The 144,179-nt window shown below is 39.8% G+C and overlaps 2 protein-coding genes across 9 annotated transcripts; both read right to left on the bottom strand.

The window, feature by feature from the left end:
* Positions 1–38,997: 38,997 nt before the first annotated feature.
* LOC146327113 (protein FAM200A-like) lies at positions 38,998–40,470 on the bottom strand. The gene has a single exon (XM_084718288.1). The coding sequence runs from the start codon at positions 40,468–40,470 to the stop codon at positions 38,998–39,000; it is 1,473 nt and encodes a 490-aa protein (XP_084574414.1).
* Positions 40,471–62,835: 22,365 nt separating this feature from the next.
* pcdh19 (protocadherin 19) lies at positions 62,836–140,162 on the bottom strand. Of its 8 annotated transcripts, none has more exons than XM_084719548.1 (5): positions 136,869–140,162; positions 133,930–134,062; positions 100,171–100,228; positions 96,404–96,589; positions 62,836–65,493 (listed from the first exon to the last, which is right to left on the bottom strand). In XM_084719548.1, the coding sequence occupies exons 1-5, from the start codon at positions 139,013–139,015 to the stop codon at positions 64,934–64,936; spliced, it is 3,084 nt and encodes a 1,027-aa protein (XP_084575674.1). In that variant the 5' UTR covers positions 139,016–140,162; the 3' UTR covers positions 62,836–64,933. The 8 variants fall into 8 exon arrangements, with proteins under 8 accessions (XP_084575674.1, XP_084575676.1, XP_084575675.1 ...); XM_084719550.1 differs by having other exon boundaries at positions 133,930–134,044; positions 136,869–140,160; XM_084719549.1 differs by having other exon boundaries at positions 96,404–96,576; positions 100,170–100,228; positions 136,869–140,159.
* Positions 140,163–144,179: the final 4,017 nt, after the last annotated feature.

Below are 144,179 nucleotides of genomic sequence, written 5' to 3'. Positions count from 1 at the left end.
GCAGGACACAACAAAGGCATAGAGACATTGGAACACAGTGGCCAGTGTTCATCGGATGAGGCAGTAGAACCGGAGAATTTTCATTGCAGGGCTGAGCACCTCCATTCCAACACCTGCAAAGAGCTATCAGAAGACAGTCAACAGTGTTCTGGCTATCATATGGCAGGACGTGCCAACAGACACTGCAGCGTCGACAGCCCCCCTCCTGACATCTGCACTGAGATACAGGACACTGGGCAAACACCAGAACTCAGTCAACAATATTCTGGCTATCATACAGCAGGACCAACCAACAGCTGCTGCAGCATCAAGGGCCTGCATCCAGACACCTACATTGAGATATAGGACACTGAGCAAACACCAGAACCCAGTCAGTGTTCTGGCTATCATACGGCAGGACCAGCCAACAGACACTGCAGAGTCGAGGGCCCCCCTCCTGACATCTGCACTGAGATACAGGACACAGAACAAACACCAGAACCCGGTCAATAATGTTCTGACTATCATATGGCAGGACCAGCCAACAGACACTGCAGCGACACAAACCCCCAATCCCCAAAGTCAACCTCCACCCCCCGTCCCCCTTAATCCAACAGATCACAACTTTCAGAGCCACAACCACCCCAATGCTTACTCATGGTGGGAAGTGACTTGACCAGCACTGTCACCTTACAGCAAGTCTCTTTAATCACTTTCCATCAGCTACGCTGGCTCACTGATTGTTACCACATTCAACAATTATTTACCCTGATCTCTTTGATATTGAAAATAAATTGGCTTCACAAATCAATCGTGGCAAAGACCTAAAAAACTTTTCTTTCCTCAAGATGAATGCCATAAATAGACCTTTCTCACAGTGGGCATTTTGTGTTCCATTTAGGTGTCTATGAGCCCCATCTGACAAGTCAAACTGTCCACTGTGAGAGACGTCCAGCCACACGGAAGCTCAGTGTTTTATCACTGTGGCCTCACACAGCAGTGGTCAGGCTTGGACTCCCAGCCCCAATCTATGCTGTATGGAGTTTCTATACTCCACCGTGTTGGCGTGGGTTTTCCCCGGGTGCTCCGGTTTTCTCCCATAACAAAAAACAAACATACAAACAAAACAAAAAAAAAATCTAATAAAAAAAATAAATAAATAAAATTCAACAATTTTCCAAAAAACTTAAAAAATGTTTCTTGTATGTTGTGTTATAAATAGTGATAAATGCTGTGCTCTGTGGTTTTAAGGGTACCGAACGAATTAGTACTTCCATGTTCTGACTTAAGGTAAATCAGTCACTGCCAAATTTTGGTACCTCGGAGTGCATTTGGTTGAGGGAGTAAGAGAGAAAGAGACTGAATGTGTCAAGTTTGATTAAGTGTTTTAAGTGTTTTACCATGAGTTAACAAGGCAATTAAGCTATAGTCATAGTTTGGTAAAAGACAGAAACTTATATTGCTAGGGTATCTGTTGTATTTTTCTGTTAACTAAGGACAGTATGTGTAAGAATATTTCCTTTAGAGAAAATTTGTGAGTTTATTTATTTGAATTTATTTTGTTAAAACTAAAAAAACCTAAGAGAGCTTGGGGTATGTAGTGAATCTGCCACTCACACACATCCCCCATCTGAAACTACAGATGGAGACATGAGCTATCCTATTGGACTATCACCTCTTGAGGTGTGAAGTGGCATTATGTCTCCGTAGCACAGCACAAACTAAAATTCTGACATATTGCACCTTTGAAGCATACCTCAGCTTACAGCAGCCTCCCAGATCAAAACCTGCAGCACACATAAAAACTACATTTAACCATGGCCACCTCTAACAACACTGGTGATGTGCGTACACTATGTGTTGGGGTTTGGAGTTTAATTTTCCCAACTCATTACTGCCTGGCGCACAGTCTATGAATACCTCTTTGCACCTCCATCTATTATAGCCTTGATCTGTTGCAACTTTTGCTCACTGTGACTGAATGGAAATTATTCTAATAGACAATTAAAATCTGGTAGAACTGATGCTCAAAATAAAGTCGCTATGGTAACTAGGAGAGAAATTTGAATTCAAACATAAGAAAGATATATGGAAGAGGCCGAGTGATATAGCTGAAAAAACCTATTACAAATGTGAAGTTTCATATCGGTTGATATTGATAATTATTGATCATGCGGGCTGATTGACCATATGTTGTACACTCCAAGGGGTGGAACTGGCTAAGGAGATAACATGAGTAAAAATCCCAAAATTTTTGACCAAATACCTTGTTACTGCAATATATTATATTAATATTGTAGGGATGACTATTAAAATGTTAAACCAAAGAGATTTTTTGATCATTACTAACTACTATAAAAATTACATCACTTTATTGTAATGCAGCCTTTATAAACAGGAAAAGACAACACTTCTGCCATATCACAATATAACTATATCCAAAATCTATCATGATATCTAGTCTCATACCATGATATGATATAATACTGATATATTGTCCAGACCTAGAATGGGAAAACATATAGGCTAATGTTGGGTGGTCAATCAGTGGAAAATGGGCAAATTTATACACTGCCGAAGGAAGGGTGCAAAATTAACTTTCACCAGACAAATGGCTAGTGTATGTTCAGTATGTTATCAGCCATTCAGTTGATTGCCACTGTCTTGTTTGGCTGGTTGGTAAAGCAAATCTACCACTCACATACATGTTTTACCAACATTTGGCTGGTGGCTGCTGCTAATTTTGTGCCCTAGTTGCAGGTGTTGAAAGGTACTTTTCCTCCTTTGCTGTGAATCATTATGTTATTGTCAGTTTCTTGTGTTTCTCCTTTCTGGAAATAAGTAGTCAAACAGTATTGGAGAGCAGTTACATAAATCATTGCCAGAATCTGGCCAGTTGTGCTTATTAGGAGACAGATGGTCTCCTACCATCGGCTATATCGAAACAAAAATTTGGACTCGCTTTGGCAGATTTTATTGCTACTTCGATGATTGTTTTCTGCCATTGTAAGAGTCAGGCTGAGCCAGTTTTTTAAGAATGGTTAAAATGATTGATAAACAAAGAAAAAAATAAATGAAAATTGCATGAAAATACTCTTGCTTTTTTAAATGAAAATGTGTCCCTTCATTTATGTTGTGCTGCACTTATTTTGCATTTTATTTACGCTCTGTATTGTCTTCATTTTACTGTATGTGCCCAGGTTTTCTTTTTTTTGGGTTTTTTTTTTTTTTGGGGGGGGGGGGGTTCCATTTGTTTTATTACTGGTTCTTCGTTGATTTACTCTAATGTGTTGTCTTTTATTGCACAATGTTCATCTGTTATAAACATGAATGAAAAACTTAAAAAAAGAAAATAAAGTCTCCAATGTGTTTGTGAGGTAATCAAGCTCAGAAAGTGCAACAAACCAGTAAGTAAATATCTGTAGGGAGAACATTAAATGACTCACTTCCTGTGACTTTCTTAACCAGCATGCTTAGGAGAAATCCTGGTTACACTAACATACATCATCTTATTACAACTTCTTAATAAAATCATAAAATGGAGTATACCGTTAGGGATTAATATGGTTGATTGTCAAATTCCTGCTGGTAGGACCATTCTCTTAAGCACATATCCATGTTGCAGTGATCTGTTTACTGGAGCAGCCCTTCATTTGTTTGCTTTGTGTGCTCAGAGGCATAAAAAATATTTCACATTTATTAATTCATTACAAGGACTTGCATAATACCAGATTGGGGGGTAGGTTCAAGAAAGCTAAAAGAAGAGGTTAAAAGTGCAGCTGTGGAGGACTGCACTGCCTAGTTGTAGGCTGTTTTGCAAAAATCAAGATAAACTTGCTGCGTTACAGTTTAATGAATCATTGTAGCAAGCAGAAAAGTTGTCAGTAAAAAGGTACACTTAACATTAACACTGCCAAATACATGATATCAGCAGCATCAGTCACAACAGTTAACAGGCAATCATTTTTGAGAGGCATCCACTGGAATGTGCATAAACTGGTTCATCACAATGGGTCCACCAATCCCAACAATATGGTCATTGCACCATAAACCACCATGCACTTCTTTCTGTGACTGACAGAGCAACACAACAACTAAAACCTGTGGCTCATTAGCTTAACACTAGCACTAGCACTAGCTTCAGCACTATAACCAACCATATGGCTGTGGCAGCAATATATAGTAAATGGAAGGTTAAATCATTTGACTGGGTAACTTGTCACTTCTGTGTTTCCAATTCAACTGAGTAGTAGAAAGAAAAGGAATAGAGCTGTGATGATACTGCATTATCACATTATCATAATACTGCAGCCATGTGATGCCAACAGCAGGGTCATTACAAAGACCATTGTAAAATTTATTTTGAAGGGTTTGTGAAATGCTTTTGAGATTCAGGAACACAAGCTCTGATTGGTCGACACTCAACCCAAGACATCATGGGATTGTCAGTGGATGGCTAAAACATGCTAACAGCAACAACTGTTGGAGTTATCACTATGAATTTAATCCATCATGGCTTCTGAAAGGGGTATGATCACAATGGAGTCAGCATTGGTAAGGTACAATTCTAACAATAGCATTAGCTTAACATTAGCCTTTACTGCTCAGCTTTAGCTTAAAGGGCTAACCACTTTCACTTTCCCAGCAGTCAGGAAAAAACAGACTTTTACTGCTAAATTTAAGTTTCTGCTCACCTTCACTCATCTTGCTGCTCACTCTCTCTCACTTATCTGCCGCACACACACATTAAGCACTACCCTATTCCTTAAAGAAGCAACACTTTTCCCAGCCCTAGTGTAATGGTAATTGTCATGGCACATTGTTATAATTGGGAACTTTATGATTATATGAAATCCTGTCAAGAATCATGTTAGCTCCCAACTATTGTACTAGAGTTACATTAATGAAAAACCATAAAACTAAATTCATGTTTATATTAACCTACAGTAAGTCACCATTGCAGTATAGGAAAGCAAACACATGCTGGGCACAGTTCAAGTTGATGCAATTGTTTTCACTCAACATAAAAGCAAACACAGGTTTTTCTAAGTACTGTTGCAGGTGAATTTCCATAACCAAATGTCTGAGTAGTGTTTAGCACATTGTAATGTCCTTACTACTGAGCGTGATTTATTTAGATGTCAAAAACATATGCACTTTGCAGAGAGCAAAAACCAAGGTGCCAAAGAATGTGAATGAAAGTAGATGCTTATTGTAGCTTATGGTTGGATAACTACAAAATTAAAACAGACAAGAGAATGTGTTTCTAATTGGTTGTATTGGTGTTTTGACAGTTATAATGAACAAAGCTGTCAGTAGGCATTTATAGAAAAGTGTAAAAGGGATTAAAGAGTGAGCATGTGAAAAGTTAGAAACAACAAAGGTGAAGACATGCCAATGTCCCTAACTTTCAAGTGTTAAAATGACTGGAAAATTAGTTTTAGTAGTATGCACTGTGATAGTACAAGAATTGGTTAGTGGCAACCAACCATTATCTGGAAGGATGGTCAAAAAGATGACTGACAATAATAACCCAGAAGACATCGTCCCTCCCACCAGCCATTAGAAGCCATTGATTCATAACAGCCGCTATGAACAGCTTCAAATGAAAATTGCTGCAGCAACTGATACATCAGCCCACAGTTCGCTGCATACAGAGAGAGTACAATTGAGTACAACTGAGAGATGTGTAAGAATATGGCTTTCTCCTACAGTGCCTGACATGCCATTACTATCACTCATGAGGGTTTGTCTGTCAACATGCATTTTAGTTGTTCTGGTATGAGCAGTTGGGAAAAGGTAAACTGTTGTTCTGTGAACATTTTGGGGTAGAACTACTTTACACAGAAAAATATTGCTTTGTTTATGTATTGCAGCGAGAGATTAAACGATTACCAGTTTCAAGATAAACCATGTTAAAACTCAGGATAATTAGTTGTACCTTTTCATCTTTTAATTATCATTAAACTTTGTTTGATTACCATGCTTTGAAAACCTGTGGTAAATACTGTCTAGCATCAACCAAAGTTAGCAACAGTCTCCCAGATGTAGGCACAGCACTGGGGTTAGTTTTGCATCGATGAAAACACTGATATCACATATGGTGGACATAACAGTGGACATAATGCCATTTCAAACTGTTGAAAAAAAACTGAATGAGATTATTTCAGTGTGTGTATCAGTACTTATTGAAAATGTTCAGAACATTTTAATTTGATCGTGTCCAAATCAATATGCATGTCTTCTTAAACATATTGCATAAAATAATTGTGTAGATTCCATTTTAAATCACAGTCACAACATGAATGGGCATCAATTAGTCATTTGACTAATTAAGGAATTAATCTGTAAAAATTCTGATAATTGATGAACCTGACTGGACATTTTTCATTACTTTCTGATATTTTATAGATGTTGTAGCACTACCACTAAAAATCAAATAATTTCTACAGGGGTAAAGTAAGTAAAAATTGACTTTGGGCAAGTAGATTTCTGACCCCATTGCCAGACAAGGCAAGTGAAAAAATATATTCATATTTTAAGTAATTTGTAAAATCATTTTTACAAATGCCAAACTAGTTCCTGTGTCTCATCATTGAGTATTTGTTGATGGTTTTTATAAACGGACGGATGGTTGGACAAAACTTAAGAAAACTTGAATTTTTGACAATTTTCTGACTTTTACAGACCAACAGTTGGGCAAATTGAGAAATAATCCAAAACATTATCGAGACTTATGAATAATAAAAATAATTGTAAGTTGCAGCAAGCATATTTTAGCAAAAAAAAAAAAAAAAAAGGATAAGCACTTCTGAAAATTTCCAGGCCTAGATAATATTATCATGTCAGTTTCATCAGCAGCACTGTTAGAAAATGCACAGAAGCAGATGCATACACACTTAACCCACATAATTTGATATGTAGACACCAAATGGACACGCAGAATGTGTGAGATGGAACACGGGTTCAGTCACCAAAATAACCTTCATAGGAGGCTGTCTGCATATGAAAAATAAACAAGTCCCCTGGAGGCACACCGCTGCCAGCCTGTTCTGAGTGTGTTTCTGTGTACAAGACAGCAGAAGACAGCGGCAGACAGCCCAAACGCACAATGATGTATTTGTGCAGGCGATGTCAGTAGTTTTGTGAGTGTACTACTTGTCAATTTGGGTTTGCATGGCGTGGGTTATCAAAGTTATGAGAGAGAGAAACAGGGAGCGAAAGAGATTAGGGCAGCAAGTAGGGGTCCACGGGAGAGTGTGATTAGTGTATTAAGCATGCATCAGAGCCCCTCCGAGCTGTCTCGGCTAAGGCAGGGCGTCTAGATGAATAGCTTTAATATCCCTGTATTGCAAAAGCAGAGCAACAGTTGTTTCCCATTGATGGCTTAGGGGTATGACCGACATAGACACTGACCTTTGGAAAGCAGTATGACAACCCCCTGTCCTTTCTACCCCAAAGCCTGTGACCCGTTGAGACCCTGGGGACAATGAACCAGCAGTACCAGTGGGAAAAGTCCATGTATGTTAGAGGAACAAAGGCTAGCTAATGCACTGTTTTCTCTTTTCATATCCTGGCGGGGGTAATCTGACCTTCTGCCTCTTGTTTCAACATGGTGAAAGCAGCAGCAGTAAGACGCTGACCTCTGGAGCCTTGTCCTCGACGCCACCCTCCCCATGGACACATGCACTTTACACACACACTACTTTTTTGTCATCCTGGCTAAAATGTTTTAAAAGAAGATGATATTCAAATAGAGTGAGAAAAAAAGATAGCGGTATGATAAATGTTCAAATGCCCTCCCACTTTTAAATGCAGACGGTGCAATCTTTTTTGTTTTCCTCTTGTCTGATGTCAACATACCTAATTCTGCAGAGGAAATGCTGACACTGTGTTATCAGTTCGGTGATATGCTTTATGAAAACAGACCATTACTCTTCAAAGTGCCGCGATGAGGCCCATCACGATGTTTCCTTTGAGCACAAAGAATCCAACACGTGTAAAGGAAATGGAATGCATTGATTCCACACGCCGTTGCTTGTTCTTTAATACTTTTCGTCAAGCCTTTGTATGTAGACATAATCAACCTGAAAAAGAACTGCTAGCACTCTGATTTTAAAAATAAACCTCCTCTTTGAAGCCCAATTTACATCACTGCTGGGTAACTGCCATGTTGCACACACCATCAAATGATTAATGGACAAACTAGCCAAGAAAGACCCAATCAATTAAAAATAGACACATTTGAAGTAAGCAAAAAATAACATTTAACACTGTGTCACAGGCAGTTTTCCTTTTATCCTCAAAATAGGTCCTATTTATCTCAATTAGCTGAAGTGAAACCTTTGAACAATGTGCAAAGGTGTGGTTTCATTAAATGATAATCAGAATTCACTTTACTTTTAATACTGCGCAGATGTGTGTTCAAAAATATATTGTCCACTGATGACAGAGAAAACGGAAGGGTTCCAATCTTCACTTTTCCAACTTCTGTCTCCTGATATTGACACTTGAAAAAAAAAGCACAAAGTAATCTCAGTCATCTTCCACTTTCTATATACCCTCTATCTTTTCCCCCTTTTTCCTTCACAAAAGACAGATTTGAGTTGTTCAAGTGATAGCTTGAGTGATGGCCATCTTGGGAAATGAAATATTTGCTGAAACTCTGCGCCCTTGAAAGTTAATTCACAAGAACACAGGAGGTATGGTAGAAACCGTGAAGGAGAACAGTAATAGGTTTTCTATCTTACTTTGTCAACTTTTCTCTTGTTTCTTTCATTTTATGGTACCATTCTTTTAACGTTCAGAATACATTTTTTTTGCTAAAGAGATGTTTTATAAATAAATGTTCATAATAGTATGTGGGTGAAGGTTTGCCAAATTCATACATCTGCATCATGCAACAAGTGAAGATTCATGTTCTTTTGTTACTGCATTGTATATTGTGTTCTCTATGGATACATTTTTCTGTGTCAGTTTGGTTTTATTGATGTTACTTACTTGGTCTTGTGGAGGCAAATTTCCTCTGTTGGAGGACAATAAATCAATCTACCAATTCTGCGGCATTTAAAACATGGCACCAACTCTGGGCACAAAGGTGCTCTGATATTTAAGACAAACTACTTTAGGGGCATTTCATCAGAAATCAATCACTTTCTGATCTCATTGCTTTTGATTTGATTTTGATTTACTATAATAAATGTTAACCTAAGAAAATGAGGTTTGATTAATCAGAATGACCAACCACTGAGGAAGAGGAGCCTAGGGGTGTAGGGAAGAAAATCAGTATAGCACAGTATTGTGATAGTTTGTGCTGCAATACTGTATCAATTCACAGACAGAAGTATTGCTCTGCAAATGCAAATTAACCTGGTGCTGAGTTTTTTCCTGGGAGGGTCAGCGGGGCTGGTAGGTTTTTATGACAGTGTTGGTCAGTCTGTCTGCTAATCAGTCCCATTTTGGTGCATTAAAAATGAATCAAACTTGATCTTTTTCTTGATAAAACAGATGTTGGTTTTCATTTGGGGAAATAATTTACAGTTCAAAAAAAGTAATATATTGCAACATACATTATCGAAATGCTCTGCACATCATTTTTAAAATCACAATAATATTGTATCATGTGTTCAGTATGGTGATACCATCATAATGTAGGGCCTCTGGTGATTCCCACCCCTACTAAAGACACGGATATCTTCTTCAAAAACAAGTCTACTGGTCAGACAGTCGCTGGTGTTATATACAGAGCTGATGCATTTTATTTTCGAATGAGAGGTTATTTACCGAACATTCACTTGGCTCCACACTAATTGACACCAAAGAGGACAGAAGAGCTGAGTGGATAAAAAGTTTATTTTTCATGGCAATGGGTGTGTGGATTTTAGTTCTGCTTCATCAAGCAGGGTGAGTACAAGGTTTAAGCTCAATAATAAATCTATAACAGCTGTCTGTGACCTAACTTCAGATTTGAGAAATGAAAATTTTGCCATGTTTTATGTTCTTTTATGGTTTATATTTGGTAGGTTGTCCTGTTGATTTTGGCACTAGGATGTTGTTAATGTGTCTTTTCCCACAGACTGGGGCGAGGTTGGACTAATGTTGTAATTTTGAGGGATCATAAAGAGAAACTGTGAATTTTAAGCCTGGTTTGAAGCAAAGTTAGCAGGTCAGATGCCAGTAACTGTTTTCATGTTGCTGTTTGTGGAAGTTCTGCAGCACAAACTGAGCTTTGTTTGTACAGATGCTGGCCGGTACGTGTATGTGTTGTTGGTGTATGTAAATTTACCTGACCGACATGCCCGAAAGGTAATGATAAAGCTACATGTGAAAAAATAAACCACTACAACCCTACATAACAGTATGATTCCATGAATATCAAAAAGCTTACAAAGAAAGAAATTTCAACACCTTTGGTCCACAATATATGAATATGCAAATTGGGTGTTTTTCTTTTAATTCTTAAACTTCAATTTCCAAAAAGCATGAACTCAGATTCTTATTTTAAGTATGTTTAAGGGCAGACACTTATTTGCATCTTGGTTGAGCAACAGCAGATTTCTAAGTTTTCTGAGGATGACATGCCTTTGAAATAGATGGACCACAGTGGTGTCGTGGGTCAGGGATTCTGAAATTGCAGCATTTAAGATTTTCTCTTTGAGCTCGTTTACAATGCCCATTTCAGGACCAAATACAGACTCAACAACGGTACCTCTTTGTTAAGGACAATATCCAAGCTGTTGAAGCGGAATACTTCACAATATCCCAATGGCTAGCTGAGAGCAAATTTCTGAAACTGTATTTCAGTCTAGCAAAAACTTTACCAGGCACTAGAAGTCTTAAGTACTTTCAACTGATTTCAACGACAAAGGTCATGTCACGGCAGTTCTTCTAAGCAATAACTCAAACAGAAGAACCAGTCAAGTTGCAGACAATGTTGGCAAGTAAGCAAGTCTAGCTTAAATGTGATTATTTTCTGATTTCTTTACTCCTCACTAACAGCAAACTGAATATCTTTGGGTTGTGAGTGAAACAAAAAATACATTTGAGCGCATTATCTTTGGGATGGCCCAATTGATTTTTTATTTTAATTGATTTTTTTTTTTTACCATTTTCTGTTTTTTAACCCTATTCACTTCAGTGGAGCCATGCACAGCAACAGGCAGACTAAACTGTCCCAGTCCAAATGAGACGACCAAATCATCATCAGCCCTTGAGCAGTGGCTTCAATATAAAGAAATTCTCACCTTCACATGACATGGAATACACATTGTGGCTGACTTGGGCTTCCTTGTTGTGTAATTTCATTTTAATGTTCTGTTTCCCAGTTATGTTTAGATAGATAAATAGGAAAACTAAAGTAATACTTGAGATGATGAAATAAATTGTTGGCAATATTAAGAATTCATGAGTTAAACTGATCTACCCACCGTATACCCAGAAGTCTGCCGTTGCTCAACAAATAGCGCGCACAACATGAAAACTTCAAGATGAATGTAATGTAATGAAACGTCTACCCTATAACATATAAAACTAGAAGGACACTCAAAGAGCACACACTTACACCAACGCCAAATCACTCTCCTTCATTAAAACTGGGCCACTAGTTTTTCCGTCATCTTGCTGACACACAGACAAACAAATAAACCAAAAACACAACCTCCTTGGAGGGTGTAAAACTGTGAAAAAATATGAGTTTAGGTGTTTTTTGCAACTGCAAATTGGGGTTACATTATGCATATTTATTCTGGACCAAAATGATTGAAATTGGGAATAACCCTGTTGTAACCCTGTTGTTGTTTTTCACTTTACTCTCAAAGATGGGTATGGAAATCAAAAAATATTCACACTTAAGAAGCTGAAATCAGACATTTTTTAAGAGTTTTATCTTAAAAAGTACTCAAACCAATTAATCGATTATGAAAATAGCTGGCAATTGATTTAATAGTTGACAACTAATCGATTACTCGGTTTACTGTTGCAGCTCTACAGTAAAATATCTGATTTATCTGTCAGTCCTTACACCACATTAAATTAGTGATGTTAATACGTCCTTTAATTTAATAATAAAGAATTTCAGGGTCCCTGGCCTCCTGTCATTTTCCTAAAGCGTCCCCCAGGCAAAACAAGTTGAGCATCCCTGATGGACAGACTCTCTGGGTAATGTTGAAGTTGTGCTGAAGAATTATCAGGATGCACAGTGCTATTTTATGTCAAGGATGATGAAGATTTGCTCTCATGCTCAGGCTAGTGCCAATGTCTAAGGTGTTAGGTGGGGTCACATCTTTGATGTGTGTCTGGCTTTACCAAGCAACGCACACATGATCCTTTTTAAAAGCCCACTAAGCATTTGTGGATATGTCAGCTGTTTGATCCTTGTTACAAACCTCCTGAAGCAGGAAAAAATACTACTTTTCATTGTAGAAACATTTTTGACACAGAAGTGTCACAATGTGTAGAGTGGGTTGTTTGGAAGAGCCACTGACTGCTTTTGAAGGGAAGGGAAAGAGCTGATTTGACTGGCCATCAGTGACACCACACCACTGATTCACCTTAATAACAACAACATTGTGTGGAGGACCAGCAACAAGCAGACATTCATAGTAAAAAATAACATCCTCTCCATCCTGGAGACTCAGGCTTGTACAGAAACTAACTGCCATCACTGACTCAATTTCATCTCTCACTGTAACTGACTATTTTGCAGCGGCTATCCACCACGAGAGCACCAGGCTGTGGTGCATCATCCAATCAGCTGAGAAAATCACTGTATGCAACTCGCCCTCCTTCTAGGCCTGTGTGACTCCAGGATCAAGAAGTGCACTTAAAAACACATCTCTTCACTAACCCCTCTCGCACCAGCCAGAATATTTTCCAAGCTCTCTCAGCAGGAGTATGCTATAGAACTGCCAAGACCAACACTACCAAGTGGAGCTTTTTTTTAGAGCCATCTCACCAAAGAGCAAAGATCCTGATCCCCGTGACTCACCCATGACTAACGAGTGCCTGATTTCACTAAGTACATGAGCACTGATGTTAATCTGCACATACTACATGTCTCTACAACATATAATATTAGAATTATGCTAGCTGTGAAACAGCAGTATTTCTGTACACTTTGCTGTCTACACAAAGCTGAGTGCACGGTATTGTATAGTTCTATCAGTGTAGATACAGTAAGGTTAGGGTTACACACTCAGCCATGGTACATAATGGAATTGTCTAAAGCAAACTCTTAGTACCTACCTACCTACCTACCTACCTATCTATCTATGGTCTACCATTTATGTTAAACAACCAAAACCTGGAAAAATACTGCAAAATGGTGAGAAAACAATACAGTAAATCTGGTAAAAATCATTGCATTTTTTTTTTTTCAGACACTTGATTGGCACTATTATGCAGCATAAATCCAACCTGACAGGACACTGTAATTTGATCTATATTTCAGAACAGAGAATGGTTCCTTCAAAATGTATAAGCGTTTCTCTTTAAGGTTTTTTTTTTTTTACGCAGCTTTGTTAAATACTAAATTCTGATTGGTCACTTCTGCCATTCTAAGGTCTGTTTCTGACTAGCAGACCTTTGCTGTGAATAAAAGACTGTTGCTATGGACACAGTTCTGACTGTAGATTGTAAAGTAAGTAACCGTGTAATAAGCGGAAGAATGTACAATAAGCAGGTCATTACTGGTCAGTAGCACTTTCACCTCACATCAAGAAAGTCGTGGATTCAAATACCATTTCGGACAAGGCCTTTCTGTGTGAAGTTTGCATGTTCTCCCCGTGTCTATGTGGATTTCGTCCTGGTGCTCCATTTTCCCTCACCATCAAAAACATGTACAGTATATTAGGTCAATTCTCCTGTCACTACTGCTGACCACGGTGCTGCTTTAGAACTGGAATTGGACCCTGGGCACTGTACAGCGGCTGCCTACTACTGATACGAGGATGGGTTAAATGCAGACTGAATCTGAATGTGTGATTGTACTTTGTATAGTTTTGATTGGTTATGACTGCTATCATATTTATTTTTGTGATATGAGACCAGATATTGTCTTAGATTTTGTATATCTTTATATACATATCCACACTGTTCTAGCTGTTCTATTATTTGCTTTTACCCACTTAGTCATTATATCCACTAGGGCTGCAACTGATGATTATTTTCATTCTCAATTGCTTATTCAAACGATTAGTTGTTTGGTCTAAAATAACAGAAAAGGGTTTAAAAAAAAAAATTAAAAAAAAGTAAAAAGCTGATCAGTATTTCCCAAAGACCAAGATGACATCCATAAATGTCTTATTTTGTCTACAACTCAACGATATTTAGTTTAATGTTATATAGTGGTAAAGATACCAGAAAATAATCACATTTAAGAATTTTTTTCTTAAAAAATTACTCAAACTGTACACATAGCTAATGCTGATTTATCAAAAATCTCATTGTGTTAACATTTTGTGAAAGTCATCCCTACAATATTTTCACAATATCAAGGTATTTTGTCAAAAAATAGTGTGATGTTTGATTTTGTCCATATCACCAAGCCATACTGTTGGGTAGTTTAATCCAGAGCAATGCATCATACTCTATATCACACATGTCAAACTCAAGGCCTGTGGGCCACATCTGGCCCGCAAGATAATTTCATGTCTATTATCAGTGACCCACTGGTAAATTGCACTCCCACCACTCATACTACAAATTCCACAATGCAATGCAACAGCTGCCACGCAAGTCAAGAACTGTGCACCAACCCCTCCTCTTGCTGCTTTCATGGCACACTGATCAGTGGTCAGCGGATAAATTCACAGGTCGGCACTTTTACAGTGACACTTAAGCTGGCCCCCAAAATAAATGGCCAAACAAAAAGTGGACTTTGAAAACAGGAACTTTCATAGCAGGTGGGAGGCAGAGTACCTGTTAGTTGACATTGGAGGTAAATCTGTGTGCCTTGTTTGTGGAGATAATGTGGGCGTAATTAAAGAATATAACATAAGACGGCACTATGAGACAAAACATCAGGACAAGTACAAAAACCTTGACAAACAGCAGAAGCTACACAAGGCAGAAGAGTTTAAAAAGAGTCTGGTGTCACAGCAGGCTATGTTCACAAAAGCAAAATCACAAAGTGAAGCTGCTGTGAAAGCCAGTTTTATAGTGGCAGAAGAGATCAGCCATATCAGCCAAATCAGCCCGGCCATTTATGGAGGGAGAGTTTTTGAAGCGCTGCATGATTAAAGTGTGCGACGTCTTGCATCCAGACAAAAAGCAAGCATTTTCAAATGTAAGCCTCAGCAGAAATACTGTTGCTGATCGGATATGTGAACTTAAATATTCTGAGCTGAAATATTCTCATTCTGCTTTATACTATTGTTGAAGAAAATAAAATATTTTAAATTTTATTTATTTTATTGAGGAAAAAGTTGTTGCAGTCTGGCTGTTCAAATTCATATTTCTGAATAAAACATAGTCAGTTTTAGACTGTTCAATAAATGTTAATCCTGTTTGGCCGCAACTTAGACTGTGTTTTAAATTTTGGCCCCTTCTGTGATTGAGTTTGACACCCCTGCTCTATATCATCATACGTTTTCACTATTTGGAATTTATGGTATGTTATTTGAAAGAAAATGTGTATAATTGAGATACATGTTGTATGTCAAGCCATAACCTAAAAATATTGTGATATTATTTATAAGCCATATCGACAGTTCTACTTCAAACCCAGACAGGGTGGGGGAGGACCCCAACGCAAAGCAGAGGAATCACCCCTCACTGCACATTATCCCTTACATAATATTCCACTGATGGATACTGTACTGTATATCAACCATTTATCAACCAATAATAATTATGGATGCCAGTTTTATATTTCAAAACCATGTTTGCAATGAAGATATGGAGGGAAAACATAACAAAATTAGATTTACTCTGGTTGGACCTCAATGATGTTTCACTTCAGACCCATTTTCGCCCTTCCAGACAGCCAATTGCAGACCACAGACGTGAGTAATTGGCCAAAAGTGTCAGTGGTTCATCTAAACCACCTCTTTGTTTACACTTCTCTCCTGTCTTTACAGCTCCTGCAGATGCATCAGCAGTGTGGTGTTCTGGGCGGTAATTGCAAGAGGTGAGAGGGCCAAGGCTCTCTGCGAGGCACCTCTGGTGGCTCAGAGGTGACTGCAGTCCCTGCAGTTTGAAGTGCTGTCTGCTTGAAAGGGAAGTTGACTTTGACAAGACAGGAGCCTCTCTTTGCCTTGTGGGAAGAAACAGGGAGAGCAAAGGGTCCCTCTGTCTGCCCACATCGCATTACTTAGACCTAATGGCAAATTGTCACTATGGAACACACCTCAGCCACAAAGAGGTGTTTCAGGGACAGAGGCAAAAGCGACCTCTCCAAGGTTGGACAGTCATTGCCAAAGGGGAGTTTTGAGTTGATTCCATGGTACCATAGTGTATGGTCTGCAGGCAAAACAATCTCAGCTGATGCTTTTTTTTCCCTCGTAAATAAAGGTGTAAAGAAAATGCCATGAGTGATGCCCTGGTTCTGTTTATGTTGTGCTGTATATTCCTTTAGGTGATGTTAAACACAATAAGAATTGATAGTCAGCATAATATGTGTTATTGTTTGAATTATGTGTCATCACTCCATAAAATTAAGTCTCATTCTAGTTTGATTTTTTTTTTTTTTTTGCCTCTACAATTTTAGACAACAGTAAAAGATCTAGTGTACTGAAAACTTTGATATTTTATAGTCTCTTGAAAATAAGACTGTCTCAATGTGCTGTGTAAATAAAGGTTAAATAACAATAATAACATTTAAATATAATATTCTTTAATAAAGTTATTTACTAACAGTGCAGCGTAAAGTGGTACACAAATAATGCACAATTCACATAGAAAAAGTCTATTTTCATTCCAGCACAAAAATTCACTCTATCTGCTACCACACCGGTTAGCAGTGATTTGTTTCCCTCTAAAAAAATTGGTATGGATCTCAAAACTCCTATTTCCGTCAGGCTGTAGTTTGATCACTACACATAATCAAGCCTCATTCTTGATTTATGATGATTTGATTTTATGATTTTATCAATGTTTTTTGTTCCCTTTAAACCTGTAACACTAAAACATTCAATGTACCTAGAAATTCTATATTTTATAATTTAAATACTCACTCTTAAACATGTTAATATCATCATTTTCATTGTCAAATATAATCAGGATGCTGTACAGCCTATATAGATGCATACACTGTATATATCCACATGTGTATAAACTAGTCAATTATGTTAATCATTTAATGTTTCTTCCAGCACTCTGCACCTTTGCACTATTTTACTCTTGTTTATCATTTACAACAGTTGACTTGATATAATGACACTGTATGTGTTGTGCTTTTTATAAATATTTATATACCATCTATTCTTTTTCACCTACTTCTGTGCACATTGTAGTACTGTACTACTGTGTGTCCTTGTTTTTTTTAGCTGTATAGTTATTTCTGTTATATCTAACTAACTGAAAATTGTTCTTGGAACTGTGTGTAAGTACACAGACAGCAACAAAAAATCGGAGTCAAATTTATTGCACATGTACACATAATTGGCTGAAAAAGCTGATTCCATGTCTGTTTTTGATTGTTGTATTTGTTTTATTTTTTATGCTTAGAACCAAATTTGCTGGAAAAAAAACCCACATATCCAGGTTGAGGATCTAAATTTAACAGTAAGTGGACAGGTACTCTGCCACTGTGTGTCTCTTTTTGCAATCACTCTGATATTGCATTTCATACAGGAGCCATTTAGTACTGTTTATTTTTGCAGTCTTTCTCATATTAGATTCCAAACTGGTTGTTAGTTGCTGTCTTCACTCATCATTCAAGTGATATTACGTATGCATTGTCATACTGCCAGCATTTTTTCAAGTCATAATTTGCTTCCCATAAATGTGACTATTAATTTTTGGTTCAATGTGAAATGCACTATCACCAGTGTGCAAGGCTGACAAAAAGAATGGTTGAATGAGTTCTACAGGGGGTGCTTGTGTCTAGAAAATGCATTTATATTGTCTCAATTTATTTTAAAGACCATTACAAAGTATAAATTGTGCATACTGGTTTTGGGAGTATACAGTGTTTTTGCAGGCATGTGACACAATGAGGAATATGCAGATCTGAGACCTCCTGGGGCTCTCCTGATCGTTCTGCGCCAAATTTCTCATCTCTCTCCACTGTACAGTTTGCTAAAACAAATTAGAGTCTTAGGGAGGGTAATTCACACTCCCGCTCTATAATGCAAAACATATTCTCAATATCTCTCACTTTTGAATCCCAAGTCTACTGCAGTATAATTCTCACTACATCAGGCACCCACAAATTTACATTAGCCAGACGTCCATTTCCTCTGGAGCAGATGAGCTGATCTCAAAATAAATACAAATACTCTGTTGCAAAGTCATTCTGTTGTTTATTTTGTAACTGAGGACATCTACATGTGTATAAGGAAAAAATCTGATTTAATTATTATACAACCCCTGCAGATGTGAGTAAGACCCTTCATATTGTTTGTAGTATTATTACTGTGACAAAACATTGAGCAATCAACCTTTTCACTAAAGAGCATTTCTAATAAGGCTTAATTTACTGCACTTCACTTAGATTACAAACTGTGTTACCACATCCAAAAAAAAAAAAAATCATTAATGAATAATGACTTGTTGCAAGACACACTTATATACTTGTATGGTATTAGGAATCAGAGTGGGAAATTGCATTTTTAAAATGTGAACATCTACAAGCCATTAACAGATAAAAGTTCAAATTCACCAGCTGCTCAACAGTAAATCACTATTTTCTGCCTGAAATCTACCACACACTCTCATATTTTACCAGCAGTCGGATGCTGGCTGGTGCTAATTTCCTACCCTGTTAGGGATGCTCAATGAATATCTGGGCCTATAAATTAGTGGTTGATAATAGGAGATTTATATTATCATTATTTATCATGAAACTACATTGAATACTATAATTAAACTATGACTGACCATTATCACCTGTAATAATATCTGGTATGGCAGAGTACGTCAAAGTATTCTGGCTAATTTGCATTCTTAGGCAAAATGCTATTAAAGTTAAAGATATTTGTATTATACCATATTATTCCACTAGAAAAAAAATAAATGCACATTTGAAAAGTCAGAACTGTTCTTTGTTTTGCTGTAATGGTGATTTCTTCATGGAATATTAAATCGTCCATCTTTGCTCTCTACATTTTAGCCTTTCTTACACTCAGGTGTGCATTAACCTGCCTACAGGTTATATGAACTTATTTTTAAAAGACAAATATCTTAAATCATCAGTTATCTTATAGGTATTAGGAAGTAAGAAGTAAGTAATTATCAGTTACTGGCATCAGCTAAAAAAAATCCATATCGTGCATCCCTGTATGTTAGGTTTACCACTCTCATACAGTGAACTTATCAGCCTTTTGTACTCACAGTAGCCTATTTTGAAACTTGCCTAAAGACAGTCAGCGCAGTTTGTTTTTTCAAGCTTTACAGCCTGCTATCAGTCAAATAAACAGCTGTTTGGGTCCCTGCTTTAATTAAAGTAAATTCCTGCATCAACTCATCAGTGTGCGAGAAAACAAGGGGAGTAGCAAACAACAATATGAGTCTCAAACTAAACATGCACAGCAACCCTTAGACCCAGTATAAAATCACAAGCGTTCGTGTTTCTATTTGTAATGCCAGAACACCATCTTTCTACAGTGCTGTGAGCAAAGCTTTTATCAGGGGAGAATAAGGATGTGCGTTTCATGCAGTGCATTACAGACACTTATCAGGATTGGATAATTAAACTTGGTTAAACTGAATAAAATCAGGAGGAGAATGACTGCAGGTGTTCCACAGATGTATGAGATGACCTTAAATACCTCATTTCATTTCTTTAAATTATTAGAGTTACTTTGATTGCATTTGTCCTTGTTCCTTCATCGCTCTTTTTCTCAGAAAGTTTTGATGTGAGCAAAGGATGACCAGTGTATCAAAATGCTTATATAAGCCTCTCAAACACCAACTGCACTACAATCCCCCCCTCCACTTTATGGCACATTGCAGACAGCAAAGAGCTGAGACGATCAGACCATTATTGATAAATCAGCTGACGACCCGGCGTGATCAAACAATAGTGATATATACCAGCAATACACATTTCATCAATAGCAATAAGACAATTATTCAACAGTTTCACTTAAATGCATTAAATGCAAACCGCCATCAAAGCACATAACAAATACCTGTTTCATAAACAGCCTATCATATTCCTTGATCACGGTGCTAAGAGTGACACACACCAACCAATGAAATGTGCTGATTAGTTGAACCAACAACATGTGACACAACAACTGAAACAGCGTGGAGTGAGAAAATGAGTGTGTTACTGTCATCAGAACAAGGGGTATCGTGGACCAGCGGCAATTTTTAAATAAAAGTTAAACATATCCCATTTCTAACCAACTACAAATGCAGACGGTTAAATTCAAAATAATGTGGTTAAAATCAACCTTTTTTCTCTTGGTATTTATCAATAATAGGTGAGAAAAAAATATAAATAATTAGGCCTGGGAAAAAACAGTGTGAATCAATTTATTTTATTTGTTTATTGGAAAACGGTCAGAGGGCCACCCAGCACCCTATCAGGGGCAAGATTTGGCCAGCAGGCCGCAAGTTGAGTATCCCCGCCGTACTGGCAGCTGGTCCACCCCAAGTTAAGTTTCCGAAAGCAGCACAGATTTGGTTTAATGAATATTGCAGTTGTTCTAGATATACTGCGTGAAGTAGTAAGCTACTACGCTTTGCACCATAGACAATCTACTGCATCCATGCCAACTTGATTGTACTACCAATGTACAGATATTATACTGTACATACTATCCTTTTAACTGTGCAATATCAGAATTTCTTATGTGCTTGGCATAAATTCAACTTTTGAGTCTGTATTTTGTTTTGCAATTGTATATATTGTTTCCTATTTTTTATAGGCCTATTTCCTCTTGTTTATAGTGTTCCAATTTCTTATGTTTATACAGTTACTATTTTTTATATTTCCTCTTGTTTATATTACTTGTGTACAATGTATTATTTATTGCTTGGTATTGATGCTTGTTTCTATTTTTCTATCTTCTTTGCTTCTGTAACACGGCAAATTTCTTCACTGTGGGACCAATGAAGCATAATCTTATATTATGATATCCTCAGTCACACTAAAGGCACACCATTATACACTGTAAGGTCTAAATGTCAACAGAGAAAAAGAAGAGCATGCATATCTAACTTGTGTTAAGTTGCATAATTACACTTTGATATGATGGCCTATCTGAGCGAGTGCTGCGGCCCACCACCACTTCAGCACTTGAAGTGCTTCTCCACTCATGGAAACAAAGGTAACAGACTGTCAAAGAGCAATAACACCGACCACTGAGCACAACAACAGGCTGATGTGACAGTGTAAACTGCAGCTTCTGAAAACAATGTCACATAGAGATGAATCCATAACAGAGCTGATGTTCATTAAGCATCACAAGCAGCAACCAACCAAGCCAAACAGAAAACAGCCATGATAAACATCCAATAATCAAGCTCTAAATACTGCATGATAAACAAACATCTAACCACCAAACTGTATCACACTGCGCAAAGTTAAAGGGATAGTTCTGATTATTTGATGTGGGGTTGTATGAGGTATTAACTGATGATCAGTATATCATATTGGCATTATAGATGATGCCAGTCAGCATGCCTCTAGTTAGAAGAAGCAGAGAGAAGTACCAGCACAGAAGCTCAGAAATGTGCTGTTGCGGGTGGGATCAGCAAAAAAAGGTATTTTACCTACTAAAATAAAGGTCCACCTGAAAGAAAAAAATCTATATCAATTTAAGTGTATGCTCTATTCAGAATATTTTCACCACTTTGCCATGAGGCAGCCTTTTCCAACACAAAGCCATCAGTTATATAAACCACATATCTCTCTCTCCAAACCAAACTAATGAAAAAGGCCATCTAAAAAATCGATATCAGTTTAAGTGTAAGCTGTATTAAGAATATTTTATTTATTGAATGACTTTGGTATTTTTAAAGGATAGTTTGGATTCACAAAAGCCACACATAAACACAAACAAACTAACAGACTGAGGCAGCCGTACATCAGCAGCTCCCATGCTTCTGAGATAAAATGACCAATTCTGACTGTGGAGCAACATTTGGCTTATGTAACCATGGTTTCCATCAGAAAAATACTGTCTGACAGCAAAGTAAAGCAACAAAATATTCTAAATATAGCATACACTTAAATCAATATTGATTATTTTAGTACAGTACAGTCCATCCTTAGCTTTATACACTGGTACTCCTGCTGCTTCTCTAAACTGGGGGCATGCAAACCAGCATGTACTGTAGCTCATGAACTGATTATGGATTGCTATCTCATAAAACCCCACTCTGAATAATACGAACTATCCCTTAAACAGAATAAGTTCTTACCTTTAGAAGAGTTTCTTCCTCCTTGACCTTGTATGTGCAAACTGATCCAATCCTCAAAGTCCATCGATCACACCAGGCTGGACACCGTAGCCAGCAATGACAGCACAGTGTCAGTCAGTTCTGGGCCAATGTTGACAGTAATGTAGAGTTGATGCCAAACCTGCTGATAGTGATTAAATAAACAATTCTCTTGGTACAGTCTCTTTTGGAAGGCAGCAATGCAACAGGCCACCTGTGAGAGAAGATGCTTTCTATGAAGGTCAGTGTCCCACACTTTGGTCAGCCCTGATCTTGCAAGGCTGCTGCGGCTCCATGACAAGCAGCTTTCTGCACACACTGCATTACAACTCCTCTTTCATTTGGGATCCGGATAAATATTGAAATCCTAGCGCTGATTTCCTGTCCGAAACAGATGAATTGTCCCATCACCATCTCTGTGTACATGGAGGTACTGCTGGCGGTGTTCATCTCCAGGCTTGTCTCCCTCATCTCTGCTTTATCTGCCCCACAGGAGCTGTCGCCTTGCCAAGCAAACACCATAGTCCCGCGTTGCCGATGACAGCCATGATGCTGGCGGCGGGGCTTTTAATGTGTCCGCTTCGACATTACCACTATCTTTGCTGCTGGTGTGCGACTGTGGCAGTTAGCGGCGAGGCTAACTGATGACAGCACCTGTTGCTGTCCTGCAGAGCTTTCACTGACACAAAGGTGACATTTAGGGAACTTTTTTAATGGGATCTCGTCCTGACAGGGCACTGTCTGGGGGCTATTTATCACTTTCTGCATGCTAACGTTAACTAAAGGGTAATTTGGTGCCTAATTAAGTTGCTACTTGGACGCACATTGTAATTATGAACCCACGGGGTGACAAGGGAAGTTTTCTGCTACAGTTTTATTTACGCTGTAACAGTTTCAAAAGCGTCTGTATACAAACAACAAGGCACTTACTCCAGCAGAGTGCAGGTGAATCCGTTACCGTCGAATTTAAATCCAAGATGGCTGTCCGGCGTTGCCACTGTTCCGCTTGTCAACTTTGCCATGTCTTCCTCTAACAACCGGAAGCAGAAAAATGCAACATACACATTAAAGGTCCGGTGTGTAACACTTACAGGGATTTATTGGCAGGATATGACAGTAAATCTATCAATCTATACCAAGATAATTAGAAATTCCTATGATTTTCAATACCATTATTGTGAATTAAGTTATCTGAAACATTGAAGTTGCAACTGTTTTTTTAATTGATGGAAAATGAGATGACTGACACTGAATTTATCAATAGGGAACTAGGTCTCCTTGCTAATGTATTAAATATGATTAGATATGGAATCATGAAAATAAGTTTATTATATACATGATACATCTGTAAATCATCTCCATTCAGCAAAGCGATGTGTTTGTATCTGCTGCAGCAAATGTCATCTGGTCCTTTGGCAAGAATCTATGGAATAAGAGTGCTTACTTCCTATGTATTCATTATTCTTATATATTATCTATCTATGACAGCAATGTCTTGAAAATGTCCACTATTGTTGCACAGTCTAGCATTGCACCTTTGGTTTTTGATATCTCTTTGTATCTATTTGACTTTTTTTCACTTTTCATGAGCACTGACAAAAAGATGTTTGCTCTCACATGGACCTTTTCCATACATGTGCTGACTAGGTTTGTGCATCTGGTGTGTCTTCATACACATATGTGAGTTGAGTGGCTGCAAAACGCTAGTGAACGGCATTTCATTTACTAAATATTCTTCAAAGTAAAAGTAGCCTATTAGCAACTGTTGACCTTTTAGTGTGCTTTTTTACTTTTTTGCTCTCATATTTTAAATTCTTCAAAGCAGCTGCCTTTTGCTCTGATGACAGCTTTGTATACTGTTGGAGTAATGTGAAGCAAGTCTTACAAAAATATAGAAAACATATGAGAAGTGTGTCCAAAACTTTTGAGTGGTACTGTATATATACAGTGGGGTTAGGGTTTTTTTGTCATGCTAGACTGGCCACCAAGAGCTGTGGTTCTCAACCTGGGGGTCAGGATCCACAAGGGGGTCGCAAAATCATTTGTAGGGGTTACCAGATCAATAATCAAATAACATACTGTGGCAAACAACATGAAATCAGAATGAGGAAGCATCTCTCAGTGAAGTCCATTAGAAACATTAAACTTAAGGACAAGCACAAGCTCAAAAATACGCTACTAATACAGCTGGCCTCAAGAAATGATACAGCCAACTTATTAATGGTTAAAACTATAAAGAAACCCTCACACCAAAAACTAATATTTGCATTTTATAACATAAAGCAAACATAACTAACTACTCATTCCAGCACTAAGCATGATGGCAAATGAGATTGTATATTAGACTGGGGAATGGTTTTTACATTACATGGCTTGGACCAGTGACATAATGTGGGTTTGGTATTTGGTTTCATCAGTGTTGTGCATGAACAGGTTAAAGGGGCAGTGTTCATTATATTTATTTGGTGAATGTTGAACTGAACAGATCAGTTTGCAATCAGTGAACGTGAGCGACGTTCACTTCTGAGTGCGATAACAGCACTTACATCGTCAGCTGACAAACACAGAGGTGTGATAGCAGCACAGAGAGAGAGGGAGCATGTGAATATGAACAGAAATGTTGCAGTGATACAAAAATTTTGGTCATTTCTGTAGCTTTAAGTGTGTGAACTGGAGTTTGTGTTACAGTGAGAAAAGGACTCACATCATGTTCGCTCATCTCTTATGTCTCGTCTCCCCTCCCTGTTTCCTTGCTGTTCTCATGTATAATGATGCATTCAATTTGAACTGGAAAGTCAGAGCTTCAACTTGCATGTTGAAAATTTCTGCAGTATGTTGGCATGCAAGTTGCCATGCAAAAACAATCCTGGCCATTTAATATTCATCTCATAATACAAAAATATGAATATTGCGTACGATTTAGTAAGATGCTACTGTAATCCTTTTAGACTCCAGTGTCCCTGAACTAAATGTTTGGGACTGTCAACTTAGTTCAAAGTTTTAAATGAAGAGCTATGAATGTGAACTAGTTCGTTTCAATCTCTGTGAACTGAACTTTGAGCCAGCTCATTTTAAGTGTGAACTTTCACAGCACTGGCTTTCATGTTTGTCCAGTAATTTCTCAACAGTCCTGGGCAGACTGTGTGGGTGCTGGGGGGTCACAAACACCAACGTGATTGTTTTGGCAGGTTGCAACTCGAAAAAGTAGAGAACTACTGACCTAGAGGATGACACAGGCCAACCGGAGGATTTATTTTATTTATTTATTTTTTTGAGTGTGATGGCATCTTTATTGGAAGCCATGATCCAAACTCTTACAATACTCTGTTGGATAGGTTTTGATGAATCATAATAGACTATTGGCAGCAGTCATCCCACAGGAAAAAGGTCATGGTTTCAGACCAAATCCAACAAACTACAGCCCTTTTGTGTTTTCAGTCTTAATGCTCTTTCCGTGTCCGTGTGGGTTCAGGATTGTGACTTGTGGTGGCGTATTTGCCACAGTGTGACGGCTACTTTTACATAAATAAATACACTGAATACTCCCCCCATTACTGTATAATATATTTTTTGATGGACAAAAAAAAAAAAGATTATAGACAACATGTAACAGTTTTCTTGAATTGCATTGTATATATGTACGTACTGTATGTCTATGGCTATCTGTATTGGATAGTAGAATTTCAGCATCTCATCATATTCAGAAAGATTATACAACAATTATTTTGTTTACATTCTGTAAATACAGCTCTCAGAAGGCTATGACAGCATCCCACTGGATAAGACTCATGGGATATGTTCACAGTTGACTGAGGGTTTAAAGTTTATTTACTCATGGTTTACGATCTGATTTGCATTCGGCTGAAATGACTTGTGTTGCCTGGTTTCTGTTTATGGTTATTACACTCAATTCCTTAGCTCCTTACAAACCTAGAGGAGGGTCTAATTACCCATGGTTACAGTACAACACTGATGCATTATAGAGACTAGAATTTTTTTAATTTAGCGAAACACGTCTGTTGTTCAGTTTGGTTAGGTGCATTCCATATCTTTGCAAACAAGGAAGCCTCTATTTTGGCTTCTGAAATGTTTTGATACATATACATGCCTCCCTCTCTGTCCTCATGTCTTTTCACTGTGCCTACAACACCCAATATTATAAAATACTTGAGAGAGCTGAGCTGGATGTATTTCTTTTGAAAATGAAAATCTGATGGTTCTCACCTAAGAAAGAGGTTTGCCTCATGGGAAAAGCTTTTTCAGAGTTTTTCAAAGAGGTACAAGATAAAGCTATCATTAGCATCTCCTTGGTATGAGCTATGACCAAGGATACTGTGCCTCTGGAAACAACACTTCCTGTGACATTCCACTGTTTGATTCTCTGCAGTAACCTTGGCAATTGCCTCAATCACAGGGAATTAATTCCAGTCATGTCACTCCCTCCCCCTCCCTTGAGTTGTATCGGGCCCATGCATCGTACTACTGGCCCTGATTCACCCTGAATACCAGCCAAGCCCAACGATTTTCAGGTCCCCAGGCCCCTATTGGTATCTGTCTGCCTCCACTCTCAAAATGGTCCAGTCTTTTGTCTGCACACACTTTTTAGCTGCCAGATTGTGGCAGATTCAGGCCTTTTTTATTTCCAGGCTCACAGATCATGTCAAAATGCAAAGGCTGTTTTTACTTAACAGTGTTCAGCTCCCACATTGCATTTTTTACAACATAAAGGGGTTGTGCATTTCAACCTTAAATTTTACCAATTAACCCATGGATGCACAACATCAGCACATCATTGGAAGGGACGGACAAAGGCTTTAAAATAAGATAACAGTATCGACCTATAATCAGTATTTTTACAGATATGACAGGCTGATGAGACGATGCTTTAATTATGTGCATGTGATGTGAATATGTCAGCGGTGTGGAGGGTTTTTGAAGAATCCAAAATAAAAACAAAGTTGCTATTTTCAATGATTGGTCAGTGGTGGGAATGCAAGGGGGAGCCAAATTTCTTTCTATCAACACTACGTCAAAGTCTGTCATCCTGATCATCACAATAAATCTGTGATGAAAAAACATTATCAGCAGTATTTGTCTATAAACACATTATTTTCACACATAAACTGCATTTATGTGGACCCTGCATAATCTGATTAACAGCCCAATCACAATAAAAACGCCTCATGTAAACACCTTGGAATGAATATTTTCTTCCTGTGCATGTCAGCCCCATGCGGGAGGAAGTGATGCATTACGAACAAATTCCCAGGTGGCATAGAAACATGTTGGTAGCAACACCGAACTGGACAGAAGCAGATGCAAATTTTACGTTACAAACCTTCAAAGATTTAAAGATGGTGCTATTGTTCACAAGATACAATGTGGATCCATCTTGATAATTACTGAGCAGAGACACTTCTCTCTTTACTGCAGACCAGTAAACCATATCAGATGCCTCAAAGTGGCCAGAACCAGTTTGCACATGTCATGCTGTACACTGAAACTCAGTATACAGAACGTAGCAGAGACAAATGTTTGGTATAAAATGTGAATTTAAAAGTCAAAGGCTGAAATATTTGGAGCTGTCATTATAGCAACATAATGATATATTTCTTGTCCACTACATTTATATATTTGTTCTGCATGACATTTAGGCCAGCATCAGTTTAAGAACAACAAGGAAAAGTTATGACAATTCAAAGAAACTTCTTGTAAAGGTGCCACCAGAGAACTTGCCCTGTAAAACTGGTGGTAATTTTACAGCAGCTGAGCATCAGTGCATTTCTGGGTAATAAATGTACATTCCATCAGGTCATGAAGCCCTTTTCTAAGGAGTTCAGGCAATGATTACTGCTTTCAGTCTCAATTCAGAGTTCAGTAGGCAAGCAGCTGCTGCTTACTCCCATTGTGCTGAGTACAGCCATACAGCTAAGCCTGCCTATTCAAAGGACCATGTAGTTGAGGCATCCAATAGAAATGCTGCTGTGACGCCAGGCAGGTAGCCTTATTTCCACAGCCTCAGCTTTGTAATGCACAATTAATGAGCCTTCTCACATGGGTTAGACAAGGCCTTTTAAATACTGAGGTACCTTCAAAGCACTCTTATTTGGAGTCTTTTGTCATGCTAGACTGGCCACCCAGAGGATGGAACTTTGTGTTTGGCACTGCTGTATAATGGCGTCTTTACTGCAAGCCTTCATCCACACTTTTACTAAACTCTGTTGGGAAGGTTTTCATGAATCATAATTGACTATTGACCATGGTCACCCCACAGCAAGTAGGTTATAGTTTCAAACCCAACCCGACCAACGAGAGCTTTTTGTTGTTCTGAGTTTGAATGCTCTCCCTGTTTGTCTGTGTGGGTTTCCAATAGTCCAAAAGATGCAGAATGCAGGTTTGGTACATTGGAGACTGTAATGTTGTCTGTGGGTATGAATGTGAGTATGTGGTTTTCTGCAGGGGTGGAAGTAATGAATTAAAGCTACTCACATTACTGTGATTAAGTAACTTATTTTGTATTTTTTCATGTCTGTAATTCTACTGTTACTTTAAGAACCAATGTGTAACAATCGTGTGTCCAAAATGAATGCTGCAGTCCAAATAGCGAGTTGGAGCCATGGACAGCAAATTGAATAGGTTGAAATCCTATTTAATAAACACTCTATGGTTGAAGCAAGTTGTTTCTCCCTGCCCCCTCTTCTCCAGGTTCAAGGAAGCTCAGGCAGGGTGAAGGAACTGTGCAGGAGTGCAAGACTCACACATTAATTTGACAAGCTAGGATGAATCCTACACTGTAAGTTGAGCAGCTGTTTACAACTGTAATTTCTCTGTTGATGTAGAGCTAAACCTATTTTTCTGAAAATACACACTCTGGAGTTTGAGTTCAGTGACTGCCTGCCTTACTGCCTGCCAGACTCCAACATATTGTTAAATTTAGTCATTATAAACACCTAAGCCGTCTAAAACATAATGAATGATATCTTGCAACTCATAAACAGACACTAACTCATTCAACAAATGTTCAACATTAATTTGAACCCTACTTAAAGTGGAACAATAACACAATTCATGGACCACAGTAGAAAACTTCATAGTCTTTTTATGAATTATTATAGTAAATAAATTACAGATTTATCCTTGAAGTATGCATTACACTATGTAATCACCACGTAGTCTACAATTTAAATTAATATCCAAACCTGTCAAGAAAAAACTTGACATGTGGACAAAAAACACACGTGAAGACGTAGAGATTTTAGTTTTCTTTCCGCCACAGGTTATTTGTGTGTATCCGTTAGCCCCATAATATATGGGTGATTTCTCCAGAATGTACTCTGCCTCTTGTCCTGTGTGTTCAGGAATAGTCTCCACCCTCCACCCCTACCACCCCTGCCCTGAAAGGAGCTGTTCAGAAAATGGATGGATGGATAATTGACGAGTGAATCAAATAATACATGCTTTTAACATGTAGATCTAGATATGGGTTAAAGAGACAGTTTGTTTATGGTTTTAAGCACTCAAGTTTTTCCTTTATACATTCCATTGTTGGTGGCTATTTCATCTGAGGAAACATGCATAATGCATATCCTCTATGGATTTTTGTCAGGTGGAGATGATGTATGTATGCTCATGTAAAGGAATGGATGACTTGGAGGAGGTGGGGGTTGAATCTACGGTGGGAGGTTGTCTTGGACCAAAGGCATCTGTCTGGAAGTGGCTGTAATTGGCTGCAGTGTGGCGTTATCTCATTAATATGGAGCCCAGGGGAAGGAGACAGCCAACTTCCCCCTCTGTGTTTGGTTGTTTGACTGTATCTCCATTGATGCTAAACGCAGTGCTCCCGGGGCACCCCATGCCTGTTGCCTGCTTCGTTAAAACCAAGAAAATGAATATTAATGTCATACAGACTGGAAGCTGCAGTTGCAGAAGGGGGTCGTCAGTCTAAGGGCTGTTACTTCCAATTTCTGGGTTTACTTAATAGGGTCTATTTGGGAGGGTCTAATCCTGCAGGAAGGCATGTTCTATCAACATGCAAAGTGCTGTTGACACCTTATTTCTCTGTCTTAAGGGGAGCATGGCACACAGTACCCTTTATCAAATACATGGGTCACATACTAAAAAAATGGCCTACTTGGAAATATATAACTTACTCATCCATAGTCAGTACATTAGCTATGGTGGTCAGCACACCCCCAGTTCAGAGAAGCAGAGAGGACCACCAGCACAGAACCTAAGCATACCTTACCATCAGGCAGCATTTCTGAATGTGGAAACCACTATAATGTAAGCCAAATATCGCTCTGTCTCAGCCATGGGCAAAATGAGTAATTTTATCTCAAAGAACATGGTAGTTGTTGGCTTTTTTGATTACTTTCTTGGTGTTTTAAATGGACAGTTTGGATTCACAGAAGTCACACAATACACAAACTAATGGATCAGAGCAGGGGTTGAACAGAAACTCCTATGTGCTGTAAAGTGAAATTATTTCAATATTATTTCCCCAGTGGAGTTTGGCTGAGCATGACAGAGCAATATTTGGCCTAAATAATGTGGTTTCCTGTTGGAAAATGCTGTCTGGCAGCAAGGTAAAACAGCAAAAATATTGTAAATTTAGCATACACTTACATATAGTGATTGGTGGCCCCTTTTAAAATGGCTAAAACGTGTTTTTCTGCCAACCCCGTCCACAGCAATTCATTGCTTAACTTCCACACTGAGTGTCCTATCTGCTTCGCCAAAATCAGGGTGTATCATCCACCATTTACTATAACACACTGACTATTAATAAGTACCTCATATGTCCCCATATCGAATAATCTGAACTATCCCTTTAAAAATGGTAGGTATAATTCCATGTTCTAATTCTGAGTGGCTACAGACACACTACAAGAAGGTTTTTTCATGATGTTTTCATGACATCTGGCACAGAGTGAGGTAAACTGATAAAACTGTGTGTGCATGGGCACAGAGTAGCTCTGTTCCCCCAACCTTGATCTTGGGAAAGTAGTAAATAATGTCTGTGAACATCATAGTAACATTTATGACAGTGACCAGTTTTCCATTCACTTGACACCAGTAACACCAGCAAGCAGATGTGTCACTTCATCCATAGATATTAAATATCATACCATACCATAGATAATAAATAGCCACAGACAGCAGCATCATGCTCCTTTTCTCCACGATGAACTTGCTAGAAGGACATAGATTGGATCAGAAATGTGAGAATCACTGAAAATGCTTTTGAGTTCCTCTGATTTATTCTCACATATTTGGAGAAGAGGCACAGATACTACAATAACTGCTGAAAAACACTAACAGGAAGTTGGACATTTTACGAAATTCGTTCATTCGTTTTGTTGAGTTAAACAAGAGAAGAGAATAAAACCACTCTTATCTGTTCATTAATGGACCTTTCTCACAGCAGCCATTTTGACAAGAAACAGTTGGGTAAAATCAGGTGTTATCAATGATACTAATTAAGGTTCTCTTCCATTCAGGCATGTTGGCTCAATGGAAAGGCTCTGCTACACTAAACTGAACAGGACCTTAATTAGTATTACTGGTAACACCTGCATTCAACTAACTATTTCATATCAGTATGGCTGCTGTGAAATAAGTTTGTAATGAAGCTATAGCCTGTTAGCATAGCTTAGCATAAAGACTGAGAAACAGCTAGCCTAAAAGAATCCATCCACCACCAATACATAATTTTTACACTCCAGCTTTTGGTACAGATTAAACAATTGCGATATAACCTGTTAATTAGTTAATTAAATTGTTACCTTTGGGCTGCATTAGGCCAGCTGTTTTCAGTCTTTATACTGAGCTAGGCTGTACCCTGACTGTAGATTCATAATTGGCATACAGGCATTTTTGAAGGAATTGAGAATGGTACTGGTTCTCTCATCTAACTCTTGACAAGAACACCAATAACTGTATTTCCTTGACCATTCCTTAAATATACCATGAAACAGCCGAAAGTTTCACTCTGAAATTGCATCAAGAATACTCAAGAATATCGACAAATTACTTTTTTGCAATTGGCGACAGTTACTGATATAAAGATGACGTATAACACGAAACACTGTAACATTGACTGTGATTTCATGGGACCTTTAACCATCCATTTGTGCATGGTGACATCATCTTTCACAAATAATTTAAGGAACTATCAAAACAACTTCGCAATTTATTCTTTTTATTCTAAGCTAATTATAAATTAATTTACATGAGCAGTAATTATACAGTGTATACGCTTCCTGAAAAGAAGTCTAGTGAATAATTTTGACACTGGTTGAAAGAAAAAATTAAAAGGCAACGTTGCATAATCAACTATAAACACCTCATTAAGGCTGGGTGAAGAGACTGCCCAAAACTACTGATGTGTCAGTCCCTCCACCAGACTGCTGCTATCTGTTAGCAATGAGCTGATGAATTATTAATTATAGAATACATAGAATTCTCACTGGGGAGCGCCTCTGTATCCTCAGAGCAGACGACCACAGAGGGACATTCAAGGTCAAATAAAATAGGTTTCTTTGCCAACAATGTAAGGATAAAGACACTGGAAAATACCTATAATTGGTTTAAAACAGTGCAATGTGGAAGGCTCACCGCTCGCCCTGCGGTCATATCTGTTCTTTTTCCAGCTGAATTTCAGCAGCATTAATAAAACTTCAATTAACCATCAGGGGTCCATCTTCCAGCTCACCTTCCTAATCTTGTTTGATGGAAGCAGTTAAAGAATCAGCAGAGCCAATTTAAACCGCTTCCACCTTAGCGGTGAGTGTGAGTATCAGATACTTGTAGTTATAGCAGAGACACCCTTTCACTGTCAGACAAAGCGTGCACGGCTGCGTCATGTAACATCACCCTTTTTTAACCTTGTTTCTCTTTAGCTTCCCCAATAATTTGTAGCTTTACAAACACTGCCACAATGTAGACCTGATGTCACACTGCTTAATAGGACCTGACCCCTGATGGTTAAATTATTTAGGTACTTTGAAGAGAGAAACCCAACAAGCCTCCCTAATTGATACACCCACACACAAACACACACTGCTGTGAAAGGGTGTGCAGATCCCCAGCACTGCAAAGGCCTTGTGGGCCCATTGCCATTCATCTCCCGGCAAATTGGAGGTTTTTAATGAGCGACCACCCTGTCTGTCCAGCATTGTCTGCGGCACAGCTATCCACAGCTGGACTTCAGGGTCTGAAAGACCTTCTATTATGTTTCCTCAGTAAATGAGATGAACTGCAGTAATAGATTTTATTTCTGTTCCACATCACTTCTCAGTTATTAGTTTCCTTATAGTTCCTTTTACAGATCACTTACATAACTAACAGCACTTTGTTAATCTGCATCTGTTTTCTTTAAGTATTCTAAATAAATTTTGTTCTGTAAACAGTTTATCAGTTGCAGTTCTTTGATGGCTGATTTAAATGCATTAATCAAAATCATTTTGGATTTATGAATTCTAACATTTCCAGAGTTCAAGGTTTTAGCTTTATTATCATACAAAACAGGAGTGTGCAATAAAACAAAAGTTGTTGTTCCCTCCTCAATAGACACAGGAAATATATAAACAAATATGTAAATTACAATATAAAAAAGCAATTAAATGTATAGTATATAAAAGTAGCACTAAATGAGGTAATAATCAAGAAAACAGAACTGTATTATAATTATTATTATTATATTAAATCATAAAATATAGAAAAAATCAAATCATATAACACACAGAAAATATAAGTTATGGTGAGAATAGAAAACTTGGTAATAGTGGGAATGAGAGTAGTGAAAAATGTACTGGTGTGGTAATAAGGTAGTTTTCAAACTGGGGTCCAGTGACCAACAGTAGGTTATAGTGTTTCCAACAAGAGGAGAAAAAGAATATTTAAACTTTTTTCCTATCTTATCTAAACTTTTCTTTTAAGGGAAGAAATAGAGTTGGCCATTTTGACTGATTCTAACTTGTTATAGTGATCCTAGTTCAACCATACATTGACTACATGAAGACTATATTATTAAACCTAAAAATCTAGGGTTGAGATTATTTCAGACAAAATCCTTTCAAAATGGGGATTCATGATCTATTATGCATCAGCTGTCGGGGTATTTGACATTAAAAGTGATATCAAGCAAGTAAATACAAAAAAAAATAATAAATCAGTTGTATCTTTCAATATGACATTGATGTGGAATTACTAATCAACACATGCAACATTTTCTGGAGCTAAATATTTGTTAAGTTTGGCACTTTTTGAATAGAATTTATTTCTCATTTTTGCCATGAGAAGCAATTACAATTTTCAGAAAAAGAAGCTCCTAGACCAAGTTGGCTCCCCTGCAGAAGCCTAAATGTGGTGAACAAAATAATCATCTCATCAATAACATATCAATTTTGTTTGCCTCAGACATCATGCTGTAATTCTACTCCATCTTTTCTCTCCAGGGTGTCTTCAGAACATTTGAAGGAGTTTAAGGACTAGTGACCAGAGAGCAACAATGAACAGAATGCCATTTGTGAGCTCCATGGTGCGTAGGTAATAACATAACAGCATAATTGCTACACTTTCTCGAAAATAATCTTTAAGTCTTTAAAGGGACAATTGCTCACAAATATCATACCTCAGCCAAAATACAGTGCACACATTGTTGTTTGTTCTGATGTCTGTCATGAAAAATGAGAGGCAGGTGATTCTTTTAAAGGGCATTTGCTGGACCAGGGATTCTTCGTCTCTTTTATAGCAGACATTTCTGGTCAAGACAATATTGTACACAAACAAACTTAAACAATAGATAAGTTCTGGTCAATAAGAGGAAAAGTGTTTCTGTCAGTCTTTACTTAACCGATCTATGTATGCTGTATCTGTGCACAGTCTCACTTTATAACCACTTTAAAGAGACAGTTGACCCAAAAATGAACATTCAGTTATTATCGCCTGACCTTCATGTTGACTGAAGGTCAAGTTTAGTTTTTTAGTCCCAGAACACTGCTTGAATTTCACAGGAAAACAGCATTGCAGATTCTCCCAAACAATTGAAGTGAATAGTGACCAGTTTTCAAAACACAACTCCTTTTCTAAAACCCTGACATGCCATTCACACACTGTGAAACCAAACACACCCAGTTCAGTTTGTTGGGGCTTTAGGAGACTTGGATTACACCAGACGAGCAGTATGGAGGCATTTTATCAAGCTTTTTGGATGTTTATTTACATTTGAAAACTGTAAACTGTAAAATTGTAATATTTTATCTTTACATCTTTACATTGATGGGAAACCAGCGTCATATCAGCCAAACATCATTCCCTCTCTGAAAACAACAAAGTCACACAATAACACAAACAATTTTTAACAGATGTAGATAGTGGTACATGGGTAACTCCCACGTTCTGTCAGGTAAAATTGCTGATTTTGCCAGTGGAGTTGAGTTGGTTTGGAGGGAGCGAAATCTGGTTTATACAATGGTGTTTCTGTCAGAACAAGGCTGTTTGACGGCAAGATAAAGCAGTGAAAATATAAATATAATAAATATAAATAGTTTTCGCAGTGTGTATGGCACTGTTGGCTTTAGTTGTCCCTCATCAGAAGTCATTTGGCCAATTCAACATGCTGAAGTGAATTGTCAGTGGAGGTAGTCAATGAGAGAGGCCTGTCTGACTGGCTGTTCAGCCAAGTATACCAGTGGGTATCCATATTTTTGCATTTTCTTCTCCTTCTCTACAAGCAAAAAATCACTGGCTGACAGTTTCAAATGTGAATATTAAAGGGGTTGTTGAGATTATTTGAAATTGGGTTGTATGAGGTACGTATCATTAGTCAATATATTGTTTGTGTATTACCTAATGAAGAGTACCAACATGGAAGCTAAGCAGTGTACTAGTGAAAGTTCCCCTAAAAAATCAATTAGTGTAAGTTTACACTATATTTAGAATCTTTTCACTGATTTACCTTGCTGCCACACAGTCTTTTCCAATGGAAACCATCAATATACAAGCCAAATATCGCTCTCTCTCACACACAACCAGACTCCATTGATGAACAGAACACTGGAGTTGCCGGTCTACTGCTGCTTGTGTTATTGTGTGACTTTGCTGTCTTAAAAAAGTTTGTTCAGATTCCCCAAAATCACACAATAAAACAGCGATAGATTAGCAACTCTTATGTTCTGCAAGTTAAAATGATTTATTTTACCAATGGAGTCTGGTTAGTTTTGATAGTGCTATTTGAATCATGTAAGAATGGTTTTCCATTGGAAAAGGCTGTCTAAAGGTAAAGTGGTAAAAATATTCTAAATAAAGTGCCCTCTTTAACTGATTCAGACTTTTTTTGCTGGGCCTTTTATAGGATGCTAATATTGTGCTGCTGACAATAATAGATTGCTTGGCTTTCCACACCGATACTTGTGCTGCGGGTGTACTTATCCATACTGCACAAAAGTACACTATTTATAACTATCTCATACAACCACAGTTCAAATAATCCAAACTACCCCTTTAAGCACTTGAGAAGGTGTAGGAACATTTATTTGGATTTATTTAATCTATAAAGCGTTTTAATATTAAAATGTAAAACAAATCATTTCTGATCTGGGTCCATTTTTCCAACTTATCTGTCACCATAATCAATTTTGACCCAAATCTCATCAACTGCTTCAGTACAGTGACTTGTGCCATGCTTGCCAGTTCACGCAGCTCCCCAGCCGAGTGTACCGCACACTTCAACAAGGGACAATTGCTTTAACATTTCGATGCTTACTCTTCAGCGGCCATCTGCTGCTGTCTGTTTACGTGTGCCACTGTGTAAATTAGTACAAAATAAACAGCAGAAATGCATCCCATATATAAACAGAAAATGTCTCATTGAAATAAGTGTATCAGCATGTGTCAGCATGATGGATGTCACACAACTTCTACGAATGTCTTCGCAAAATGTTATAATGTGCAAGAGCTCACCTGTAAGCCATTCATCTATTAACTGAAAACATCAGCTGCAATACTGTAGTTATACAGCTAAATCAATTTATGATGATGAGTAAAAAATAATGAAGCATTTTATAATGATGCATGATTTGTATAATGCTAAAAGCTGTGTATATGCTAATAATTCAGGGATAATGTTAACTACCAAGTCAACCCTTGTTTCACAGAGGAAATACAGGCACTAACTCAGAGCTAAAAGGCCTGAGAGTTCGCTAAAAGATGCTGTTAATTCATTGTTGTCATGGGTAATGGTTCTGTTTTTGTTTTAGACAATTAATCTTAATTTTTTGAATGGAAACATTTCCTGCCAATACATGCACGGAGAAGTGAAGGAGGTCTTGCAGCTGTCAGTTTGTCAAGCAAGGTAAGGGTGATTTAATGCTCCCTCCATATGCTTAATCATGTAAAACACACAAACATGGTGGTGATTTGTTGGCTGCCAGTATTCCCCACATCCAGGGTGAGCCAGTGGATAGATCAAGCCAGCTGGATGTTCCAGGTCCACTCTCACTTTAAAGCCATTAATCCAGGCCTGTCTTTGTGCGTTCACTTTGTTGTTATTTGACAGAAAAAAAAAAATCCAATCTGTTTCATTTGCTACTAGTTCCACCAGTCAGTTTTACTGAGTGCTGGATTCTGCAGGGTCAGCTTAAACCCACACATATTTGGAACTTGTCTTAAAACATTTTAATTAGGTGTGTACATTATCATTATAAATACTCAGTTAATTTAGTATCTCACATAAAGAAAAAGGCAAGAGAAAGAGGCCTGAAACATATTGATTTATCTGAAATTCAAGTTTGAAGAAAGTACTATAAGACACCCACGTTAGAAGTCAAACTCCCACATTGTATTACATCAGCTTGATAGATAAATTTGTTGTTTCCCTGGGACTGAAATTTAAAGAATATTGTACTGTAGAGTAGGGCAACCTACTTGAGGGTGTATCTCAGTGATCATCAACTGGCGGCCCGCGGGCCGAATCCGGCCCGTCGAACCGTCCAATCCGGCCCGCGACTGGATTCCAAAATTGTGAGGATCAAAGAGAAAATATCAAGTGGTCCACACTATTAAAGCAACTGAAAACAGCAACAACTTAGACTCTTAACTATCAGTAATCCCCACCATTTGTGACTCTATTTAGGCTACATTCCGAAATGAGGACAGACTCGCTGCACTGTTTAACATTTATTGTTTCACACAGTTCTTTTTTTTTTTAACATAACTTTTCCTCATGCCCTTACTTAACATTTGGTTTTATTTCAAAGTCTCAACAACAAGCTTCAAACTAGTAGACTTCTCAGGACAAAAAAAGGAGGAAAAACCAACTGGCATAACTTAAAATAGCATGGTAAATAAATACTAACCTGGTACCAGAACAAAACAGGTCACAAATAATGTTCGCACATCAAATAAAACGTTAAGTGGGCTATAGCGATTTCAAATCACAAGGCTGAAATGGGCTACTCACATTGCTTAATGGCTGAAGTTACATTTCCCCTCTGACACCAACTTTTTCACATCAGGCTTGGCCGCTGTCAGACTTATGCGCAAACAGTCCTCCAAAGACTGGTTTGACAGTCGGTTCCTCTCGTATGTTTTTATCGAGTTCATCTTGGAGAACGCAGCCTCGCAGGTGTAGGTTGAACCGAACATGGTGAGCACATACATAGCCAGCGTCTTCAATGTGCCATAGTCCTCGGGACAAGACACCCAAAATGCGGTCAGGCTTTCAGCACCACGGAGAGCAGCCTTCATGTCGCCTGCGGCCTGGATTTCAGCCAGCTCGCTCTGAATGGCCGCCTCGTCCAACGGCATCATTTTCACCGCGTTTGTGGAGAATTCTCCGCTTGGGCTGATGGTGAATGGGTCACGCACAAATCCAATGACATCCCTGGAAATGGAAAAGTCATCAAATCTAGCAGAGAAGTTGTCTTTTAATTGTGTGATGAATATCTTCATCTTGTCTGTTACGTTGCTTTCTCCCACCGTCTTCAGTGTGTTGAAGTGCAGCAGCCTCTCTGACAACAAATCTGCATGGAACAGATCAAGTTTGTTCCCAAAGGCATCAAGTTTTTCCACCAAATCCACCACTGATTTTTCTTTTCCTTGCAGCTGGAGATTAAGTGTATTCAAATGGGAGAAAATGTCTGTTAAAAACGCAACGTTGCACATGTATTCTCTGTCTTGCATGATGCGGAGATGGTCAGCTGCCGCTTTTGATTTACTTTGTTTCAAAAAGTCCACTACTTGGGCACGGAGTTCAACGAAGCGCTCCAGTGCTTTGCCCTTACTGAGCCAGCGCACGTCATTGTGAAGTAACAGGTCATCATGAGAAGCCTGGGATTCGAGCACAAATTTGCGGAACAGGCGGTGCTGCGTGCTTGAATTTCCTCTGATGTGGTTAATAATTTTCATTGTTTTCTCCATCACCTCTTTGAACTCCCCGCTTAGCTTTGCGCACAGCACGCTTTGATGGATAATACAGTGAAGTGCGTTAGTTTTAGGAGCGACTTTCTTTATTCTGCTCACCAGACCCTTGTTTTTGCCAATCATGGCAGGTGCACCATCTGTCACTGTCAGGTTGATTTTATCCAGGGACAATCCATGGCTTTTAAAAAAATCTTCCAGTTTTCCAAAGATGATGTCAGCAGTGGTGTTGTCCTCCAGCGGAAGCAATGCCAGCAGCTCCTCTCGGAAATCTTTGCCATCAAAGTATCTGACAAATACGCACAACTGTGAAATATCCGTGTTGTCAGTGGACTCATCAATAGCCAGCGAAATATATTTGGCTTCCTTGATCCCGTCAATGACAGCTTGCTGGACATGCTCTGCCAAGACGTGTACACGACGTGCAGCAGTTGAAGCAGAGAGAGGTATTTGTTTGACAGATGCAATAACTCTGTCCATGGATTTGTCGGGGGCAAGTTCCTCCAGAACGGTGACCATGCACTCCTTTAAAACCTCACTTTCCACGAAAGGCCGGTTATGTTTGCAAAGCACCCAGGCAGCCTGCAGAGATGCACAAGTTACTCTCTCTTGATCAGTTAAAGTTCGAGTAATAATGCCACTTGCACGGGAGTAGGCAGATTTCAATGTGGCGATTTTTCTCTGACGGGCCTCTGACTGCTCAGGATATGAATCCTTGAAATTTGTATGCTTAGTGTTGTGGTGACGGCGCAGATTATATTCTTTTGCAACAGCAACAGTTTCGTTGCAAATGAGGCATACAGGTGACGCATTTCGGAAGGTTGGCATGATAAATGCGTACTTTTCAGTCCAGTCATTATTAAAGGATCTGTTTTCCACATCAACTTTTCGTTTCATGGCCTTTGAGAGTGCCATTTTACCTGTGTTAAGAGGCCTTTTCCTTTCACTTCCGCGGTGTTTGTTTTTCAAGTGCTCTATAAATAAAGTTGACTTAATTGAGTTGAGGCAAAATATCTCTATCACTCCTGGTGGTTGACTGTGGTATAGGTGGTATAGGAGCCAGACTCATAAAGGCTAAAAATGCCTTCAGTTTTGTAATGAAATGGAAAAAAAATATAAACAATAAACATCAAATAATAATGTTATGCCAAAATTTGATTTTTATTTAATTTTTATTTGAGGGTCCGGCCCCCAAGGTGACTGTCCGGTAAAATTCTGGCCCTCTGACAAATATAGTTGGTGACCCCTGGTGTATCTTTTAACTGAAGACGAACTGTAAAACACCAAAATAAATACTTAATTTGCCATAAATTCTTCACAGAAACAGTACCCGGTTATTTTGTTATCTTTTGCAAAAAGCTTTTATTATGAAGCAGCAAAATCAGGAAATGTCAGGTTTTTCTTCAGCATTTGTTTAATACGAGTCCTATACAGCTGAAAGCGAACATGAAACACAAAAACAAAGTACAAACAGTGATGCAGCAGACAAAACTAAACTTAAAACCACAGAGATTCAGTTAGAAGCTACAAAGGTACTGCGAGCTGAACACACAGACACTTTTAAAAATGTCTGGAGCACTTTGGCCCCACCCCTCTTTCGACGGTCTACAGGAGAGGGGCTGTCACACACTGTAAAGACTGCAAAGCCCCATGAAGCAAATATTGGTGTGTGATATTGAGCTGATAATATTTGACTTGATGGGCCATCTCACCTGCAACTCGGTACAGTGCAGCATGTTATAAGAGTTAATAGAAATGCAAATTAGCACAGCGTGGTTTGACTCGGTGTGGCTGAAAGAGCCAATGGAAAAGCTGCTAATGCCAATTGAAAAGCCCCAGAAGCATTGAAGTACTTGTCCCTCGTATTGAATATCTTTAATGAGTTAACATCTCTGAGACTGGCTTGCTGTCTGTTATCGCACTGCCCGTCACTATTTGAGGAGCTGCGGTATGCACTTTAGTCAGCCAACTGGTGACCCATTTCGGGTCCCAACCCTAAGTCTGGGAGATGCTCGATACAGACATGCGTGAATTTTTATGCATTTTTCTGTCTTCTCCAATCAAATCAAATCACAATAAACCAAAGAAGTCAAGTTGTTGAATAAAACTACATGAATCTAGTTTTATATTCTAGGTGCAATGCCAAGTGTGAATATGTATGAGTTATGCACTCAAACTCTATTGTTGTCCATTTATGTAAAGTAGTGTGAAGAGCCAGGTTCAAGAGCCAGGTGTATTCAAAACATATTTAGAGTGAGGATATTGTCCTTTTGCTGGGTCTCTCTTTTTCTCTCACGATCCATCTCTCCATATTTTCATCTATATGTAAGCTCATAATATAGGATACTGGCTGAAATGACAAGTGATAATCAAACTACACTGTTAAGTTAATTATCATAGATGTCACTTTTTGACAGGAACAAGCATATGCTATCGTTATTAAAGTTCCTCAAGATGCAGGTGCTTGTTCACATGAAAAACACTTCAAAGTGATCAGTTCTGTTGGAGAACATATAACTATAAATATTATACTGGCTACCATCTGTCTGCACATCTTTATGCCACGATCAATTGTTAACACCTTCCGTTCAATGCTAATCCACTAATTTTGATTGGTTTATGGATGTTTAATCGAGGAATTTAAAAGGTTAAACTTTGCCGATGTGTGGGTGGAACAAATATCAAACAAATTAAATGTCAAAGTTAGTACCCCTGAACAAATGAAATGTCAGGGACAATACCTTGGCCCAAGCACTCCCTCACCTCGCTCATCATCTCCAGGCAGTCATATTTGTCGTCAGACATAAGAGGGCAGACCAAATAGGCTTTCTTTCACTGAGCTGACCTATTAGCACCCTATTATTTGAACTGCTGAATGAAAAGTGCTGGGGTCCCTTCAACCCACCGCAGAAAGTTAAGGTCACAAAGTAAAATTCTCTGGTACTTTTCTCCGTGCTTTGGCTCCTGACTCTGCTTTCTCCTGTTTCCTCTGCCTGGCACAGGGTCTTGATTCCTCCCAGTGTGGACATTCTCCCATGCACCAACTCTGACTATCAAAACAACAGTCATTAGGCAAATTTGCTTTGGTGCAGGATTACGTTAATTATCATGGAATTATCACTTCATTAAAGCAGGCAGAGATAAATTATCTCTGATGAAACGAATGCAAAATGAGGAAATAATGATGAGGCCAAAAAAAAAAAAAAAGGGAAAAAATTAAGAGACTACTCGTCGAAGGAAATCAAGTCATTGTGTTCCAGAGTGTTGGTCCCTGAGAGGCACTGCAGCACAACGCAACATGACAGAGCAAGTGGGTTTCCACACAGAGGAGTGAGGACCACCCACCCCTTTATCCAATGCAGTCCAATTTTCCTCCCCAAGCCTCGACAGAGCCTGTACTTTTCCCTGCAAATTGCAAGTATCATTAATCATGCCAAATACCAATTTTAATGAATGCCTGCATCGGCCCAGTAACACTCTTTGTTTCCGGGCAAAAGGCTGTGGCGCTGCAGCAGGACCAGAGTGCGATTTTTTTTTTTTTTTTTTATCACTGTAATCACTCAATAGTGCTTTCACAGTCACACGCTCTGCACTGTTGCCCTCACTGCAACCATGGTAAAAATGATGAGTATCCAGATGACACCGCCCAACCGGGTTCATATTGTGAATTTGTGTACAGCAAAAATGATTAAAATCTGAAAAGCGTTAGCTGTAATTGCTGCTCATTTGTGAGGGAAATGGTAAAAAGAAATCTGGCAAATTTGCACTGATAGTTATTTATAAGCCTGTGTGCTGCGTCTGAATATTGAATTAATCACTGAGTCACTCGTTTTCCATATTGTAACAGAGTACTCGGAAACATGCAGTTTTTGGTATGTTTGTAGCATTGTATGTAGTGTTGATAGTGCAATTTTAGTATTGGCATCGTACAGCTTGCTTTGTCACACCATTAGCTCCTTTCCAAAGATATTTTTAAAGGTAGAATCAGTAGGATTTGTCAGTTGCTGTTAGTAAATGCACCAGAGAGATAGTTGATTGTCGAGTCTCATTCCCTTGATGTGAAATACTGTCATTTTGGGTTGGTAAAGCAAAATAATTAGAAAATAAGAAGGATCAGTTGCAGGGCGGGTTCTCTGCAGATGCAGGTGCCGACACACACTTTGGTGGATCGTGGATGCTGATTGAGAGGAGCTATTTTTGTATGAGTCTATGCATTGTTTTGGGGGAAAATCCTGCATAGAATGGCTTTACAGGGAAAAAAGTGTAAAAATGTCACTTTTCATGTGGCTGTCCAGTCAGTGCTGACTGCTGCTGACAGTGCTGTCAATTGAAGCATCCTCTATGTGTGCTACATTTTATATTGACCAAGAAAGCTGGGTTTTCCTGCTCTTTAAGCTGTGCTGGCAATGTCTACATGTACAAGGATTCACTGTGTGCAAGCTTCTGATGCCCACAACCATGTTGCTGTCCATCACCACCTGAGCTTATAGATATTACTTTGCTAGCCAAAACATAGTGTTTGGTGACAGTAATACTAACTAGGGGTGGGAGAAAAAAATGAATCTCTTAAGGACTTCTGAATCGATTTTATTGACCTTATCCTCCTCTGCCCACTTTTCGTCTTCTGGTTCGAGAGCCCGCTGAAGGAGAAAAATTTTGTTCTGTGGAGCTAACTACAGAGCTAACGTGTTAGCATGGAGAGTTAGCACAGTAATGTAAACAATTCATCATCACCATTACTGTAATTACCAGGATGTGGAGGTGGAAGGTACAGTGTAAAACAACAGATGATGTGACACTTCAGTCAAACATTTATTCCTGGTGAGCAGGCAAATAATACACCCACTAAAGTAATCAATACTGTATTAAGTGCAGTAGCCACTAACGTGTCACTGTGTCTCCCCATTAGATTCATGAGACCAGTGTTACCTTAATGAGACAGAAACCTGGGTGTAACAGACTTTATACTCTAAGTTATCAGCTCACCATAAGTGTAGGACTCACTGATCTTACAGAGTAACTTGTTTATGTAGTTGAAAAGCAGCTCAGTAACCAAAGTATGTATCTACAGCTATTGTGAGGATTGTACTGACATGTTTCAGAGGAATATGTAGTTTTTAACTGCCATATTTATGCTCTACAAAATGTTTGTCAATACTGCAGATTATGTGTGATAAAAACATTTTTAAAAGAGACTATTGTATAACTTCTATTGTGATCTGTCAGCACTAATGAAGCTTGTCTTTATCAGGTCACTCAGAAGATCTTTAAAACATGGCAGATTCAGTGTTACATGTGAAACTAATTCTTATTATTACTACTTTTATAATTATCATTATATTATCAATACTTACAATATTACAGTGAAGTATAACTCCTACAGGCTGCAACAGCTTATTTTAGCTCAAGATCATCCTGATTTATGAGGCTACAAACATGCACTTTATATCCTGCACTGTTGTGAGGCTGAAGAGTCCGACAGTGTGTCTCTGTAGTGGGTCAGTCTGACAGACAACTTCCCTTGTTCAGGTAATTGTATTGATGATGGGCGGTACGCAGGAAACTGTCAGAGGTTATACCAACTTCATCTCAAATGTGTAGCTATGACAACAGCTACACAGTGCAAAATGATAACAATTTATTTCAAACAGTTATTAAGGAAGAAGCTGAATACATTTCCAGTGTAGCTTGTGACATACCAAAAGCTTCCAAATACAGTACAAAGTGTGGGTGCAAAAAGTGACACTTTGCATGTGAGACTCAGTGTTGTTTAATATAATGAGAGGCAACAGTATATGAGCAGGAGATATTTTACTGGAACAGCTTTAATAGCATGAGTACTACTAGTAACAGTAACACTGAGTCTGAATCATGCTGCTCTTCTCAGTCTCATTTTGACTTTACTCACCGTCCAGGTGTCTGCTATAAGGAAGCCAGCATGAGCTACAGGGTGCTAAAAGTTACCAAGCACATTAATCCCTTCATTTTAACATTTTTTGTTCATATGTACAATAGTTTTATCGTTATGTTTAAAGCATGTTGTAAATTCACATACAGCAGCAACAGTAACAACTTACCAAGCAGTGAGGCTTCATAGCAGCTAACATTAGCGTTAGCAAGAGCTGGATGTTCAGAACAATCTTGTTTTAAAAACTCTTTTCTCTCCCTCCAGTTATTCTCTCACAGAGCAAGCTGTGCTATCTGTGATTAACTTATTTAGCAAGTTAAGTTTGATAAAGCTGAAAACGGTGTTACTTCTGCTCTAAAACAGAAGTGAGCTTGATACCAGCATATAATGTCAAGTACCAATGAAAATTAGCACCGTTCTCATGGAAACATCATCAAATGGATCCATTTTACTTCACATGTTTAACATAAAAAAATGTGCGCCCATTTCAGGGGCATATTTCCTGTTCTATGGAAACAAACTAACAGTTGCTGCTACTCTGCCCTGAACACACTGACCACAGCAGTCTCAAAACTCAAAGTCAAACTTCCCATTAGGTTTAAAAACACAGCCAGAGGCTCTATTGTTTTCTATTTGAGCCTTATTATTTTCTTGATTATTTTATTATGGCACTAGGAATGTAGGAATGTAGCAGTTTAGTTCAAAAATTATTTTATTTTTCTACTTTTATATGCAATATAGCAATGATGCTGCTGAAACAAAACTCAGTGACTGACTGACATGTGATGTGCAGTGTTTTTGGGAACATCAGTCATGATGTGTATGATGCAACCTTTTCCTGTGGTCCACAGATAAAAATATAAACAAAAATAGTAATAAATAAGAATTTTGAAATGCAATACTTAAAAATTAAAATACATCAACACTAACTGTACATCCATGTGAAATGTTTCCCTTTCAGGCAAAACAGGAGGAAAATAAAATCCTTGGGTGATCAGATATTCTTTTCCCTAGTCTTGTAGCACAAGGACACTGGTCCCTGCTTGATTTATAATCATTAGAATAATCATATTTCTATGGCAACGTTATTCAGTAGCAGGGGTCCTATCTTTCCCTTGCTTTGCAAAATCCACTGATATGCAGTGTGTTAGAAATAGAGTTCCTACTAAGATTCATACACTTGATGGGAGAGAATATTGTGAGAAAATAATGAAAATTCATACCTGGATATATTCTTTTGTGGTTTTTCCTTCTTGGTATGACAGGTTTGATTATCCATTTATGTCTTATTCTTGAGGCCCAAGACCGTAATCTGTGATGTCACGTTGACTGACAGATTGTTGCTCTACAAACTGCAAAAGCTTTTGAATGGAGCAGAACATTTCGGTGATATGAGGGGGCAAGAACAATTCTTGTCTCCTGTTGCCTCAATTACTGTCTCTAAATGCACTGAAAAAGCATTTAGCAGCAACTCGCTGTCATGCAGAAGGCAGCAAATCTGTTTCTGACAAAGGCTGAAGGACCTTGTGTGGGTACAAATTACAAATCAGTGTCTTTGTTAGTGGCTTAATTCTCTGATTGCATAATGCAGTGTGACCTGTCTTATGAGCTGCATATGTGTTCCTTCCTGTCAGTGCTATAGTAATGTTACCTTGGTCAAGAAAAGTGATTTTTCTTCCTTTAGTTAGTTACTTTACTTGTAAATAGTTATTACCATTTGTTACTTATAATTGTAGTGTTTCTGAGCATTTTGAAAATCACCTCGGTGTCTTAACTGTTACCAAAGTTAGCTAGTCAAGTGTGTTTTGGTGTTATTTTGTTCCTGTCAAGTTTGCCTGCAGATGACAATGATAAAATTATTTTAACAGTGTTATACTGAGCGACTAGTTAATGTTGCTTATGGTTATCAAAGACCCCAAGGTGATTATCAAAGTGGTCAAAAACACTATATAAAAAAATGAACAATAAATACAATAAACAGTATGTAACAAGGAAACTGTGAAAAGTTAAGCAACTAATTTAAGGATGACAAATCACTAAGTTTGTAGGTAACACAGAGTTTTCCCTGGATTTTTTTAGACAAAGGTGGCAAAGGCAGGTGAACATGAAAAAATGATTTCACTTTCTGCTCAGTAACTTAAAGGCAGATAATGAACTGGAGAGAACAGGACAAAAGGGTACAAAGTCTGAGTAAATGTGTTAATTTAAAAGAAGAAGAAGCACTAAAATCCAATATTTTTTTATTGTGGCCTATTTGTGCAGTGTACTATCACCATTTGGTATCAGTTTGGAGTCAATGGGTCACATGAGTGGGAAGCTGCTGAAAAAAATGCAATTATTTTCTGTTCAAACATTTAGGTCAAATATATTAATAACAAATAGCAAAAAAAAATAGGTGCACCATATTAGACCAATTTACTATCATTTTTAATCATAAGTTTACTAATATGGGCATGTCCATTGAAAATTACATTGTTAGGTGTAATTCAAATGGTTCTGGTGTTGACGGTCCCTAAGATAACTCCTGTAGTGAACAGGGAGGACTCTGAGGCAAGCCAACTGTCATCTGAGGGTACTATCACACCTGTAGTTCAGTTAATTTGATCCGGACCATGCAGGAAAAAAAATCAGTTCACCTTCAAGAACCATGTGGGGAAATCAAAACAGCAGCTGACAGAAATTTGTGCAGGACTTCTTGTATCTGATCAGGTGGAGACAGAATGAAACAGAGGTGTCTTAATGATTCTGGGCTTATTTTGACTTTTTAGTGGACTAAATGAACTGATAAAGTACACAAACTGGGATACAAGCCCAGCAGTTTTAATATCTTTTTACTTATTAATGAGGGAAAATATCAGCACTAGTGTTCATATGTATTTTCTAAATGATCTGTCAAGTATCAGCGCTCAAAGAGTGGCTACTGAGGTTTGATGTCTGAGCCTATTTACTTCTGTTACTTAAGCTAACCTAATTTTCATTAAAAAATACACATTACTTTCCCTCATGATTAACTTCAGAAATTATTGCCTCATTACACTGGAGTGCTATGCGAAACATGCACGTGATATAAGTGCATCAAAGCTGTTGCTGATGAGAGGAACAATAGTTTTGGCCGAAGTTTTTGTCAAAATGTTCAACAAAGGCGGCAGCCAAAACTAGCAAGTCAGATAGGCAGGGAAAACCCTGGTTACTGTAGTACTGACTGTAAGTAAACAGTATATGTAACACTACAGTGTGCAAGTAGAGAATTGTTAATAAAAAAAAAACACAACAAGCCAGCTTAGTGACTTTTAGTAGATGTTTTACTATGGTCTAATGAGGGCTTCCAACTGAAGAAAGAGCATTCACAGGTAAACCTTTAGACATATCCTCATTGCTGTAACTTTTCCTCTTCCATTGCTGTAGCCTGCTATACTGTGCTGATCTACACCACTGAAGCCGAAATACAGACTCCACTAAATCCCCGAAGGACCTTCTCATAATGGTGGCACACTGGTCCATAAAAATGCTAGTTTGCTTTGGAAATGGAGGTGCAGGTTCATTAGAAGCCATCCTGTTGAATTTGAGAATAAGCTCCCAAGTGAGTCAGCGAGGGAGGCCAGAAGAATCACCAGAGACGGGGGAGGGACGTTTCTAATGCACACAGTTTCTCTTTGTGGCTCCACGGCAGGTTTTACCCCTTTCTCCCTCTCCTGCAATGTTGGTGGTATCACCCAGGGCTTCCATTGTTCCAGTGTTTAGGGGAAAACCTCACACCAGGCTGCTTATTCTTCATGAGGTCACATTAAACAAAGACACTTACTCTCCAGGGTTTTCTGTGACTTCTAAAAGCATTGTGTTGCTACTATACTGAGCTGCAATGGCTTGGTAAATCAGACTGCAACTTCCTGAAGAGGAAAAGAGACTTTTACACATCAATTTGGGCTCAACCACCAGCGCTGATGCTAGCACATTTCAATGACACCACTGGGAACCTTAAGAAAGGCACAAAAATATGATCAGTACAAAATGCAGATGAAGATGTCTTGAGGACATGGTAAATCAAAGGCATCCATGGCCACAAGTGTTGGTAAATCTTCATCTATTGTATGCTGAACCAGAGGATTTTGCCGATACAATACTCACAGCATAGAGATATACACTGCTGTGCTGACTATCCCAGTGTCGAGTAACAAATTACATAAACCACCCACAAGAAATCTGTGAAGATGTATTTGTGATGATGCAGCTACTCGCCACCGTGGCCAGAGCGCACTCTTTCTATTCAAAAGCGCTTTATTCCAGTCACTATTTCATGCTCTCCCCCTGTGTTGTGGAGAAATCTGTCTCGAACAATTTCTACAACTTAGGCTTAACAAAAAACCATGTCCAATTTCTTCCACCAGCTGCACTAGAAGCTACACACACCTGTAGTCAAAGCTCCAGGCGATCCATTCACTTTTGTTCGGATATTTAAATAACATAGAGAACAATAACTAGCGCGCACTCTACACACCGTTCCAATTTCAGCTCTGAGTAATCTCTCATTCTTCTCCACAGAATACTAAAATCCATTCAACCCTTTTTTGTCATTGCCTCTTAAAAAGAATACAATAGCATCTATTTACAGCGGTATTGTGTAAATATTATGCATATGTAAATACGTCACCATTTTATTATTTCACAATGTTCGTAATTAGTTTGATACTTAATACTTGATTCATAGTATAGTATATATGCACATTGTATAAATAAATAGATGATGCTTCCTCACAGCTCCACCTAAATTAACATTTGATTATGTATTTGAAAAAAGAACAGTATATCAGGTTTTTATTGGTAGTGCACCATTTTGTGATAAGGAATGGGCTTTAGAACAAACTCTACGACATAAAATCCGTTTGAAAGAAATGTAATGCTGGGCAAATTGTGATGTTTAAAAGTGATGGGGGTAACAATCACTGCCACCACCAGGATCTCAGACTGCAAAAAACAAATATGCACTTCATCCAGTCACTAGATTCTCAAACTGTGGGGAAATAAGCTCCCTCTAATGGTATGCGAAGGAATGCCCACTATTTTTAAAAAATTAAATAAATTAATTTAAAAACAAATAATTCTATCAAAATATCATAAACATACATATGAAAATGCATAAAGTATCACATCACTAAAATATTTAAATAGCAGTTTGCTACGTAGTAGTTGGTGACAAATTACGACTGAAAAATATCCCTGGAATTATTTCTCAGACAAAAACCAGAACATGTCTGCAAAACACAAACTATGCAATGAATCTATATTTTAAATATATTCTGTATATATATTTAAATTTATATAAACTAAAACATATATTTTCTCTTCTCTTTAACAGATTAAAGATTAATTTATTTTTTTTATCTCTGATGTAAACTGCAAAGAACCCATGTCCTCTTCTAAACAGTGCTGAAATTAAATAAATAACAAAAAATAAATAAAAATTGGATTTTTAAAACAAATTCCACATCAATATAATTAAATGAATAATACAAATAAATGAAATCTCTTCAAATAAACAAACTGAAAATCCTCTTCTCAGTGTGGATTGTCCTTTTAACAGTTTCTTTGCTCCTCCAGTGTTGACTTGAGCTTCTCACTATGTTGTCAGGTGACACACTGCATCATGTTGGTTGTGCTACTTGTGTAGGTCATCGCCCTCTCACAGTATTTGCACGCAGCCTTATGGTAACATATTAATGACCTTGAAGACTTATCAGATGCCAACATACTTCATAGTGGTTTGTAATACTCACTGACAGGATTTTATAACTCTGGAAAGTTTTCACAACTATTTTATATTTGGTTGTAATGATCATGAGATAAATAACAGAAATATGCTGTCAACATTACAAAGGAATATGCTGGGAATATGTGCCTGCATGTATTTGACAGATGACGATGATGCATGGTTGAACTTGAGGGCAAGACAACAGCTGAGTGAGAAGAACATGGTTGTCAGCATGTGGTATTTTCTAGGTGTTATTGTACCTAAATACTGTGCAATATGTTAAGATTCCTTCAATATAAATATAATTTATGGAGTTACTTGAAATACAGTGGGACAGTTTAACATAAATTTCCATTGCTTCTGTTGGTCACTGGAAAACAGCTGAATTACAGAAGGCTGATATCACTATCCCAAAGCCACATTTCGTGTTAATAATAAAAACAATAATGAATAATTTATGATAGTTAATAAGCCATACTTTTTGGATCAGATGTTACTCATTTTTGTTCTCAACTGCAGCTCAGAAAAACAGCCTTGTTCTGTCACAATGGGACATCAGAGGGAAATTAATTAGGTGACATGCAGGACAAAACAAGTGGTTTTTATATTCCAGCTGCCAGCCTTTTATCTTTCTACAGTTTAAATCACTTTGTTTGCTCTGCCAGCAGGAAAATGCACTATATCTTTCTTTAAGCACCATAAGCCTTTTGTACAAATTTCTTTTTTCTCCTTTGAGCTACATAATAGATAACAATAGGTAACCTGGTATATGCAGGGCTGTGGTGCAACGGGACATTCAACACTGTAATTATCATTAATCACATGTAATAGTACATCAGTAATATTGAAGCATGTAGAAAAACTCTCTGAACAGGTGATATGTTTTGCCATGACATTTTTTTTTAAATCGCTGAGAGACGGTGTGCTGGCTTTCCATCCTCTTATGATCAGTTCAGTTCTTCTCTAAAGTTGATTAGTCTGAAAGATAAATAAATAAATAAAAGAAAAAAAATCAAAAAAGGAGCAAATGTTCTGCTCCTGGGTGAGAGAGTACTGTAATAATACTGTAATTAGTAAGTAAGTCTCAAGTCTTTGCAGTCGGGTTCCAAGTCAAGTCCCAAGTCAAGGTCGGCATGTCCCAAGTCCTAAACTTTGAGTTTCGAGTCCTAAACAAGTGACAATGTAACAATGAGTTTCCAGTCTAATTGATTCACAAAATTACTTAGCTGTTAAGCTAATGTTAGCCAAGCAAGATCTCACTTACTATGGCATATTAGACTCGACTATGGATGTGCACAATAAGTTTTCTGGTTGATTACACGTCGCCACCCTGAGCATAAGGAGTTTTTAACTGGTTATGAAACAGTCTCAATTTATTCCCACTGCCTCTATTCAACCTACAGAAGTAAACAAGACAATCCTCAAGAAGATTAGCTATTTTGATAAGGTGAAATCAGATGAGTCTGTGCTTACATTTTTCCAGGCCAAGTTACACTGAGTTGTACGTTAGCCGATTAAAAAAACAAGCAGAAGATTTTTATTTAGATAATTTCATTTTTGACATTATATTTTGGGGTTACTGGGAGTATAAATGCTCCCAAATTCAACAAATTATTAAAGTTCATTGTAGTAGCTTTAATGTACTATACATTACTGAATAACTGTTGCCTCTAAGATGTAACCGAGCCACCCAACGCTGCATAACAGAGAGCTGCAGTCCCAGCAGATAACAGCCCCTCTCAACCTCGCTAATGCCCTTAATGCCCAGATGCTGTAACCAGAAAAGTGGGACAGATGACATTTCATAACAGTTCAGTTTGGCAAGTATATTGGTCTAGGAAAAAAAAAATAAGGTTGTCTGTAGGCTGTGCCAGAATTAACTGGCATATAACCACTTGACTGGGGCAATGTGTGACCACCTTCAGCACAGGCAAGTGGATGTTATCCACAAGGAGAGCAGGCTGCTGGTGCTAACATGCCAATGCACTGCTAACATTAGCTCCGGGTAAACAATGTTGTTTGTCCGAAGAGACTGGGATTCTGCTCGGCCTGAAAAGATGAAGCCTTTAGTTGGATTTGTAGTGTTTTGTACCATAATATTGCAAAGCCCACACATTTCAGATAAACAGTTTCTGCATCAAATGACTCTTAATAGTCAACTAGTCTAAATTAAAATTTCATTTTAATCGATGTGGAAATTAGTTGCAAGCAACATACTTCATCTTGACTTGCTGTTCCTTGTACAAATTTAAGTGTCAGCTGAAGTTAGAAGTTGTTGCCTCTCCATCTGTAATTTTCCTGCATGTTTTGCGTTCTGCATTTCGTTGTGGACCACGTTTTTGTTCATGACAAAAAAATAGCTTTGGTGTCACTTTTTCCAACTGGCGCTCAGTTCTGCATGATTCTCTCCAGCTACTTGATTGGACGCTGTCAGATTGGTTCAAAGTGGATCTGGGTGCTGTAAGGAAAAGTGCCGACTTTCTCGGCAGCATCAACGTCAGTTGATTAATGAAATGATGGGAAATAAAGTTAACTCACCTGTCAGTGGTGTTCAAAGCTGCAGTAGGTAGAAAGCCTGAAAACAGTTGGTTTTTGAGTCTCATCTGAGTTAGGTTTCCTTTTCTGCGTCCTGAGCCCCTCACACTAGATGAGCAGCACACCCTTCATGAGCAACAGTTGATTGAGGCTATTGTGAGTGAGCACAGACCGACAGACATCAGCTGGGTGTAATGAAACAGACAGCTGACAGTAAAAAAACAACGACAGAGGCGATAAACTACATTTAAAAGCATTAAGAATCAGTGTGAAGATAGAAAAGTAGTGAGAGCTGAACATGAAGAGACTTTTAAAAACGTCTTCTCTCTGCTCTCCTGCACACATGAATCCAGTATCAGTGTTGGAGGGGGACAGAAAGGAGGCTCCCCACCGTTGGGCCGCGGTCAGTACGACATGACTGCAGCCCGCTTGGAGGCGAGTTGGGCTCGCGGTTCATGTCGGTGCGGCTTGCTGCAATATAAGCGGTCATGAAAATGCAACTCAGCAGCAACACGGTTTGACTCGCGCGGCCAAAAATGTCAGTACAAAAGCATGGCGTCATTTACTTACCCTGTAAACAGTGTGGTCAGCTCCTCCATGGTGCTGCTGCACACAGGTTGACAAGCAAACATGAAGATAAAGCCACTTTTTAATCCCAAAAGTTTCGAAAACAAACTCTCAGTTCTCATCTGGCTGGTCAGCACATCCGCAGTTTTTTTGTGAACCACTGCTGCAGAGGGGCTGAGAGGCAGGAATAAAATTAAATCCACTTTTTCATCTCAAACGTTTCAAAAACAAATGCTGAGGTCTCGTCTGCCGGTCCGCAGCTCCATCATTTCTTCATTGTTACTGCAGAAGGTTGAAGCTGGAGTGAAGATAAATCCTCTTTTTAATCCCAAAAGTTTGAAATATAAACTCTGAGCTCCTTTCCTACCAATAAAGTAGCCGGCATCACAGCAAGCTTCCAGGCTCTGACCAGTTGTCTGTTGGCCCGGGTTCTCAGCCCCGCCCAGTCCTCTCAGCACTCGGCAAAGCTCTGCGATATACGTTAATGAACGCAACTGAAGGTGAACTCAAAAGTGACAAACTCCTGGGTTGAGTGTGTTGCTCATTAGGCTTTTTTCTGTTTATTATACTGCCGTTTTATAGCGACTTTTCCTGCAGTAGTTTCCGTCATTGATTCTCACTGAAGGAACGTGCACACACAGCTGCACTAGTCCTCCAGGTCTTAAAAGACCTGTCATTGGTTTAAGTCTAGCGTCACGGGTCAGATTCTCTAAATGCTGAAAACAGAGCCATAGTGTAGCTCTCTCTCAGAATACCAGGTTTACAATATGGTGAGAGGCTTTTATGATTTTTTTTTTTTTCAATTATACCAAAACAGTGTTGCCTACTGGAGCTTTAAGTTGAAGTTCAGTCTTTTTAGATTTTGACTAGTCGAGTCTGAAGTCATCAATGTGACTTGAATCTAAGTCGTGTGACTTGAATCCACTCTTCTGGTAACTCATAGTGGGAAGAAAAGCTAAATAAATAACCTGCCACTCCACTTTGAACAGTTTAAACTAGCTCAGTGTTTGCTGATGAAACCACTGTCAACTAAATTGTCATTTTCTTAGTTACAACTGATATTCTCAGTCAGGGATCTTTTGCTTGTAGAGGAAGAAAAGAAAAGGCAAATACATGGAGAAAAGGCATTGAATGGGTGAAATCACTGGTATACTTGGCTGAACAGCCAGTCAGACAGGTCTCTCTCATTTGACTGCCTCCACTGACAATTCAATTCAGCATGTTGAATTGGCCAAGCGACTGCTGATGAAGGCCAACTAGAGCCAACAGCACCGGACTCACTGCAAAAACTGGTACACGATGGCTCAGAATGCTCATCTTCATTCACCATTAGCTCAGCACTTGCAGAGTATTGAGCTTTACAGGTCTGTAGACCGAGAAGCTTATTTTCACTGTTGCATTCTTCTTTACCTGCACACAATGGAAGCTTTATTTCCCCTGGCACTCCATATGAACACGGAGGGCCAAGGAACGAGCACTGAACCGTGTAAACTGTACAGCTTGCTTAAACACATTATGTTATATAGTAGCAGAGAAAGAAAAAGAGAAAAAATATGTCAGTAAATGCATGTAGTGGTATAATCAATACAGTAGGTTAAACTGAGCTACAGTATGAGTCAAACAGATGCAATGAAAAAAGGACACATGGAAAATTACATTCTACACATGAGTTTCTTGTATGAAGAAAACCTTAAGAAAATAAAGACCGCACACTCCTGCAAAGGTTTTCGAAGATATTGCATATTTTAAAAACTACTCTACTGTCTGCGAGCATACCTCAGCAACCGTGAGAACTGACATTTGAAGTGACATACTCCTTTGGTTTTAGCTTCTCACAGCACATTTTGGTCTCACTTTGGACTGCAATCCATCTTTCTGAATTACAGTAGCAGCGGAACAACTGATCCAATCTTTTTAGTCCCCTGTATATTTCTGGCTTAAAGGCTTAATTCCACAGAAACAGAATAAAACATGTTTGAGATGGACTCAAAAATGGATTAAAAATGGTTCTCAAGAAATTCTTGAAACATTTGTACCACTTACAGTAAGATCCAGTGTTTTCTGTCAATATGCTTACCTCGAAAAGGGCAGCAAGGTCAGGAGACGCACCTGTGCCAGGGCAAAATAAATCATTGGCAAGCAGAGTTTAGGTCAAATAATCAGCCCTCTGATAATGCACATCCATGGAGAGGGCCGCTGAGATTCATTGCTGTGCTCCTGCTGACAATAATGGAGGCTTTCAGAGGCCACAGTCTTTAATTTCTAGTCCCTGCTATCAGCGTTTTTATCCTCCAGAGAGGGGGAGGTCAACTGCCCCTGTTCCACAGCCCCAGAGCCAGCGTCCTGGGCATTAAGGGCTGGGAGAGGTGGCTGAGGTCAGGCTGTGATTACTGCTGGAGATGGTAGGCTGAGGGGTCCTGGGGCTCATCGAACCCTTCTCCGACAAAGAGGCTTTAGAGAAAGCAGCTCTCAGGTCATTTTTATCAGGGCATCGCTAATGGTTATGATATGATCTGTCTTGCATCACTTCCAATTAAAGCTGGCTGGGGGAATGTGGCAGCCGCAGCAGTGGTCAGTGAATGTAGGCTATTGTTTGAGCCGCTCATTTCAGTGGCGATCAAAGTTCCATTGTGACTACCACAAAAGGAAGTGGCCACTGGCCAGGCCTATTAGATATGTAGCTGTGGTAGGGAGATGGAGAGGGTAATCAGTCTTCTTACTGATAGCAATGACCAGCCCACTCCTCACCGTGACAAAGACGAACCTCTTCAATACAATATAAAGCTATAACAAAAGGTTATTCTTCGTGTTTGGATAGACTTGCCTTTAGGCCAGGAAAAATGCGTCCCTGGGAGTCTTCATAATTTCTACTTTCTCTGGCTTCAACGCTATAGTCTCAGAGCTAATATCCCATTCATAGAGCTTACCACTTTCAAATGACTGCAGCAAAGCCTTAACAACGACAAAGTCTGAACTCTGCAGCGCAGTGCGAGCCAGCGTCCACCAAGGACTTCCAGCCTCCGTCCAGGCCCAGACTGAGACATGTGCAGATGTGGTGTGAGGACACATACAGGGCAAGTTGAACCCAGCTCAAGGCTGATTTGATTCCTCTCCAGCAGGGATGATAATCGTCTTGCTTAAAGGTGTGGATCTGTGGAACAAATCTGTTTAGTAACTCATCCAGAGAGAATGTAAAAAAGCAGATGATTGAAGAAATCACCAGAGACTAGAGAGTAGACTAAAAAGTAAGACCGCTTTTCTTTGAAGATGCTTAATAGTTTTAAATTTGCACATTTGAGAGAAAGAATAGCTGTCAAAGAAAAAAAAACTTTTGACCAAGCCACTCCAACTTGTGACTCTGAAGTCTTGACCACTTCACCTGCTTCTCAGAGGAGGAAAATGAGAGAAGAAATGTGAGCCTAAAGTGCCTGAAGTCAGTGTCTCATTTGCATGCCTGAAATAAAATGAAGTTGGCAAACTACAGTGGAGCAGGGAGAGAAAATCATTATCTGTTTTTGCGGGTGCGGTCATTGAAATAAACAGTCTCATATGGTGCCACTGGACTCTCCAGCCACATCAAATAACAGATAAAACTGAATCAGCCAATTTTACTGAAGTAACAGACAAAAACAAAGACTTCTCAGACAAATGCCCCCAAACTTTGCCATCTACATTAGTTGATTATCCTTCCCCGCAGAGGGGGGAAATAACAAGGAACAAATACTTAAAGGTTAAGTGTGTAACCTTTAAGTGAATTTACTGGAAGAAATGGAATGAATATTTCTGAATATTAATTTTTCTGTCAACTTTTTATTTGCACTCCTTACATTTAAACACATATCTGTACTTTCTACTCCTTCTATCTAAAAACAGACTTGTTACTTTAGTTTTAATGCACTTGTTCGGAATTATTGATAATTTTTGTTTTATATCAAGACCAATTTCTGTGTAATAGGATGGGACAATAACACAGAAAAGTTGATTCCTTGGTGTATCCATTTGAGCAGATCGCACTCAACAGACAAAACAAACAGACAAGAGAGGGAGACGCAACCACCAGCCAGGTTTCATTCCCAAGTTGTCAAATACCAGCGTTTTGTCATTGCCCCTCTGTGATTCATACAGACACACACTACCCATAAGAGGCTGAAAGGGATGCACCAGACTTTCCATCTGCGACTGTATGTGACGCACAGGGCTGTTGATGTAGTATAAAGAGGGAAAGAGCCACATACGGAGGATGACAAACAAACATGGGACTTTTAATTGTTATCTGTCAAGGCGGCAGCCTGTTGCTCCTTGTCGTCTTGTGTCATATTACTTTTCACTATTCTTATCAAGTACAATATTATGTTTTATCACTTCTCCATATCACTGCCAATATTAGTTTCAATGTCACTGTAAATACTCCTTATTTTAGTTTACTTACTTACACACTACACTGTAGTGTTGTTATTGTTATGTTACTGTGATCTGGCACAGGAATTTCCTTTGGGATTAATAAAGTTCTATCTTACTTTATCTTTCCCCCATAAGCCCAGGTTCATAAGTCATGTGAAAAGCTAATGTTATAGCTGTAAGGTACATAACTTTACATAAATCATGTCTTGCAATTTTCATCTTGCGAGTCACATCAGTGACATCCCATGTTATGTAGCGTACTGATCGTAACCACAAACAAACTTACTTAACTTACTCAAGTAATTTTTGTGCTTTAACCTACCTAAATGATGACCATTTCCCAAAATTAACCATGTATTAAAAAGGCTTTTCTGCTGAAGGATACCTTGTACAGTAGTATAAGATGCAGAGGGGTGATGACAAAACTTTGGTAGGTGATGAGTTGGAATGAGAGCACGTTGATCCATCAGTGCATATGAAATGCACAACAGATATAACAAGATGAAGCCGACATATAAGACGTAACAAGACAAAACAGACAAGAGAGAGAGACTTGAATGCAGAGAGTGTCATGGCTACACAACCTTGGGAAAATTTGGCATACACTTGTGTCAAAGGCTTCCAGGACTTGTTTTCTTATACATATATGACACAACAAGAAAAGTGATGTTCAGCTATCAGGCTAAAGCTAAAGTTTGTGGGCCAACCTGTTTCCTCTCTGCTGCAGCAACTGGACTTAAAACTAAAACTTTGCATGGAAAGGTGGAACCACACCTGCTTCCCATCATCTTACTTCATTACTTTGGCACATCCCTTTCAAACTAATACCTGCTGTGTGACCAGGTAAGCCCATACTCTCACCTGACAGCCATGCAGGACAGTCAATAGGGAGACAATGTGCCCTGACAGCAGAAATGTCTTTCAGAGGGCTACTTTTTTAATGTTTATACTTTTATACTTTGAGTACATTTCTGAGCATGTACTTTTTCCACTTACTTGAGTAAAGAAGTCTGTACTTCTGCTTAAAAGAATGAGTGTACCACTTCTGCTTTGGAGAAACCTCTGATATTCAAAAGTGCAACAAAACATCGAGATGGTCATAAATGGTCGTTAGCTGTCATCCAATCCTATGGTGAAGCTCCACCAGAGGTTACTGAAAAGGAGTATTTGGTCATAATGAGGCAGGAGCAGCTGCAAGCCCTTTTGATAGAATGAGGTCACCACACCGCCAGAGATCAGTGTGTCTGATTGGGGGGTTGGTTGAGAGGGGTGGGGGTTGTGTGTGTGTGTGTGTGGGGGTTCATTCAAAAGAACAGGCGACAAACTATTTTGTATTGAAGGAATGCGAGGCTGCAGGCCCTCCTTCTGCTCCTTTTCAATGCATGTCTGTGTCAGAAATAAATCATTTTAATTGTTCTCTGATTCCCCCTCTCACCGTTTTGCAGAATGATAATTTAAACATTAATAGGATGTTAATAGGATGTGTGTCCCGGTAACCTTTGATATAAATCTCGCCCGTAATGGAGAATATTCTCCATGACCACCATGAATCAGGAGTAATTAAATATGCGTGGACAAGCACCATTTTGGGGATTTACAAATACGGTTGCTGCATTGCAAATAAGCTTTGACCCAGGGGGATACTGTTGATATGGGAGACAAACTTTTTGTTTTTTCTTAGCTGCAGGATTGTGCTACTAAGTCAGTTTTTCCGGTTAATGATAATGAGACTGGCTTCTTTAAAATGCATACTTTGCCCTTCAGTTGGAGGCAGGACTGTACCTTTAACTCAGGCTCACTTTGTTATGGAGACCCAAGGGTCTAAACACTAGTGAAAGGGCATGAGTAACTACGAGTAGGGCAGGGCTACAATACTAGAATTGCCCATGAGAAGAGAACTTAGCTGGAAGAAACAAGATCCTCCTCATAGACTAATGGATGCGTTAGCAAGTGTGCTTTCAGACCAGCTTTCATGTTGGCTCCACCAGAGGGTATAGAGGGAATGGCAAATTAATTATAGAAATGAAGCCAACCTCCTTTTCTTATCATAGAGGGCAGCTGTGTGTTTTCCCCTTCGCTCGTTTCCCTTCTTCTCCGTCTCCAGCGCTGGAATGTGTCCTGTTCTACATCCATCCTCTGCTTCTCCTCATCAATCCATACAAACTTACTCAAGAGAAAGATCTGCCGTGCAAAGGGGAGGTGAAAAGTGGAGCCTTTATTGAGTGAAAACGTCTTAGAAATTGTTGCAGAGACAGAATCAGGCTTTGTCTTGCCTTTCAACTTATTTCATAGCTTTTAGACCCTTTTCCCTCAAAGCTGACTAATAAATCAATATTTCAAGTGGGATCTGGTGTTGTAATGACATCATACTGCTAGCTGTGAAAACACATTAACCGCCAGCTGAATGCGAGCCTCAGTGACAGGCTACATGGTCCTGATCAGTGTCTATATTGTAGAGTTTTGAGAGACATTTGGAGATGTTAAACGTCTCAGAAATGGCATGTGTGACCCACTCAAGTAAATGAAAAGAGCACCGCCATCAGAAATAGATACTTGCACACACTCACCTCACTTGTTGGACCGTTCCCAAAGGTCTGCTTTGGAAATAATGGGAAAGAGCAACAGTGAATGCATGGAATATTAATGCAGTGTGGGAGCAAGCTTCAACTCAAACTGTTAATTTCCATTTTATCATGACAAATAGAATTGACATCAATCCATGTGTTAGCATGCTGTTCTCTGAGAGCATGTTCTCAGACTTTCACATCATATTACAGATTGTAAATGTATAAATGTACAATATATTATAATGAATTGTGGACCTAAATCTAGTTCAAAATGGACAACTTGATTAATACTGTGAGCACACACTCACTTCTATCGCTGGCTTAATACAGATGCTGAAGATGAATAAAAATAAAAATTTGTTTTTAGCTTAAAAAAAATCGTATGTCAATGGCCACACTCTTTATACATTGATGGGTCACATAGACAAGTGTACAAAGTACTGATACAGTAAGTTAAAAAAAAGTTTTTGTATATTGTTGCATATTCATAAGTAAGTCTCTGGAAAGGTCTTTTCATGCTTTCTTTTTGATCAACGTGAGCCTAACTCAAACTCTCACCTTCTGAAAAAGTTTTACCACCTAATAATGTTTTGTTCTTCAAATACACTTGACTATTTGAGTTGTTGAGTTGAGTAGTTTTGGGGGGTTTCTAGAACTCAAAGATTTAAATTGATCTAAAGAAGAAAAGGTTATCAAACAAAGGTTATCAGCCATAAAGACTTTGTTTAGTTTATTTCATAACTTACAAGGTTGGGTTTGATTTAAAACTCAAAAATCTAATGAATGCAGTTGCCATGAATATTTTTTACTGTGTTGCCAAAAGGGGAAAGATGTTATTGTCAGTCCTTGTAGGTTACAGTTCTCCAGTCAAAAGCTCACCATGGAAGTTGGTGGACTGTCTCCCAGGAATGCCGGCAAATATAATCCAAGCTGTGTTGATTGTTGCCAATAGAAACACTCACCTTGAGTCCTGATGCTTAGAGACTGTTTCCACAAATAAGTCCATAAATTGTTTTATCCTCTTTTGAAAACAGCAAAAATCTGCACAATAGCTCCAACATCATTATTATAGTTCATGATTCGCTTCACAAAAAGTGGAGAATTTGAATTTCAGTAGCGCTCTAAAATTGTGTTGAGTAAAGACAAGGAAACAAAGCGGAGAACATTTAATAGTTTAATTATAAGCTGCTGTATACATTCAGTGATTATTCCGATTTTCATGTTGCCAGAAGCCATGGGTGAGACCAGCAAAACATTCAGCTACAAGATCTAGTTTGTTGTATGCAATTTGTCCATTGTCATTCATATTTTTCCACATTGTACATAGTTTACTGCAAAGCAACATAAAACCACATTGCTGATGTGCAACACGGTTCTTCCAAGACCTTAGATCAGTCAAACACGATTCCACCCAGTCTGTTGTGTGGAGAGCCCTGTTAATACCACTCTGGTCTCAACCTTGTCTTTGAGATCAACTGAACACAGATGGCGCGGCGTGACAGCAGTGCTGAGCAAAGCTAGTCTGCATGTCCAAATGCCCTCAGTTGAAGCTGAAAAAGTCTTGTTTAAACTTGATTGGGCCCGATAGGAAAGCCGACTCATTAGACAGAGAAAGTAGGTGGAACCCTGTTGCCAGCTTGAAGAACACTGGGAGCCTTTTGTGTCTCCTCCTTAGATACTAAGATTAAGCAACATCCTGCAATCTGTAAGGTTTTGTTTGCATCTTTTTTGGTTTCTTTTGCTATCTCACTCTAAGCTCATTGAACTGACACACTAATGTTGGTGCTGATATCGCTTTTTTTGTTGTATTTTTTTTTGTCTTTTTTTTACATTTTCTAGTAGCCCACACAGAAACTTGATGGCACAAGAACTGACCAATAAGAAACTCTTTACAACAAGGTAGACTGCAACAGTTGCCAGGGGTCACACAGTAAACAAAAGAAAAATCCAAGTTCATTTTGAAAATAAAAAAACAAATCAGGTTCAATATAAAAGCAAAAGACAAATGAACAAAAGCAAGTTAATTTCAAGTATAACTTACTCATAAAATAACTACACAGCATTAAATATTCTCATTATACATTTTTAAATTATTTATAAAATATATTTTGGCATATATGTTTTTTTTTATTTTTGTGTTTGTGTAACAAACGCTACTGTAGCTTCAGTTGAACACCAATGTTTATTTGTTTTTTTCTCTTGAAACAAAACATTAAAGGGATTGTCACATAACAACGGGTTATTAAAAATGATAATAGTAAACCCTATACAGAGTTTCACATAGCAAGACATGAGTGACGATCCCTTCTATCCTAGCCCCATAGTCAAAAGTCAAAAAAAGTACAAGACCAGAGCACAAAGTTCTAATTTGTGCTCCACTGGCTACAATCAAAGTTGGGCACAGGAGATTTCAAAAGCAGGAAGTCTTTTTTTTTCATACAACTCAATTTGAACACAAGGATCTGTCTGTCCCACTTCCAGTGTTCAGAGCGGCTGGGCAGATAGCGAGAGTTCATTTAGCTCCATCCTTGATAAAATATAAATACTGTAAAGACCTCACAGTCTGATGACACTAGGATGTCCTCAGGGATACGCAGAGAAAGTTTCTCTTATTAGTCAGGGAAAAAAAGGGCAAATGAGACCGAGAGGCCTCCCTTTGCTTCTCCTGAATGCACTGAAAACTGTTGAAGGAGTAAATTGAGGATATTTTTAGATGAATCCTGTGTGTATGTCTTTTGTCGTTTATTACATTGATGAAGCTATACAAAGGAACAAAGAGCGATTTTGGCAGCTAGAACAAACTGCAAAACCAAAGAAGGCAAATATCAGTTTGTGATACAAAAGTAGTTCAAAAGGCATAACTGTACTTAAGAAGTGGCACCTCAGGTGTCCAAACACGGAGTGTCCTGCTTTGGCGCAAGGGCTGGAGAGCTCCGCCGGCCATGTCCATGCAGTCAACAGTAACCTGCCTGTCCACTCATTGCAGACTGATAGAAAGAAAAGTGAACAAAAAGCAAACAAGGAAAAAGTACTGCGACTACAACAAAGCCACATCCACTACCTCGGCTCGCGCACACAGCTAGCTGCAGCATACTACAGTTCATTGTCCTCAGAAATATTGTACACTGCAAATGGGTGTGTCTCTCTACTTCCACAGCCTGACTTTCCTCTGTGTACACACAGCTACTGCGGGGTACATATATGTGAGTTTACACTGTATGTGTGTATGCATGTTGGTGTGTGTCAGAGAGAAGCTCGCTAAAGCACAATGTCCTTCAGGCGCTTGCTGCTGGGGGATTCCTTGTCTCGGCCATCGTGGAGAAGCGTGTTGATCTCCCTGACAGCTGGCTCACTGTCCTTCCCTTCTGGCTGCCGCAGCAGGCTGTGGTTGGCGATTCGCTCTGCGTCGCGGCATTTCAGTGTGTTGTAGGCAGATGACGGCTTGGACACGGGGCTCTTCAGGTGCACGGGGGAAGTGATGGGGCTGGCTGCTTCGCGCCCGTTGCCAGCTTCACGGACAGCCCCTCCATTGGCCTTGGGGCTACACACCTGAGACTCCTGAGTCCGCTTCCCCTTTATCTCTCCCCGCTCCACGTCCTCAGGCCCATCCTTGCCGAAGGTGGCAAAAGTCCTCTTGGTGGTGCCATCCTCGTAGTGGGGCACGTCCACTGTGGTGGCCTCAATGGACAAAGCGATGACATTACGGGCGTGCTCGGGTGACTTGGCACGTGCCGGGATCGGGACGCGAGGCATCCAACAGCGGTCAGAGTGGCCGAGGATGCGACACTCGTCCTGGCAGTGGAAGCCTTCGCTGGGATCTGTGAGGGGACAAACAGAGACAAAATGTGATTGTTCGATTTGTCTGTAAAACCAGCTTTGTGTCAAAATTTCTACACATTTTCCAAACTTAAATTCAAGCATTTTCAAGCTTTTCCAGCACCTTCCAGCTGTGGCAAATGACATGTTTATATGTGCTTCATACACTCACGATGATCAGGCCCTATTTAATTTCTTCACCACATAAAATCAGATGTGTCCTATAAACAATGCTTTATATTGGAATCCTCCCCCAGGAGGGACTTAAAACATAACACTGTAAAAAAAAAAAAAAAAAGTTTAATCAAAATTTCAAGGCAACTTACTGAAAAACATGTTTGAGTTTTGAGCCCAACTCAAAAGAAATAGAGAAAAAAGAAAGAGTGTGAACCTGATTTGTCATCATTTGGGTGTCTGAAAATTAAATGGTTTAAAGTCAAAATACTAAAATATTAACCACTATTTAGTTTCACTTCAGTGACTTACTTAGTCATTTTTGAAATATATTTTTGGGATTTCTTGAACTAAAATATTCAAGGTCATTGGAAGAAGAAAAGTAAATAATCTCACCGTAAGATTAGTAGTTGTTAAGACATTTTCAAAACTTCAGAGTTTGAGTTGGGCTCAAAATTCAAAAATCCCTGGCAATAAGCTGCTCTGAAATTTTGATTTTTCTCAACTTTTTTGTTTTTACTGTGAAATTTTCATTGCCAGTAAGTACACTTGACATCCCATATTAACCTGGCTGAGCCAATATAAAACAATAACTCCAACAATCACTAGAAAAATAACTTAAATTTAAATAGAATCCTTTTCAGTTTTTTACACTAAGAGTTGATTTCAACTTTGATACTCATTTGCACATGTTTGGCCTTGATTTGCTTTAAAAATGTCATGAAATAAGTGAATAAACATATGAAAAACAACACTGCTGCACTTAGTTTTTATTCAGACAGGCCAAGTTAAACTCTTCTGAGTGATTTGCTTTCACTGGCAATGCAGGCCTGGCTCTGCTCAAGACTGCAGTCCTGTTAACATCACGCACTGATAACTAGAGCTGGATGTTTGGGGCACTTCTAATATGGCAATTAAATTATGTATTGTTAAATCAAAAGTCCATTTGCAGCTCTTGTATAATTGGGTTTTCTGTAGCAACACTAGATGAAAGGCAGGTTTAAACAGTGCAATCAGATATCTCACAAAGAGAGACACCAGACGAGTTGCGGTGTTGTTGCCTGGTTCATCGCTCTCTCCCTCTCTGTCTCTGTCATCTGGCGCCGAGTTATAAATATGTAATGATGTTTAACGCCGGAGTGAAAAAAAGATTTGCCTGAGTCTGTAGAACTGCACTCTTTTGTACTTTGTTGTGTTGGAGGGGAAGGACTTTCTTTTTTGCAATGTAACAACAACAAGAAAGTGTCATGCTCTCTTCTAGGTTTGTTTTAAAGGAGCAATATGCAACAGAAATGACTACTGGAGTCAAAATAGCGAGTTGGAGCCATTGACAGTATATTAAATAGGCTGAAATCATATTTAATATCCAGTCTGGGGTTAAAGCAAGTTGTTTCCCCACCTTTCCCCTTTCCATTAACATAAGGCTCCATTTAACCATTATAAACATCTACACCTCCTGAAAGATGAAATATGATTCTAATTAACATGAAATGGGCAAACAATATGACAAGTTATGGGCTGGAATATTAAAGGAAGGACACTGCAGCTGTAGCATTGTTGTCAGACTAGCAAGTATTTCAATTTAGTGTGCTTCCTTAATCTCTGATGACCTATCATGGTCATTATATGTTTTATTGCAGTAAATATATTACAAAATTCTCCTTTAATTCACATAAATGTACAAGTTGAGCTTGGTGATAGAAACCTGTAAATATTATTTTGATTATCCTCTGAAAACTTGATAAAACACGTTGTTCGTGTACTACACACTTTCAGAATTATTCAGCCCTAGAAAACATAATTTCAAAACCTCTCCATGCCTCTCTCTGCTGTCGTGTTTTCCACCGGCTCCAATCTTGAGAAAGAACCTGCCACACAGACACGCCGCGATGACACATTTCTGCGCTCCCCTACTGCTTGTTTCACTCCTAGCAAGAGCCATCCTGCGTTCCAGAGGCCCAAGGTGACAAGAGGGGATTGTGAGAGGGATTGCCATCGACCCAAATGCATACGCTTACATCTGGCAATCGCAGCTTGACAGATCACCTAATTAAAATCACTAATGATCTGTTTTTCTCCCTTCTTTCCTGCACTCATGAGAGGCACCTCTGCTTAGGCCCCGGGGATCGATATTTAAAGATTGGAGACAGGCTTTTCAGGGGCAGATATGCCAGAGGTGTCTCTCATAAAGTATAATCTGATGAGACTGACAGATAACATGGTGACTAAATGGCTGGATGAATAAAGGGTATCATGGACCGTTTGAACCCACACATGGGAAGTGGACTTCTGTTGGGAATCATCATGCTTTAAGGCGGAAAAAATGAACACCAGCGTTAAAAATGCAGACCATGACTAAGAAATGTCCACTTCCTAGTGAGACAGAGGCCACACAGACTTAACTTCCTTTGATCACAGTTGTGTCTAAATGCACACACGCACACAGACATGGCTTTCTCTACAACAAATGCACATTGAGACATCCTCTTCCTTACAAGGGATGCACATGTAATAAGCATCTCAAATGCAGATCATAATTACAACGCTACAACACTCACACGCAACGTCTTCTTTCAGTGTTATAAATCTGCTCAACCAATTATCAGTGCAATACTTTTGTTTTTGCTCACATTTTTCATGAGTTGAAGTGAAAGATCCAAGAGTTTTTCTGTGCATAAAAAATGGCTTATCAATGGTATATTTCTCTCAGACTGTCGCTGTTTGAACTGTTCACAAATTAGTTGAAAATCCACTTTAGCGAGCACTTCTCCTTTGCCAAAATAATCCATCCACCTGACAGGTGTGGTATATAGAGATGCTGATTAAACAGCACGGTTATTGCACAGACGTGCTCTGGACTGGTCACAATAAAAGGACACTCTGAAATGTGCAGTTTGATCTTGAAAAAGACATTTATTAGGCACTGAACTATGGCTATTTCACATAGGGCTACAGAGGCAAGACAGATTTGTAACAAATATTTGAAGAGAATTTGAGAGAGATACATCTTTTGTGTGCACAGAAGAAGTCTTACATCTTTTACTTCAACTCATGAAAAATGAGAGCAGAAACAAAAGTGGTAAGTGTGAAAGAAATATCATTACATACTACTATCCATATTATCCAGCAGCATAAATAGGCAGCTACAAAATCTCTCTTATGAGGCAGAAATTGAGCAAATTGAATATATTTTTCACTCCTGTATGTATGTAAATTTGCATGAGTGCTGATTGGTCCAGGGGACTACGGGCGCCGGTGGCAATCAAGGAGACAAAAGGCATGAAACCGGAGGTTTTGTTTAAAGAGAAGGGATCCAATCAGAATGCAATAATGTAATCACAACAGAAAGTCTTTACCAGGTACCAGGAACATAATGGAAGCCTGTGAGTAATAATAATAAAAAACATGCCCACACACTAGATTAGATTGTCCACTGCAACGGAATTTTTAAAGCCCTTTTTAAATCCCATGTTCTTTTTTTAAATCCTATGTAACAGCTTTGTCATTAACTCCATTTTGAACTCATGCACCCCTTTTTGTTGCCTTGTCTTTCATAAACTGCTAACAATAAATTTGTTTTGAGAAGTAAAAGCATCAATCTAAAGTTTATTTTATTACTTGCTGGCTGAAAAACTGTGTGATATATGTTTGAAAGTTCTATCAGAAATTTCAAACTTATGCACATATGCTAGACATCAACTCTGCATTTAGCAAACTGAAATTTCTCCTAGAATCTTGTTTGACATGTTTGACAGAGTAGATCTTTTTCTCCACTGATTAAAGATTTACAAGCATGTTGGTAATGAATGCAATTTCCTCTAAATGCTGTGGCTTTTTTCTATAGCCTGAAGCACTTTCTAAAGCATGAAAAGCCTTGAGGCACAAAGAAATATACACAAGTTGTATGCTCTCTATTTAGCAGTGCATGCATATGCAGTGAATGCCGTTTTCTCTCCTTTCCTTCAGGGGTCTATGGGAGAGCAACTGGGTTGTAAATGACATTGTTATGAAAGCCAAGTGCCATTAACACTCAGACATCCTGCCTCTGCTCGGAGCTTCGTAAAAAACGCAGATGTTGCTCTAAAAGAGGCACAAAAAATGGAAGAGACTGAATCTAGATAAAAAATGTGACAGGCCATCGACCTCTAACAAAACACAATCTCCTCCTATTCCAAAAAACGAGTAAACTGTAATAGTTAGAGATGAATTAATGGCTTTTACAGCGGCACTTAAGTTTGGAAGTCAGAACAGAAGACAGTGAAGGCCCCTCCTGCTGTGAATGTGCATTCAAAGTCATCAGGAAAAATAAGCCTGCCAATCAATCCCAGGAACAGACTTAAAGTACAGCACAGAGCAGGAAGTCATTGGGAACATTTCCTATCTACCATTTAATACCTATTAATTACTGAGGGAGCTCCATCGTGCTGTTTTTTAACGTCCCACATTTAAAATACAAACAGTCTAATGGCACTGCAGGCAGAAAATCCATGTATCAAGTAGCACGGTGCTGCTATCACATCAGACATGCTGCACTTTAATGCTGAATTAAGGTCCAAAGACTGGCACAGGCAGCCGGGAGCACTTTAACTGTGTATGCTGATGCGAATGGCATTGGAAAATAATAAATATTGCCACTTCAAATGTAAAAGCCAAATTCTCCTGATAATGCTGGCCATGTTTTTCTGTTTGTAGTTACCTGGAATAGCATCACTTTGCATCAGCAGAGGGAGAAAACCCACATGTTCCTGCCATTTCATCTTGCATCTGCAACCTGCCAGCAGCCGATTCAATCCTGTCTCTTTCCCTCAATCAGATGAAGGCGTCCTGACTTCAAGTTGCAGCAGACAGATCTTCAGCTTCAGCGTGGGGATCCCACAACCTGACAAGCTCATTGCTCAATTTACCCCTGTGCACCGCGTATAATGATCCCTTCATGTCATACAGCTGGAGGTGCTATTTGTTTGTTGCAAATGCAGCAAAAAAAGAGGAATCAGCAAAAGGGGGTAGGGATATGTTCACGGAGAGAGGCAACTCCCCGAAAAGCTCCCTGAGCCTTCGCCAGCTTATTTTTTGCATTCTGTTTGGCTAACACATGGCGCCTGGCTTGGAAAACAAAGGCGCTTCTCACTCCAAAAGTAACACACACAGCCTGAAGGTTGAAAACAATGATGTAATCCTATAAAATGAGTGTAAGCAGCCATGAGAAGCAGATTGGAGGACCGGAGACGGGGCTGAGTCGACGTGTGAACCCAGTTTCAGGTGACAAAATCTTCATTCTGAGTTTCTTAGTTTAACTGCAGCCACGAGGCGATGGGGACTCGCTGTATGACACGATTCAGTCAGTTTGGTTTTACAGCATGATGAACCCTGAAAGGAATTTGGAACAGCAGCGTGGCATGATAAATCATTTTTACAAAGAACGTCTGCCACTTTTGGCTTAAACTACTTTTTTGTATTTCCTCTGTATGCTGACATTTTTGTTGTAGCAGTAACAATAAATGTCCTGATTCTGTTTGTCGTATTAAAACAGATACTCCTGAACAGACAGCCAGACAGGATAATGTAGATGTTACTGTTATGAAAGAAATAATTTAGAGCAATTTAAACAGAGATATACTTTACTTGTGGCCTGTGTAGACTTTACTGATTACCTTTGATTTCTCTCACTTTCCTGTTCTCTCCACGCCGTCTCTGATATTAAGCTCTATCAAAATGCTGTGACAAAGCTATCAAATATAGCTTGTCTATAGTCTGAGAAGACAGTTACACAGCACTGATGTTGAGAAAGCAAACAGCAACTCTGACATTACGCTTTGCGTGCTTTTTCATCACTGTGTAAAAAATACAAAAGAATTCAATCTACACAAAGTTAAATAAAGGTGACCCTTTCTGAGGACAGCCTGGGAGCCAACAATACAGGGATTTCTTTTAGGAAAGAGTTGCCTCAGTTGTAATGTGTTACAGTTCCAACACACACGTTTTCTCCCGCTCCATAAATGCCATCATTGTGTTGACATACCAGCATGTGGCCAGGAAAGTACTGAACATCCCTGAGAAATATCAACAGGATTCAGCCACTCTTCAGGGAATGAAACCACTGGAAAAACAGTTTTCAGCACAAATAAAGTAAACATAAAGAACCAGGGGTATGTTTCGAAAGTTGTCTTTGTATGTTGTGGAGCTAAAATCCACACGGCTGTGAGCAGGTATCTGCTCTATGTCAGTTAGCATGTTTGTCACATGTCATGCATGCAGAGTCTGGTTTGTAAGGAACACCAAAGCATGGCTGTGATCAGCAGCTCATTGGTAACACAGGTTCAGTTACATAAGGTATTCCCAAAAAGCACACACTGTATTGTCCAATAGGCAACTGTATTTAGTCAGATGTCACTCAGTTGTATTCTAAATCAGATTAGAATCATACAGAGCTTTGAAAACTTCCATCAATCAAATTTGTAATCAATGTATTTGGCAACAGGAAGCGACATAAATGTGTAAGGTGGCACATCCAGTAAGTTTTAATCAGCTCATTATGTTTTATACATGTTTTATCTGATCACTTCCTTGTTATGAAATCGATGAAAAAACAGTTGCTTGAGAGGAATGTTGTCAATTTGCCACGAAAAACTATTTGTTTGATGCTATTTTTAGTTGTGTTACACTGTTACAATTGAGACTCACATGTTGTAACACTGGATCCACTTTTGGTTTAATTCCTCATAACTTGTTTTCTCTGATGAAAGATTTTAAGTGGTTTATGATAGCAGACACATGTAGGTTGTGTGCGAATATCAAATATGTATGTAAAAAAATGAAATGTGAAAAATGTTACAGTTGTGGTGACTCTCCACTTCTGCCAATACGTCATCCACCTCTCTGCTCTCATCTCTGTGTATCTTTGACAGTGAGATGGCTGTTTTCTAATTGCTCTCCACATTAATTTTCCATTCTGGCAGTCACATGGCAAAGATTGATTAAATCTAAATTGTTACTACAGAGTCTTGATGGAGCCTGCGATGCAGAAGCTGAGGGAAATATCACGGGGGAAGGGGAAAACTCAGAAAATATGGCACCAGCAGAATAGAGGATGATGCTCTGAAGTCCAAAAGCGTGCTTGAGACCTAACAGGGTTGGCCCTGCCTGATCCTAACACTGGGGACGGAGCTTAACAGCTAGTCTGCCCTAACTACAGCGGAGGGCAGTTCTTCGGCCAGCTGAGGCTGAGGCTTGGCCAGGCAGCCTCCTACACTACTCACCAGGGAGAGTCCAAGCACTGCTGTCATCCCAGCCAGCCAATTCAGTCTGTGGGCCATAAATCAGCCTGGAGGCCTGGCTCCTGCGGGAGCGGCAAGATGGAGTGTGATGGTCTTGTTTTTACAAACAGTAGAGGGGCACCCTTACTGCGCCACGCAAGCCATCATTCTCCACACAGCGCCGAGTCCTCGCCTTCTCCCCACAGCATCTGGTTCAGTCACATCAAGCTATCCCCCCCGACACCCCCAGATTCATCCCTCGCAGCTCCCCGCACAAGCCCATCCTTTATGCTTCTCCTCCTTCTGTCCTCCTCTCTCCTCTCATCAGTACTGCTGTCTCACGTACACTGCTGTAATTAAATAAATCCTGCCCAAAAATCTCTCCCTCTCATTTCTGCCTATCTGACCAGATTTTCTTCTACTCTCTCAGTCAAATATTAATTGTCAAGGAAATTGGACTCACTGGGCAGCCTTGTTAGTACTGTCGTACGGCTGGTGGAGCCAGGGGTTCATGTGGCCCTGGTTCTATTTCAGAGCATTAGTACCAGTCAATTTATCAAGAACGAATTCACTGTCTAATCCATCCAGCACTGCAGAGAGCGTCTGACAGCTTGTCACTTCCAGCAGGCTTGCCCCTGTCCTCCCAAAAGCTCAGGAAAAATGGCAAGTTAACTTAATTTTGAGCAAATCTTATAGCCGCCGTACTTTTGCATTTGTCAATAATTGTTTTAAAAGCTACAAACACTTGAGGCCAAATCGTGCAAATGTTTACGCCCGTTGTCTGTGTGCTCCCTCCATCGCCGCCTGGCCTGTATATTCTGCAGCGGGCCTTGGTATAAAGAATGAATTTCCAAACTGGTGTTGACAAACAATGCACTAGCTTCTAAATTGGTACAAACAGCATCTGTTTAACAGCTGTGTAACAGCAGCGGGAGGAAAAAAAGCAATCGGTACGCTGTTTTATAAATCACTATGTCATCGCAGAGCACTGTTCTGTTCAAAAGCAGGACCACTGGCCAATGGACTGCTTGATGTAGAGGAAACGATGCGAGCTGGTTGTCATGATGACATACATGAGTGGGCTGGTTTCAGTGCCCCGGCAACAAATACTATCTTATTCTCTCACCTCATTGTGCCCTGCTGCCTCCATCACTGCCTCCTAGAGGTTGTACTTTTACAAGGCTCTAGAAAACATCACTTTTGGCCTCTATCATGATGAATATAACGCTTGGAGGGGCAGGATTTCCAGTGGTATGATTGTGTGTGATGTGTAGCTTTTTAAGACCATAATTCATACATTAATTCTCAACATGCACTCTGGACTGGATTTAACCCAGACAAAGGCCTAAGCCTGGTTGTATGAGACTGAACTTGACTAAGCAGAAAAAAAAGAGGTTGCAGAGACATTCCCAAGATAAAAAACATCATCACAACACAATTATATGTCCACAAAATATCAGACAGCTTCTGTGAAGGCTACAAGCCCAATGCTCAAAACACGACGAGAAATATAGAGTCCTTCCTGTGTGCATCTGCAACCACAGACCAAGTGGATTGTGTCAAATCACTGTGCTTAAATTCAATTTTTTTGTACAATTCTAGCTGGAAGGAGTCAGTTTGTCAATTTTAAAGGTACAATACGCAGGACTGTTTATAAACGCACCATTTAACATCCTTCCCAACTCAATGTAAGAGAGAGGGGGAGTACAGACTAGGGATGGCATTGATCTGATACTCAGTATCCGTATTGGTCTGAAATGCGCCAGAATCACTGCATTAACTATCGGAAAAAAGAAAAAGTACAATCCCATACGAACCATTAGCATACAAGTGCTTAACTATACTTTGCATCACAACACAGATGAAATTTATTTTAATTTTGAATGTTTGAATGGTGAAAAAAAAGGAAAAAAGCAGCAAGATTGTACTGTTGTGAGACATACGTATTATTAACAGCTTAGACCTTAGTTTATGAGAGGGAAAAAGATGCCAAAGCGATCCTCAGTCTGCTCTGCCTGTATGTGTGTGTACGTCTGTAAAACTCTTTCTGCGGCTCAGAGACAGACAGCAGAGGAGAGGGACAGACCAGACCTCACAACCTGTGCACCGTACAAGCACACACGTCTGTCAAACTGGCTGAAGTCCTGAAACATCCCAAACACAGCAAAATAGGTGAAAATATGAAAGTACAGGCAGAGTACAGGGTCTGTGCAGATACAGATACACCACACACCTTCAGTGGGTCATAAGTTGTCACTGAAATGGGTTATGATTATATGAGTCTATGCATTGTTTTTTTTTTAAAAGAAAATGTTGCATATTATGCTTTTAAAGTAACAATGTGGCTCTGTATTTGATTGTACTGGGTAACTATGAAACATAAAGCAGCTGGGCTAAGACATAAATTGCTTTAGCAACACTTTTATTTGACGAAGACGTCAAGTCACATGGACAAAAATGAGCAAGATGTGTAAATGGTGTTGGAAAATAAATTCAGATTTTTCTTGCAAAAGCTTTATAATGATGAGAGGAGGGTCATTAAGTGCACTTTGGTTTAATGTTTGGCTTCATATATATATACACACACAGCTAATAGCTACAAAATGTAAAAGAACTTATTATGTCTGAGCTTTTTCTTCTGCTACAAGATAATGATGCAAACCATATTGCTGTCATTGGAACAAGAAATCAGCTTAATAACTTTGGGGTAGTAAATTAGATACTTTTGTGGCCATATATTACATTTCCAAGAAAAGCTAATCAGGGATGTAATTCAGTGATGAATTTCATCAGAGAAAATTCATCTTTGGTTCAGAAGTATTTTAAAAGAGGATAATTATTTTAAAATATGAAAGATATGGGATGAAAAAAAAAAAGAATCCAATTAAAGTCAAAATGAAACTGCAACTTGAGCTCATCTCACTCACATAATTTGATACATTTCCAGTTAAAGTAGGATATTGTGGGGAAGAATCATGCAGGGAGGAATCATTCAAAAGCGAGAGGATTGTAATTTTATTTGATTAAAGGGACTCTTTTTATTAAAAGATTTGCTCTGATAGTGCATCACTGATTGTTACAGATGTTACCGTTGCTCTGAGCAAACTACATTTACTGATGTTGGTTAGTTTTTGGGTTCTTGACCTTCACAAGACTTTCCACTTAAAACACTTTGGTAAGTGATAGATTATAAAGACATAATATAATCTACAATAAGTAAGCTTTGACATTACTTGTTCCATTAATATAATACAGGATATATTGGACTCTTGCAGGTATTTTCTTGCTTTCATGGTTTGAAGAAACAAGACAGATATTGTCTGTAATGATGAGGGTTAATAAACATAAAAAAAATACAATATTCAGCTGATTATGTTACACTTTGTTTTCATTTCTGAGGCAAGGTAGACGCTCAAGTGTTGTGTTGTGCTGTGATGTACTTCAATAATGATACGGCAAATGTCACCCTTGTCAATTCTCAGCGTCCAAATTACCCATCTAATGATGGACTCCAAATTAACCTGTGTGCCGGTGCTGCAGACCCACAGCGGCAGTACAATGCACTCCCAAAACTCAGCACAGCAGGCCGCTGGCGTCCCATTTGCAGACCTGCCCACTCCGCCATTGCCAGCCAGACCGCCTGCCTGCCTGCCTGCCGCTGTCTGCTTGGCTCGTTTCCTCTACAATGCATCGGCAGAGGACATCTTTAAATACACTGGAACAAATGCAGCATTTCTGTGTTTAAGCTTGACCGAGCTAGCAAGCTAATTTGCTCCAAAAACCCTTGAGTCTGGGAGAAGCAAGGGGGACAGAAACAGACTCCTAAATTACATGTGTGAATGGGGGTTGGGGAGGTAGAGCAGAGCTATATATGGGGAGCGGGGACATAGAATGGCAGCGCTATGGACTGTGATCAATGAAAAAAAAACAGAGCTTATGTCCCCCGAAGTCACTTTATCTAATTTCTTAAGCAGGAGTGACAATTAGACATTCCCATGGGTGAAAGTGGATTGAAGTTCTTGGTGGTCCCACTACTCCAAACTTGATCGCCTCATATTGTTCATCCTCAGCTTAATGCAGCCCTGAACATGTGCATTCAATTTTTTGAACACTTGTTTGGGTACCGCAGGATAATTTGTGAATATTGAAAAAATCATGACAATTAGTTTTGTTTTAAATTAGGAGAAAATTACATCTGGTTTAATTGGCAGCAGCTGAACAGTTTACAGTGTATTACATGCCCTAAATGTGTGTAAATAAAGGGTATGTATCTTCCTGGAAACACAGCTCAGTGTGCGTAAAATCACTTCCTGAGAGCCTCCTTGTTGGTTGGAGACATGTAACTGTGGTAACCCACACCAGTGACAAACTCATTTTAAAAATATGTCATGTCTAGGTTACTCACATTTTGTCAGAGCTGCCTTGATTGCTGTCCACCATGTCCACCTGTCTGTCATGTCAATTGCTTGCATATTGTAATATTTCCCCAGAAACAGTGTGCACCTTGTATATATTTGAAGACAATTCCTAGACCTTGCTGTGAGCAGTTTCATGCAGGTAGATTCATACACTGGTAGATTCTAAAGTAATACTACTGCAGAAAGAAAGTATTCTCTACATGAAACTGCTCACAACAACATCTATGGATTATTCTGAGCACCTGGGTCATGATATCTGAAGAGACATTGCTGTTGAATAGTTGAGTGTTGATTTAAAATGTATTCCTTTGGCGCTTTGAGCACTACAAGAATAGTAACATTTAGTTCCATTATATTGGAGAGAAGGCAGAAATCTCTGTGGCTGACAAGTCCAAAACTCTGCAACTCACACTAAAAAAATCTACATGGATAAATAGTCTTACAGGCCAGAGGACAGCTGTCCTTTTAAAATGGAAGACAACTTCTAAGTAGGTTTTCCCTCAAAACCTTGATGTTGGCTTGGTCATGACAGAAATTAAAAGTATGGGAACAATAAATCAAACGCACCCGCGCACATATGTTTTATCTGTTTTCCATGTTGTTGGAACAAAACTGAACATCCTGAAACTTATTTCGTTTGTTATTTTACTTTGGAGATTTTTGCAAGAAACGACTGCCTGCCAAAAACCAGAGCCTCGATATCAGACAGTCAGCTGCAGCTGAAGCTGATGTTAGCCAGCAGTGACTAAACAGGAGAGCCAGCGGGGTTCCCCCCAGCACAGATTAAAAACCCACAGGTCTGTGCTGGAACAATTTACAAGTAATTTATATGAAAACTAACTGTTGCTTATGGTGACCTAATGTTATCGGATGCGTTTGCTTGTTGGAAATGTGATCGTGACGGGTTGTTGTATATGGGTTGTGGCAGGCAGCTGGTGTCCCCTCTACCCTGAATCTTTTAGTGGTAACATACCAGCCTATTGTCACTTTTGAACGTTACTTAACTGAATCTACAGTTGTGTTATCAGCTGGGATAAGTCCTTATTGTGTAACTGTAATTTTCAGCAATTCTAATGGTTACGAGAGAAAAGAAATTGCACAAGTCAGGGGAATAAACAGTGGATGATGGAGAACAATGGTTTGTGAGGCATGGAGCTTTTCCTTGATAAACAAGAGGTCCATGACAAATTAAAGATGTTTCACTAACACCAAGATTTCTATTTGTGAATCCACATTCTCACCCCTACAGTCAAAAAACAAAACTAATCAAGTTTGGGGAAATAGACTTAGGATTTAATGGTTTTGAACAATCCATAACCCATAAACATCCTCAAGTAAGAAACCATTATATCCTCACATTTGCCATAAAGAGACATTTCTCATAGTTTTCTTTTTTGATTACTTTTTTTTCCTTCTTCAAGTGCTATTTCCGTTAGCCATCTGAAATAAACAATACTTTAGTGCCTGTCAGTGTGTCCAGCTGCAAACAACTGGGGACGGCATACCGGGCAGCGCACCAATATCTTAGGATTTCGTCTCTCCCTCTATGTGAGCTTCAGCTTTGCCTCAAAAGAGTGGCCTTACATAATTAATATAATGTGGCTTCTCATTCAGTCATGTTCACTTTGTGTCATCCAGGACTATGTGTTTTATATTCCATTTTATCTTGTCGCAGAAGAACCCGCACGGTCCCTTCTCTCTCTCATTTTCTTCTCTTGTTCTGTTAAAAAAAAAAATTCAACTTGTCCCTTTTCCCGACAATTTTAACAACCTCTGGAAGTAGGACATTGTAACATGGTGAGGGTGGTATGTGGTGTGATGGGCAGGTTTAGCTCAGCAAGGCAGGAATAGATACAGTAAGAGGGGGTGGTGCCCACATGGAGACGCCGATCATGATTTGAAAAGACGGTCCCCCTGTTTCCCACTGAAGCACATTGACATTGTCACTCAGGGAAGAGCAGCAAATAAAAGAAATAGGGAAAAGACAGCGGGTCCCTTGCTGCGTGCAGATGCATTAGATTTACACCTACTGGGCAAAGGAAAAGCAAGAGGGAGGCCTCTCTAACACGTCCTATTTCCCTGTCACAAAGGCCATTCTGTTTGGCATCTGGGAGGCATGCTGCTTCTCTCCCAGGTTCTCCATTATTCACCACAGTGAGCTCTGCACCATGATACCACTTAATATCAGACAGTCAGAGCCAATGTCCGTAGCATTAGCCACCCACCAGCCGCTGCTACTCGATACAGAGGATTGTCAGCGGTGAAGCAGTCCATGAGAGGAGCTGCAGCTCGTATCTAAGACACACAGATTGAAATGGAGGTGGGAGAGCGGTCTGAAGAAAAGAGAAGGAACTAATAGGCACATCTTTTCTGATTTGAGGAACATGACTATAGCATACATAAGGATGATGGCAGGGGTCTGACACAGTGGTAGTAATTGGATTTCTCAGGCCCTGTGCCCACTCATGATAACATGCTGAGCTGTGACATGAAAAGTCCTTATGTGTGGCAAGGGAGCAAGGTGCAGCAGAGTGGAAGTGACAGGTGTCAAAGATCCAATTCCCTCGCTCCTCTCGATCCTTGAGTTCTTTTTCTCTGGAGACGGTGGAGGAACAACCTGCCCTGTGGTAAAGCCAAACACCGAGCTTGACATTCAGTTGCAAATCCAAGCTGGTTAAACCTATGTAGAGTGCAGCGGAGGAGGATGAAGTTGAGGAGGATGAGTAGGTGGGGGGTCTGGCAGCGCTGTGGATATAAGAGGTCACGGCCTGATTGCTTGCTTTATTTATTTCCTGATGCTAATGTGAGCTGAATACAGAAGGAGCACAGGATATCTTTAATGTGCTGGAGAACATACAAAGGAGCGTGAGACCCCCGCTGCAGATCTTAAGGGAGGGGGGGGGATGGTTGTGCAGTGTCTGGACACAGCCCCCACCATCCTCTGCACGCATTCTGGCCCATCTTTAACGAGGACTGCATGAGAACAGGCACATCATTAAAAAGAGCCACTCTGAGACTTCCCTGTCTGCCATTAAACTTAACAGCCGACCTCTCCCATTACCTTTTATCCTCCCCTTTAAGGAGATGGGGGACGGTGGGGTTTGAAAAGTCACATTTGGTTGGCAAGATGCATCCATTGATTGAAGTCTGTCTTTTAGTCAATTCTACATAAAAGGCTCCTGGAACATATTAAAAGCAGGGCAAAAAAAAAAATCCTAATGTGATTATATTGACAGAAATTGCAATACGATTCACGATTAGTGGAAAAGGTAATTTTTGCATCACACTTTTCATTTCCATTCACTGAGAACTTTCAAGGTAACTTACTGCAATATATTTTTGAGTTTTGAGCACAACTCAAAATTAAATTAAAGTTAAATTTTGAAATAGTTTTCCCAACTACTAATCTTAGGTTGAGATAAGCAAGTTAATGAACTCCAATCTAAAAATATAAGATGTAAATATGCTGGATTTCAGCAGAAATGCTCATTTCCATCTGTAGTCCTTAGGTAGGTATCAAAAACAGAGACTACAAATATACATATTTGGCCATATTTCAATCAAATGTGCAGCTTTAATCTAAAGTTTTGTACAGTAAAACCTTATTATTGTATAAGCAGATTGTTGTATCAGTTACTGTAGTGTTTCCATGGTTCACACTGACCTGCTTTTACATAATAAACTGATATGATAATCACTGCAATGCCAAGAAAGATGTGCGGTAGCCTAAAGGAAACATCTTATTAGCAGCACAATACAAAAACAGAGGACCTTTGTGAATTATGTTTGTATGTTGATGAATTTACTTTAATTTGATTATCCACCACCGCCAGCTACGCCACACTGTAGAAACACCACTCTGCCTCCTGTTCAGCTCTTGACCTTTCTCAGACATGCACAGAGTCAGAACAGGCAGATATGTGAGAGAGTACAGTGTTTCGCATGGCAGCCTCCATGAAAGAGGACCCGTGTCATCTGTGGATATAAACGGCTCACTCTAAGGTAATGAAAACACAACCATTTTTATTTTCAGCTGCTTATACACTAATAAAACATACTTATTAATATTATGTTCACCATGTTCTTTTACCATATAAATAAATCCCTGAAAATCTCACACACTGGACCTTTAACCACAGTAGCTACATCTTCCCTTTTAAGTCACTGACTCAGGGATGAACAGAGCACAGACGGTTTAACAGACTGGGAGGTTCTTGCATATGAAGACGTGTTGAAAGACAAAATCCAAGCAAGGTCTTGCAGAGCCCGGTGGCCAAAGAGGAGGCTGGGGGAGGTTCCCTGGGTAGACACACACACCTCAGCAGGTCCCTCCTCCCTATCTCTCTGTTACTACGCCTTCACTCTCTCATCAATAGTTTATAATGTGGGTCACTCGCAGCCACGACGTGCCTCCCACTGTTGAGACCTACTCAAAATGTTGAATTACAACACAGTGAGCTCATCTCCTGCAAGGTCATCTAGGGGACGGCGAGGGAACACTGACACTAATTGGTGAATGAAAGATAGTAATGATAGAGGTGATTTGGATGACTTCTCTTTAACCTCTCTTTAACTTCTGCAGCGTACAAATCCAAAAGAGCCCGTTCTGCCATGCTGTGTTTAACAGTGCAGTGTATGGACAGGGTCTGCACAACAGAAATCCTGCATTTCAACCATTACAAAATGTTAGAGAATAAATTATTCTCACTGAATATACATGAGCAGCGCAGAATATGGAAATATTACAGCAGTATGCCTGAGGTAGTAACCTTTTGTTGCCACAACTGAGGAGGACGACATAACTTTACATATTCCTGCTACATATTCCATCTGAGTTATCATGTTGTCAGGAGGAACAAGGTGATGAGAGCTCAGATAAAAAACCAGGGTGGAGATGACAAAGACATTGAAATGAGAGAAAAAATAGAACATAGGAAATCTCAAATGGTTTAAAGAGGATGGAGGTATGGTGTTTTTCACACAGAAAGGAAGTAATAGGGGTTAAAAAAAGAAATGCACACAGAATTGCTGCAGCACAGGAGACCCCCCCCCCCTTCCTCCTCCTCTCTCTCTTCCTCTCTTACCCCAGCTGCAGTGATAAATGTCTCTTTGTATTCTGGACAGAAAACTGCGGGCTACAATGTACTTGTCAGAAGACAGCTGATTTTCCCCTTAAACAGAGCAGAGTATATTCTTAATCTCTCCTTTCACACACAGGGAGAAGATAAAACAAATGCCTCGTGCCAAAACACATAATGCAAAGAAAATCTCTCCCCATTCACTACATGTTTGTGAGGCGTGCAGTTACGCATGTGTGTACAATGTATGTGTCTGCCGCAGGTGTTGTTGTACACTGCAAGAAATATGAGTTCCAAATGGTTCTTCCTGAAAGGCTGAGGTTCTATGGAGAATAAATTTGGTTCTGAAGAACCCTCTTTAAAGAAAGGGTAAATAAATGTGAAATAAAAAAAATAATAAAAATTAAATGGTTCCCAAAAGAACCCCTTTGGTGGGTTCTAGATAAATCACTTTTGTATATATTAAGATTCTTGGTAGAAACCCCTGTTGGGTTCTAGATAAAACCCTTGGAATATAAAAAAGTTCTTGGCAGAAACCCCTGGGCAGGCTCTTATTAGCACCTTTAGAAGGTGAAATGGTTCTGGATAGAACCTCCAGAGAGGTGTTCTGTGTACAACCATTACACTACAGAGGAGTTCTCTGTAGAACCTCTCATAGTAGATTCTAGGTAGGACCTTTCACAGATGGTTCTAGGTATAACCCTGTATGTTGGGTTGTAGGTAGAACTCTCTGAAGGGTTCAAGTGGAACCTTTCAAAAAGGTTGTACCCACAAACAAAAAGAGTTTTCCTATGAGGACAAAGCTGAAGAACCCTTTACAGTTCTAGTTCTATCTAGCACCTTTATTTCTAAGAGTGTAGCATGTGCGACTGTCTGCCATTTGTGCTTTTCCTAAATTTCCCAGCATCCTTAAATCCCCGCAGTAGAGCAGTATGGTTCCACTATGAGGGCTCATAAATGGGAGTCAGTGCTACAGGTAATGGAGCTGATTATAGCTATCTGGGCTACGGGCCAGCTGCCAGACTCTGCCCTGCCTGGAGGGAGCACAGGCCGCCTGGTGTCTGATATCCTGGGATCCCTGTAATACAAGCCTTGCTTTGGCAGTCACTCGGTGACTCTCCTGCCCACTTCCAGCCACACACACACCGAGGCTCCTTTCAGTTCGTCCATGTGTATAGTATGTCCTCATCGGGTTGTTTACTCCGCATGCTATCAGTCCATAGTCGTAGCATCTCAGCAACAAGGCTGTGGTAAGTCGTGCTTTTGTAAAGGTGCATTAAGGACTCTTGAGAGGAGCTCAAGCTGTCACCAGAGGATCAGGATCAGGTCTGGAGTTATATTATCTGTTCTAGAGGCAGAGTGGTTCTGATGGACAGTTTTACTGCTACACACACACACACGGCATTCCTGAGATGACAGACAACAATGGTTAATCAAGCAGGACACATTCCTCTGGCTGTTCCACAGCCATCTTTCTCTCAGCCAACCAGCAGCCATTAGAACCAGTGCGTTAGTCAGACTTCCTCGTGGTCGTGTCTAGATGGGAAACCTAGATTTGCAAAACTCTCACGAGATTTGTATGTGTTGTTTCTTCACTGTGCATGTTACAAAATCTAATTAGCAACAAATATTTCCATTATTGATGCTTTTACTCTCCTTATTTTGAGAGTGCTAAAACCATTCTGCCAGAAAAGTGTCTTTCCTTTTAAATTTCTGCTCCCAAAATGAAGCATATGAGTGTTTTTTGACAATCATCTCTGCAAATGAATAAAATTACTGTTAAGCAGATTAAATATATTATTTTAATTATTATTTTTTTTAACTTTCAGAATTAGAATGTTTCTTTAAATATAATACATTTCAGTTTAATGGAATTTTACATAATGTATACATTATTTCAGGCCTGCAGCCATCCATACAGACTCATTTTTGGCCTTCCTAAGAAAGAATTTGGGCATCTCTGGTTTAGTCTATAAAATGTCAAAAAAAATGTTAAAGATGTTCATCATAATTTCCCAGGGCCCTAAGTGAAAGCTTCAAATGACTTCTTTTGTCCAACCAACAGTCCAAAGACTGTCCAATGACTGAAAATCATTTTTAAAAGTGTTGACAATGAATTTTCTTTTGATGGATGAATTGATTAATCAGTAAATTGCAACAGCTGTGAAAATGCTAGGTTAATTGAAAACACTTGGTTAGGATTAGGGATCATGGTTTGAGTTAGAATGATCACTCTTGCAAGGTCTTCACAGGGCTGGGTTTCCCTTCTATACACGACCCTTCGTCATTGCCACTAAAACTTTAGGAGTTTGGATTTCTGGACCACTGCTGAAAATGAAATATTAAAAAATACCAACCAAATACTGTAATAAATATGTAATTTTTAGTAAATTACAGTTACTGGCCTGGTTTAGCCACAGGTGCTCTAAATTAAATGATAAAAAAAGTGGTCGTGCCCTCTAGAACAACCCTGATGCCACTATTGGTAGAAAAACACAATTTGTCTGTGTTTTGCAAAACTGCTACAAATCAATGTCAAAAAATATTTGTGACAACCCAACACACAATAATAACCACTTGGTTTGAGTTTGGGAACAATCATGGTCATGGATAAGAAAAAACAATATTGACTGTTGCCTTAAAATGAGAAATAAACAGCGCTCTAGTGTTAAGTGTGATGTTTCTGACCTGACCTCCTTCCTCTGCAAATGCTGTCACTCTATAATAACATAACCTGACTTCCTCTTTTGCTTATTTCACACGGCCACCGAAGGACTTTGTCACTTGAATGTAAACATGATGCTTTGCATGCACTTGCTGAAACAATTGATGCTGTGTGCACCTTCACATGCAAAATTTCATCAAGCATGCAAGAGCACACTGAATGAAAAACCTGCATCAGTGTTTGTAAAGAGAAAAATATTTGCCTTGGCTCTACTGTTGATTCCACCATCACGATAAGGGCGCTTCTGCACTTGCACTGTTTGTGGGTGGGAAGGACGCAAATAAAGAACACCATGGCAGAGGCGGCTTTGTTAACCTCCCATTATGTCGAATTTACATCTTATCTCAAAAGATAAGATTATCACTGTAAAATGTAAATTCAGCTCAGATTAGAATCCGTGGCAGAAGGCCCACATCAGACTGGAGGTAAGAGAGCCTCGTCCCATTAAATGTACCGTGATGCTGAGAACGTCCTCAGGCTAAACTGGCTCAGATACATGTGAGCAAGTGGGTGGCAAGTATGACTGGGGGGTGATGTAGGTCAGTGGTTCTAAAAGTGGGGTCAGGTTATTATTATAAATTTATATATATATTATAAAACTAAAACATAAAATCAATCAGCATCATGTTTTGTCCAAAAACCGTATCGGTATGTATTTTAAATATACACTGACACTGATGTAGACCAATACAGCTGTGATAGGCCAGTACCGGCCAACTGATATATCTGTCTGGCTGTAAATAAGACATCAAAAAGGAAAAGTATTATCAGATCGGGGACCCTGGGATCAAATAGGAGTCTGTGGTCTAATTTGTGCCAGTTTTGGGGTTGTTCATGTGAAAAAGTTTGAGAACCACTGATGGTGGCAAGTGAACAGATGATTAAGAAATGTAACGAGGAAAATAATCTAATTTAAGCCAATCTTATTAAGATCACGGTATAATTACTATAAGCAACACATGTCCATTGGGTGTGAGGGTCCGTGTGATGCTGCGGTCCATCACAGCCATGCAGCCCTCTGTTTTAACCCTCGGTTTTATTACTGCCAGCATCGAATTGCAGCAGAGAAGGGGTTGTGCCCATGCAGTGACCTCAAAGAATTAAAAACACAGTGGTGCGGTTAGGAAAAATGGCTGCCACCTCGGTTCCTCCGACAAGAACTGGAATCAATCGCAGCCACGAAAGGCGAGTAGACTGGAGACAATGCTATAGCTCTGCTGCTTGAATTTCACTCCATTTCCTCCGACCCATAGTATTTCTCTCTCCTGTGCCATCTCTTTATCTCTCTCCTTCTCCCTCTTCCTCTTTCTCCCTCCGTCTCTGATTAACCTTTAAAGACACACACTTGCAGCCACACACACACACACACACACACACACACACACACACACTCCATACACTGTGTACACACACTCTCAGACAGATTTAAAATTCAGGTACGCTCCCCTCTCTCTTTAATACACACTCGGCCCCCATCAACTTCAGCACATTACCTGTTCTTAATCTCCCTCCCTCTGTCTGGGATCATCCTGATCCCCCTGTTTTCCCATCTGCTGTCGATTGGGGCCCAGCTTGGCTAGGTGTTCAACAAACAACTGTGATTCACTTGGTTTCTGCGGAGATTATTAACACACCTAGCATGCCACAGCGTCATGAATAAGCAATGGAGATCCGGAGCCCTATTTTCTCTCTGTCTCTGTGTTTCCTCCCTCTCCCTCTCTGTCTCTTGCCCTGCCGCGTTGTGAACTGAATGCCAGGATTGTCTAGAAAATGAGCTGTCAGTGGAGGGCCTGCAATGAGATACATCAGGCTCATTGTGAGCCCTAGAAAATAATGAACTATTCCCATTTCTCTCTCTGATATGTTCAATACGCTATCCATGACAAGTGCAGAGAGATAAGCAGTCCCCTCTTGAGCTGATTAAATACACTGGGTATATTCAGGAGAGCTTTGGCAGAATGAGGGTTCAGGGGATGTCATTATAGTGTTACAACATTACTATATGTTTTCAGTCTGGGCTGCATGGAGGAGAAGACGACCTTCTGTAGGCATCTATTGTTTGTGTCTGCGCTCGTGAAGAGCAGCTCGAGGCAGTGCTCGTAAAAACTTAACAGAGAATCAAAACATGTCAAGTTCGTTTAAGTCCTTCTTCACATCTCTTAACTTATTCTTGGAATTAGCTAAAGAACTAAAGGGATGGGCTCGTGGATGATTTTTTTTTTTTTTTAAGGATTTGTTGGTTTGCTTATATGCAAGCACTGCAAACAAACTCTACCAAGAGGCCATGAGCCAATGTTTTTAATTTAGAAGAGACATAAAAGCTGTGTGGTTGGTGCAGAAACCAGCTTCTTTCACACAGGGAGGGAGAAAAAATCATATCTACAACTTAAATGCACAGTATGTAATTTCTGCCACTATGGCTCTGTCAAAATAACAACTAAAGACAGATTTTGATGACGTGAAGTAGTGTGTGATCACACTGTAAAAAATCATACAGGAATTTAGTGGAATCAACTAATATTTTCTTGTTAATGTAATATAAATATATAAATTTTTAAGTTTTCTCGTTTTAATCTTTTATTTCTGTTCATTTATACTGACAGGACAGTATTATATGATCTCCTCTTTTTATTCTTTTTAAGTTGAGATGGTGTCTTTTTATTTTTAATTTTTAATTTATTTTTAATTTTTAATTATTTTTTTTCTTCTTTTTTTTCTCGGTTTTATGTTCTTATGTGTAGCCATGTTGGAGGTACTGGGATGCAAATAACAGAAATGAATTACACACGATTCAATTTAAGTTGATTTTAGGAGGTCTAACACACAGAAAAGTTCAGGAACATATAGAAGCTGCTAAAAGTTTCACAGAGGGACTTGGTCTAAAGGAAAGGGTGCAATATTTTATTAATATTTTTATTTAATAGGTGGTGAAGATCCGTTTAAGATGGCTCCCTTGATTTCCTATCCAAACACAGTGAACTGTGAACTTTTTTTGCAGAGCCCACACACAGCAGAAGAACTTAAAATTTCACAACCAGACCAGATGTGTAGATGCACGGTTGGTGATCAACTGATCTTTATGTTTTGGAAATTTAAATATCTGCCATTTTTAGGATTTTGAGTCTATGAGTACAACTTTTTTCTTTCATAAACATATAAACAAGTTAAATGTCCCTTTTCAACCACTTTAGTAAAGAAGTATATTGATGAGAAACTAGTTCTTAGGTTACATTATATACACCACTTAAGTTGACCATTCTGAGCAACAAACACTCCAACTGGACTGCATGCAGGATTGATGGACTGCCATGAAAACACAATGAAACACACCGTTACGTTGAGTAAAATTACATATTTTTATAGATTTAACATGACTGGGAGGGTTGCAAATTTTGTGCATTTTCCTTAACCGACAGTTGAAAACCTAACAATCGATTAATCAACAAAACATTAACAACCAAAAGATGTAAAAAAAAATCTTTTTTTTTCTAATTTCTATTTTTTCTTCTTCTCCTTCCTTCCTTCATTTATTTTAAGTTGAATTTTCCACATCCAGCAAATGGCTCTGCCAGACAAAACGTAAAATAAAAAAAATGCAAAGTGAGGTTCAATTACTGCCATTTCAAGAGTATCAATTAATAATCGCTTAATACATTTTTAATCAGTTAATTCTTCATGGCGATTTATTGATTAATGATTAATCATTAACATCCCCCAATGTTACACATTTTGCCTTCAGGTTATAGAGGTCTGTTGTCTGTTTTACCAGGTGCAAAATCACTACTGGTCAGCTCTGTTTTATTACATGAGGTGTAATTTCACTAAGATAGAGCCTGAGACCTCACCGAGCTGCACAATTTCCCTCATCGCTGTGAGCGCGATAAAAAAGACGAGCACAGATGGACACAGCTTGAAATGACATTTTATTTCCTTCTACTTCCTCAAGTCTCTTCATCTCAGAGGCAAAATCTGCATCTTGGTGGTTCATTACAGACTTCACCACACCTGCCTGCAAGCATTCTCTGGTGTGTTTCAGCGTGCAGCGTGCGTGTGTGTGCGTGCATGTGTGTGTGCGCACTCTATCTTCCTTAATACTTGTATATGCACTGAGCTCTTTGTCACTGTCAGCCATTTTACCTCCACCATGGGTTACACATTAGATTAGGCAAATCCAAATCAAAATGGATGGTCCTGGTATAGAGTTTGTATGTTAACCTAATCATAAGACATCATAATGCAACACGTGTTCTTGCCAGCCGAAGAGTTTTGATGCTTAATTCAATCAAACGTTGTTTGAGAATCAGTCAAATCCTCTGGCACATTCACGGCATTGGAGAGATACAGAGAATGAAAAAAATCACTCCTACCTGTCAGAGAGATTGTTTCCTCTTTTGCTCTTTTTATTTTCCCTCGCTAAGACTGCTTACTAGACTCTCAGCTCATCTCTCCATCTCTGTCTCCCTCACACACACACACTCTCACACACACTCTCTCTCTCTCTCTCTCTCTCTCACACACACACACACACACACACACACTTTCTCTCCCCCTCTCTCATGTTGTCAGCACAGCCCTGTTCCTGTTGCCTTCCTGATTCTGACACCTGTCAGCATTTTCGTTAGTAGATCAGAGAACTGCAAACTAGAAATGTTCCCGTGTTGAATTTAGGGCAAGTTTGCAGCAGAAACATGTGAGGTGCTTTTACTCTTTCTTTAATTCAACAGGGGAAGGGAACTGCTTGACTGGCACAAAGTTGGAAGATGTGGGTTGGAGATGTTTGCAGTCGGTAGATGGAAACAGAGGAAGGAGACAGAAAGACATATGGAGGGAGAGAGGATGGGGGGGGGGCTGAAATCAATTAGGAACAGTGAAACCCTGAGGATCCGCTGATGGAAGGAGGGAATTTGGAGAAGTATGCAGCCCACGGAGGGGGCTTCCATTCCTGGGCTCCAGCTTCAGGCACACACCCATAGGGAGGCTAACAGATAGATGAGAGATATTCTCCAGAGGTGGAGGCCAAGGAATATGTCAGAAATAAAAGAGGCCTGTTCCCTGCTCTGTCTAATTGAGCAGTCTCAGCTCCCTTTGAGTCTAATAAGCCAAGAGAAAGGGCTTTTATTTTTGAAGAACATTTACATATCGACCTGGTAATAACTCTAAAACCAAGACAACAAACCTCTAAAACCCACAAATCGGACACTGTAAGACGACATCATGCTCTCCCCTTCCCTCCCGCGGAGATAACTCGGGCGATTTAACAATACATGAATCTTAATCCTTAAAAACCATGGCTCATCCATATCCGGGGGGAATTAAAGTGTGAGCTATGACAATCAAAGGAAGTCGAGAAAAAAATAGATTTAGCTCTCTTTGTCACCAGCCCCCTCGGAGTCTGTTCCCTTGCTTCTCCCTTGACACTAATGGTTCTGCAGAGCCAAAGCTAGTATGTCGCACATTTCAACCAAATCCCCCCTAACTTCACAGACATGCCTATAAAGATAAAGAAGAATTCATTTTATATAGCTTCTTTCTCAGTTTTTTAGTTATAGCGATATCATCCATTTTTATCCTATTGGCAGATATGAGGGGGCCATTACATGTTAAAGATAGCCCGTCCTTTATAGATTTTAAGAGATTTAATGTAATTTGTTCTTCAGATACTTCCCTAATCTAATCCACTGGGTGAGGATATTTCAGGTCAGGTTTTCAAAAAGAGCACACACGCCTCTTTAGACTCTTGGCAGGGATTCAACAAAGAGGCATCAGATTTAAGTTGAAAATCTCTTCACAAGCACTTCGCTGAAAGTTACCTTGGTGGTGGCTGGGGCAGGGATAATGAGTAGCGTTGTTGAAGCCACAAAAGAAAAAGAATAACTCAGATGGACACAAGCCGAATATCAAGCTTCTAAAATGACACATAGCGGAGAAAAAGTCCAGTGTGATTCAGAGCTGGGTTAGTTATACCGTTTTTATAGCAAAATCAGTGCTCATATGTTTTTTTTTTTTTTTTTTTTATGTAGTTAAACCTGCTTAATCTACCTCTCTGTTTTTATTGCTGATGTGTGCAGAAAGCTGAGACTCAGCTCATGTTCGTGCAGAAGCCCTGAGAGAAAGATACTTGTAAAAGTCTCTGTGTTCAGTTTTGTAGCTGCTAACTGAATCTCTGCAGTTTGAAGTTTCTCTCTTGCGGCATTTGTACTTTCAGGTTTCTGCTTTGTTTTACTGTTTCATGTTCACTTTCTGCTGCAGAGAAGTTACTGACAATGAAAATGCAGCATTTCCTAATAATAAAAGAACAACATTTTACATAACAAAATAATGGGGGACTTTTGTTGTAAGGAATTTATAGGAGGCTTACTCACAGTTTTACAGTGTTTGAATAAAAACTAGCTCGTCATCAGTTACAGATACTCCAAGGAGATTTAAACTTGTTGTGAAACATTTTCAGGTTAAGATATATTCCTCTATATGACCTACAGTGGCAAATAAGACCATTCATCTAGAAGAGCGGCTAGTTATTCTTAATGCCTTCCAGAGGACTGGACTCACCATGAAATCAGGTGAAATGACCCTGCATTTACATGTTCCCAGACAAAGTTACAGTAAGTAGTATGATATCCAGTTAAAAAAAAAAGCAGGAGGTGAGTTATCTTCAAATAATTTTATTTTGATGTTATATTCTGGGGTTACTGTGATGGAAATACTACTAAGAAAAAAATACAAAAGTTCTTTGAAGCAGCTTTAAAAGCAAAGACATCTGCATTAAAAAGGAGCAGAAGATTTGCAGATGTTACAGATGCAGGTGACAAGCTTTCATTGCCTCTGCTGGTAAGGAGAGGCTGTCTAATTGGGTGTCCTGTTTACATCGCAGGAGCCAAAAACTACCAGTGACCACTGCAGAGTCATTTGACCTGAGACTGAATGCAGACTGAACCTTTTTCCCATTGGAGGCAAAAGCCAGGTGTTAGTTGCTTTTTTTGACCAGTGTAAAAGGGACTTTAGTAAGCAGCTGAATCTCGTCACACAAATGCATTCCCACATAAAAGCCCACCATGACAGGGACGCAGGGTCTTTGTGTAAAGGTAATGGCTTGTCTCCTGGGCAAATAGCACCTTTACATGACACTGGGAACGGTAAACATTTGCACTGTAAAAGCCCGAGAGTTTAACCCTTCCTCCTTCCCCCCTTGCAGTTTCCTTTTGTTCTCGGCGCTTATCGACACAAGAAAACAGAACAATAAAAACAGAGAAAAAACAAGGCTCTTCTATCCTCGGCTTGTGTGTGTTGTTGTCCTTTGGCAATTGCAGTCTCTCAACTTGTTTTCTGCTTTAGCTGGCAGGAGAGGCGCACTGTACAACACAGTTACTCCCAGAAGACATCTTAGCAGCGGGGTGTTTAGTGAACATGCCTATTTGTTTTCTGACAATTCCCTCTCTTCACTCAATAGAACTAGGAGATAGTGTCCATTTTTGTCAATTAAGACAGATGAGCTCAAAGTAAAAACCGCACCATCACATGACTGTAACCACTGCACTGCTCTCATATTATACAAACCTCAACTGTTCTATTTCTGCCTTTGCACTCTAGTCAGTTTGCACAGAGGAAAATGAAGCAGGGAAAAGAGGAAGCTAGTGTTCTCCTGAGAACCCACACACACAAAAGACCTGATGATGTAAAATCCTCATACAACAGCAGAGACAGATTCAACTGCGCGTCATGCTGAATCTGCCCATCTCTGTCAGCCCACCATGCCCTTTAACTATGTAATTAGACCGTTGAGATGGTAATAGAGGGACGATTTCATTTGCTAAGTCATTACATTTCTGCACGTGTAAGGATCTTTGGTCAATTCATTTAATAATTATGAACAGCCTCTCATTACTCTCTGGTGTGACCACTGCTGCTGACTGACCCTCAAAACAAAAGGAGGAAAGATTCCAGTGGAGCCGTTTTGTTAAGTCCTTACTGAGGAAAATTGCCGGCCAAAAAGTGAGTCTGTGTCTGAGTGTGATGAAGAAAAAAAAAAAAAAAAAGCCAATAACAAACAATCTAATTGTAATTCCAAACAGATACTTTGTTATCATCTATTCGTTCTGGTCAAAAGAATGGACAGCACTGTGAAATAGCCTCTTGTTCTGTTTACCAGCAATGTGTTGCTGCATTACACATTCAGGAGGCATGCATCCATTTTGCTGAAACAGATACAATCATTGGTGGTGTTAATGAAAAAAGAACTGCCTCAGAGAGCTCTCCCCACTTGTAATATACATCATTTCTAATTGTCTCCCATAATGAGATCCCGCTACTTGAAGACCTGTCAGCATGCATTTTTTAATGCGCAGGAATTTTCCCGGTTTGTGAAGTAATTCCAGCTGGCAGCCAATAGTCAGCAAATTCACTTTTCATTGTTCATTACCTGCACATGTTGATTCTCACCATACTTCCATACTCAACAAAATATGAGGGCAACACTTGGTTTACATTTCTCATGAGCTGAAGTAACAGATCTATGACTTCTTCTGTGCACACAAGAGATTTATTTCTCTCAAATTTTGTTGACAAATTATTACAAAGTTACAGTCTGTGCTCGGTAACATTTCTGCTTTGCTGAGACAACTCATCCACCTGACAGGAGTGGCATATAGAAATGCTGATTAAACAGCAGCATTATTGCACAGATGTATCTTAAACTTGTCACTCTAAAATGTGCAGATTTATCTTGAATTTTTTTTTTTTTCCCCAGCACAGCAAAGTCATGACCCACCCTTCTCTGCCTCTGATTGGCTTACCCTGATTTTCTTACTCTAAAGCTGAGCATACGCTGTATGACTTTAGGGATGTTGTTATTTTATTCCAGCTCCTACTGTTCAAGTCAGTCGTCTGTGATGTAAAGCTCATGATTCATGTGCTCAGATTGTACAGTCCGATCATCAAGCCACGACCTGAGTGTTCACACATCTCTACCCCTGCAGACCGTTCTGCTATTGACAACCGTCAATAAAGACTTGTTTGAAAGCTCCGAGGCAGGTAGAAGTTTGTTTGCCAGCGGTAATGCTAAAGTAGACTTATAGCTTAACAAGGCAGGAATGTGCTGCCTTGATCATGTTGCCATCCTGTGTGCCGAATCTTCTATGAAAAGCGGCGGTGGTATATATAAACTCGTCGGTTTCCTAGAAGACGCGGACAGCATGGCCTGTCGATTTTTTTGCAGAGAGCATTGGAGGTAAGCCTGCCACAGTGTCCATATTTTCTATCCCATGGCAACTGCAGACGCTCTGTTTGAAAGTGAGAAAAAAAGCACTGACGCTGGGAAATTTGCCGGTGGCTCTGCTCCATTTGTGAGAGAGCCTGAAGACAGCCAACCAAAATTTCTGACATTCTTCTGACAGTCCGATGGCTGTTCGAGAGCAGATCATCCTCACTACAACCTGTCCACTGCATGGAAAACAATGGCAGCTGAAGCCAAAATTCGGTCAGATTCTAAAACGAGTCATGCGGCTCAATGATTGGGTCAGAAACTGATTCAAAACATAAAGTGTTTTGAACCAGTTAGCTTAAACCTGACCAGTCACTCCTAATGCCTAAACCTAGCCAACCAAAACCAATGAAGGCAATGAGTGGGAGCTAATCAGAAGCAGAAAAGGGCGGGTCATGACACAAAGAAATTGGTACCTGCGGCCCTATTTTGCCTTTGTTGGTTTGGTTGATTAGGTTTAGGCATGAGGAATGATTGGTTGAGTGAGTCTTATCTTGGCAAAGCAGAAGTGCTCACAAACAAATTTGTGAACAAAATTTGAGAGAAATAAACCTTTTGTGTGCATCGAAAAAAGTCTTGAATGAAAAATGGGAGCGAAAACATCAGTGTTATGTTTATATTTTTGTTGAGTGTCTGAGTATCTGTATCTATCAGCTGAGACATTACAATATACAGTACATCCAGCTGGTTATGAGGGCAGATATATTTGTATGCCTTTATTCTTCATTAGCATAAAGTGTAGGTTGTCTAACGTTATTATTCCCCAGTCAAACAACAGCCAAACATCAACAGCCAAATCGCTCCAAGTGAAGCATGTGGTTACTTAAACATGCCAGGGACCAGACTAGGAAGAGCCTACACACGTCTATTACTGTTTCTTCCACCACACCCACACACTTCACAGTCCACCGATAGATAAAAAATAGATAAATAATTTAAACTAAAAAATCACATAATCTTCATTCCTTTATGCATTTTTATTAAGTAGATTCCCTTTCCCGTTATCTCTTGCTCATTAAAATTTCTTCCATATGTGAGCTGAGGAGGAAGAAAGTGGAGTAGTGAGAAAGTAGACAGCCTTACTAGGGCAGTGTTAGTAAAAAGGAACTAAAATTATGTCGACGTTAGCTGTGGGAAGAAGGACTAAATTTGGCTCAAGTTCCCAAATTGGAGCACAGTGCAAATGTAAAGTTCAGATACAGCGAGTGATATCTGCAAAGAGCTGTCCTCAAGAGTGTGTGCTTTTAAAATAAAAATGTCCAGCGATTCCTCCTCGCTCGGAATAAAAATTGCTAATGTGAGTCATGCCTAAAACGTCTGCAATTTCCACACACACTCTGACTCTCGTGCTCTGCTGAGCTGTTGCACCTGTGCATGCGGTGTTTCCTTTGAGCTCGGTAAATACCCTCAGGTGCATGGAGTAACATCCTGGCCTGCTCCAGACAGCTTTATCATGCTTTCTCCACTCTGTCTCACTGACCCGCGCTCCTCCTCTGTCTGACTGGCAGTAGTTAAGAATGAACATGACCCTTACACTGACTTCTGCCAAGCAAGTGGATGTCTTTTTAAACGGTGAGTCAGAAATGAAACATCAACATTAATTCCCTGCTAAATGATCCCACTGAATAATGGATGAGGGCACGTGGAGATATGTAGATTCCCACCTTCTACCTTTGTGAGCCTAATTGCTGCCATTCAAGCACATCTGAAGTCGGCCCCACTTGAAGAGCAGACATGGCTACTATCAGTCAATAATGTTGCCTAAGCCTGTATCAAAGGGTAGCCTTAGCTGTCAGAGATCCCTCACATTAGCCGCTCTAGCAGGACATCAAAGACAAAAAAACTGTGATGTTATTCATACTTCCACATCTGAAGCCTGCAATGGGCATAATGCACCTTAAAAGATGCTCTGGTGGCATAAAAACAGACGGGTCTTATCTTGGAACCTGCAAAACACACTGAAGTCCTCTAAACGCACACACCCATGTACAAGCAGAGATTTTCTTACCTTGGTCTGGCAGCTGGCACACGTTGGGGGGGACGGTCATGTTCAGCACGTCATTGACAGCCGTGTCAACATAGTGTCCTCTCTGGACATCATGTTCACTGTCGGTCTGGTCGCTCTCCTCGTGCCCGCTGTCCTTCAGACTGTTCCCCTCCAGGTCCTTGAATGTCGATGTGCTACATGGGGGCCAGGAGGGAGGAGAGGGAAAATGTTGATTAACTGTCACGTCTCCTGCTCTCGCACACACTCCTCCGTCTCTGTGTCTCTGATGGTTTGTGATGAGCTGTCCATCTTTCCCTGCCCGTGCCATTTTTATGTCCTTTCTGTGAATTCTTTGCCCTTTAACGTGTATTTCCATGAATTTATATAGAGGATTAGGATTTTGTTGGCTGGTTTGAATTTTTTGAAATCAGGTTGTATGGCTTGTTCATAGTGCCCAGTGTATTACCTATAGGAGATGGTGGCCAGTTGGGTGAAGCAGCAGGAGTACCAGTGTAGGAAGCTTAACAATGTACTGCTCAGTTCACTTCAATTTAAGTGTATGCTATATTTAGAATATTTTCGCCGCTTAGTCTTGCTGTCAGACAGCCTTTTCAGGTGGGAAACCTCTATTACACAAGCAAAATTTCACTCTCTCCAAACCAGCCAGAATCCACTGGGAAAAACAGAAATTTTACCTCGCAGAACACGGGAGTTGCTGATATCATGCTTCCTCAATCTGTTAGTTCGTTTGTGTTATTTTGTGATTTTGGTGTTGTAAAGGGTTAGTTCAGATTCACCAAAGTCACACGCTAACATAAATAAATTAACGTACCGAGGCAGCGGTAGACCAGCAACTCCTGTGTTCTGCAATGTAAAATCACTGATTTCACCAATACAGTTGAACCAGAGAGAGAGAGAGAGAGAGCAACATTTGGTTTAAATTAAGGTGGTTTTCCATCAAAAGAGTTGTCTTGCAAGGTAAAGAGGTGGAAATATTCTAAATATAGGTAAACTGTTGTGTGGCGACCCCCATCTACTGTAGTTACAGGGTTACTGATTATAGATGAATACCTTATACAACCCCACTTTAAAAAAAATCTGAACTCTTCCTTGAAATACTAAACTTTTAAAGAGAACAAAGCCTCTGTGCTTGCAGTAACCATGAAATAAGAAGGCCGTTTAAATCTGTTGAGAGGCTTTCTTTGGATTAAGTGGACATTTTTCAACCTCACAGATAGCATGGTCGCTATGGGGTGATTTCAGACAGGGACATTTTGGATGGATGCACTGACTTCAAGGACATCGCATTGAACAAACAGGAGGCACTCACTCACTACAATCAAACAAATACTGCAGTAATCAGGAATTCCTGGAAGGAAGATGGATGTCGGAAACGCTGGAAGCATACAAACTGAGCATCTGTCTTGTTTGGGGCTCACAGTCAATAAAGAGGGTGGGGTGTTGGGGGGGCACAATCAACAGCTGCACAGTAACAGCGTGATTTCCCTTCATTTGATTTCCATCCCACTGGAACAAATTCTGCTTTACAAACAACACTAAATAGGGGTGAATATATGAACATGTGTTCTCACAGGAGAGAGAAAAAAATATATGAATGAGTTCACATAAGGGAAAGAAGGAGGTTAAAAGAAAAGAATAGATAGAGGAGAAAATGAGAGTAAACAAAAAGAAAGGTGGAGGAAGCGAAGGACAGTACAAGGTAGCCGCATTCCCCAGCCCACAGCCTCACTCTCTCCAGCCTGGGAGAGAGGACTGCAGGTAATGCTGGCTCTCTGATGTTATCACTGTAATTGCACCTGTCCCAGACCATAGGCTCACTGGCTCCTGAGGGGATTTCTTTGTAGTGTGCTGCAGAGGCCCACACTTGAATGGTCTTTGTTTACATTAATGCAGGGAATCTTTTGGGGGGAAATTGCCATAATGGCTTTTCAAAAGGGCCTCAAACGAAAAGAAAGGCTGGAATGTGCCATAGCTGCAGGTAAAAAGGGGAGAATTGTAGTTTTCAGAGTGAGCTTCTGTAGCTGGAGGGGAATTATTATATGACCCCGATCTCAACCCCCAACCCTGCATTCCCACAGTCCCTACAGCAGTGATGCTCAACTTGCAGCCCGTGGGCCAAGTGTGACCCCTGATACATTGCCAGGTGGTCCTCCAACCATTTTCTAATTCACAGTGAAAATAACTGTTTCACTGTTTTTCCCACGGAGGGACAAATATCACACTTTTGTATGATGGGATATATTGGGCTGTTCATAAGAGAGAAGGCTGTTCTTTCAAGCCAGTAGGATCAGACAGGGAGCTAAGCAGGAGAAGACAACTATTAGCTGAAAAGGGATCAAAGGTTATACAGAAATGACGCTAATTCTGGTCCCATTAATGCGAGGCCTAAAACTCAAACTGACTTTGTGCCACTGATGTATTGTTTTGTCATAGGAGGGCCACTTTAATGTTCAAGTACTGCATAAAAGTGTAAATGTGCTTTTTGGTACCACTACTAACATATTTCTATCATACTTAAAGCTAAAATGAGTTGTTAACAGACTATGAAACAGTTTCAATTTAATACCAAAGTCTCTATATGACACACATAAGCAAACCAGACTATTAGTGAGAAGATTGGCTGTTTCCATAGAGTTATTCCTAATGGCTGCCACCGGGTCAGATTCTCAGTGAAATCAAATGAAAAGAGGCTGTTTACATTTTCCAGGGAAAGTTACAGTGAGGGCTACATTACCCAGTTAAAAAGAAGCAGGGGGGAGATTTTAATTATATAATTTTATTGTTGACATTATTATACTTTGTGGTTATGGTGGTGGAAATGCTACCTTTTTTGTCCGCAGGTGCCTCCAAAATCATCTAGACACACAGTGTGTTATATATTTTGTTGAGTTGTGTACTTACATTATCCTGAATGTTTCCGACAATATTCAAACGCAGAGAAATCAAAAATTTATTCAAGGTGACATGCGTGTCCTGCTAGCAGTTGCTAGCTAGTTGCTGTAACTTTTAGGAAAACATGTGCTACATCATATGTAAGATTTATCTGCAAATCCTTGCATCAAGTTAATTTAATTAACAGGTTAAGTCGATAAGTCAGATAATTTGAACATAAAGATTTCAAAGACAGATGAGTTATTCCTTTACTCATTTCACCTAATAAATAATGTTGCTGGCCTCAGGCCTTTTGACATTTTGCAAAAGCTGGTTGAGTATCCCTGCTCTACAGTCTCTAATATCCTGGTTCAGGTGGACTGAAATACAAAGCACAATGAAAACATTTATCCTTTTCTTTCATCACCAAGAAAAAGAACATCATTATTGACTATTCATGATGCTGCCGTCTTCAAAAACAGCAGAAGAAAAACACCAGAGAAATCTCTTGAATATCATTTAATCGTTGAGTGGTTGTTTTAAGCCGTAACTTGATGCAATTCAAGCCACATGTGCTGCTAATGAGCCGAATTACTGAAGAGTAATAAGGTTATCTGTAAATATGAAAATCATTACTCGCTGGTTCTGCTGCTCAGTGTGTAATCTAATAGTCTGAAAGTATGAGAGTTTGTGGCTCATTTTCAACAAGTGTCTTACTAAACGCATTACAGAGTAATTCTATTTATCCCAAAATCTTATCCTCCCATTCGTAATTATGCTGAATGAAAAACATGCAGGAAACACTTGCAATGGTAGCTTGTGCACTCATTAGATCAGACAATTACAGATAACAATGGTAACGAGGTGCTGGTAACAATTCCTAATCAAGACATACCTTTTAATGAGGTGGGCTCTGCTGTTCACGTAGCTGGAGTCAATGGAGTAGTTCTCCGTCTGTAACAGATGCAGGGGGTTGGGGGGTGGGGGGGGTGGGGGGTTGTGGTTGAGGGATGACGGGGGGCAACAGAGAGAGGTACTTTTAATAATGGAGGCAACCAAAATAATGTTAGCAGTAATTGGCTTTCAGTAGAAATGTTATTTTACACAAAGGCCCCGGTGAGCAGCCTCGGCTTTCAAAGGGCTGAATCCTATTCTCTTTCAAAGCACACACACAGAGAGGCTGACTGGGAGTTGAGAGCTGAGGAGAGTACTGCAGTGAGCGCAGCCTCTCTCTTCTCCTCTTCACCCTCCCTGCTCTCGATCCCTGGCTCCCACCCTCCCCTCCCTCCCTCACTCCGCTGCCGGTCAGCCCACTGTCTTTAAAATGGAGTCATTAGGGCGGACAGACGATCACGCAGACAGAGAGGAGAAGAAAAGTTTCCCTTTTTTCCTTCTCTGAACTCTTCACTTTTACCATGTTTGAGAAGACATTAATGTAGAAATATTAAATAAATAACTGCGAGAGAAGTAGATGAAATTAAGAGTGTACCAGGGGAATCTTAACTCCGCAATTGCAGATGAAAAGGCTTTCAGAATATGCATACGATAGATCTCTGACCCACATTAGAGAACACAGTTCAAAGGCATCCTACATTCTTTTTTTTTTCAACGTTTATTTAGCGAGGAGAGCGTCTGACAAGTAAGAGCACATGGACGGAGGAGTTAGTGTACACTGAGCAGGTATCCCCTCCTGCATCTGCTGAGCATCTACTCACACTAGGTGAGATGTCAAGAGGGCCAAAGGGTATCAAAGCCTCTCAGAGGACTTCCCCAGCCCCACGAGAAGCCAGGATACGACCCTTTTGACAAAGTTTGATAAGATGCAGGTGTTTTCTGCAGACAGAAAGCTGAGCCTTCACTTAAAATTCCTCTGCGAAGATACAGTATCCTGATAAAAGCTGCGAGTCAATGGCTGACTTCCGAGGGAAGTCTACAGTACCTGTATCAAAATCAAAGCCCTGTTGAAAAAACGCTCACCCCTATGATAAGAAAGGTTAATGCAGGCACTGTTGCACAATTGCTGATTATCAAGTGAGCTCCACGTTTGACACGAGCCTGCTGGTGAGGCAGCGGCGGCCCCGCGCAGCTGTCATACATGGTGACCAAACAGATTTGGATTAAAACTCTGCGTGCAACTGTGTGAACACTCTCCTTATGAGACGTTAATGGGGCTGAACATTTTGAACTTTTTCGGCATCTGCGTGGAAGTGAAACCACAATGCCGCGGAGCGCGAGCAGTGAGGACGGGGGGAGCGGAGGAGATGTCAGACAGTAGTCCCAGTCTTCTTGGATCTCTTTTGAAAGAAATAAATAAATACACGAATAAATAAAAGTGATGCTGGCAGATCACAGCAGTCAGTGTGCGCTGTTTACCTCTGGCAAATAGCTCCCATGACCTGTTTGCAGTCTATGAAAAATGTAAGAGCTTGTTAATGCTACCAAATACATGTCCTTGTTGTTAGATTCTTGGTATTGATGCATTTTTCTCATGCCTTCAAAGACAACATGTATATTTTGCAGCATTATAATCTGACTAATTCTGCTTCTTGTAGCTTTAGTTCCTACACTCTTAGAACTACGGGTTCCAAAAGGGTTCTTCCTGAAGGGGTGAGGTTCTACACAGACCTATTTGCTTCTGAAGAACCTTTCTTGAAGAAAGGATTCATCAAAGGTTCTTTGTAAGACTAAAGGTTCCATTAAGAACCCTATTCTTCCAAAGAACCCTTTTTGGAAGAGATTTCTTCAGGGACTGTTGAAATTCTTGAGGACCTCTTTCATCAAGGATTTGTCAACGATCCTTTTTATCATGATCTGAAAGGGGTCTCGGTAGAACCCCTTAATGGGATCTAGATAAAACCCCTGGAATATTAAAGGGTTCTCAGTAGAGAAGTCATTCTAACCCCTAACCCTAACCTCTAACCCTAAAACTAACCCTTAGCCCAGGGCTAAGCTTTGGAACAAGTTAGTCCCCTTTCACACATATACACAAGTTCAGGGTTGTATGAGTGACACTACACTCCTACTAGCTCCAGGTTAAATGTCTGTAAGTGCAGCAACTGATGTGAACATTGTAAAATGTTTGATCTTGTACGCCTCTTTTTCACACTGGGACCTTTTAGCCTTGGGTTTAGTCAGTTTATTTCAGGAGATAACCCTGAAACCTGGGGCAAACCCTGCTCCGGAGCAGGGCCAGCAACCCCTAGGCTAAAGTCAGTATGAAAAGCCCTTGAAAGGTTTCCAGGTGGAACCTTTATAAAACATCCTACCAGGAACCAGAAAGGGTTTTCCTATGGGAACAAGCTTTATGGTTCCAGTTAGCACCAGTATTTCTAAGAGTGTACGCACTTTAAGGAATTTTTATGTACGTATGTCAGATGTGTATTATTCTCTATAGTGTAGAGGTCTACCTTCAGTCATTAGAAGATAAGCTGTTGTTTGCCATCTCACCTCCTGCACTAATTATTTTTGCAGGAAAACTGCATAACAAGGAGCAACAGTGCGAGGGCAGGCCCCTGACTGGGGGTTTGTTACATCATGATGCAATGTGTTTGTGCTGAAGGTTAGCATCATTCCGTCTCCTTTTTACCATTTACCCCTAATTAAACTTTAACTCATTACTATAGAGAAGATAATTCATAAAATGGAATTTAATTAACATTTTATTATTAGCCCCTTAATTTGGAGCGCACCATGTTTGTTCTCTCGTATTACCCCTGACTCCTTTTGTTCATGTTCAGTTTGACTCCATTAAATATCAAAGGTAACAGCAGTGGCAACAAACTGCAACTCAGATTAATTAAAGATTAACACATTATTGAATTAATTTTAAAATTATGCAACATTTTAGAGATGTTATCTGATGTCTTATCATAGAATAATAACTTTCTCTTTAAAGATTTATGGTCGTACGCTCAACAAAAATATAAATGCAACACTTTTGTTTTTGCTCCAAGGCATACCTGATATGCTCACTAACAGATTTGAACAAATCTGGGGGAAAATGGCTAGAAATAAACCTTTAGTGTGACCTTTTACTTCAACTCATGAAAAAGGGCAACAAAAACAAAAGTGCTTATATCCTTGTTGAGTGTATAATGCTTTTATAGCTCACTATTACAGATCAATACTGCTTCTTTGCTATAGTAAACATACTGCATATGCATATGTTTTGTGTTCCAGCTGTGCTGCACTTTGGTCCCAGTGAACACAAATTAAACTGCCTCATCTTCTACAGTGGCTGCGCATCCAGCGAGAGACTAATGAAAATGCAAGGCATGAGTAACAAGGGGAAAACTTCATTTAAAAGACAAGATAGAAAATTTCTTGCGAATGTCACTCTGGCTGCAGCCTGTAATTGGTTTGGATGGCAGGTTCTGTGTGAGCACGGCCTGAAGAGGAAGGCAGTATGCCCCTGCTCTCAAGCAGTCCAGTCCAGAAATGGAACTGTACTTTCCACACTGCGATTCTCTCTCAGGGTTTTTACATGGAGCTCTCTTAAGTGTGAAGTAGGTAAAACCAAAGGAGGCTCTTCACAGTCTTCAGCAAATTCAGTGTTTTTGCTTCACCGTTCCTTCCTCAATAGCTCAACACTGCAGCTGCTCATTAATCAAATGTTTCAGGGGCGATAACCACTTTTCCTCTATTTATCATATTGTCAGCGGAAATAAACAAACAACCAACATGTGAGGGCATGACCTTGGGCATTGATGAGTCACTCAAAGAGCGCCTATTCTGAGGAAGAATCGGATGCATTAGCCCAGGCTTCCTGTAAAGAAATGTAATGTCTGCCCCCACATTTCTGACCGACCTCAAATTGGAGGACATGTCAATAGATCTTGCTGGGAGGTCAAGTTTCAGGCAAGAGGATGAGGACTGCTTAACTACAGCGAGGACGCCACAAATGGCTCCTTAATCAGGTTGGACAATGTGTTGTTGTGATCTGAGTGGCCCCAGTTTGGCGGCCAGAGCCACTCTATCCCCATAATTATTGTTCCGTTTCATCTGGAGGACTGGAGGGAGGAATGTAGTCCCCCGGTGTCGCCGGTTGACTGATAGGTAGTGTCAGGATGAGTGGGGAGGGAAGTGGAAAGAGAGCGGAGGGGAAAGATGGGAAGAAAATGGGTGAGACTTGACCTCCGAGAGACTTGTGGTCCAGCTGCTGCAGCTCCAGCAGCTTTCCCCTTTTCACCCCTTTGCTCCTTTCTCTCCAGTAAAACCTGAGGCGCAGGGACGATGGGCTTGCTTCTCTGCCACTGAGAGGAAAAGCAATCTCCTCGCCTAGTTGCTGCCGTAAGATTTGATTTGCCTTCCTCCCAGCGTGACAATTGGTTCTGTAGTCTGGATGCAAGTGTATTCATTGTGTGGGGGCATAGGGAGCACCAGAGAGGAGAGGAGGGGTGGGTGAGGGGAGTGGAGACACCAGTTGTTACACCAGTAAACACCCGACAAGTTCAGCAGATGTCACAGAGATAGGGGAGAAAGAGAGAGAAAAAAAAAAAGTCACACAGCTGGCTTACTGTATGTATTATCGAGGCTGATACAGCACAGTAACATTTAAACAGGGAAGCAAGCAGCAACATGCACTAATAACACAGTATTTTGTAAAAAGGATTCAGCAAAGTGTTTTATTCAAGAATTTCAACTGTAGACATTGTTTAGTTTTTTCCATTTCCATTTACAGTTTTATAAAAAGGGCTGACATTAACAGGCTTCCACTTTTTTCCACTTGCACGCTTGTGCAAGTTGGTCAGAAATCTACTTGTCCAAAGTCAATTCTCTGCCTCTTGCCTCTGTACAAATAGTTCAATCAAACAGTTCAATCAAATAATAACAAATCTATCAGACAAATCAAGGGCTGAAGCATCTATAAAATGGCAAAAAATAGTGACAAATGTCTGTCCCAGTTTTTCAAAATCCAAAGTGATGCATTTGAATGTCTCCTTTTGTCAGTCTAAAACCCAAAGACAATCAGTTTAATATGATGATAAGTGGAGAAAAGCAGGAACTCTCCATATTTGAGATGTTGCAAACATCATTTTCTGTAATATGTTAGGGAAAATGTACTTTAACAACTCAATTATCAGAATAGTTTAGATTAGATTAGCTTCACTTGCTCAATATGGAATTTTACTTGCCTCGGGCAAGCTTGCAATTCTTACTGTTGAGCCCTGATGAAACCAAAATGCTACTACTGATTTTGATAAGCAACCTTTGCCAGTCTGTATCTTTGTCTGGGAGACTTACCATTTATCAAATTACAAGATCAAACCTTGCTTAAATGCAGATGCATACAGTCAATCTTTTAAGATAAACTCTATCTCTAAAACACTTAAAACACTGAAACTGCTTTAAAAAAGGGGGCACTTAGGATGGGGGGATTTGTACGAGGCCAAGTCTTAAAAATGAGCATCTAAAAAGAAGAAAACGCAGATTAATTAAAGATTAATACATGTTATTGATTTCATTTTAAAAATGTTATGTGGTGTTTTATTATAAAATTATATCTTTTCCTTAAAAGATTTATGGACGTACACTCACAAAAATACAAATGCAGCACCTTTTTACTCCCATTACTCCCAAATGTTGTTCACAGATTTGTTTTGATAGCTTATACCCACAGAAGGACAAAGTCATGACCTGTCCCACTCTGCCTACTCTGTTTGGCTTATGATATGATAATACGATATTCTTATCCCAACCCTAACCAATTAATCCTCGTGCCTGAACCTAACAAACCCAATGAAGGAAACTACTACTGGTCAATCAGGAGCAAACGAGTTGTAACTTGGCCATCCTGGGAAAAATTATCTTTTGCCCTTTGCCATTGTTCAGTGCCTGATAAATATCTTTTTTCATGATAAAACTGCACATTTTAGAGTGGCTTCATCTTCTTCATCTGGAAGTATTACCAGTCATCAATTTACAAGATGAAACCTTGCTTAAACACAGATTCATACAGTTAATCTTGTCAGATAAACTGTATCTCTAACACACTGGTAACTGCTTAAAAACAGAGGGCATTCCGGGCAGGGCGGGTTGTATGAGGCCGCGTCTAACGAAATCGATCATCTAAAAAGAAGAAAAATTGATTATAAGACTGAGTGTTTCATGTCTGTCATGGATGCAACTTGTCATCAATTTGGCTGATGGAAAACATCCAGCCAAGCTTGTTGTGGACACAATATGCTCTCACTGCCACACTGAAACGCACAGTTTAAACATACAGAACAACAGATGAGAGCGAATCAATTAAAACTGCCAGATCGAATTCTGCTGCTTCATTCTGTGTTTGAGCAGTCTGAGGTTGTGCCTCAGCGTTTCATTTATTGTTGCTGCAGCTCGCTCATGGACTCCCCTCGGTCCCGGAAGGAAATGTTACACATTATGTGCCTTATTATTGATATCCCACTGCTAAAGGAAGAGATGAGGAGAAAGAGATCCAGGGGGTTTACAGGGCGAGCCAGCTGCAATTAGAAAATAAAAAGGCTTCATTATCCAGATAGGTTTGGTTGTTGTGGTAAAGTTAAAAGAGTAATGACAGGGTAAAAAAAAAAAAGAAAAGAAAAGAGGAGGAAATTGGGGCGATAATTTTACCGGATGAAGGATGGTCAGTGTCTCAAAGTGCCTGTTTACAGATGCATGTATTCCCCTCATGTAATTTTGCAGTGAGGATGCAGAGGAGTGTGTGAAAGTGTGTGAATGTGTGTGTGTGCGGGTGACTTTCTCATCCTATACACTGTGACGATGAAAAGAAATGCTTCACTTTGAGCCTCTTGCACATTCACATTCTTGCACACACAGACTCTCTCTTTCCGCTCCCCAACAAAAGTACTGCTCCAACAATCCCTGACTCACAGGCCTGAGCTGGCTCATGACCACGACGCCTCTGGGTGCAGCACCTCTAAGCAGCTCACGCTCAGTCTGTGTGACACTCATGACAGAGACACAGACCACCGAGGCACCTGCACAGACTGGATTTACACTTCGTTTACCACACTGTTAAAAAAATATACGGGAATTTAGTGGAATCAAGCAATGTTATCACATTAACTTAACGTAAATACACAAGTTTTATTTGTTCAAATTAATTAAGCTTAAGAGTTTGAGTATTCATTTGCAGAACACATGAGTTCTTCTAGGTTGAGGTCTTGACTTGAAGTCTTGAAATGATGAGTTGAATGAATGTACTGTACAGAGTTTAATCAACTGATTTCTATAATAGTAGGCTTCTCAGCATGCATTGTGTGTAAAAACCCCCTGAGACCCTTCTTTTTTATTGAGAGAAAATTTGTATGATGAAAACTTTCTGTGTGTCTCTAATATTTTTTAAAGATAAGTTATTTTGATAATTGGTTTGAATAATTTTTCAAGAAAAGAAAGTTAGTTCTCTGATTCAATCTTCTTAAATGTAAATATTTTCTGTTTTCTTTAGTCATTTATGATGGTAAATTAAACAAGACATTTCATCTTGGATTTCGGGAAATAGTGATTGACATTTTTCACAATTTTCTGACATTTTATAGACCAAACAACAAATAAATTAAGAAAATAACTGACAGATTGTTTGACAATGAAAACAATCGTTAGTTGCAGCTGTAGTGTGTATCATGATGAGGCAATCTGGACACTAACTTTTTTAAGTTCCAAGAAATAGCTTCTTTTTTTTTTTTTTACAGTGCATGTGAGAGGGAAATGCTCTTCGGCCCCTACTGCCCTCCACCTCGACTATGACCATCATCGCCACCATCTTCCCGATTATAGAATTTCCCATAGATCCACTGCCATCTGCTAGATTATAGATTTCCCTCTTCCTTTATAGAGGGCAGGGCCCCTAAGGGAGGATCAGCGGTAAAAAGGGTGAAAGAGTGCCTGAGGCACAGCCATGCTTGTGGATGAGATTACATTTTCTATTTCTGCCCGCTAAAGGGGGGCTGCTGTGATGAATACAGAGAGTTGTTACCATTTAATATCAACTGGCTCCCCCTGCAAACTCAAATTATACACAATCAATTGTGACAGAAGGGTACACGTGTGACAAATAACCTGCCACATTCTCTGCATCATTTCACTTCATCACCCATCAATTCACCCCAAACCCAGTCGCCCATTTGGGAATCAATCATGTTATGAAAGTGAGTGATTCTGTGGAGAAAGGGTTTCTAAAAGCTTCCCCTGGCTCGGCTGCAACTCCTACATTTCTGCGCTCTTTGTGACTGGACACACAGACTGGTTGGATTAAATGATATTATGAGGTCACTTGTGTCCTTGACCACATGTGTTAAGTGTTGAGCATTGTTTGAGTGAACTAAATAACAGCTTCGCTGGAACACAATGAAACAGATACGTAAACACAACCCCACTTCCTGCCTGCTTTTCTCTCTCATTTTTCTTGCCTTTCCGTGTGAAACTGAACAAATATTTGTTCATTCCAACCAAAATAAACGCCCTGTGCTCTCGTAAAGTGAGGATAAAGGCTACTGCTTGCTCCACCTGTGTATCACCCCCACATAGGAAACTGCAGATCGTGTGGTTTGTCTTTTATTCTGAAACAGAGACAATAAGTCCAGACCAGTCTCCATGTCACTCAGGCCTACAGGCTCCACAGAGCCACAGAGTCCAGTTAGTAGAGATGTGATTAATTATACATACATTGATAGAAACAACATTCATTATTCATGAGCTTCTCAACGTCAAAGCTATTTCCCTCTCTTTCAGCATGATGAAAAGATTTTAAATAATAGGCCCCCTCTGCAGACGTCTGCATTCCAGCGGAGTCGACTGACGCTAAAGAGGCTTAAGTCAGAGCTGTTGTCTTACCAGGGAATCACTGCTCGGGACCAACATGTTTCAAACTGTTGGTGGCTGCGCAGGTTCCGGGGTCGGGTGTTTTTGTTTTGTCTTTGTCTTAAGAGACAAGGCTGGTGCTTTTTAAGCCTTTCAGATGGAGTTATAGCGTCCACTTAGAGTGAATAGAGGTCTACTGTGTCAGCAGGCACACAAGGCGGGATAGAGTTTCGTGTAACACCTGTTCAGCGCTCACGACTGCATGTGTTTTCAGACTTATTCTGTCTTCAAAAACCTGAGTATCTCTATGAGATTACGATTCATGGTTTTTTACATAGTAAAAAAGGGGGAGGGAGCAAAAAGACTTGCTGTTTCCTCAAAGAAATCGGCTTACTTTTCTTAAAGCCCGTGGAGCCTAATCAAACTCAAATAGCAGGAACTTCCCTGTAGGCAAGTCTTGAGGGATTTTCTTTAATTTGGATGTCAGACTGAAAAGTTTTCACACTCCTCTCAACCAAAAATCCGTTAATGTGTGTATGGCATCACATTAGAGTGTAAAGTAGGTGGGGACTTTTTGTTAACAGACTCCGGAAATGTTGAGGGTAACATCTAATCCAGGTAAAGTTTGTGATTTCTGTGCCCTCTGGGAATCAGCACTACCTCCTCTTTCACTTTAAAGCTCAGTTTATTTTGTACTATTATATAAAAATATTCATTTTTCATTGCATTCTGCACTTTCAGCGGTGAACGACTGGTAAATGCACACAAAGCAGCATTTACTGTACTATGCTGTTAGAAACTGTGTACAATTAGCTGATAATTAACATGATCAGGCATTGTCCATAATCAATACACACAATATTAAACCATTAATGAATACCACTATCTAACAGTAGTCAGCATCAGACAACACTATCATAGTTGAGCTGTGTTTCTGTAGTCGAATCAAACAAAAGCTTCCTGCTCTCTCCGGGGAAAATATTACGCCAAACTCTCTCTACGAAATATGACATATTAACAATTTCTTATGTGTCTCTAGACACACGCCAGACACAGGATAAGAGGTGTCATATGTCGACAGTCTTCTCGTAAATTCTCATCAATATAATCCATGAAGATATATTTTGGATTTTGTCACCTCAACCCATTTCCAGCCTCCACTGGTTAGCAGCGCTATTTTTTGCAAAACACTTTTCTTTCTTTTGTGATATTTTTTTTTCCAGTAATCAATACTCACATTATTCAACCATTAATAAGAACCACTAACTAACAGCAGTCAAGTCAGTCAATACTTTAGCGGTGCGTCTGCAGTCATGACTAAATGTTAAAAAAGTATACATATTAGCAGTTTGAATTAAAACCTAAGCTCTCTCCACGGAAAATCTAGCACCAATCTTTCTTTAAGAAATGACACATAATAACAATTGTCTGTGAAAAAAGCATAACTCTATGAATACAAGACAAAAAGCATCATATGTCAGCATTCACCACCATCAGTATAATCCATAAAGATAAAATACATTTTACTTAAATGTTTAAAAAATCTAATTGTATGATCTAAAAGAGAGGACACCAAAGCACACTTTTGCTCCCCTAAGTCTGAAAGTGGGGAGACATACAACAAACAAACATACAACAACAGCAGCCATTTAACTTTGGCGAGAGAATTACTAGATAGTATTTTCTCTTCACTTCAGTTGTGCCCTATATTAGCCAGTGTTGAGGGGGAGCACATTAAATGAGAGCATGAGGAATTCCCAAAGGTTTCTCTCACCTCCCCTGGGCTGGGCCTTAAAAATAAACATTCAGAAACACTGCAGATTATGTAAACACGTTCCCCTTAAATGCTTACATGAGAGCAATGACTGAATAAACAGCATAACTTTGAGTCAATTTTGAAATCAGTAAACTTAGAATTAATTTTTGATTAACTCAATACACACGAGGGCGACAGAAATTAAGAATCGGCGAATCTGCGAGGAGAGCTGATCAACTGCACTCCACAACATGGTGGTGGCGTGGCTTGGTGCGTTTTCTCTCAGCAGCTTAACGATGGCTGCCAGTCACATCGGTGCTGCTGTAGTCTCTCAGTCTGTCTCCCCTCCTCTCCCTTTTTTCTCTCTCTGCTTGCTGTGACAAGGCATCTTTCCAGACATTTTAGTTGGATGGAGATTTGCAGCAGCTCATTACAGACTGGGAGGCTCTGTGAGCGGATGCAGTCACTCGGAGATGGATTGAGCGGGTCTGTTTATTGACATGCCTTAATCTGACACTGGGTAAAGGGAATGAGTCACCGCCTCCAGACACACTACCACATCACAGCCACTCCAGCAAATAGGGAGGCAGCACCCAGGATACAAGTGGAACTTCATCAGCGCTCATTAATCCAACTACCCCGGGCCACTCGCTCAAACAAACCATGTTTACACTGCGCGTTGGCTGGATGGAGGGGTGATGGAGCTTTTCAAAGGGCATGTGTGCAGGTGCTCAGATCCGCACACACACATACAAACATACTCCAGACTCCAGCTCATCAAAAACACACCCGCCCTCCTCACCCACAACCCCCCAAAACATAATATCTGTGCGCACCAGCTGCTAAAACTCAGTCGCAAACCAGAGCTGGTGCTCCAATCAGGGGTGGACGATCGGGCTCTGTGCCAAAGTGCGTATCATAGAAAGGGGCTTTTTATTAAACAGATGGGCGCACGAGATCTTTTAGGTCGCGTCACAACAAAGCTACTCCTATCAGTGAAGCCTAGTTAGCTTTTTGATCCTGTTTGCTGGTGCTTCAATGTGAAGCACATCTGCTGCTAATATTTGGGATGGTCTTTCTACACAGCTGTCAGCGTTGGGATTGACAGCAGAGTATTAGCTGCTCGCACATCACCACTGCATCTGCAAATCCAGCTTGTTAACAGGACGGTGACAGGCTGCCATCAGGGCACAGGCAGAACACAACAACATCAACAACACTGTGAGGTCCGATGCTACGGTTTGTTTTACATTACACTGCTCTTTACTGCACGTCAGAGAGATGTTAGCATGTGAGTCCTCTATATTTTACTTTTAACGGAGACATCTGTAATATATTTACTGTAATACAACATAAAATAATCAGAAATTAAAGAAACGTGCTAAGCTGAAATACTTGCTACTTTGACCACAACAGCCAGCATGTTTGAAACCTCCATTCCTGCCCAGAATAACTGTTTTTGTACATCTGTTTCATGCTAATTAGAGTTCATATTAATACAAATATTCACCAAGTTAGTGGTGAGTTAGTGTTGTGTAGAGTTTATGAGTCATAAGAAAACATTAGTAATCTATTAGAAGCGGTAGAAATTTATAACAATTAAACTGAGCAATATGTTAGTGGACTCCGGAGTTGGAGCTCAGTGACTGTCTGCCAAAGTGTGTATTTCTGGATAAAATGAATGCTGAATGTTTCCCGAATGAGCTAGTGTCTGTTTATTAGTCATAACAAGTCAATAATCATTTTTTAGAAAGAGTATTTGTTTATAATGGTTAAAATAAGCATTTTTAATGGACTCTGAACAGACACTGAACTCAAACTCCAGCGTGTATTTTCAGATCAGTGTGATTGTGTTTTCAGGATAACAGACTTAGCTTTACATCGACAGACAACTGACAGCTATAAATAGCTGATCAACTTGTTATTCAAATTACAATGTTGCAATCATCTTGCATTCCTGTAGCCTGCATCCTGCATCCTGACTCTGGGGAGGAGGTGGTGGGGGGATATAACTCATTTCAACCACAGACTTTGTATTAAATAGGTTTTCAACCTATGTAAACTACTGTCTATGGCTCCAACTCACAATTTTGACTGCTGTACTCACTTTTGCAAGCGCAATTGTTACATAGTGCTCCTTTAACTGTAAATTTACAAAAAAAAAAAATCTAGACCAGGAAATATGTGTGAAATGTGTAAGCCAGTCACAAACAAAAATAAATCTCGACACGCAGGCGCAAAGGCAAGACAAGCAAAAGGGAAAACACTCGCGTGAGTCACAAACAGAAATTTACAGTGAAACACATGTGTGCGTACACACAAACACACACACACATGCAGTCGCAGCGGGGCGGAAAGTCAGAGTGGGGCCTGCTGTCGCCTCCGTCAGGGACTGGGAGCCGAGCAGCTTGAGAGCAGGGCCAGTGGAGAGATGGGGCCAGATGCAGCGGGCTTGACCCACTCATTCGTGAGGGAGGGGCGGTGCTAGGGGGGTGCGGGGTGTTTCAGCAGCTGAAACACACAGGGATTAGCCGCTCTGACTTCATTTAATTTAATTTGTATTAGGGCCGTCTTTGGGGGCAAACATCGTTTTTCACTGTGGGGGGATACGCAGGGTCAAGGAAAACAGCAACAGACGGTGGATCTCTGCCTCCTACCCTCGCAGTGGATCCACAGGGGAAGGAGAGGCACTGTATTCCCAGACCTCAGGCACACATACACACACATAAAGACACAGACGCTGGAGCAGATATCTTGTTTCCCCCCTAATTATGTCTATATTATGAAGTCAAATCTGTCCCATTGAAATGCATCTTAGACCCGGCATCCACCTTTCCACTGCTTGATTTCTTGAAACAAATACCTTGAATCCTTTTGTTCTGCCACCATAAACAACATGTAGTAATTTTCTGGGCTTATCAAAGCTCTGCTCTGCGCACTTCTGTGTGTCTGTGCCTGTGTGCGTGTTGCAAACACATAAACTAAGCTGTTATCTACCAAGAACATATCTTAGGGGTGGATGTTTATCTGTGCTGATGCAGATTGGAGCTCTCTTTGTCTCAGTGCAGTGGTACATAATATTATTTGTCTTGTGTTTTTTTCAGTGTTCATTTCTCCCAGGCTGATATAGTTTGATATCCTATAGCCGAGAAATCCTTTTAGTTACCGCCAGGCATCTAATGTGCTTTTACTTGTAATCTGGGAATTTAATAAATGAAAAGGAGAGGCAAAAAAATGTGTACACAATCGAATAATTCAACTCCCCAATGTATTGTGTTGGAACATGACTTACACTGTTAAGCAGAGGAGGAAAACAACTGCAGTGGAGTGAGCGAGTACCCAACATGCCTCCTCACCATCTACAATAGCTGGGTGGAAAAATATGGCAGCGATCAGCCATGAAGTCTGCTGTAGCCAAAGCCTGCGGTCATATGAAAGCTTCCTTTTCTGTCTTGTGCAGGTGACATAGTCTGAGAGGAAAGCTAATGTACCATGCACTGGGAAAAAAGTATTTTTATTACTAAAACATCCCAAAAAATAAAGAAGAAAATGTGAGAGCTGCAGAAGCATTGCTTTGTCTCTGCTAGACAGAAAGGACTGTACTGCCGGAGCCTGTACAAGACTATCAGGCGCTCACTAGCAATCTTTTTTTTTTTTTTTCCCTCCTCTCTCCCTCAGCCCCTATCAAAAGATGTTACTGTGTAAAATGTCAAAGAAAAAAGAGGCAAGAGAAGTAATCTCCTTCTCCTTTTTGATCGCAAGTGGAATAATTGGAACCCTCTTAGGCTCATTACATGAGTTGCCCGCCAGCCAAAAGACGGCTCCAACTGCCCCTCTCCATTCATGTTGGAGCTTTGAAAAATATCGCTTCCTCTAGTAACAACTCTTTATGAGATGCAATGACTAGAGGTCCTGGTACCTACACTAACGGGTAATCCCACAATGCCTTTGAAAATATATCTTTCAACTACCACCGTCAAGCATCGATTCAGAGCAATGGGGAAGGAAACAGCAACAATCTGGCTGTGTAATAATGTCATTATGCATATCGCACAGCTCTCTTCACCCCCGCTCCTTTTTTTTTTTGGCAACCCGTTCTTCTCAATTACGTAAGGTACTGCATATGTGCAGTGAGTTCATTCGGACCCCTATTACTAATAACCTGGTCTTCATTGTTATTACAACTATGCTTGTAATTATTATGACTCTAATTACTATTACTGTATTACCCAAATTAACCTTATTCTGGGTTTAGATCACCCGTGCTGATGGTAGCCAAGACATGCCTATGAAGAATGGCACCAATGTCCCTTCAGATAAATCCAGTATAATTAGCTGTGTGCCTTACAGGGCCTGTGTGATGGTAATAATTAGAGCTACTGTAGCAAAGGTCATGCAAAACAATTTAGAGAGGATGCTGGCTGCATGGGTAATAGGAAGAGAGGGGGAGCAACAAAGGGGAGGAGAGAACGCTGAGATTCCTCTCCTCTCCCGGCTCTCAGAGATGGAAGATGTATGCTTGTTACTCTGCCTCTGCACTTGGTTCATTTTTTAACCAATGCTCTCAAAATAATAGAAATTGAAAACCCATTTTAATGGCAAGTAGACTCCCAGCTAACGCAGTTTAAATGGATCCGTGATTAGATTTGAGGAAAGTGCTACAGGGTGTATCTGTGAACTGGTATCAGCTGCGATCGATTCGCTGCCTTTGAGGTGTGATCGCTGCCCCGTCGCCCCACTGTTGCATCTGTTCATTAGCCTGAGTTTAATGTGTTTCCGCGTACCCTTAGTTAGCATTATTAATTGTGTGCGTGTGTGTGTGACAGACAGAGGGTGAGAGATTGTTGTTTCACCCAAGCGCACAGGTTAATGAGCAGAGTCAAAAAGGGTTACACCGAGGTAAACAAGCACTACCTTCTATTTCTACACTCCCCCCGTGTGGCTAGGCTCTCTCTGTAACTCCCAAACTGCTTCTCCAAAGAGCTGAGGGCTCAAGAGTTCGCAGCCTGGATCCACCAGGAATTCACTCGGCTCCCTCATCTCGCTGCAATCACGCCCAGATGAGATAAGTAACAGCCTGACACTCAAATATAGCATCTTAAACAACACATATGCCTAAGTGTGCCAGAACCCCCCCTCCCCCCGATCCTCCCCAGCTCCAAACAACACTTCATTAGCACTGAGTGATATAAACAGCCTTTAACTGTAGCACAAACCTCTTCTATAGCTACTGTCTTGCTTTGTCGATCATCACCTGAACCATGTAATAGCTGCTTAACGCATCAGTGTTTAGCATATTTTAGCTAATTAGTTAGAAATGAAGTATTTCACATTGCTGTCAAGAAAACCACTGTTTTTTGAGTTTTAGATTTATTTTTTAATGTGTTTTCCTGCCCTGTAGGCATCTCATGGTTTGCACTCACTTCACTGCAGCATTTAAGCTATAATATGTAACATTTCCATATTAAAATATCTAAAAATGCTATCTTGTTCAGTTGTGTACTTATATTATCCCAAATGTTTCCAGCAAACCCAAAGAAATCCGTAGTTTATTCAAGTTAACAATGCATTTCCTAAAAGCCGCTAGTCAGTATAGATCCTGGGAAAGCCCCTTCCAAGCAGGAAGAAGAACTCAATGGTGGCTGTGAAACTCATGCTAAAGGCGGCAGGCACCATGGAAGAGCACCCATGTCTAGTGCTGTGCCTTACACAGATATAAATGGCTCATTGTAAGGTACTAAAAACAGCAATCCTTATTTTCAGGTGATTATATGCTAAAAAAAAAACATACTTGAATATATTAGATTCTATTTCTGCCCCATAAATTGTACACACACAGGACCTTTAAGTAAATAGTCATAAATTTTGGAAAATATGCTCACTGACTTTTGTGCAGAGGTAGATGAGAAGATTGATGCCAGCAGATGGTTTGCTTAGCTTTGAGTTAAGACTTGAAACAGGTGGAACAGAAAGCCAAAAAGCTACCAGCACCTATGAAGCTCATTAATAAACATGATATATCTTGTTTATTAAATCTGTACAAAACCTGAAGTGTATAAACAACAAGTTGTGGTTTTGCTGAGGGTTGTGTGCCGGACTATTTCTTGTCTGGGAGCAGTGGTGGACGACAGTCTCTGCTGATTTCTGAATATGGAAGAAAACATTAATTGGATGCTTTAATTTAAAGGTATTTTAGTAATTGTTAAGCATATACTTACTCTGCACCACTGGCACTGACTAAACACAAGTGGTCTACTATCTTTATTCTGTAACAACTGATGAACATGGAAATAATGTTAAATAGAGGCTAGTTTCTGTCATTATAGCTGTCATCAGTTTTCCTTGACAGCTGATTATCCAGTGGTTTTAAATCTATTTTTTTTTCTGCAACAAAAGCTGGAGGCCATTGTGTCAAATAGTTAATAAAAGCCTGTGTGAAAATGATTAAAGGCAACCAGTATTGCACTCATAAAGCACCGCTGGACATCTGATTCAGCTGCTTTATTCAGTTGGACTCTGTTAACTTACTGATGGAAATCACTGGGGTGGGAGCGGAGGCATATGCTGAGATCCATATGCCTTTGTGACTGTGAGGGTTTAAAAACTGTAAATTGTGATTATCATTGATCTCAGCCGTCAGATGCCTAATCTCTTTGACTCATATCCGCACTGGCCACATTGGGTGACGATGAACTGTCCTCCCCCACATCTGAAGTCCAAAACAAGTGTTGAGGGAAGCAGTGATAAGCAGGTCCTTATCCTTTTAAAGACACTCCCGTAATCCAACAGCGGTGGGGAGGTGGAGGGGGCTTCAGCTTTAAAGGATTTAGTCTGGATTATAGCTAGTCCTCCAAATTAAACCAAAAGTCAGCTTTCTGCAGTTGCTCATGCAAGCTGGTGACTGGCTTGTTACCAGCACTACTAACAAGGAAAACGATGGAGGTCTATAATTAGAAAATGCTCTCATTCAGCCACCAGGCAAACAATTGTAGGTAATGCAGCAGCGAAACCCAATCCATCACCACCTAAACTGAATATTCTGCTTTTCACTTCCCAACTGACCTTCTGTGACAACACTCAGAATGTCTTTCGTGCTGTGTACCTGACTCTCGCTGCCAACCAGCTTAGCCACAGACAAGCTCCTCAGCCAGGGCAAGGCTGCTCTGTCCCCATTGATGCTGCTTCCCAAAGCAAAACAAGGCCAAATCTGGGGCTTAGAGGCTAAAATAATCATTACTGGGTAGCGAACAAATGAAAAGTCAGAACACCACTCCCATGTCTGCACTCCCCCACCACCCTTGGTATTTTGTCTGCTGTCCTATCGCACACAAACAAAAAGGGGGCAGCCATACATTAGCATTTAGGATGGACAACATTTTGGCCTGCTAATGGAAACTGGGAGAAAAACAAAGCTGGATTCTGGAATATACAGTTTATTCTGGGAGGATACACATTTTCAGCAACAATAAATTAAAGGAATAATTTGACATTTGAGGAAGTTTTTTTATTCACTTTCTTGTTGAGAGCAATAACGGAAGATTGATAAAACACTCATGTCTGTGCGTAAATATGAAGCTGGAGCCAGGGGATAGTTATCTTAGCTTAGCTTAGCATAGCTTAGCATGAAGACTGAAAGTGCTAACCTGGCTCTGTCCAAAGGTAAAAAGAAAACTTGCATATAAGCTCACAAAAATTAAGGCAATCAGCAGAAGTCACTGACCCCGGCCAAAAATTGGTATTATTATGTAACTCTAGGCAAGAAAGTCAGTGCATGCATATATCATATATGTCTACACAATAAGAGTCTTTTCAGTCTGATTTAATGTTATACGCTTGAACTAGATAAGGACACTTGAATTCAGCTCCATAGGGACCGACCTGCTGTGCTCCAACCTCTGTTATTAAAGCATAAACACTATAAGTAGTCCTCCCTTGAACAAGTGGATGTATGTGGCCTTCCCTTCTCACTAGCTCCCGTTAAGACTGAACTAAGGAACAGCTCTCAAATAAAGAACAGGTACAGGAGAGTAATCTTGAACTAAGGAGGTTACTGGGGAAAGTAGTGCACTCAGAGCAGTCTGACAGAGGCCAAGTGCTTTTCATTCATTAACTTGGCCGCCTATGCCGTGGTATGTCAAATGGTGGACGTGAGGGGAAAGTAAAAACTTGACGTCCCATTGTGCTCCACAGCCAGATGCCGACTGAACCCTGAATATTGTTTTCTGATGCCATAAAAGAGCACAAAGAGGCGGGTGAAGTCGTTATCAATCCCCTTTGCAAGGCAATCATAACTATTATCATTAGTAGTGTTTTCATCCTCCGAGCTCAGCCCTGAGTAGATATCTAATCTATTCCCTGGCACACATTCTTGTCTTTCCAACTTGACCTGGTATCACTCGAGCAAAGAAATGGTTTCCCGTCTCCCTAGAAACCAGATATGGGCGTAAATAACAGGCCTGGGCTCTTTCTGAAAAGCCCTAATCCCAGGAAAACAAACCTGAGCGAAACAGGCCCACCTGAATTGCTTTCAGGAAAACTAGATAATCAAAATGCAAAACAGCCTTTGATAGAAAAATGAGCCGACTTCTAACAACAAATCCCCTACACCTAACATCAGCAAATTCTCCTCCTGAACTTTTATTTGTATGCTGTGTTTGGGTTTTTAATGTAATCACACTGCATACGGCGCTCCATCAATGAGCTATTCTGATTTATGTCAGCCTGAATCAGAATGACTGCTCAGAGCTTTACAGACATCATGAATGAGAAAAGGAGCCACACACTGAACACATTAGGGGTCCCACCATCTCCTCAGACAGGGGGACAATGGGTAGGGGGTGCGGAGATAAAGGAGGGGGATAACAGGGGTAAAGAAATGGCTGACGTTGATCGGGCAGAGAGAAAGGGGAAAATGGGAGAAAAGAAAAGAAGAGGCCCAAGACACTGGCCACACAGGGCAGAGGGAACACGAGGGCTCTGAGAGGCCTATACTCGGTCATAGCCCATTAGGCTGGCTTGGTGAAAATGCTACAGCTCATTACATGCTCTGCCTCTGTTCTGTGGATGAACAATGCACAATTACGCTACCCTGCTGCTCCTCTAGCCATACTGCTGCATGCCTCTGAGGCGGCCGATATTGCTGCTATAGTGGCTTGCCTGCCAACAGCCTCTGTGCTCATCAAACATCCCATACATGCGCTCCCTAATGCGCATCCAGGTTTATGTCTAGAAACAAAAGCGGTGTATGAATTTGCTGAAATGAAAGAAGGGGAGAAACAGGAAAGGCTGCTCCTCCACTGGAGCAAACAAAACAAAGGTATAATGCAGCATTTGTGTGTGTAATACAATGACGTTCGCTCCCTTTTGTGCTCGGCCTTCTTTAAATTCTATAAAAAGGTAGGCATGTGACAAAGGTATAATACTTTTGTTACCAGCTGAATTAAGTTTCACTCAATGTTGTTATTACGGCAAAGCCAGGTGCAGCACTAACACACAGATATAAAAAGAATAAAAATAAAGTGCAAGCGGTTGACACTGAAAGTACCGTGACAACATCTGCAATGCAGTGAATAACTAAACTCAGGATTCATCTATCCACCAGCAAATTGGTTCACTTGGAGTCTTCCTCCTTTTTTATGCAATTATGCATGCAGTAGCTGACATTTAATCTGATGGGGGAAATGCTAACTAACATCCTCCTGCTCCCTCTTTGTTTTAGGCAAAAAACAGGACACTTTGGAAAGGTCATTCTTCCCTGGTGTCAGAGCTGGCTGCTTGGAAAAGTTTCCGTTCACAGCGAGTATTGTTATTATGTTTCACAGGAGCCCTTCCCCCCTATTTCCCTGTCATTCAAAAAGCAGAGCATCAGCAGCACGGAGGAGAAAAGCCCTGGGAATTCTCCTAACAATGTAGCAACAAGTCTGCTAACCTGCAGTTCAACTCAGACAGGACAGTGAGAAAAAAAAAAAAAAAGAATTACTGATATCCGTGAATTTTAATTAATACCTTTTCTCCCTGCACATTTGGAAGAAATTAGTTTTTGGCACACTCAAATCATAGCGGTCATTACTGGAGAATTCTAATTACTTTTTTTTTTTTTTTCAGTTCGTTTACTTGGTGAAAAACATTCTGGTTTTGTTGTTCCACAGCAGATCAGAAAAAAATAATAATTTCCCCAAAGACTGATTGCACGTCCCTTGTTACTCTTATCTGCAAGGAGGGATAAATACACTGAAAGAGTGTCAATGTTTTCTCACAGTATATGCCAGTTCACATTGTATAAAGCTTCTGTTTTAATATTTGTAAGCTAGAGGGACATAGGTGGCCACATTCCTCTTGACATACATGGATACAACAGAGTAAATAGTACTGTGAGCTTCCACAGCAAATAGATTTCACTCCTGGTCATAACAAGCCTTAGGGTTTGTGTTTTTAAATATGTAAGCTGACCTTTTCTATCCTATATTAATGTAACTACAGGCATTTTCAACCACAGGCAGCAAAATCTGCATTAATGAGAGTTCCTGGAGCCTTCCATCACCATAAGTTTTCCTCAGACTTGTTGGGTTTATTAGTTTTTCTTGAAACTCCTCTGCAAACTTTGGTTAACATTAAAAACTGCAGGAGTTTCACAAGCTAAGTTTGCAAGAAAACATGTGACAGGCTGTATACAGTCACTGCAAAAAAAAAATGTTGCACATTATGCCTTTAACTGCCTCTATGTTGGGACTCAAAAGTCCAAGGATATCCACGAAAGGAAATGAAATGCGTCATATTTGTGTCAGAGAGTTTAATTTGAGAAATAAAAAAACAACGCCGCAGGAAACTCATTTAAATGGGTAATTACGTCCACGCAGCATTGCTCACAGGGCTTAACAAGGTGCGTAATGATGTCCCCTTCCCCAGCGATAAACATCATCACTGTGTCCATTTCCTTCACTCCATTTCGCCATCTCTCATTTACGTGAGGACCCATCAACCTACAAGCCCAATGCCATTATACCCCTTTTTGCATTTAGGTTCGTGTCCAGTAAAAATCTTCTAACATAAATTGTTGGACAGCTAATGCCATTACGTGCCTATCTTTGGCTCCACAAAAAAATCCACTTCCTTTTGATGTTTAATAGGTTTACAAGAGAGTTAATTCTCTCCACATGATGGAGCTTTTAAAGTAATCTAAAATATATTTTCCTGGATGAATGATTTAATTGATTAGCATCATATGGTTTACTTTTTCTTTTATTCTTTGAGTGTGTGCTTGTGCGTGTCTCCTGGTGTATAAAACAGTTCAAAAAGGTTTGTTGTGGCATATTTAGCTTGCTGATGTTATCGAGACTGAACATTTGATGATTTTATCCTGGACTGTCAACATTTCAAAGAAATAAAGTTGGTACAAAACTCAGAACCTATTCTCAAAGCACTCTCATTTATTAATACCACCTTCCATGTTTGCAGGTACATCGAAATAATCATTTTTTAAGGGGAAAAAAGCATAGAAATGCAACACTATTGCATTCTGTAGAGGCTATTTTGTTTTGTACAATAAAACCTCTTCCTCCTCCCAGTACTACATTTACAGAAAAAAATAACATGTTTCCAGTTGATTCCACATGATAGAGCTTTTGAGGTAATTTAAAATATATTTTCCTTTTCAGTGATGTTGTTTCGAACCAAATAAAATGATCTCAACAGATGGATGAATGATTTAGTTGATTAGTACCATATGGTTTTACTTTTTTATTTATGCTTGTCTCCTGATGTAACAGCTTAGAAAATGTCTGTTGTGGCATATTTAGTTTGCTAATGTTATCCAAACTTGACATTTGAGAACTTTTGATGATTTTATCTGAGCCTGTCAACATTTCAAGGAAGTAAAATTAGTGCAAGACTCTAAAATTATTCTCAAACAACTATCATTTGTAAATCCACCTTCCAAGTTTGTTTTATTTGTTTTCTTTTTTCAGAGGAAAAATGCATCTTGTACTGACAATAGTCAGGTGACATTATTGCATTCTGTAGAGGCTGATGTGGTTTGTGCAATAAAACCTCTCTCATCCAAAAAAGACAAATAACATGTTTCAAGTTAATTCTCTTCACATAATAGAGCCTTTAAAGTCAAAGATGGATGAATGATTAAGTTGATTAGCACCAAATGGTTTTACTTTTTTTTATTTTTATGTAATTGCGTTATGGTGCGTGTTTCCTGGTGTATAAAAAGTTGCTGCATAAACCGAGAACATATTCTCAAACCCCTATCTTTTGGTAATACCACCCTCTACATTTGCAGGTACACTGAAATAACCAGAATTTGTTTCTTCTTTTTCAGGAAAAAAAAATACATCATGTGCAAACAACAGAAACATTATTACACTCTGTAGAGGCTGATAGGGCTTGTGCATCTCAGTGCCACATTTTACAAAGAAAATGTTAGGAGTTAATTCTCTCCACATGACAGAGCTTTTAAAATAATTTAAAATATATTTTCCTTTTCAGTGAGATTGTCTCAGACCTAGTAAAATGATCTCAAAAGATGGATGAATGATTAAGTTGATTGGCACCATATGTTTTTGTTTTCTTATTTTGATATAACTGTGTGCTTGTGTGTGTCTCTAATGTATAAAACAGCTTAAAAGTGTTGGTTGTAGTATATTTTGTTTACTGATGTTATCAAGATGGAACATTTGAGAGCACTTGATGATTTTATCATGGACTGTCAATGTTTCAAGGAAATAAAGCTGGTGCAAAACTAGTCCTCAAAACACTGTTTTTTTTTTTTTGTTTGTTTTTTTGAGGGGAAAAAGAAGATCTTGTATTAAAAATAGATTTACATTCTGCATTCTGAAGAGGCTGATATGTTTTGTGCAAAAAACCTCTTCCTCGGCTCAATACCACACTTTACAGAGAAAAATAACATGTTTGAAGTTAATTCTCTCCACATGATGGTGCGTTTAAAATTATTTTGAAATATATTTTCAGTGTATTTTCAGTGATGCTGTAAAATTAACTCAAAAGATGGATGAATGATTAAGTTGATTAGCACCATATGGTTTTACTTTTTTATTTATGTGTGTCTCCTGACGTATAAATCATATTAAAATGTCTGTTGTGACAGATTAAGAATGAACATTTTATCCTGAACTGTCAACACTTCAACAAACAAAAAATGGTGAAAAACACAGAGCTTATTCTGAAACCACCATCCTTTGTTAATACCGCCTTCAACGTTTTCAGATACTGTACATTGAAATAACCAGGATAGTTGTATTTTTTGGGCAGAAAAAACATCTTGTACTAACAATAAGAAGGCGACATTATTGCATTCTGTCGAGGCTGATATGGTCTGTGCAATAATCCTCATCCCAATTGCACATTTTACAGAGAGAAATAACATGTTTCAGGCTGTAGCAATACAGGTTGAGTAAAATCACTGGCATTCTATAAATAGTTCTCCCTCTCCTCCCCTGTTCCTTTCTGTCTCTCCTTGTTTTTCTCGGCCTCGCCATTTCTCCACAGTATTACTCCCTCTGTGTGCTCCTCACCAGTCACATGTGGTTAAGGGACACATACGGTGACATGTGTACATCAGACGCCGTCACTCATGTGTTTTGACTCTTAAGCTCTTTGGCTGGATGCTCTGATCCTGACGAGAGGGTGGCAACCCGGCGGGCCTGGATGCTTCTGACTGGCTGCCTGGGGTTGTTATGTCATTTCATCGTACCTCTGCAACATCGAGGATGACATGCAGTGATGGGGGTGTTGCGGGTTGGGGTCAAGGCTATAAAAACCCAACCAAGTGTAAAACTAGCACTGGTTGTGCACGGAGTGAAAACCATCTTGTTGAGTAATGTCACAAAATCAGCCTACAGCTCTGTCGGCTTTGTGTGTTAAACACGATGGGAGGAGCCAGCGGAGGAATGTAATGAGAGGGCACTGAGTACATCACTGTCACACTGTTAATTTATTTCTGACAGACAAGACTTTATTTCACCTTATAAACACTGACACTTGAAAAGCAGAGCATTTCTGAAGTCTCTGCCTTACAAATAACCTCTCTAAATAATTAACAGGTTCATCTGCCACTCAATCAGCGCGCATATCTGAAGCCTTTTGAGATGAAACGATTGTTCTTCAAATCCTTTGAAAGGAGGTGACTTTAAAGAACGCAACATACACCTCCCACTCTCCCAACACATCAAAATAAATAAGAAAAAACACCGACTTTAAAGATCAAGCAGTTATGTATCCCTTCCCTTATTGCACAATATATCTGTATATCTGTTGTTGTCTCATTTCCACTGTGATTGGCAAACTGTTCAGAGTTGAAGAGGCTATGTATCAGAGAATTTAGCTGTTTTTTTTTTTTTCCTGAAAGACATTCGCTAGGGCTTCCACTAATGATTATTTTCATTATAGATTAATCTACCACCTATTTTCACCATAAATTGCTTGATTGTTTGGTCCAGGAGTTTTCAGAGTCTGAGACTGTGAGCCTCCCCTCAGACAAAGCTTGGGAAAAGGCGCCTGCTTTTAATTTACTTGCTTGGTTCCCTGGCTGATAGGATCATGATTATGTTATTTGATCCCACAGACACTCATCAATTGAGCCAATATAGTCCAATATTGCTGTTTGGTACAACGTCAAATGGCACAAAATACATTTTAAAAAAAAGTTCAGCCTAAAGGCATTTATTAGTTTCTGACTCTGGGAAAGTGGGAGAAACAGTAAAATTCCCCAAAACTACTCTGAACCATCTCTTTAACCAAATCATTCCCATTCATCCGTTCTATTTGAGCTCCTTTTGGTAACTAAAACAATAACTAATGTAATAATTTTTCACTTGCATTCACTGAGTCTCTCTTGAAACTATTTTAAAGAAAGCAACAAATTCTCTTATTTAAGAAGCTGCAACTAACAACTTTTTGACATTTTTAATTGAAAAATGACTGAAATGTTTAATTGATTTTCAAAATAGTTGGCAACTAATTTTCTTTTGATTGACTAGTCGATCAATCGTTTAAAAGGCTAAAAGCTCTTTAAATTCTTGTAGTAGTAAATAAAAGAGGGATTTGTTTGAACTGCTGTTGTACCTCTAAGTTTAAAGGGAAGCGTGATTTTAAGATTTTATTTCTTTCATTGATTCAAATCTTCATCTGTAGACCATGACTGGGGACATTTTTAAATTAGTTTTACTGAACATGTCAGACCCATTCACCTCTTTTCACTCTCAAACGGCATTGAACACTGAATACAAAGCGGACAGACTCTGCAGAACTAAAATCAGGCAATGAACTCCTACAATCTGAGTTTAACTTCCACTTCGCGCTGCTCTGCTTCCCATGTTGTCCTCCCCCCAATTACACGTTCAACCAACAGCTGACGCTCTCTGCTTCCTGTCAATCACGGCGCGTTCGAATCAACAAACACAAACTAATTCTGCCAGATAGTCTGCAAAGATCAAATGAAAATGAGGCTCGAATTCCCATACCATCCTCATGACTAAAAGAGACCTTCAAAATGTTTTTACAGTTAAATTGAAAAGCTGCTAAGATAAGAGGGAAAAATCTGAATTAGTTCATATACTGTAAAAGTGTCTCCACACTGAGGAAAAACAGCTCTGAAGTGCAGTAAAAATGCGAAATTTTCATTAACACTAGAGCTGTCCTATAAAATCTAACACTAAAAGACAGAAACTATTAAGGAAATCTTATTAGCGACATTTATAGCCGAGCATATCTTAAACACCAGGGAATGATGACAATATCAAAACAACATTAAAAAGAGTACTTTAAATGTAGAGTCACAACAATGTTTGATTATCAAAAATGTTGGATTATGCCTCTCGTTTCTCCCTTTCCATGATTTCTGAGTCGGTCATAATGTTGTAAATGATAATGTCACGGCCCATATTTTAAATAAATGTGACACTCCATAAGAAATATTGTGTGTGCGTGCGTATTCGTGAGTATGTGTGTGGGAGGAGATTGGCACTTTTAACAGATGTGTAGTATGCGCTGACAGCATGACATCTACTTTGCATGCTCAATATGACACGTTTGAATGCTCCCATGCATATTGTCCTGATGTGAAGTGATAGCGAGGGATGTGCAGCCTCCCCGGGACCACTCCCCGTTGTCTCCCCCACATCAATATCCAAACATCTTCCTCACTAACAGGGAAAAACAGCAAGACGGGAGCTCAGAGAGGCACGTTGTCAGTCGTTTTTGTTTCAGTGTTCATTTTCTCATTTGGGTTTCTTTGATTGACTGTGAACAAACACAAAGTGCACATCCACTTCTCTATTGTCAGAATCTGAACCTGACACTGTGGCACACAGTATAATATAGCATCACTGAGTAACAATATCTTTAAAGGGAAGATACATATTTTTTCCTCTTACATGTAGTGCTATTTATCCATGCATGATTGTTTTGGTGTGAGTTGCAGCGTTTTGGAGATATCGACCTTCACTAAATACCATGAGCCCGTATGATACTCAGCTTGTCGTTTGAAAAACTCAGCAGCAATGTCTCAACTTCCTTCTTGGTCTGCAACTATTATTGTCATCATCGATTAACCTGCTGATAATTTTTCTTGATCAACAGATTAATTCTTTGGTCCAAAAAATGTCAGAAAATGGTTAAAAAAAAAAAAAATGTTTACTGTTTCCCAAGACATGACAAACACGATGTCCTCAAATGTCTTGTTTTGTCCACAACCCAAAGATATTCAGTTTAATGAATAGGGGAGTAAAGAAACCAGAATATATTCACATTTCAGAGGCTGAGATCAAAGATTTTGGACATTTTTTTTCTTCTTAAAAATGAATTAATCAATTGCCAAAATAGCCATAAATTTAATAGATGACAACTAATCAAACGACGACTAATTGTTGCAGCTCTTACATCCTTCAGCACAGTGATTTAGTTTGTGGGTGTAGTTCAGTAGAGAGACAATAGTTCCTACTTGACGCTGCTCACATCAAGGTCTGTGAATTATCTTGTCATTATTTCTGGACAGAGACACTGCTGTTTAGCTTTTCAAATGTAATTTTCTTGTTCCATTAAATTCGAAAGAAGGCAGATATCTCCTAACCTGGCAACAACAATCTAAATTAGGCCTGCACATTATGGTAAAAAGAAAAAAAATCATATTGCAATTATTTTGACAGATATTGTAATTGGAATATGATTCACGATTAGTGGGAATTATCATTTTTGCATCATAATTTCCATCTTCCATAAAAGAAAACCATTAAAATCATGATAATGTGACATTTGTTGGGGTCTGTACCCAAAAACATCTTTTCTTACATTTGGAGAACAAAATTTATAGGCCAGGGCATCTCTGCAGCATTTCTTCAGTATAATGCCATTCTGTCATATATTTTTTCTTTACCCAAAAAAAGTTGCACTTGGCCATATTGTTATTTCTTTAATATTTTGTTTAATTGTGCAGCCCTAAACCTGGTGGATAAATAATAGAGCTGCAGTGATAAATCAATTATGAATAGGATATTAAATGAACTGCCAACTATTTTGATTATCTATTAACTGTTCTGAGTCATTGTTTAAATAATAAATAACAAACTTCTCTGACTCAAGCTTCTCAAATATGAATATTTTCTGTTTTCTTTAGTACTCTACGACAGTAAACTAAATATCTTTGGGTTGTAGAAAAAACTAAATCAGACATTTGTGGATGTTGCCTTGGGCTCTGGGAAACAGAGATCAACAGTTTTTAACATTTTAAGAATCAGATATTTGAGAAAATAATCGATATGTTAATCAATTATGAAAATAATTGTTAGCTGCAGCCCAAATAAATAGTCTTACAGACCAGAGGAAAATACTTTATGATTTTGGGACTGTCCCTTTAAGGAAACAGCATCGAGAGCATCTGGAGGATGACGGCATTGATTATCAATTAACTAAACTTGCGAAGCACACTCTCCTGCAAAAACTTACATTTTACACCATGTGATCCAACCTGTTCTCCTTTTTCCTAATTTATTTATCACCTTTTAAAGATTCACTTATCATGTGTGCAAGAGAAAAACCTGCAATCTCTTACCTGAGTAAGGCTAATCAATAAAGTAAGATAACTTATTTTCCTGCTATGCTCATTATCTGGAATCACAGGTGTGAGAAGCCTTAGTGCACATTACAAATTCAAAAACACATTCTAGCCAAAGGCCATTCCTTTACTGTATAATTGTCTCCCCCACCAAGTGATTCACTATAATTAAGCCATGGAAGACAGCTCTATTCTCCTGTGAGCGTTCGTATTAGTGCTACCACAGGCAGGTCTAACAAACATCTCACAGCTGATGCTTTTCAAAACAATGGACAGCCATGTGCAGGGAGGTATATACTGGTACACGGTCTCACAAGGGAGAATACAATATACACAATGCAATTGCAGGTATGAGGCCTTTGGGGAGATCTGTCACTGTTATCTTGGCCAAGGCTGCTCTGAGTGTGTGTGTGTGTGTGTGTGTGTGTGTGTGTGTGTGCCAGCGCGCTTTGTCTGAAGCAGGAAAAGCTCGACTCCAGCTGCTCTGACACAGGCGGGATGTTCACTGCCCCACATAAACCAACAATGGAGGAGAACTTTGCATCGATCAAAAGCAGAATTTACAAACAGACAGCGGGCTCATATCCTCTTTACCTCCATTAGCAAACCTAATCTGACCCCGTATCCACATTCTGATGCCTGCGATAATTTTAATCTACATGTTTGGAAAATAAACAAACACAGAGACATCATTGTGCCCTGGTGTAAAAACAAAAAGCTCTTCCGCGGAGGATAAATGAATCATGGATAATTATGAGGTTGCCCTCAGGATGAAAACAATTTTTTGGGGACAAAGCAGCCTTAGTAATCACAACAGTGCAGCCACTCGTGTGTCCTAGCCAGTCAATGGGATATGGGTTGAGGACTTGTGGAGTCAAGTGGTTTCAAGCCCAAGCTTGCTCATTGTAACAAAGCAATTATCAGTCATTTCACTGCTGTTTGTTTGTGCTATAAATGGCATTGTAATTATCCTGAAAACAATTTTTATTTAAGAGCAACATTTGTACATACTGTAGAGCTTCTGTCTCTCGCAAATGTCACAATGGGGAGGAAAGAAAACAAAGACAACTGTTGTGGCGCCGGGGTTGCGCTGTTGGAGGGTAAGGCGTGCTCTCGCTACAGCTACTCCTTGCTTACTTTCTCCATCACACACACATTCTGTCTTCTTAGTCCAGGGAAAATATGCAAAGAGCGGGTCAAAGAGATGTTTGTCAACATCATGTGCAAGGCGGAGAGCAATGGAAGCTGCATGCTAAACAGGCCCAAGCCAATCAACTGCCTCCAAGAAGATGAGAAAACGTGGTCGGGGCTCGGACACCTGGCACTGAGACTCATTCACCCACGCTCACTTCTTCTTCTTCTTCTTCTTCTTCCCCTCCCTATCTGCCCTCACCAAATCTATACAGACAACTCCAAGCTTCACATATGGAATCATCAAAATCAATCTTCAACCGTATTTGTCTCCCTCTCCACTTTTTCATTAGCTGAAACAAATAAAGGCTGCTAATCCTGCGGCAAATGTGCTTTTATTGGATGGTTAAGCCACAGACACAGGATGCTGCTGCAGCCTTTTACAACGTTGGCTGATTTCTTTGTGTAGCCAGCCAAGGCTTGGTACTGCACTCCGTACTTTAAAGGAGAAATATGTAACTCCCTAGCGTTCATAAATGAGTACTGCAGTCCAAATGTTGAGTTGGTGCAACATCTACCTTCCTAAAAGATTATTAATGATTCCTTACAATTCACAAACAGAAACTTACTCATTTTCTGAAAATCCAGCATTAATTTCAGCTATAATTAATGTGAAACACAGATTTCTCCTTTAACCCAACCCTCCATAGACAATGAAACTTTAAGTGAAGCATGGACAACTTCATCAGCATCTTCAGGTGATTAATTACCTTATTGGATAAATTGTTCTTGGAGGTAACTTGATAATTGGGCTTTTTTTCACTGTCTTAGTGTCTGTGTCCGAAATTCTTTACCAACATGTTATTTAGTACACTAAAACAGATTGTGAGATTTAGTAATATGTCCAAAAACCTGCTGCGAAAACATTACTTGTGAATTGTATACCATTCATGTGGAAACACTACAGTATGAAACACTGTGGGAGTAACAACAACAACATGACAAGAAGGACACCAGTATCAGTGTTGAATGCCCTGGGCATAGACTGACAGGCTGCAGGTTGCAGAGATGGGTTTTGGAGAAGGATTTTATTTCATGCGGTGTGTAAAATGTTGTTATAAGTAAAAGAGAGAGAGAAGTTTGGATTTTTTTTTTTTTTACCGCATTGACTCAAATGTGAACAGTATCCAGACCTCAGTCAGACACACATTTTTTTGTATAGTAGTTTTTAGTTTTTGTATGAAGTATTTTGTCAGTCTGTCTAATCTAATGATTCTCTTAGTATCGTTTAGTTTCTTGTTGTTATCATTAGGACTTTTGACCATCATTTTTTTGACTTATTTTATTAAGGGTGACTAATCATGAGTACGTTCATATTCCAGGGTTTGCCCTTCATTTTTCAGTCTACTGTTGTGTGATAGTATTTCTATTCTGTCTTTTTAAAATTTACTTTATTCTTCAGTTTCACATGGAGGTTTGGTAAATCTACACCTTTGTTTGTGACCACATCCCATGACCACTGGATTCGTTTTTAAATGTAACACCTGTTCCTCTCTGTCACTCTGTGCTCTGATGAAGACTAGAAACACGGTGGCGTATCAATGAATTAATAAAGGATTTTTACATGCCTCAGATCTTTTCAGACAGTCACCTGTTCATTTTGCACTTTATTTTACAGTACACTAATTACACATAACAAGCAGTACTTTGTAATACATTGGACAAAAACTAGAAATATGTTCTTTATTAGACAGTAAACAAACACAGCTATACCCTAATTAGACATCATACACTTATCTGTCCACTAATAAGACTTAACTAGCTGTACTTTGGATCTATTTAGACAAAATAAAAGAACTTATATAGATTATATTAAACAGTAGCTATACACTAATTAAACACCATATACCTACACCTAGTTGTACACTAATATGTTCTTAATTAGAATGTATTAGACCTTTTATTAGACCCTTATAAGACTTAATTAGCAGGTGATTAGGGACACATTACAACGGAACTGTACTGTAAACTAAAGTTTATTATTTACCACTGTGAGTCCCTGATTAGACTTTATCAGAGGGTAATAATTATAAAATCTATAAGGGTCTAACAGTGGGAAATAATACAATTTAGTTTACAGTAAAGTTCTGTTGCGATATGTCCCTAATTACGGCCTAATAAAGTCTAATAACTGGTCTAATACTGTCTAATAAAGAACACGTTACTTATAGTTTGTGTCTTTTTTGGCTTGTTACATCTTATTAGCGTACTGTAAAATAAAGAGTGACTTTTTCCTTTGGCTGAGAAAAGGGTGGTGTTGACCTGCATCGCACTACCTACCCGCAAATACAATCACAGCATACGGGTCGCTGCGTGTACCTGCTGAATCCCCCCACCTCTGCCTCCACTGACCGGATAACACCACAGGACAACCCTCATTATTTCCACCTGGGTTATTCACACACATACATATATACACACACACACACACACTGAGTCAGAACCAGCTCAGACAGGCCCAGTAAATCAGCTTGCCTGTAAGTAGGTCTCATTGACCCCTCAGGAGCCATCGGTGCCTGGATCTCTCTGGATCACCCAGTCAATACATCAATATCCATCTTGTGTTTCTTGTTTTAAGACCCCCACTCCCCAACCCCACCTCCTTCTCACTGAATGTCAAACGGAGATTGGAATCATCAATTACAAGTGTGTGTGTATGCGTGTGTGGAGCTGGAGCTTATTTGCTGCTGTCTATAGGAGTGAGCACATTCTTAAACAAACACACTGATGCATGTTTTCTCTGTCACACACACACACAAACAGAAATGCCCCCTTTCTCCCATGGGATCAAGGAGAACTGGGTCATGAGGAGAAGCAGAGAGAGGCTGCCCGAAGAATCCAATAGACCAGTTCATACATACCAAAATCTATAAACTAAAGATCAGCTGGTCGGCGTACACTCTGTCAGCCTGAATAGTCTTTCAAGTCAGACCTTCACTGCACTGCTGGAGCCATGCACGGTGTGTCAGGGTAATTCAATGGCTGGCTGTGCAGAGCGGCCATGCGGTAACACTGCAGCCAAATGGACAACACGAAGATAAAGCATTTAAGCAATGATTATTCTTTCTGCTAGCACCTGAAATGATGTGTGGTGGTGGCGGTAGTTGGGGGGCTGATTAGACGGGTCAATACATCTGGCTCCTGTTCTTTTTGTGCAATACCTCAGCACACACAAATAAATTAAAAAGAAAAGAAAAAAGAAAACAAGTGGTGTAAGAGAGGCCAAATAATCCACTTTGTCAGGCCTCCAAATTCTGCTTGGCAAAGCGCTCTCAGTCACAGGTCAGCCTCAGTGTCTCGGCCCTTTGAAATGCCTTGAAGGATTTCACTGAGATCGACTGACATAACGTCACACATGCCATTTCAAATAGCCCAGCTTTCCATCAATAACACAGAGACATTTCACTGACACTATAGTCTGTGATACGGGGGAATGCTAAATATCACCAGACCTTGAGACGTGTTGAAAGGTGGTGCAATGAATATCTCATTCTTAAGATTCAGCGCCACCGAGGAGGCCTGTCAATAATAATTAGTAAAAAAAAGAAACCTAACCACCCAAACCTCCCCTTTTCTTCTCCCTCTAACACCCAAAGCAGCCAAGGATTTAGCACAGAGCACAGTGGATTGTTATCTCACCTCTGGCAGCGGCATGCCGTTGATGATGAGGTCTGGCTGCTGGTGGCCCTGCCCAGTGAACGGGTGCTGATAGCCGTGGTTGGGAGCTGCATTGCGCGAGTTCTGGTTCTCCACGTTGAGGAAGGTGCTCTCGGAGCGCCTGCAGCCCAGTGGCAGGCTCTGCTGGTGGTAGTCGAAGTAGTTGAGCGAGGAGGTGAGAGATGAGCAACTCACCACATTCATCTTGTCCGTCTCCTCAACGTCGCGTGGCACCAGGCGGATGTCGTTCTTGCTCAGCTTCTTCTTCTTGCTGGACTTCTTCTGGTTGCCATATGAGTACTCCGCCACCCTGCGCAAGTAGAAGAAACTGAACAGACTCAATAAAGCAGTGTTCTGCCTTCCCCTCCGCTGTCCACACACGGTCAAAAAAGCTCGCCCGCCATGCCAGCGAGGGCACTGTTCGACCATGGGTGCCAGACGAAGGCTCATTGCCCGTGTCCAGGGGTGGAACAGCACACTTAAGTGACTCCCCACTCCCCGGTTTGCAATGGAGCCGTCATCCCTTGTTTGTTTGCATTTGCATTTGCATGCTCAACAATCGACATGTCACAAACAGGCAGACGATATGCAAACATGCCAAAACCACAGAAGCAAAGCAAGAAAAAACACACTGGTACTGAGCAGCACTACCGGTATATGCAATCATATTCAAAGCACACAACCCACACTAATTCCATTTTTTCTTTCATTATCAGGCGAGCCCACGAGCAGCACAGAGTGCAGGAGAACTGCAGATTCAAATTCATTTAGCTGCTCTCAGTGGCTGCTGCAAACTTGAACTGAGTATTTTGACTTTAATAAGAGCAAATGAGCAACACAGCCATGTTCTATCAAAGGATCCTCAGACTGGGGGAAATATCCATTCTTCGCACAGCTTTGCAGTTTTCCACAGGAGAGCAGATGCTGTGTGCTCTATAGTGATGACTACAAACTTCACTAGACATCTTCCATATAATTTGTGATGTTTTTCACCATCTGCATTACTTCAAACTCTGGAGGAGGCTGTTTTTAACCTGCATGGCAGAAGAGCATCTGGTTTATTTTCTGTTAAAGCTCACAACTAAAGATATAGTTACCCATGAAAGTGCAATATCTGGAATATCTCTGTTGCTGTCTCTTGTCTTGTCTCTTCTGCTGCACTAGCCCCCACTGGCCTCTGTTCCTCACTAAAATGCAGCTCTAATCCTCTGTCGCTTCTAAAAATCACACTGGTTTGAAAGCAGCGCTGCAGTTTGTCTTTTTCATTTTTCTTTTAGATTGCATCTTGAAAACACCTCCCTCCACCCATTCTGCTCCCCCCACCCTTGATTCAGAGGAAAGAAAATGGGCCTCTGCAAGGGTAGAAAATACTCCATCTCTTTTTCATTTATCATTTTAACATGTTGTCTCTCTCTCTGCTCTGTGCCCAAATAATTGAAATCTGGGAGGGGAAATCTTCAGAGTCAGACAGACTGACAGAGGACAAGCAATAAATTGGAGATAACTGCTCCTCATATTGGAGGTGGCGACTGAGAAGCAGAGCACATCAGTACTGATTAAAGCACCCAGCAGGGAGAGTGGCTCACAGTAAGAGAGTAAAGTACTGAGAGCAGGTTTGAATTTGGAATTTGTTGTTGTCTGTGATTGTTTCGTCTCTGAACAAAACCTATAACTGAGGCTGCAGATATGATACCGCAGAAAACTACCTGTTGTGATCAAGATGTCAACACGCTGGTTTCCGTCTGTATCAAACCAGGCTTGAATGAAAACACATTTAGAGGACTTTCTTAGTATTCCTGTGATGAGAAGAGATGTGGGTCCTTCTTGTTAACAATGTAAAGGTCACTATTGAGTGGCCATGCTTTACTCACTAGAGGATTTATTTTAAAATCAAAGTTCTGCAACTGAGAAAATGTTGACAGAATTTAAAATTGGTACTTGATATTTTTTAGAGATTTATTGATTAATCGATCAGATGTTGATCCTTAAATTAATCAACAGCTATTTTAATAATTGTTTTGAGTCATTTTTAAAGATAAAATGTCCAAATTCTCTGGTTCCAGCTTCACAAGTGTGTATATTTTCTGGTTTCTTTAGTCCCCTATGACAGTAAACTGAATATCATTGGATTGACATTTGAGGATGTCACCTTGGGCTTTGGGAAACATTTTCACCACTTTCTGCCATTTTATTTACCAAACAACTGATCGATCAATCATGAAAATATGCACAGATTAATCAATAATGAAAATAATCTCATAGCAGCCCTGATTTTTTTTTTTTTTTTTTTTCATTTTTAAAAATGACATGATAATAAAAGAAGCACCTGATCAACGATAAGAGGAAAATCACAGCAACACTGAGGGAATCTCAGATCTTTTTTTCATGCTTGAAAATGGCCTAAGTGAACTCCAAATTAACAAAATTATGTTTGGAGCAAAATATGATTATAGCTTCAGGTTAAATTCTCAAATCCAATCTATATGTAAATTTATAGTGGTGATGTGGCACAGGGAAATCAAAGCCAGAGCTGATGATCAGATTGATGAACAAAACAGAAATAATAATCTGCTCCTTTTCAGTAAACTGGGTAAATAGTTAATGAATATGGGGTGAGTTGTGTGATTTCAGATCATCTAAACTACATTTTTAATTTTCTATTTAATTTTGTTGCCACAAATCTTCCTTGGTGCAGAGGAAAGCAGAAGTAAAGGTGACTGATCCTGGCGGACTGTCCATGATCACACTAGATTAAAGCTGATAACAGCCAATCAGCCATGCTGGACGTTAAATAATAAATGTCTGGGACTTGCTATTGAACCAGTGGGACGTTAATTGTCCGGCAACACAGCCGCAAATTGAACATGACAGTTGAACCGTCATATTTATGAGTCAATTGGTTACAATGGACGGATTAAATCAATCAATCACGTTTCCTCAACACAGAACAGTGGGCCTCAGCAGCACAGTGTCTGATTTAAAGCTTCAGCTGTGGAGGAAGAAAAGAATAAAATCTGCAGTCCTCAAATTCATTCATTCAGAGGCCTCCACATGCTGCATGACAAAAGCAAAGCACACACTCTCTCTCTCACTCACACACGCACACACACACACACATTGGATTCAGTCAGTACCTGCAGTTGTACGTCCGGATCTCCTTGTTGTCCCTCTTGCATTTCACCGCCACAAAGATCATCGTGACGAAGAGGATGGCCGCGATGGAGCCCAGCGCGATGATGAAGATGAGGGACAGGTTGACGGGTCCAATAGGCTCCTGCGCGTTCAGGTCTGGGGACAGGTAGACCACGATGTAGGCCGAGGCAGACAGCGAGGGCTTGCCGTGGTCCCTCGCTACCACTGTGATCTCGTAGGTGGATTTGGCATTTTCTCCAAACATCCGGGTGGAGCGCACCTCTCCGTTCACCTGGTCGATCTCAAAGAAAGCCCTGTCCCCCTCGGAGATGGTGTAGGTCAGCCGGCCGTTCTCCCCCTCGTCGTAGTCGTCTGCTTTCACCTGGGTCACCATGTAGCCCACTCCGGCGTTCCTAGGGATGGACACCTCTGCTGTGCCGTTCACCAGAGGAGGGTTCGTCATCACAGGTGTGTTGTCATTCACATCCAGGACGACAATACGCACCGTGGCGTTGCTCGACAAAGAGGGGTTGCCATTATCTCTGGCCAGAACTTTAAAGTCAAACGTCCTGGTGTACTCATGGTCGAATGATCTCATGGAGTAAATGCGGCCTGATGGGTTGATGCTCACATATGTGTTTACATCCATGTGCTTAATCTCTCCGGGGACTATGGAGTAGGAAACTGTGCCATTCATACCCAAATCTGGATCTTCTGCTGAGACAGCGAGCAGACACGAACCAGGCAGGTTGTTCTCCATCACCATCTCTTGATAGTGAGGTTTGAGGAAGTGAGGAGGGTTGTCATTTTCGTCTGTGACTTTTACAACTAAAGATTTGGTGGCGCGTAAAGGCGGGATGCCACTGTCCTCCGCCTGGATGGTCAGGTTGTACGTGTCCTTCTGCTCCCTGTCCAGCCTGCCATCAACAAGTATGGTGGAGAAGCTTTCGTATTCTTGGAGCCTGAAGGGGACGTTACCCTGCAGCCTGCACTGCACTTTCCCGTTCGCCCCTGAATCCTTATCTGACACCCTCACCAGCGCGATGACATACCCACGCTGCGCGTTCTCACTCACTTCCACCATCTCTGTGTTCAGGGAGAGCAAACTGATGACAGGTGGGTTATCGTTCGTGTCCATCACGTTCACTGTGACTTTGCAGTGAGCCGGGATAGAGTTGGGACCTAAATCTTTGGCCTGCACGTCAATCTCATATATTTGCGCCGTTTCGTAATCCAAAACCCCGTTGACGGTGATGATCCCGGTTCTGGGGTCAATTTTGAACGCGTCCCTCGTTTTCTCGGTGACGTAACTGTGAAAGGAGTACACAACCTCTCCATTAGTGCCCTCGTCAGGATCCGTTGCATTCAGGTCTATGACTAATGTGTTGATGGGGGAGTTCTCCATCACATTTACTGTGTACACGGTCTCGTCAAAAACCGGGTTGTTGTCATTAGAATCAATCACCTTGATGTTTAACTGGACCGCGCCTATCTTAGGAGGGTCTCCTCCATCTTCTGCGCTGATTTCATACGTATAGTGGGCTTGGGTCTCCCTGTCTAATGATTTCTGCACGACGAGCTCAGCAATTTTGGACCCGTCCCCTCTGGTCTTTATTTCCAGTCCGAACAGCTCATTTGGGGTGATGGAATATGATTGCACTCCAAAGATCCCCGAGTCCGGATCGCTTGCCCCCTCTAGGGGAAACCTGGTACCAGGGGAGGCGTTCTCAGAGATCTCAATGTCAATGTGGCTCGTTGGGAATCTGGGCGCGTTATCGTTCAAATCCTCAATCTCAACTTTGATGACACAGATCTCCATAGAGTTTGACATCACTTCTAGGGAAATAATGCACTTTGGGTTCTGTCGACAAACTACATCCCGGTCTATTTTCATCTGGGTTGTAAGGATTCCGGCTGGACTCAGTTCCACCCATCGCGGTTCTGAATTGGAAATAACCCTCAAGTACGGTGGCTGCGGTGCAATCTGAAATCCCTGCTTTAGCGCGTCCTTTGTCACATTTCCAATCACCGAGCCGGGCTTCATCTCCTCGTTTATTCCATACTTGAGGTTGATGACAGCCTCAGCCCCAACCCAGAACAAGAGGAACACAGCAATTAATTGTATTAATTCCATCTCCTTGGTTTGCATTGTACCTGTTGAGTTTTTCTCTGCCTAATAAAGACCTCAATAATTACGCACAGGAATTGCGCGTCAGAGAAAACAGGGAAAAGGCTCCAAATGAATCATCTCATTAAAGTGTCCGGAAAAGTGTTTGTGGGTGACGAGTAGCTCTTGTGTATGTAAATTATATCATGGTGCGAAAGCTATAATTGTAACAAGTCCCTGAGCCTATTTTACTCTTCTCAGGCAGAGCACATCCTCCGGTCTACTGCAGCGGGCGAAACATTGGAGACGACAGATCTGTGAAAACATGCTGAATCTTCTCACAACACTGATTTAAAGCCGTGTAAATCCGTGCAGCTCTCATCAAGCGGCAAACTGGTCTTACACATGACTCATATGATGAACTGTCCGCGGACTGCATAGACACAAAAAAAGGAGAATTCCTCAATAAAGTCCAGAAAAAAATATTTAAATGTTCCGTGCAGATGAAGAAATGTGCTTCAAAAGTCTCCGCAGATATTTAAGTCGCATTTTGGATAAGCATCTTGCTCTTTGTGATATATTACAAGCAGTGATAAAATTTCCTCTTCGGCCGGTAGCTATGAGCGTTCAAACTGCACATCTGATGAAGAAAAAAAAAAGCTTAAAAAAGGCTCTGCAGTCACAAAATTATTCAACAGCTTAAGTCCGGATATCTTTGCCTAAAGAACAAGGGTGCAAATGCAGGAATGTCTCATCACATCACTGAAGAAGTCCCGATTACCTTTTTATTTCCAGCAGATTTAGTCTCTCATCCCCTCCGCAATAAGTCTTCAAGCTTTTACTTACTAATTAATTTCCTCGTATCTCACTTGGAAAAAAGGGGGCTACACATATCCCGAAAATTAGTCCATGCAACACACACAAAAAAATCCGATGAAAATGTAGCCAGTGAGGAGAAAAACGATGCAAGAAGAGCCTAGTGTATGTACAAAACGCATTTCATGTTGGGGCTGCAGCAGAGTAGAGGCACAGGAGCCTATATCCAGCCTGGTGGAGGGAGGCAGAAAAAAGAAATCACCACTCGTTGCCAGTAGGCTGTCTAGTTGACTCCAACAAGCGCTCCTCTCGCTTCACTGGTGCACACTGGCGGACGCGCAGCTCCGAGTCGAGCGCTCAGTCTCAGGACCCGCAATCCCCTCAGCCAATCAGGGGTTACACAGGAGGGCCGGGAGCTGCTGGTGGGTGGGGCAAAGTACAGCAATGAAACACGGCCAACTACCTGTTCTCCTGCAGATGGACGACTCAACGGGCAATTACGGCGTACAAGTTGAAACACGGCGCTGTGTATTAGATGATCGTTAGAGCAGCGGTTCCAAAAGTGGGGTCTGGGGACCCATCTGGGTCTTTGAGAGCGATCCATGGGTGCTGCAGGGAGAAAAAGAAGAGTAACAGACTCATTTTTTCCCTCAGCAGAGGCTCAGAGGAGATGCGAGGATAACTTTTCATTGATTTGTCTTTGTTTATGGAAGCCCATTTCTGCCAGTAAAAGAAAAAAAAAAATCCCATGGTAAGTCATTATGAGATACAAAATTGAAATTATATGATAAATAGTCAGAATTTTGAGATAAAGAGCTGCAATTATGGGATAAAAAGTCATAAGTATGACCTAATAAGTCATTTTATTGAGATAGAAATGTGAAATTATGACATAAATGTTATAATTATGAAATATTATGACTTAGTCATAACTATGAGAATAAAAAGAAGACATCATTGGGATTATCATAATTTAGATTTTTTTTTAATCTCATGATTTACTTTACTTACTTTTATCTCAGAATTTTGATTATTAATCTCAAAATTTTGAAGTTTATCTGATAATTTACAATTTTATATCACAATTTCTAATTTTAGGTAATTATTTTGACTTTTTTCTCAAAATTTCGATTTAATATCTCATAATTTTGGCATTTTATATCATAACTTTGAACTGTATCATAATTTTTGATCTTATATCTCAGAATTTTGATTTTACACAAATTTATGACTTAATCTCATAGTTGTTACTTTTGATGTCATAATTATGGCTTTATCTCATAATTTAAACTTTTAATGTAATAATTTCAAATTCGCATAATTCTGACTTCTTATCACATAATTATGACTTTATGTCATAATTTTGATTTTTAATCTCATAATTATGATTTACCATGAGGATATTTTTAGAAACAGAAATGGGCTTCCATATATTTTCTCTTCTGCTGCAGAAAACGGTCAGTTGATTGTAACAGGTTATATTTTATAACACAGAACTTCTCAATGTTTAGCTGTGGACTCTGTAACATGTCAAAGTTTGGTAGCCTCTGTACCGAAGTGTTTCCTTCTGCCCTCTGCTGCACATTTTGAAGTCAAATATAGATCTTCAGTATATGGCCGTTGCAACTGTACTCATTATGTTACATCATTTATGCCCTAACGTGGCTCTCTGGCGTTTCATGTGCACCATGTCTGAACTGGAGCAGCACCAGGCACCCCAGCAAGACATTTTTTTTTTTTTTGGATGTCGTGAAAATAAAACTCCTCAAGGTTTGCCGACTAAATATTGTCCTTGAGCCTTGTTATCGATCGCACAAAACACACCATGGACACAAAGAGTTAAATTTCAATCTTTCACATTCTTTAAAATGTCAAGACCAGGTGTTGGTCAGTGATTAGTTTCAGTTCTTTTAAGGTCAACCGACAGTCTGTCTACCTGGTTACTATAGAGTCTGACAGATATATCTGATATTGGCCTACATTGGTCTATATCAATATCAGTGTATACATTGTCCCATTTTTTTTATTTACATAACATAATGCAGATTGTTACTTTTGTTTTTCCATTTTTTTTGTTTTATAGGCAGCATCATGCATATTTTCTTAATTCAAGTTGTTCTAGTTGTATTTTTTTTATTTGTAGTTATTTACAATTATCAAAAATGTAGGAGAAAGTTCAGTTTCAGTGCATTTTGACAAATTTTCCTGTAAAATGAAGCTACAGTAAACTACTGCCACCATGTTACTTTATGGTATCATGTAATATACTTCAACAGTATGGTACCGTAAAATTTATTACAGTATTCTACACAAAGGTTGCAGTGTGACACTGCAGCTAGGCTTGCCATTATACATGTTTTTTTTGTCACAGTGTTTCTATTGTAATCTTAGTTTTACTTCAGTTTTATCTCAAGTTTGTTTGGCCCCATAGTTTTGGCTCCCTGTTGTTATATTGCCGTCTGTGTATCCTGCTGTTTTGATTTGTCAGTTTTTCAAACTGCTATATAAATAAAGTTGTAATTATTATTATTATTATTATTATTATTATTATTATTATTATTATTATCATTATCATTATTATTATCTACTGTACATCAGCGTTTTCTAACTGAAGGCTATGTGTTACAGTATGCTACTGAAAAGTTTTCATTGGTTACCAATATCAGAATTTTATTTAATGCTTCAAAAATTCAATGTCTGTCAGGCTGCACTGCTGCTAATAAATTGAATTGTTCATTAATTGATATTGGATGTAGACGTCACTATTAGCAGACTTCCTATAATGGAGCGAATTTAATAATAAAGAAAAAAAGTTTCATCCAGTGAGAAATAATAAATTGCCTTGACTGTAATTAAATGGTTTGTGTTCGTCCGCTGCATATTCATAAAGGTTAATAATGAGGTGGGTGGACTATGACCTCCAGTCTGTCGCTAATCATCATCATAATAAAAAGGAGCAACAAATCAATTATTAGCTGCTATTCAGAGTGTCCCTTCCTCTCGTATCCCCATGTAACTCAGGTCGAGGCTCCTCCTGATGTGAGCACTTCATGCCTGTTACATGTCAGATCCAGGAGAGCGGCTGAAAACTGCTGAAAACACACAGTTCCTCCTGTGACCCCCGCACACTCTCCTCACCTTCCCTGAAATCTCACTCCTCTCATTCAGGCAGAAGTGACACACGGTCACAGCCTCTCTTTCACACACACACACACCCTCTTCCCAGCCTCGCTCTCAGCCTGCGCGCGCTCAGCTCAGCCGCCATCACATCCTGTCTGCCTGTCGGTTGAGTTCAGGCCGGTTTCAAAGTCACAAGGGTGACACCTAGCGTCCGCAGCCGCCGCTCGGCTCTGTTGCTCCAGCTTGTCCACTTTTATCCCCAGACTGTTTCACCCCTATGAAAAAACACCGGCGTGCCGCAGGAATAACAATGAAACACACTGGCAAATCAATTTCCTCTTTATATATTGGAATAGAAGCCGACAGTTTGACCACAATTAATATGCTGTCCAAGAGGTGAATTAGTTCTGAGCCATATCCAATCATTGTTAATCAATAAGGAGTGATTGAACTGTATTTGTGAAGGAGAATAAGGTCACTGTTGCGTAATATGAATATTTAATCCACCGTATTTATTTATGTTTTTATTTATTACAAAAACTAAAACTGCGTCAGCCTAATAAACACTGGAGGATCAATAGCAGCTTCACTGAGGCCATTCTAGGGCACTAGATCTACACTGCAGACATAAAACTGCTCGTATAATTCAGAATATATGTATATTAGGCCCGCACAATTAATTGAAATGCCATCCAAATTGCAGAAGTTGTAATTTTTTTTTTTGATAAAGGACAAATGTGTGACAAAACAGCATTATAATGACCTGATGTGGTGCTGCAGAGCTGCCCTGCTCTAAAGTCTTGTTTTCCAGGAGAAAACAGTAGTAGTAGTAGTAGTAATACCAATAAGATATAATAATCTGCTGTCATGGCCAATACCAATAATTGATCATTTCACATTTCTGTATTTTTAAATAAGTTCATATAACCTGCAGTTTATGTGCACCTTAGGGTTAAAAAGGCACAGACGTAGTGAGCAAAGATACATGATTTAATATCCCATAGCTCCAACCAAACTAAATCTGACATCACTATGACAACACAAAGAGTTTTTGTCAGAAAATTTAAAATATACCTGGTTTTTATAGGGCATTTTGCCAAAAAATTCAAATTAAATGCTTTGACAGTCTCTAAAATCAGATATTAGCATAACTGATATTTATCAGCTAATATATACTGATACTAATATAGACTTTTATAGCTGGATAGGCCAGTACTGATAATTTATTGGTCCTGGTATTTCTTGTGTATCCCTAGAAAACATGTTTGTT

Source organism: Lutjanus erythropterus, chromosome 5, assembly GCF_056507025.1.
Source record: "Lutjanus erythropterus isolate fLutEry1 chromosome 5, fLutEry1.hap2, whole genome shotgun sequence".
NCBI classification, from domain to species: Eukaryota; Metazoa; Chordata; class Actinopteri; order Lutjaniformes; family Lutjanidae; genus Lutjanus; species Lutjanus erythropterus.
The sequence above is the reverse complement of the archived record's forward strand: the minus strand, read 5'-3'. Positions and strand labels throughout refer to the sequence as shown.

Excerpts from the sequence above, each read along its gene's own strand:
- LOC146327113 (XM_084718288.1), bottom strand. The coding sequence starts at position 40,470 with ATGGTCACCGTTCTGGAGGAACTTGCCCCCGACAAATCCATGGACAGA.
- pcdh19 (XM_084719544.1), bottom strand. The coding sequence starts at position 139,015 with ATGCAAACCAAGGAGATGGAATTAATACAATTAATTGCTGTGTTCCTC. Across the intron at positions 100,229-133,716 it reads ACGGCATGCCGCTGCCAGAG|ACGGAGAACTACTCCATTGA; the intron begins GTGAGATAACAA and ends CATCTGTTACAG. Across the intron at positions 65,494-96,403 it reads GTGCCAGCTGCCAGACCAAG|ATCCCAGCGAAGGCTTCCAC; the intron begins GTAAGAAAATCT and ends GTCCCCTCACAG.